General features: G+C 48.2%; 2 protein-coding genes across 16 annotated transcripts; both read right to left on the bottom strand.

Moving 5' to 3' along the window:
- Positions 1-3,006: 3,006 nt before the first annotated feature.
- TSPAN14 (tetraspanin 14) lies at positions 3,007-68,217 on the bottom strand. Of its 9 annotated transcripts, none has more exons than XM_057298941.2 (10): positions 67,978-68,094; positions 53,863-54,003; positions 33,296-33,393; positions 17,830-17,880; positions 15,238-15,384; positions 13,143-13,313; positions 10,370-10,495; positions 8,581-8,625; positions 6,319-6,438; positions 3,007-4,738 (listed from the first exon to the last, which is right to left on the bottom strand). In XM_057298941.2, exons 3-10 carry the CDS (start codon positions 33,374-33,376, stop codon positions 4,667-4,669), a joined length of 813 nt encoding a protein of 270 aa, XP_057154924.1. In that variant the 5' UTR covers positions 33,377-33,393; positions 53,863-54,003; positions 67,978-68,094; the 3' UTR covers positions 3,007-4,666. The 9 variants fall into 9 exon arrangements, with proteins under 9 accessions (XP_057154924.1, XP_057154925.1, XP_034786886.1 ...); XM_057298942.2 differs by lacking the exon at positions 67,978-68,094 and adding an exon at positions 57,458-57,526; XM_034930995.3 differs by lacking the exons at positions 53,863-54,003; positions 67,978-68,094 and adding an exon at positions 68,175-68,217.
- A 21,357-nt stretch (positions 68,218-89,574) lies between these two features.
- On the bottom strand, positions 89,575-114,045 carry PRXL2A (peroxiredoxin like 2A). Of its 7 annotated transcripts, none has more exons than XM_008953566.5 (6): positions 113,877-114,045; positions 101,854-102,016; positions 99,997-100,088; positions 96,490-96,630; positions 95,005-95,169; positions 89,575-90,578 (listed from the first exon to the last, which is right to left on the bottom strand). In XM_008953566.5, exons 2-6 carry the CDS (start codon positions 101,996-101,998, stop codon positions 90,465-90,467), a joined length of 657 nt encoding a protein of 218 aa, XP_008951814.1. In that variant the 5' UTR covers positions 101,999-102,016; positions 113,877-114,045; the 3' UTR covers positions 89,575-90,464. The 7 variants fall into 7 exon arrangements, with proteins under 7 accessions (XP_008951814.1, XP_003828269.1, XP_054949048.1 ...); XM_003828221.4 differs by having other exon boundaries at positions 101,854-102,033; positions 113,877-114,016; XM_055093073.1 differs by lacking the exon at positions 113,877-114,045 and adding an exon at positions 113,442-113,793.
- Between the last annotated feature and the right edge of the window lie 10,654 nt (positions 114,046-124,699).

Below are 124,699 nucleotides of genomic sequence, written 5' to 3'. Positions count from 1 at the left end.
TATGTTTAGATTTTTATTTAAGTGTACTTTTTAAAAAGACTAGTTTAAAAGTTGTTTGAGGTGTCAAAAATACAGTCCAAGGTGATAATTTATTGTAGTAGTTTTTTTAAAATTTTTTTTTTTGAGATGGAGTCTCCTGTCACCCGGGCCGGAGTGCAGTGGCTCGATCTTGGCTCGTTGCAACCTCTGTCTCCCGGGTTCAAGCGATTCTCTTGCCTCAGCCTCCCGAGCAGCTGGGACTACAGGTGCACACCACCATGCCCGACTAATTTTTGTATTTTTAGTAGAAACTGGGTATCACCATGTTGTCCAGGCTGGTCTCGAACTCCTGGCCTCAAGTGATCTGCCTGTCTTAGCCTCCCAAAGTTCTGGGATTACAGGCGTGAGCCACTGCACCTGGCCAGTTCTGGTAGTTATTAAACCATGCATTGGAAGACCCTGCTGGAATATAAGATGCAGAGCACAGAAAGAAAACTAAGTGAAGAAAGAATTGTTTCGGAGCCTTGTAAGGAATACTCACGTCCTCCTTCTCCAAGCTGGGCTCCCTGAAGTTGGCAATTTCATCAAAACAGTATCCACTTAAAAGTACCCTTAACTTTTTCTTCCAAAGTTACACAGAGCCCCAAGTTCTACAATGCCCACTTCATGTTTTCCTGAGGCACCCTGGAGATGCCAAAAGCATTTGAGAATGAACGGGCCTTTTTTTTTTTTTTTTTTTTTCTTCCTTTTTTGAGCCCAGGCTGGAGTGCAGTGGTGTGATCTCGGCTCACTACAAGCTCCACCTCCTGGGTTCACGCCATTCCCCTGCCTCAGTCTCCGGAGTAGCTGGGACTACAGGCACCCGCCACCAAGCCCGGCTAATTTTTTTGTTTTTTAGTAGAGACGGGGTTTCACCGTGTTAGCCAGGATGGTGAACGTGCCTTTAATGCAGGCTTGAACAGGAATTGGCCAAGCCTTGCCAACTTGATAAGGAGCAAAAAAGGCTCTAAAGGTGTATGGCTCCCCAGATTTCTGGAGGGCATCCAAATGAATGAGAACAGGGCTGCAGGTAGTCACCTGCAGCATCCTCCTGGGCACGATGACAGAGGGAAGTGTCTCTACCAAGATCCATCATGGGGGACAGGTTCCCATAGCCCCGGACACACAACCTAAAAACCGTGGTTCTGTGGACCGACACCCGTAAGACCCTAGAGCTGGAAAGGCCCACCTGTGAAGGTCATTCAGCACTCCACCACCCACCCCCAACCAGTACAGCTGAAAGCTCTGGACCAGCGGGTGACAGGCTGATGCATCTGACATTTGGGCGGAGACCTTCCCATGACAGCAGGATGCCTCAGGTGCTGGGACCACTGCTGCCTCCCTCCTTTCTCAGCAGTCGTCTATGTTCCTCTGAGACTGCTGGCTGAGAAGCCATCAGGTGGGTTCCCTGATGAGACTGACACCCTCTCTGCTCTGCTGGGAGCCTTCCAACACTGCAGCCACCTACAGTCACATGCATGCCTGTCACCTCCCCAGTGGCCTCTGCATGGAATCTCCCAGAGAAATTCCATGTTCCAGGAAGGTTGTGCATCCATTCATTTTCATTGTTATTCATGGGGAAACCCAGTGCCAGGCTTCTTGTGGACCATGCAGATGGTTTTTCAGCCCAGCCCACAGCCCTGCCCTGTGGGTAGTGGGATTCCCTGGAGGCTGGTGAGGACAGCTGCAGCAGAGTCCTAAGCAGACATATGGGAGAGGTCAGAGAACTGGCGAGCCTGGGCCTCTGAAGCAGAGAAGCAGAGGACATTCAGGAGGTGCAGTGTCTGGTGCTACAGAGGCTGAAGAAGGCCAGAGTTGACAATTGGGATAAGCAGCTTTCAGCTACGTGGGGCATGGTGGGTGGTGCAAAGGGAGGGATACAGACAGCCCAGATAAGAAGCTGCCTGGGAAAGAAAGGGAGGGAGCCATAGGGCCTCGGCAAGTTTTTAGGATGGGGAAAGGAAGGCCAGCGACAGGAAGAGGGGACAGGAAAAATAACGTTGACAAGATCCTGAGAGGGGGTGGACCAGGGTTGAGGAGGGGGTACAGGAAAGACCCCAAAGCTTTAAAGTTAGCATGTGCATGGTGAGGTGAGAAGAGGGTGCAAATGCCACAGCTGGCCTCCAACCAGGGAAGGCGGGGATTCAGGACAGGCCAGTGCTAGGTGGGGAGTGCACAGGAGGCCTGCCCTGTGCCTCTGTGCGGACAGCCGATGCTGGGCGGAGACTGCCACGTGCCCGGCTCTCATTCTTGCTTTCTTTCCATTCCTCATCCAACTATTCAGAGTCACATGATATGGCTGAGAACAGCCAGAAGGGTCTATAGTTGAAAGACAAACCCAACTCTGCAAAAATCGCACCGAGACTTCATCCTAAACCAGGTCTACAGGAATAGATGGGTCAGGCCTGCAGGAGCCTTCCAAGAGCTCTGGCAGGGAGGGTCTGCGGCCACCCACTCCCCCAGGGGAGGCTGGGTCAGAGGCATCTAGTGAGGTGGGCACTGCCACCAACCCCCTTCACAGAAAGGCCGGCACACCCAGGACACACAGCTCATGCAGCGGCAGTGCCCAGGCTTCAATCCCATGTCCCCACTTCGACTCAGTGTCCCCAAGCTCTTCTGCTTGGATCAATAAATAGTATCGCACAGGGGTGGACAGAAATAACCTAAAACAATATTTCCTCTAGACCTATGGAGTTGAAGTTTCTCCAGCTCTCACTTATAGCGGGGGATAAACCACAAGCCAACTTGTGCTGGCTGTGGCCGGCACACAAGGGTAACTGAAAGTGCTGCCATACAGAATCTTAAAAAAAAAAAAAATCACTCAATGAAATGTAAGTCAGATTGTGCTGATGATGGACTGCCTTTACCATCCATCCTTCTGTAAGGTCTACATACCCTATCCCTTGGTTCCTCTGGCAGCCGCGTTTACCACTGAGATGCTTAGCAATATCTCAATAGTGACCCCAAACAAAAATGACCAAAACAGCATTAATATAAAGATATATTCCATAAAAGAGTTTGGCAGTCAAAGAGAAGCATCACACTTCCGAAAAACACAAGCATTCTTCTTCTCCTAGTCTACAGAGAATTGTAAAAAAAAAAAAAAAAAAAGATAATATCATCATCAACAGCCACCAGTATACACCACACTAGAATGTACACTCCGGCAAGTAAATTAAGGTTGCACTCCATCCCTGAACATGAGAAGTGGTCCGAGCTATGGCAAAGTGTTAGAAAGTAGCCCAGCTAGACAAATGCCCCAGCTATCCCCAGGGAAGTTATTCAGTACTTAAGACTTCATTTCCAAGAGCAGCCCCAGGAAAGCCCTGACAGGAAGGGTGGACCAGTGATCACCGATATCCCATTAGGGGTGGTCACCAGAAACAAAACGCCCGGAGCTTCTGAGCAGCTGCAGCCTGGGGTTGTGGCTAGGCAAGGGGCGTGGTTGCAGAACGGCTGTCTCCGGGGAGAGGCAAATGGCAGGCCAGCCAGCCCTGGGTACATGGCCACAAGAGGAGCCCTGGCCAACAGTTTCAGGCTGGCCATCTTGGGCTGGGGCTCCCTGGGCTTGCAGTGGGGAGGGTCAGGATTCAAATTCTGGGTGACAATTTCAGTAGCACCAAGACCAGAAGACAGGCCACGCTGGGGAGTGGGGGAGTGCTTGTATGTGGGATGCATGGAGGGAGGCTGCAGTATGTGGAGGAGAAAGAGAGGCTGTTGTGGGCTGGTTCTTAAGACACTCAAGGGGACTCAAAGGGTCGGCTTCAGCCATGGACACTATCTAAGGCTGCTCAGAGGAGAATGCTGGAGGAGAGGAAGAGGAAGTGAAATGGTGTGAGAACATTCTTACCCCTATAAATAAACTATTTACACACTTTAAGAAAAGGAGAGCCGGCTCTCAGTGAAGAACCATGCCCACCGCGCCACCGGCGCCATCAGGGCTTAATGCTATCAAGACCAGAGGCAGTTCTGGCGCCAGGAGAATAGCTGGTGGACACAGGGGGACAGTGGACAAGGCACTCCCGTGGCACCAGTCCACGCACTGGCTCAGGCTTACTTCACTTGAACATGGCTGAGGATCCTGCAAACAACCCCTGATATGTGCATGTCCCAGCAGACTGCGCTGGCACTCAGAGGCCCAGCGGGGCCACGTCCGCCTCCCGTTACGGGCAGGCCCCCATGCTGCTTTGCTTGATGGAGAGAGATGCCCTGTCCACGCCTGTGGGTCCCTCTACCCACGGCCCACCCACAGATGTGGATGACCCAAAGCAGATGTCTGGATGCCAGTGGAGAGGGGACCAGGGTGTCCTGCAGACATGCTTGAGCTGCAGGGGGACTGAGTCAAGCTCTCCTGGCAGCCACAGGAGCCCTCTCTGTCTTTCAGAGTCACCACTCCCACATAAAGACACATTCTCTGTCTCTGGATAGACTCCAGAGGGATGCAGTCACAAGTTTGGGCAGGTAACAAGGGGGACCCTTGGTCTTCAGCACCAGCAAGCAGAAACAGAGAGGTCACGTCACGCTGATGCTGAAGATGGGGCACTGGCTCTGGGGGTGTCGGCTCCTCTCCCTCTGGACGTAGGGCTGATGGCAGAGAAAGGCTCTGGCCTCCCAGGGTGGCTCAGCTCGGCTCCCTCAACTCTGCTCCTCAGAAGTGATGGCCGGCCTTCACTGCCTCGATGTCTGAGATCAGCGTCCTTGCCAGGAAGATGCCAAATATCTGAAACCAACACCAGCAGAGTCAGCGGCCATTGCTGGGGCCCAAAGGCAGAGGGCAGGGAGCGGAGGGTGGGGTTGGGAGCTCCCACTGCACGCCTCTCCTCACCCCCCAGCTGCGACTGAGGACGTAGAGACAGCACCGCGGAGCGAGTGGCACAGCACAGCCACCCCTCCCGCAAAAAAAGGGGTCCTGGGGTCTAGTCTGTTACATTCCCAAAGCCTAGAAGAGGCAAACCACAGGCACCACAAGCAAAACAGACACTCTGTCCTGCCTCCAACATGATTAAGTATGTCACAAGCCATGGGGCAGGACACGCCTGTCCCTGGGTTAAACCAAAAATAACAGGGTCACCCTGACTGGTTCTGATTCCCAAAATAATAAATCTTGAATGTTTCCTGTAAACGTCGATTCCATAATAAAACCAAGGCCATCCCCAATTTTGGCTGTGCTAATGTCTGAAGATCCATCCCAACCTTGGTGAGCAGGGAAATCATGAGAGGAGACTGATGTTCTTCTAACGTGAACAGATGAACACGAACTTGGTGACCTCTGGAAATGGCTTTTTTTCCCTTTAAATTCTTGTGTGGTTCTAATTTGACTAGTCAGTCCTTCTGAAGTCTGATTCTTCCCTTGCCTATTTTGCAAATAACTTTTTTCTTTCCTTTTCCAGTTGCTTCCTCCTATTTCTTAGTCTTCCTTGAAGGAGGAAGGCATGTGTGGGTGGCTGGTGGCCCTGGGTCTACCTCAGTCACCCTCTTCAAGGCAAAAACAGAGTCAAACACTTTCTAAATGGTGTTATTTTCCACACAAGAAATGCATCAGTGGACCCAGAAGCTGTGGCTTCTTGGAAGCCCTGAACAGCACTGGAAAGACTCCTGGTTTCTCTGATCACTGAATTCTTGACTTTCTCTGCCAGTTCTTCTCCTAGCAGTCACCAACCAGCCCAGTCATCCCAGGCCTCACTGCCTGCTCAGCCACCAACATCCTCCCACATGTGCAACCTGGTTCAAATGAACAAGCACAGCCTGGGAGAGGAAAAGGATGCCACGAACGGCAGCAGGCCTCAGAGGATGTCTCATGGACAGGGAAGATACCTGACAACTCCAGCCCAGGGGCCAGAGACAGGAGGAGAGGTCCTGGGGCAAGTGCACACACGTGAGCCTCAGGCCACCCTCAGGCCCCAGGTGACCAAGGGTTTCACCTCCCCATCTGCAGCACTTGGTGGCCCACCCCGAGCACACTCCTGACCTACCTCCAGATAGGCAGTGACCCTTCTGCAGCCCATTGGGCCCTCTGGAGAGGGCTGCCACCAGGACCTGTGCAGGGCCACAAGCCCCTCCCAGCCTGCCCCTGCCCAGAGGGCCCCCCTATAGGTAGCATTTATGGAAGCCACCATTCTCCTCCCCAATACACTTACACGCATACACTCTCTCAGCCTTGGACATCCAGTTGAATCCCTTTTTTTCTTCTGCAAGCTTCCTTAATACCATACCCAAACTGGACCCATGCACTCTATGTTAAGGGCCCAATCTCAAATGAGAAAAGGCCACCTGCCAATCCTATAGGCTCCTGGGACACACCTGCAACAGCGAGATGGCGATGAAGACGCCAGCCACAATGTAAATGTTCCGCGGGAGCCAGCTTTCCAGCGCCTGGATGCAGCCTTTCGTGAAGATGGACTCATCCCACTTGCTCTTCAGCTGCAGGAAAACACCACAGGGGTCTGAGCCTTTGGCACACACGATGTCCCCACCCTGATCCCCTAGTGAGCTCTGGCAAGGAGCAGGGCAAAGCAGGGTGGGAACGAGGGATCCAGCAGGCAGGCAAGGAGGACTCTCCAGGAGATGCTCGTCAGCTCCTCTCAGCCTCTGCCCCTCACTGGGCACTGTGCCATCGCACCACCTGTCTGACCAAAGGCTCCCTGGCTGTTTCCTTTCAGGTCTCCAGAGATTTAAAGCCCAACTTTCTCAAGATACCCTTCCCCATCATCCACATCTGGAGAAAGAGAAGGGGCTTGAAGGCTTGGAGGAAAATGTGCCTCTAAAGGGAGAGAAACCTGGAGAAGGGGGTCCAGAGTCTCCTAAGAAGAGAAGAAGGGTGCTTCTCGGAGCAGGCATCCTACCAGTAAGCTCAGCTCCAGGAGACAGAGCCAGCAAGCAACAGTCGCCAGCCAACCAGCTCCCTCCACTGCTAACCCCGGTGGGGTGTCAGTAACCATCCCAGCACACACCCCAGCCCTGCCCACCCCACACAGGGCAATCGGCCCCAGCCCCCTCACACCTATCAGCCTCCTCCATGGCAACATGATGGAGTATTAGCCCCTAACTTTAGAGGTGTTAGGAGCTAAATTGTGTCCTCAAAATCCATACACTGAAGTCCTAACCCCCAGGACCTCAGAAGGTGACTGTATTTGTAGACAGGCTCTTTACAGAGGTAATTATGCTAAAATGAGGCCATCAGGGTGCCCCCTAATCCAATATGAAGAGCATCCTGCTAAGAGGAGGAGATCAGGACACAGACATGCACAGAGGGGAGCCCACGTGAGGACACAGGGAGAGGACAGCCACCTGCAGCCAGGAGAGAGGCCTGGAACAGACCCTTCCATCACAGCCCTCTGAAGGCACCCACCTCACCTCGCCAGCACCTTGATCTTGGACTTCTAGCCTCCAAACTGTGAGAAAATAAATGCCTGCTGTGGCTTAAATTTCTGTCTGTGGTATGTTGTGACAGCAGCCTTAGCAAATTAATATAAGTGGCAAAAAAAAATCATAATTAGGGAAGCTGATGTTGATATAGGTTCTTATCTTAGTCCATTCAGGCAACTAGAATAAAATACTATAGATTAGGTGGCTTATAAACAACAGAAATTTATTTCTCACAGTCCTGGAGGCCGGGAAGTTCAAGATCAGGGCACTGGCAAATTCAGTGTCGGATGAGGGCCCACTTTCTGGTTCATGGATGGCACCCTCTCACTGTGTCTTCACACAGTGGAGTGACAAATAAGCTCTCTGGGCCTCTTACATAAGGACACTCATCCCACTCATAAGGACTCTGCCCTCATGACCCAATCCCCTCCCCAAGACCCCACCTCTTAAATACCATCACATTGGAGTTTAAGTTCCAACATGTGAATTTTGGAGAGACACACACATTCAGTTTACAGCAGTTTCTCCCTGTGAAATGCAGGTCCCTAAAGGAGGACAGTTCCCCAAGCTGTAGGGACACATCCCTCATATCCACGGCTAACAGGTGGGGTCTCTGAAGATTCCTCGAGACTCCTCCCTTTTAGAACAGCAGTCATTCATATCACCAAAGACCACTAGAACAAGGACTGGAGTGGGGTGGGGTCTTCCTTCTCTTTGCATCCAAGAGCACACTCCCCACAGCCTAAAGGAAGTCCTGGAGGACAGAGCCTCGCCCCTGCCCCAGGCCTGCCTCCCTCTTTGTCACCACTGCCTCCACACGGAGGCCAGAACAAGGCACATACACTCCTGCAGCTGTCCCCTTAACGAGAGACGTCTTCTGGGATGCCAAGGAGCCGCCTAAAAATGCAGTCTTTGTCCCTCAAAACTTCCATCCCACCTCTTTAAATGCAGCAACTCCTAGTTGTTGGGACTGCAGCTCACAAGGCTTAGAATCACCATTACTGCTCCCAGGAGTCCTGCTGCCAGCTCAGGAAGCAGTGTGTGTGACCCTGTGCCTATGCTCAGCTTAGGTGGCATCAAGAGCTTCACTGCCGTGAGTTTTCCCACTTCAATTTGCACTTGTGCTAAATCAGAATGTTGAACCACAGGGAATAAAACCTAAAGAACTCTTCAAGTTGTATACATGGGAGTTCTCACCTGAATCCTGACATCATATCCACACTGTGTGTTCACAACTTTTTGCTGCAAGAAAAGCAGAAAAATTAGTTGCTTCTGGTGTCTCAAGAAGCTGGTGGTAAGAGGCTCTAGTAAAGTCACAACCAAACACTAGCAAACATTTGTGCAAATTCCATTACAGCTCATGTCCTTCAATCACGCCACCAACTAATCCTTCAGGCCAGGACAGGGTGGCAAACTTTCTCTGTGAAGGGCTAGAGAGTGAGTACTTCAGACACAGACTCAATTCCGCTTTTGTTGCATGAGAGCCGGCACTGACAATCTGTAAACAAACAGGAATGGCTGTATTTCAAGAAAACTTTATGGACACTGAAATTTGAATTTCATACAATTTTCACGTACCACAAAATATTATTCTTCTTTTGATTTATTTCCAACCATTTAAAAACATCTGAATGCATTCTTAACTCACAGGTCATGGAAAAATAGCAAGCCGGATTTGGCCTGGGGGCCACAGTTTGCTAGGAGGTAAGACCTATACTTGGAGGTAAGAACTATATGTGCTAAAAGCAACACTTACAAGACTGGTACATTTCACAGTCGCAGTGGAGACCTCAGAAGAGCTGTGCAGCTTCAGCAAATCTGAGCCTCTCCTGGGCTGCAGAACTTGCCCATATAATAGTGGTGATGCTCTGCCTTCTCAAAGCCCGTAACCCAGGACCAGGCTTTGCATAACTGCACCGAGAGCTGGCAACTGGCCCAGTTCTACTCAGGCTCAGTTCAGGCAAAATTCAGAGCTCCTTCACAGGTCACCCCAAGAACCCAGCTTCTGGAACCCAAGGACGTTGGCCTTGGATTGGGAATGCCAATAGGTAAAGAAAGGACAGGACAGGCGCAGCGGCCCACACCTGTAATCCCAGCACTTTGGGAGGCTAAGATGGGCAGATCGCTTTGAGCCCAGGAGTTTAAGACCAGCCGGGGCAACATGGTGAAACCCCATCTCTACAAAAAATACAAAAATTAGCCAGGTGTGGTGCTCAAGCCTGTGGTCCCAGCTACTTGGGAGGTTGAGGCTGGAGAATTGCTTGAGCCCCGGGAAGCAGTGGTTGTACAGTGAGCTGAGATCGCACCACTGCACTCCAGCCTGAGTGACAGAGTGAGACACTGTCTCTAAAATAAAACCAAACAACAACAACAACAAAAAAAAACCAGAAAATAATTAGCCTGGTGTGGTGGCGTGCACCTGTAATCCCAGCTACTCAGGAGGCTGAGGCAGGAGAATCGCTTGAACCCAGGAGACAGAGGTTCCAGTGAGCCAAGATCATGCCACTACACTCCAGCCTGGGCGACACAGCAAGACCCTGTCTCAAAAATAAAAGAAAGACAGAAAGAAAGAAAATAATTCTCCACTACTGTTCCCCAGTTAATGATGTGTACCCACAGCCCCCGTGCACTGTTGAGTTCTAGGAATCTGCTCCAGAAAAAGGACAGGGAAGAGGGCTAAGCGGGCCTTATTTCACTCATAGCTCTTGGCCAGCTACAAGTGACAGCCCTCCAGGTAGAAATAATACTGTTTTTCTCCTGCCTCACCCAGAACACCAAGGCCAGGGTGGGTCATGCAAGCAGTGTTCCTAGAATGTACACATATCGGATTTCAGAGCTGAGGCAGCCTTGAGGAGGGTGTGGAGAGAGCACACCTGCTCCTCAGACCTCCATGACAGAGAAGTATCCCAGAGCACTGGAGGAGTCAGGAAAGCTGCTGGGCTTCAGGAAGGGCGGGCTCCCTGTGCCCCAGCACAAGCCAACTCACCGCAGGATCTGGCACGCAGCAGGAGAAGGGGACCCCGCACTTCTCTCGGCTGTAGCTGGCACCGCTGCAATTGAAGTAGACGTTGAGGTCCCAGTCTTCAGGGCCATATGCGCCACAGCACTGGTTCTGCAACCACAAAAGCCAGAACTGTTAGGGGCTCCAAGACAGGGCCATGGCTGCCCAGCATACGGCATCATTCATAGTGATGCCAGGCTAAGTCTGCCGGCATCTACCATGCAGAGAAATCAAGGCCCGCCCCCTACCTCCCATGTGCAGAGATGCTAAGCTGGGAACCCAGGCAGCCCTTTAAGAAGAAAACAGCTAGGCGTAGTAGCTCAGGCCTGTAACCTCAGTGACTCGGGAGGTTGAGGTGGGAGGATGGTTTGAGCCCAGGAGTTGGAAACAAGTCTGGGCAACACAGCAAGACCCCCAACCCCAATCAGAAAGAAAGAAAGGAAAGAGTGAGAGAAAGAGAAAAGGAGAGAAAGAAAAAAGGGGAGAAAAAGAGAGAGAGAAAGAGAGAGAGAGGACCTGCCCTTTTGATGTGTTAAAGAAAATAATAACAAAAAGGAAATGGCAGTGAAGGTATCTCCGGGCCACGGTGCCTCCTCTGTCCAACCCACATGGCTGGCTCAGTGGAGCCCTCTGGCCCCATTGCCAGGCACAACATACCCAGCCCTGGCCCTCCTTAGCAGGGAGCTTGCCCTTCTTCCCAGCCGCCTCAAAGGAGACGCCTCCTTCCAGCCTCCTCAGAGAACAAGAGAGTGGCATCCTCTCCTTTGTGGCCCCCTCGGCACCTTGGTGTGGTCCTCTACTTGCCACAAGAGAACACTTCCTAGTGTGCAGTGTTCTTCCTCCCTGAGAAACTTGCAAGTGAATTCCCCTTTTCACCCCTTTACAAAAAACAGCTGCTAAGTGTCTGCTCCTGAGGAAAAGAGGTCCGATGAAGGTGAAAGGTAACACAATCAAAGCTCTGCCCCACACCTGGGGCCTCTGCCCTCCCCTTCCTCTCATCTGGTGTGGCTACAAAGAAAATCCTTATTTGACTAAAAAGTGTGTAAAATCCAAACACTGAAAGCATCATTGTGAAGTTGACAGTGTCTCTTCCCCTAAAAAACTTTTTTGCATTTGCCCTTACAGCTGACATGGTTATGGCAATAATCACAACAAATGACAACAGTGATTTCTGGTTGGTTATTTTGTTTTGCTTACTTCTCAGGTAAAATTGTCTCCCCCACACCTCCACGGTTCCACTTGCTTTAGTGATTACCTGAAATTTCACTCCAAGGAAGCTCTGTAATTTACTGAATCCCTCCCCTGGGAAGTTTTGTGTTGTTTTGTTTTGTTTAATTTATTTATTTTATCTTTTTTTTGAGACGGAGTCTTGCTCTGTTGACCAGGCTGGACTGCAGTGGCGTGATCTCGGCTCACTGCCAGTTCCGCCTCCCGGGTTCACACCATTCTCCTGCCTCAGCCTCCCGAGTAGCTGGGACTACAGGTGCCCACCACCACGCCCCACTAATTTTTTGTATTTTTAGTAGAGATGGGGTTTCACCATGTTAGCCAGGATGGTCTCGATCTCCTGACCTTGTGATCCACCCGCCTCAGCCTCCCAAAGTGCTGGGATCACAGGCGTGAGCCACCGCGCCCGGCCAGAAGTTTTATTTTTAAAAGAAAAAGAAGTCAATGCAGAAAACTATGTTTTTAAGGCAATGCAGGGATGAACCGCAACCTAGCATGCTGAGACCAGCAAGCCAAGGCTACGTGAAAATGAAAAAAGGACGGTGGCACTGAACAGAAAAGAAAGGAGAGGCATCAAAACATGGCGGGGATTTGGTGACTTTCACAGACTAATACACATTAGTAATAACAATACAGGCAGGGTCTTTGGTCCCATAAATGGGTTTTGCTGGATCCCATAATACATGAAATAAAGGTGAACAAGTTTTGGTTAATAATGAGAGTGAATCATAGATTTTTAATGGTTTCTGATTTATTTTCTTCTCAAAACCAAAGTGTTCCACATGAAAAGTTCTTAAGGAAGCTGGGCTTTCTGTCAGCACACAGATCAAACAAGAGCCTTGCACTGCACAGGCTGACATGGCCAAGGAGTGGGTTCCTCCCCAGGGGGCTGTGACAGCTATGGTCCAAGCCTCCAGGTGCAGCCACACATGAGAGAGATAAGAGGGATGGGGACCAGATGGAGTAAAGGCCACAGCCTGGGACTGCTTAGACAAACCCCTGGGCACATATTCCAGGGAGGTCACATTCCACTAGATCTGACAAAGCTTCCTCCAGGCAGCCCTGGCTTCTTAAACAGGAAGGGGGAAAGGTCACAGGGAGGAAGGGGAAAAGGTCCCGGGGAGGAAGGGGATAGGAATAGCGTCAGACGGTGAGTCATGAGCCGGGGGGAAGAAGCTGTGCCTTACGGTATGCAGCGCCTAAGGAGGATTGCAGCTGGTGTGGCTATTGGGCAGGATTGGAAAGATCTGGGGCCGAAAGAGGAGGGCCGGGCACGTGGGGGTGGGTGGCCTCGGGTGCAGCTGGACTTACCTGCCCAATCCCAATGGGAAAGGGCTGGCCCACCAGGCAACCACAAGCCGGCAAAGTGGAACGGACCAGAGGTGGAGTGGCTTGTTCCACGGCCTCCCTGCTGTCTGCCAAGCTGCAGGCAGACAACCCACAGAGAAGGCCTGATGCCCCTGCTAGACTCAGCTCCAGGCAGCACAGGGAGGTGCATGCTCTATCGGGGGCCCGCTGGGGAGGTGCTTACAGCTTTCTGAAGGGAGTCGATGAGGTTTTGCAGGTCGATATCGTCCCGGTAGGACTTGATGTTGCTCTCGAAGAACTCCCGGAACCGGTCCCTCACCCAGTCCTGGAACAGGAAGGCCAGCACGGCCACAGCCAGCTCCAGGAAGAAGATGAGCACAATGGTGCCACAGAACTGCAGGGGAAGGGGACAGGAGCAGAAGTCACCACCCCACCAGCCTGCACCCACACAGACATAACCCCACCTGACCCAGAACCACCATCCTCAGCAGAGCGTGGGCTCTGCACCTGAGAGTCCCACATCGGGGCCCCAGAACCCCACACTTAGTTAGCTGGGTGACTCTGCACAACTTCGCTTCATCTGTAGAAAGGGGCTATTTATCCCTACCCATGTCACTGCATTGCTGATAACACTCAAATGAGTGAAAAAGTGTGAGAAAGCTCCAAGCCAATGTGTCAATCATTTGCTATGAAGCAGCCCTCCTCCCTGGACAAGGAGGAGACCCTATCACAGGAATGAATGGCTGTCCTACCCCAGCAGTTCCACCTGGACCCTCCAGGGTGGCATCCTGGGGTGTCGGCTCCTTTAGGACAGACACTGTGCCCAAGACACTATCTGATGACTCCCCACTACACACACAAAACCATCGAGTGCCTACGTATCTGTTACCTCACTTTAGGGATGAGGAAACTATGGCTACGTCACGAGGTACATAGCTTGCCTGGGGTCACATAGTTCATGCAGGACATGTGAGTTCCCTGCAGGGCTCTTTACAATTCTGGAAGTGCCAATGTTATCTGTACCAACTCTGCATGAAAGTATATGATCGTCAGCATAAAGACCCCTCCAGAAGCTCAGCTGCCCCAGGCCACAAGCAGTGGTGGCATTCTGCAAGGGGCCAGTGCAGCCACAGGTCCACATCCCATCAGGGCAGACTCCCAGCCTGCAGTCTGTGCTCTCACAGACATTATCACTGGCTATATAAGACACTAAGCAGCTTGCCACAACCGGCAAATTTGGAGTAATCTTTCAAAGTAAGAAAAAGCATACACACGGCCGGGCGCGGTGGCTCACGCCTGTAATCCCAGCACTTTGGGAGGCCGAGGCGAGAGGATCACAAGGTCAGGAGATCGAGACCATCCTGGCTAACACGGTGAAACCCCGTCTCTACTAAAAATACAAAAAAAAATTAGCCGGGCATGGTAGCGGGCGCCTGTAGTCCCAGCTACTCGGGAGGCTGAGGCAGGAGAATGGTGTGAACCCGGGAGGCGGAGCTTGCAGTGAGCCGAGATCACGCTACTGCACTCCAGCCTGGGCAACAGAGCGAGACTCGGTATCAAAAAAAAAAAAAAAGAAAGAAAAGAAAAAGGAAACACACACATGCACACAAGGCCTGCCAAAACGTAATCTCTGTTCATATAAAAGCAAGATGCTAAACATAGCTTTTCTTTTTTTTTTTCCAGAGAAAAAATTAGGACAAAAAGCCCATAGTTTTGCTTTTAAAATTATGTCCAAGAAAAAGAAAGCTTGATCTAATCAAGTCAACAAACAATATACTGCAAAATATGATAATGTGTTTTCCCCACCAGGTGTTATTTAACTGAATAAATCTAAAAATGAATTTGTATCTAAATATAAAACTAAACTCTTAGTAATCTGCAGTTCTGCCAGGAAATTTGGGATTCTGACTTGTACATCCAACAGACTCACACATCCTTGGAGGAGGGAAATGATTTAAGGTTACTTGCAACATCTTTTGATCTTAGCCAGGAAGGGCAAAGGACAGTAGCAGACAAACAATTCTTTTAGAGTTTCTGAAGGAAGATAAAAGGCAAAGGAGCGGGGAGTAGAGCTGGCCTATAGGCAGCTGGCTCCTCCCACCCAGGGCTAAAAACCAGAGGGTACCTAATTCTCCTCCTGGGAGGAACCAGCTTCTCTAGACAGTAGAGTGCAAAGGGCTGCCTCCTGCTCCCAGGCAGGGGCCTAGGGGAGGCTCCTAAGAGCTGCCACCTGCTCTGACCAGGTAACATATAATCCTGCCCAGCAGAGCCTGCACCCCATTGCATCCTATCCCACTCTTGTCTCTGTGGCCACTCACAAAGTTGAGCAAGCAGATATTCTCCCGCAGAGCCCCCACGCAGCCGGCGAACCCCAGGGTGAACATCACCACGCCCACCATCAGGACCAGCACCACAGGGTCGATTCCATGCATCCGGGTCACTTTGGTGAGGTCGGACAGCACACCCTGAAAGAGACAGAGAAAGCAGGGCAGCACTGGCCCAGAAGGGGAGTCAAGGATGCTGCCCTGGGGGATGGAGGTGGTACTGAAAACAGGAACTTGCTTCCCCAGGCTCAGCCCTCTTGTTGACAGCCAGGCCAGAGTCCGGCCCCATCCATGCCCTTAGGGGCCCCTCCGACCAGGCGATCCCTGCCCACCTCAGGTCCCAGAAAGTGTTCCTGGCCTCCACCTACGCTGCGAGTTCCTCCTAGGCAGCCACCAGGCTTCTGCAGCCTGTGGGGTGCCTATTCCAGGCCTGGAGGGAAACGGGGCCCTGTGGCCTGTGGTCAAACTGGTCACCCAGGTGGCTGACCTTGTTAGTCCCCCAATTTGGCACCTAATTAATGAAGAACACTACTCTTCTGAGATGAAAACAGCCTCAATATGAACACTCTTGTAGAAAACACGCCCAAGGGCAGGCCAAAGCAATGCTGTCCATAGAAGTTTCTACACCAATGGAGGTGTTTTAGACTATACCCCCACTGTTTGGCCACAGGTATCGTGGAGCACTTGAAATGTGGCTAATGAGACAGAAGGACTGAATTTTAATTTATATTCAATTTCAATTTAAATATAAACACAGTCACACAATGGGCAGAGCAGTTCCATAGGGTTTGTAAAACGCCAAGGGGGAAGCTAAGCCCTGGAGACTGAGTCATGTAGCATGTTTGCAATTCTGTTTCTTAGATTATGGTTGAACTAAGGGACCGGAGAGACCACAGCCCCCCTTCCAGTCACTGATATCTGTTATAGTTTAACTGCCTCCTTCATTGTTCTTTACTAACTCAGATCAGGTATCATCTAAGACCCAGGGACAATTACATCCTCAGTGTGGAATGTTAAACATACCTTTCCTGAAAGAAAAAGACCGCCTCAACTAATCAGAACATTGTGACTAAGCATCAAGACATACATAGGTGTCTGGGCATGGCGGCTCACGTCTGTAATCCCAGCACTTTGGGAGGCCGAGGAGGGCAGATCACTTGAGGCCAGGAGCTCAAGACCTGCCTGGCCAACATGGCAAAACCCCATCTCTACCTAAAAATACAAAAATTAGCCAGGTATGGTGGCACATGCCTGTAATCCCAGCTATTTGGGAGGGTGAGGCACAAGAATCTCTTGAACCAGGGAGGCGGAGGTTGCAGTGAGCCAAGATCCAGCCACTGCGCTCCGGCCTGGGCAACAGAGTCTCTGTCTGGCTTTGGCTGGATAAATGATCCCAAGCTCCTATACTTCGAACAGGAAAGCTGACTTCCATTCTTTGGAATTTGTGCTTCCTGGGTAGGCCTGTCCTCAACATGTGTACTTGAATAAACTCTCTCTAAACTAGGTCTGGCCTTTTCACTTATTTTAGATCGACAGATTCAAAGGAATTGTAGTAGCCAGCTCCACACTCAGGGCCACACCCAGTTAGGCGGCTGCAGTCCCAGGGGAAGCCACACGGTGGTGCTGTGAGGCACAGATTGAACCTGCTTCTGGGTCACTGGGGCAAAGGGACACCGTACCCCAGCTCTTGCCCTTTAGGGGTTCACAGGCCACTTTGAAGGTGCCCAAACCTGAAGGTGGGCCTTATCCAGTCCCTAAGACCATGGCAGGAAAGCCTGTAGACCTAGGTTCTCCTGCCTCCTCCTGCTGGAAGCAAAGGGAGGTTCCGCTGAAGGAAGAAGGCCTAGGCCCAAGACACTAGAGGAAGCTTTATTCCTGGCTCTTTCTGGCCAGGCCTGCTCCACCTTACTGCTTCCCTCCCCTCCCCTCTTCCCTCCCTGGCCTTTTTCAGCCCTCAACGCCTCCCCAGCACCCCTGCCACAGGGCAACAAGCAGCAGCACAGCCCCACCCTGCCCATATCCAGTCTCATCCCCTTCCTGGAGCCGCAACTGCACCATGTCCTTCCCGACAGTAGGAGCCAGGTCTCCACTCCTCCCCTCTCCTCCTGAGGCTGGGCAAGGAGGCCCAGAAGTGCTTAAAGGCCCACCCCTGCCCCACAGGGCACCCTGGGGGCATGTCACCCAGCCCCGCTCCCTGCTCCCTGCTCTTTCTCATCCTGGAGGATAAGGGCTTCAACAATAAGCATGCCTGTATTCAGGGACCTGCCCGCTTGCTCCCAGAGGCACAGACAGGGTCAGGAAGCTGGATTGCCCAAGCCTGCTCTGGGCACAGCTGCATACAAGAGCTGAGCTCTCCACATCCACAGGGCTCAAAACCCAACCAGCCCAGCCCATACCTCCAGCAGCCAATACTATCATGTGGGCAGAGTACGCAAGAGCTGTGTCTGTAAAGATTGACAACTATACACCTTGACACTGCACAAGAAATGCTTGTTGTCAGGGAACAGATTGGAGGAGGGAAAATGAAGTCCAACGAATCTGGTTTTGGCTGCCTGAAGCTCAGTGTCCTGCGACAGTTACACCTACCTTTTCGCTCCATGCCCACAGCCCGACTCCAAGGAAGACAACTCCAGCCAACTAAGTGGGGCAGAGGAAAGAGACAGAGAAGGAAGTTAGGTTGGAAACCAGCACTGTGAACATGCTTCATAGAGCAAAGTCCACACTGCCAGGTAGGGCATGCTCCTAGCTCACATCCCACATGGCCCCTCAGGCCCTGCAGATGACAGATAACCTGAACCTACCTTCCTGAATATCTGGACAAACTCCTTCAACCTCAGATGACCCTATGCCCCAGGGAAGGAAGAGGAAAAGATCTCAGAGCAGACTCCACCCTGGAGAGACTATGGGTCACAGACATCAGGCTGTGCTGCTTCTTCCCCTTTCTGCAACCCTGAACTCATTTCAGTGCACTATCTGTTGTATACGAAGACATCACCCCTTGGGAGGGCTGACCCAGGTCCCCTCAGAGGTTCCCAACACAGGATGAGACTGCATAGGACCAGGCACCACCACAGGGTGAGGACGGGGGGAAACAGTCCAGCATCTCTGCCACACACCCCAGCTCTCCAGCCCTGGAGATAAGACTCCAGGCACAGATAAGCAGCTATCCAGTGGCCCAGGCCATTCACTGGCCAGGGCTGAGCCTCCCCCCCACTGTTAACTACAATGAGCAGGGGGCGCATCTGTGCTCAGGAAAGGCTGGGCTTTTAGCTAGAGAATGAAAATAGGCTTGCTCTAAGCAATGAGCTCGCCCCAGAGGAGCACCACCCCCAACCCCAACTTCCCACCTGCAGGAACCCATACCCCATGTGCACCACAACAGAAAGGGGCCCACCCAAATACATCACACAGGTTCCTGAACCAGGGAGGGCTTTTCCATATAGAACAAAACACAACGTGGGCTCTGCTAATAAAGCTACCTCCTGTTTTTCTGTGACTACTTTACACCACACTGGCATTTCACTGCCATTTATCACCATCTCACGATAAATAACAGGACCACGCTTCTCTATGACTACCGGTGATCTCAAGACTTGAGCCACTTCTACCTATTTTACTCAATAACTAGCCCCAGGGGCTAGAATGGAAAGAAAGGGCTCAAGGAAAGCCCCAGGAAGTCTCATCCAACCTGAAAGTGATCTGTGATCCAACCTCTTCTGGATCACAGATCACTTTCAGAAAATGCACACATGCCCAGTATTTTGCATGAAATTTTAGAGGGGTCACAGCTTCCCACTGCTGGCTCCCACAATGGTCTGTGAACACTAAGTAAAGAACCCCCACCAAGAACCAATCCCTCCATCTTACAAAAGCAGAGCACTGGGGCCCAGGGAGGGCCAAGACCAAAATGTCAGGCAGTGGGGAGAAGGGCTGAATCACAAGTCTCAGTTCATTCATTCACTCCTCACTCATTCATTCAACAAATATTCACGGAGTACATCCCGAGTGCCAGATACCGTCTCAAGTACTGGATACAGCACCAAGCCAAGGGGGCAGAGCCCTTTCTACCACACCACACCCATTTCCCGCTTCTCAGTCCTCCCCCTGAACTGACTAGCTGGGAAGGGTTTTCCTGATAGAATGCATGACCGCTTCCTTTCCCTCCCCAGGTGTCTTACACTGGCATGCTGAGCAACCTGAAGGTGACTGGTCACCACCTGCCGAATCCTGCAGGCTCCATCCCCACCCATCTTATTCAAGGCCCCCAGGGACCTGCCTCCCTCTTGCCAAAGCTGGAGCCCAAGACTTTTCCTCATGGTATCTGACCTCATTGGTCACAGCTGGTCATTCTCTCCTCCTCCAACCACTCCACTGACACACCCTGCTTCGGGGACCCCAAGCATATGCCCCTGACTGCCTTCCTCCCTGCTCTTCCTCCTCCTCCTCCTTCAGACCCCTCTAGACGCTGGTGGGCCTCACTCACAGTCCTAGCTCCTTCACCCTGCCCTGAGCCCTCTCGATGATCTCATAATTCACAAGGCTTAAATACCATCTAAACACTGCTGAGCGACACACTCAGATGTCCAGTCCTGGCCATGCCCCCAGTCAAATACCCTAATGTCTACTTTACTTGTCCTCCTAAGACAGCTAACGATATTTTACTCTTACTGTGCCCTACTACGCAGCCTTGGTCCCCCAACCCCAACCCAGCTCCCCCCAACTCTTTTCCGTCTCATTCAGTGGCACCACCGTCCACCCAGCAAGTGTAAGAGAGAAAACCCAGACCCCAGGCTTGGTGCCTTCTTTCTCTTTTGCCCTACACTCAACCCAGAGGACCCTCTGCTGGTTCTGCCTCCAAATACACAGTGCATTCGACCAGCTTTCCTCCAGTGTCTCTGCTCCCACCCGCCCCGGCTCCACCCACTCGAGTCTGGATCCCACGGGGCTCCTCACTGGTCCAAGCAACGAGACTGACCCTTCAAAAATACAGAGCTGGGAACTCCCCTCCTCGAAACTCTGCAGTGACTTCCCACGCAGACCTAGAAGAAAATGCACGTTCTCTCCCATGGCCCCCAAGGGCCTCTGCAGCCAGGCTTCACACACATCTCCCACGGCATCTCCTTCCCACCTCCCTGCTCCAATGCCACTCCCTGGGCCACCCTGACATTCTTCTGTTTCTTGAAGTCATCAAAATCACCCCTGCCTCAGAGCCTGGACACTGTTCCCTCAGCCGGGAATGCTCTTCCTCCATATCCATTCCTGGCTCCTCCCTCACTGCGTTCAAGGCCTCCTTTTACCACCCTGAGTGGAACTGCTCCCCATCCTCCATGTGTGACCTCCTCTGTTGATTTTCTTCGCGGCACTGATACCAGACCACAGGGGCTGTCTCTCTATTGTGTCTCCCCAGCTAAGCCCTTCTGAGGCCAGAGATGTTACCTGTTTTGTTCAGAGTTGCAGCCCAACAACGAGGAGGGCTTGGCCCTCAGTAGGCACAGAGCAGGCATGAGTGACTCCCCAGGATTCAAGACCAGGACAGTGCTTGCCTGGGCCCTTCTAGCTACCCCCAGGCACACTTCTGGGTGTGATTCAATCCAAAGGCATTCAGAGCAAATGTGGGCCAAGAAAAGCTTAGCCTGGCCCAGGTGCATGGGTCAGGCTCTATACAGGGGCATTTGCCTATGGTCAGAGCAGAACAAGCCCAGAGGCCGATGCCCCATCCAGCATTCCCAACAGACATTCCAGCCCCTGCCTAACAGCTTTCCATGACAGTCCGCTCATCCTGTGGGGCCACATGGGACAGGTGAGAAAAGTCTACCTTAAGGACACTCAACAAAACCACTGCTGGAGCTCCCCTCTCTCCTCCACACTGCACTTCACAGCTCACCCCTTCTCTCACCTTGACTACTAAGTCTGACTTCTAAGGGTATTGTTTCCCACATTAATACCAGCCTCAGGCTGAGAACAGTGGCTCACAGCAATTTGGGAGGCTGAGGCAGGAGGACTGCTTGAGCCCAGGAGTTCAAGACCAGCCTGGGCAACATAGCAAGACCCCCATCTCTTTATAAAAAAAAAAAGGTTTTCTAAAAAAATTAGCTGTAAAAAAAAATGCCTGTATTCCCAGCTACCAGGGAGGCCGAGGTGGGAGGACTGCTTGAACTTGGGAGGTCAAGGCTGCAGTAAGCTGAGATTGCACCACTGCACTCCAGCCTGGGTGGTGACAGAGTAAGACCAGGTCTCCCAAAAAAAAGAAAAAAACAAAAACAGCGTCAGTTCCATCTATATTAATAGGTTTCTGTGAATTCACGCTGAGGTGCTGTTTTAGTTGTTTTGTTCTCCTAGGTGACTAAATAGTGACTAAATAGATACAATAGGAAGAGGTGACTGGTTTCACAAAAGGAATTTTGGTCTGCACAAGTTCTCAAAAAAGACCCTCAACCTCAAGAGCAGTTCATATCCCCACCCTCAGGGGCACAGTGCCCATGCAAAGGTAGGCCTGCTCCTGCTCACCTCTGTTCCAATCGCCCCTTCCCCAAACGCAGGGCCGCTGTAGGGCCGCTTACCGCTCTGCATATGGCCCACAGACCACACCCTCCCTCGCTTGCTGTTCTTCTCAAGGCCCCCAGGGAAAGCCCTGGCTGACCCTCTGTTTGCTGGGGAAGCCAGCTCCCCACCACTGCGTGCAGTTCTCCTTCTCTCAGCTCTAAGAATAAGGACTTGGCCGGGCGTGGTAGCTCATGCCTGAAATCCCAGCACTTTGGGAGGCCGAGTGCTGGGAGGCCCAGCACTTTGGGAGGCGGATCACCCGAGGTCAAGAGTTTGAGACCGGCCTCACCGACATGGAGAAACCCCATCTCTACTAAAAATACAAAATTAGCCGAGCGTGGTGGCATATGCCTATAATCCCAGCTACTCAGGAGGCTGAGGCAGGAGAATCACTTGAACCTGGGAGGTGGAGGTTGCGGTGAGCCAAGATCACGCCATTGCACTCCAGCCTGGGCAGCAAGAGCAAAACTTCATCTCAAAAAAAAAAAAAAAAAAAAAGAATAAGGCCTTGTGTTGTTTTCCATTCTGTTTTAAAGGAAGAACTAAAGTTAACTCACACCGGAAAGACAGGAACTTGGGGATCACATGTCAGATCATGGGTTCAATGAACAGTGGCCCAGGGCAGGAACTCTGAGTACCAACAAACCTGGTTTCAGAGACCAGGAGACTGAGGGAGGACTAGACAGGGGAAGTGACCTGCCTGAGAGGTCACATAACAGTCCCATGAATGAACCGGGTCATTGGCCCGCTTCACCCCACGGAACCCTTCCCTGGAACTCTGCAGCAGATGGTCCATGGGGCCAGGCCGGGTAAGCCCTGGCTGCTGTGAGCCCTGGCTGCCAATCTTCTGGGAGTGAGGGTTCAGCTGAGTGCCCTCCAGCCTCAAGTGACCTTCTTTGTCTCCCTCCTATGACCTAATTGAATTACCTACTGAAAAACGGGGCCCAGCTCCGGCCCAGCTTGAGGAGAGGCCAGCCTTCTCTGCTGGACCAGCGAGCACCTAGACTGCTATGGTCACTGTGAATAGCTGCCCTTTCCTGGGAGCTGTGCGCTGCATTAAATACTTAATGGACCTAAGGCTATCCCTCCATATCCCATAACTCTGGCTCAATTACCCTCATTTTTCAGATGGGAAAGCTCAAATGTAGAGCAATTTGGTCCTTTGCCCAAGGTCACACGGCTAGCTGGTGGCAGACTTAAGAACCAAACCTGGATGCCTCTGACCCTGGCAACACAGTATCTTACCACCCACAGAGCAGCTGCGTTCCACACAGGGGCACTCACACAAGGGCCCAGTGATGTAGGAATTCCACAGGGGGGCTTTGGGGTTGTGCAGCTCTACAGCCAAATGACCCACACTGTCAGGTAGTGAGACCACGCTGTGTCCCAACCAGGGCCGGTGGACAAGGCAGCAGGGCCTCTTTGTGGGTCACTGTGAAGATTAAATATTGACCTTTCACCTTAGGCAAATGACCCTGCGAAAGGCAGGAGGTCCTCTTGGGGCACTCTGGGCTGGTCCAGCCAGAGTCCAGACACAAGAAATCCACTTACCACATGAGCAAGCACGTGGTACTTTACTCAAGCACAATCAAGTCACAAAGGAAGTGACACCCGGCCAGGCCCTGCTGAACTGGAGGAGAAAGATGCAGCTCCAAGCAGGTCAAAGGCAGCCTCTCACCCATGATTTAATGGCCTTGGCTCCTTGCAAGATTTCATTTAAGCGTGTATAAAAGTACTTGGCAACTCCTGCAGGCCCCAGAGGCCTTTCCTCAGCAAGATCAAGGCGAATCACCAGCAGCAGGCGATGCTCTCAGGCTCTGCCCTGCTGGCCTCCGGGTCTTGCACAATCCACACGCTGACTCAGGCTGACATTCACGGAGCCTCTTCCCCTGAACAAAGCCAGCCCTGGGTCCAGTCTCTGCTTTGTAGCTACCTAGTGACAGGGCCTCATGCGAGTCCAAGACCTTCTCTGAGCCTATGTTCTCTACAAAACAGGGATTATCTTTCCTAGGTCACAGGAAGGTTGTAAAGATTGAAGGAAGATCCTACGTGACATGCTTACTCCAGGCACAGAGCCAGTCTCAAGGTGGCCATGCCCTCCTGCACGGCAGACAGAGCAGAGATGTGAGGGGCGTTCAAGGATATGCCACAAGCATCTGCTGTCCTGAAGACACTGAGTCTCCTTCTCTTGACAATGGTGTTCTGTACCCCACCCCCAATTACTTCCAGCACCAGCTTCTGTCCTAAGACCAAGTCCTTTCCAGAGGCACCTGTTTTACTGGGCTTCTGGAGACAACAGTGAAGCAGAGCTTAGGGAAATACGGCCTTCTGGAGGCTTTTCAAGTGAGGTAGGAAAGGATGATGGAAAGAAAACAGCAGGGAGTGGAGGAAGCCAGGACTGAGTCTCAGCTTTGTCCCTAACTCACAGAGTCAGGGTCTCGAGGAAGCCATCCCTCTCCTGGGCCTCAGTCTGTCAATCAGCAAAATAAGCAGCAAGGACCCATGCATCTCCCACTGGCTGAGTTTTGCCATTATAAATTACACCAGACGGAAACCCCAGGGTCCTGGTACTCTCCAGAATAAGAAATCCTGAATCCAGGCCTGGGGCATTCAGGAAACAACAGAGATACTTGTGGCCACTTGAAATGCTGACGATTCAATAGAATTTGAAGCCAAAAAGGACCAGAGGGTGCAGACCCCAGACCCAACCTGGCCCTGAGAGCCCAGTGGGCCAAGGGAGGAGCTGCAGTTATCTGTCCTGTGTTGAAAGTCTGAACCAAGCCACTTGTCAGTGGGAGTTCAGAAGGTCTGGGAGCCAGAAGGGATGCTAGGGCTCGGCTTCCTTATGACAGAAGGAAACAGAGCCCAGAGCAGGAGGTGCCTTGCATGGGGTCACATAGCTATCACACCCCAGCTTTTCCTCCTGCCGGAAGGGTGGTTCTGAGAAAAGGCAACACATGTGCCCTCCCAGCAGAGCCAGCAAACCCATGTGAGGGCCCCAGTGTGGGGAAGGACTGTGCAGAGGGCTCCAGGGGCAGCTTCCACAGCTGTCTCTGTGTTGCCAGATAACAGAGAGTTGACCCCCACTGAGCCCCGCCCAGGAACCTGAGTCAAGGCCCTGGAAACGAAGGCAGGCGGAGGGAGCACAGCCATTCAAGGGAGGTGACAGGCAGTACCCCCAGGAGAGAGGGAACCCCCCAACCTAACTTTGGCACAGTTCACAGTGATTAAAGGTGGGTAGAAAATCAAGATACTAAGGCAGTGGTCAGCATCTCTGTAAAGGGCCAAATAGTAAATATTTTCAGCTTTGTGTGCTGGATGATCCCCGTAGCAATTACTCAACTCTGCTGTTATAATGGGAAAGCAGCCATAGATAATACATAAATGAATGGGTGTGGCTGTGTTCCAATAAAATTGTATGTGTAAAAACAGGCGGAAGGCCAGGTTTGGCCTGCAAGCCATAGTCTGAAAAGCTCAGCTCTAAACTATCACACTAAAACCATCTGGACCTGGAGAGGAAAGATGGGATTTCATCCTGCTCAGCCACACAAAGCCTGGGATACCCTATACTCAGGTCTCCAACACTGGTATGTTTTTATATCACTGTAACAGGTCTTAATAGCCTAAAACTGTAAATAACACAAATGATATATCCCCACAATAGAATATTACACAACAAGAATAAATGATCTACAACTACGTATAACTGCATGAATGAATCTCACATATGATATTAAATGAAAGATGTCAGACACAAAAGACTTAATACTGTTAGGGAAGAATACTTAGTAGAAAAACTATAACTAATATCCAATCAAAAGTTACTAGATAGGCAAGAAAAGGAAAGAAGTGAGCTATAAGAGAAAAAATTCAGTAAATAGAAGACACAAGAATGATGAAGAAGATGAAATCCCAACAACTTCAAAACAAGTATTGCAAATATGTTCAGGAATTTAAAGGAAAATATAAATAAGATAAGGAAAGAAATTGGAGACATAAAAAATACCTAAATGTAACGACTAGAAATAGAAACTATAATATTAGAATTGAAGACTTCACTAGATGGGTTTAACAGCCAATGAGACACTATGGAAGAAAAGATCAGTAAAGCTGAAGACAAAGCTATGGAAACTAAAGGAGAACGGTAAAACACTCAACAAAATAAAAAACTAAACCGAGCCTCTGCAACCTAGATAAACAATGTCCTAGGGAAATGGGACAGGGAAGGGGAGAAAAAGGGTGTGCATTTGAAAACATAATGGCTAAAATATTCTAAATCTGATGAAAACTATAAACCCACAAATCTCAAAGGCCCAATGAACCCCCAAACAGAATAAACATAAAGACAACTATACCAGCATGTATAAAATTGCTATAATCCAGAATAAAAGGAGAAACTCTTGAAGTCAGCCTGGAGGTGGGAGGAGACACAGTTCATAGAGTATGCATATGCAAACTATTTTTACCAAATCAAGTGAAAACATATCAAAATGTGTGGGATGCAGAAAATGTACAGCTTCAAATATTTATATTAGGAAAAAAATCTAAAAATCAGTGATCTAATCTTCCAGTTTAAGTAGCTAAGAAAAAGCAAAATCATCCCAAGTAGAAAGGAAGAAATAATAAAAATAAGAACACCAATCAAGGTGAATGTGAATGTACTTAACGCCAATGAACTACACACTTAAAATGGTTTTAATGACAAATGTTCTGTTATGTATATTGTACAATTAAAAAATAAAAAATAATTTCAAAAGATTTTTAAAAAGTAATTAAAAACAGAAAAACAACGGAGACACTACCACCTAACTAAAAAAAAGTCAGATACCAAAGAGTTTAATTTATAGCAACAGGAGGCAGAACAACCATCACCCAGGGAAGGGGTAGGGTGGGGCAGGCATGACTGTAGGGGCACAAGGAAAGTTTCTGGGGTGATGGGAATGTTTTATATCTTCATTGTGATGATGGTGATTATGTGGCATGTACAGCTGTCACTGAACTGTACAGCTGAAATGAATAAATGTTATTCTATCTAAATCAGACATCAATAAAAGTGATCATTATAAAAAGGATTTCCATTAAAGAAAAAAAGTACAAACAAGAAAAATCACTCCTGTAGACTATGCCATGCTGATTATTTACCAGCCAAGGAGGCAGAGTTATACAAGCACACCAAACTACTTAAGACTTGAAAGTACGTGCAAGCATTTAACAGTCCTGTGTGCCAGGCAATAATCTCAGAGCACTTTGAACATCCCTTCCCCAGTAATCCCAACTGGTGGTCCCAGCCTCACGCTTGCCTAAGTTGGGGAAATCAGGGGCTGAGGCCATGCAGGCATCAGCACCACAGGCCACTCCTTAAGCTCTAGTGGAGTTTCTGATTAAGCAATCCCTGCCCTCTGCCTTGGCAAGCCTAAATGACGAAATACACACACGTAAACACACACACACACACACACACACACACACACACACACACACACACACACAGTGCCAAAAGAGAGTCAACTTCTTATGAATTGGGGCAGTCGTTCTGGGGATGTGATTTTGACTGTATGTTCAGGCAGGTCAAAACAATGTACACACCTTGTGACCCAATTAATCTCTCCTGGGAATCTATCTCAGCAAATAATTTCCCTCCCTTCCCTAAAGGGAAGAATGTGTATTACATAAACTAATCACTGCATCCTTATCTAGGATAGCAAAAAAATTGGAAACAACCTAAATGTCCAATATGGGAATTTCTAAAAATACAATTGGAAAGATAATGTTGCAACCTGGAATGTTCTATATTAGTAGATGTTCTATATTAGCAGATGCTGATGTGAAAATGCGTATCTTAAGACTGCAAGGATACTACTCACAGGATATGAAACTGTGTGCCTGCAGACAGGACGCTGGGGCATAGAAGAGGAAATGCAGTAAACCTGGGATGCCTTGTTTAGCCTTTATGAATTTCCACGAAATTACAAAAGTTGATTAAATACTACCTGAAGAGAAAAAGGGACATCTTCCCAGCAGTGAAAACAAAAATACACTATATACATTATTAAAACACTAGACTTTTCCCTTTTGACTGCATTACTGAGATGGAAATGAAGAAATCATTTGTCTGAAGATCTAGGGATCAGGCCTTGGGGTCTGATATCAAAGGAGCAGAGTTCAGCTCAAATAAGGGCAATTTTCCATCAGTCAGAAGAGCCCAGGAACAGCAGACTATCCTGGGAGGTGGCAAGTCCTCTATAAAGAGGAGCATTAAAAGTCAGAGGAAGAGAATAAGACCCCACCTGCAAAGATGCCCTACACAGAGGTAAGGGAAGAGAGTTGATCTTTCCACCTTGGGCTTGTCTTCCCTTTCTTGTGCAGGGTGGCCACATGCCCAGGTTTGCACAGGAGAGGCCTGGGGTACACCTGTTGTTCTGGCAAAATTCGCAAGACTCTCTCAAAATTCTCTTACTGTCAAAAGTTGAACCATAGATTACATGTTCACCCTACTCACAGGAGGCATCTGTGACTTTGAAGGAATAGGCCTCAAGCCATGCTGGTCACAGAGCACAGATGTCCATGGCTCTCATCTCACTCAGAAACAGGCTGCACAGAGGTGAATTCACACATTTTACAAGGGTAGGCTCAAATAGACCCAAGTCACTGAGAAAGCCAACGGCAGAATGTCATTTAAAAACATTTTTTTTAAACTAAAGGCAAGCAAAGGACTTTCCTGCGTAACACAGGCCTACAGTCTATTTAGAAAGGGTCTCAGTTCTTCACTTTTAATCCATCTCTGAAGCAGATCCAGGCAAGGACTTCATCCAACCTCTGCATGCAGATTAAAGCCAATGCTTGTGTTGGAAACCAACCCTGGAGTTGCAGACATTATCTGAATCATCCCTCTAGAGGATTCACTCGGCAAACTTAGAAAAGCCCAAGTGCTTTGTGGAACCAGTGGGGGGTATAAATGAACAAAGACAAAGAGCCAGATGCCACTCCTCCAGTGTACGCCTCTCCCAGCTTCCCTTCCTCTGCACATCAAAGTGAGATCTTCTGTACCCACTAACCAACAACTCCCCAATCTTCCCTTCCCAGGCTCCTAGCAACCAACATTCTACTTCCTGTCTCTATGATTCTGACTACTGTGGGCACCTCATATAAGTGGAATCATACAGTGTTTGTCTTTTTGCATCTAGCTTATCTCACTCAGCACTATGTACTCAAGGTTTACCCATGCTGTAGCATGTGACAGAACTGCCTTCCTTTTTAAGCTCTTTCACATCTGTATATCACATTTGGTTATCCACTCAATCATCTATGGACACTTTGGTTGTTTCTACCTTTTCGCAACTGTAAATAATGCTGCTATGAATGTGCACATAGGTGTACAAATATCTCTTTGAGATCTTGCTTTCAGCTCTATTGGTTATACCCAGAAGTGGAATTGTTGGATCATATGGTAATTCTATTTTTAACTTTTGTGGAACTACCATACTGTTTACCATAGCAATTGCACCATTTTACATTTTCACTAACAGTGCACAAAGGTTTCAATTTCTCCACATCCTCATCAACATCGGTTATTTTCCATTTTTTAAAATAATAGCCATCCCAATGGGTGTGAAGTGGTATCTCATTGTGGTTTTGATTTGCATTTCCTAAGTCAAAGTGAGATTTTTGCACTAAAAACAGGTCTAGCACAACCAAAGAATGATTTTTTTAGTAAGTAAAAAACACTAGCGCTCTCAAAAAGCCATGTTGCATGGAAGCATATTTTCCCTAACATCCTTGTGATAAGAACCTCATGAAGCCCATTCCATTCTCATTCTGTAAACCAAGAGGTTCAGAACAGACATGCAAACATCAGTGGCATCCACATTTCTTATCCCAAGCAGGTTTTAACAATCCTGGGAAAACCTTGGCCCCGAAGTCAGAAAGAGAGCTTAAAAAAATCTATTAGCGACCAAATGGTATTTATCTATAAAGAATGCTATTGTGAAAATAAGTCTTTTTTTTTTTTTTGAGACTGAGTCTCGCTCTGTCGCCCAGGCTGGAGTACAGTGGCGCGATCTTGGCTCACTGCAAGCTCCGCCTCCCGGGTTCACGCCATTCTCCTGCCTCAGCCTCCCGAGTAGCTGGGGCTACAGGTGCCCACCACCACGCCCGGCTAATTTTTTGTATTTTTAGTAGAGACGGAGTTTCACCGTGTTAGCCAGGATGGTCTTGATCTCCTGACCTCGTGATCCGCCCGCCTCGGCCTCCCAAAGTGCTGGGATTACAGATGTGAGCCACCGCGCCAGGCCTGTGAAAATAATTCTAAGTGAGGGCAAACTACTAAATAAAACCTCATATTTGTCCCAACACCTAGGATTGGTCACAGAAGCAACAAGTTGCCTTCTGCACATTCAAACTTGCCTGCTGAGCCCAGTGTCCACCATCAACACGTGCAATCCTTCTGCACCACTGCTCACTGTTAATTCATTAAACAAAATACAAATAAAAACACTGCAAAATCACCTACCTGGGCTTTGCTTCAAAATAATCCAAAGGGTTGGGCAGGGGGATACAAATCAAATAAGCTAGACGGTGGGAACATGGAGTTCATTTTATTATCCTACTTTTATATTTTCTCCATTTAAAAAAAAAGAAAACTTATCTGCAGAGGTAAGGGCTTGGGCATTCCACTTTATACATTTTCAGCAACCTGAGGCAGACACTAGGCAGCTGAGAGTGCTACGTCACAAGGAAAACACTGAGGCTTAGCCAGGTCACTCAGCTCAGGGAGGCCCTGGGTGCCCAGAGCCAGCCCGGCACCCTCCTGCTATACCATGAGCTTCCCAGAGGTCTGTGCGCCCATCTCAGGCCTCACCCCACATTGCCAGCTCCATTGCAAATGAAGACTGCACATCACTACCAGGAACCCAGTGGGGAGGGTCCAGCAGCTTCCCCCTAAGCAAGGCACTTGGCCTCCCACTCTTATTTCCCAACCAAGCTCTCTCATGTTTGGTCTTCCTGACTGTTCCTGTTTGTTCCTTCCTGTTCTGCCCCAATGCACACTAACTGAAAAATGATTAACTTTCAACACACATTGCCAAATCTGCAAAGCCCAAAAACACCGCAGCACCCTTCAACCACCAAGCAGACTTGCTACCATGCTGGATTCATGCACTCCACTACTGGAATATAGTGCTGCAAACGTGTTACTGGGCAAGTTAGTAGAGCTCCCTGATGTCAAAAACTCTCCTGAAACCCTCTGAAGAAATGAAGATACCAGGGCCCTCAGCCACAGCAGTAGTGGGAGAGTGTTGCTCTAGCTGCAGAAATCAAGATGAGAGTCGGAGGTTGAGGCACAAAGCCAAGCAGCACACCCACAGAGAGGAGCAACTGGGTGTCCAAGTGCACAAGTGACAGACTGCCTGCCTAGCCCAGCGAACCTCCACCATATACTTGCCTGGGGGTGCGGGATGGTGGAGGGGAACACCAGGTAAGGCCAGAGGGCTCTCCAGACGGAACAATGCTGCTCTGAGAAGCCATACATCATGAGGATGGAGCATGGACTCCCGCATTAAGAGGGACCCAGAGGCACCACATCAAATATCCAGCAATGCCCTATTCCAGGGACAATGATGCAGATGTTGGTGCAAAGTTATCGGACCACAGGAAAAGATGTGGGCTAAAAGACCAAGCCATTGAATCCCACCTTATTTCTCTAGGACAGAAAATCCCCAAACATACTAAGATAAATCACCAGGAGATGAGGCTGCAAAATCAAGCTTGCAAGGCTGAGAAGGCTTAGTAAGTCTGCCTTGTTTTCAAGAGTTCCAGTCCCCATAGGAGATGCCAAATCTGCAGTAGAAGCAAAATGTGACATCATGGCCACTCATTCTGTCCTTCTTTCTCCACCTACCCCCACACAGATATGCATAAACTATGTTTAATGGTTTTCAAAGACTCTGTGCATGATCATGTCCCCAGGCCCTCCTGCACAGAATCAATGTCTGCCTCTCCCTGGACCAATCCCACTGGCAAGAAACACATGCTATATCTCCCTTAATCCCTTGACCATCTCCAGCCAGTGTCCAAATTTTTCTTCTCCTCTTTAAGGCAAGCATCCTTGGAAGAACTGTCAAGAGTCATCCCCTTCACTTCTTTACTTCTCATTGGCTCCTCAGCCAACTCCAGCTGGGTTTCTATCCACCCGCCCAGATCCCCTACCCAGAGCTCACAGTGGTCCCGTCAACATCATCAACAACCTCCACTTTGTCTAAGCCATTACCAATGACCTGTCCTCATCCTTCTTCACCTCCCTGCACCATGGTTGACTGTGCCTTTCTACTTTAAAGGCTTCTACAATATACAATCTCCTGGTCTTCCCTTTACCACGGGCCACTCGCTCTCAGCCAACTTGGGAGTGGGTTTTCTTCCTCGACCCAACCTCTAGCATCCTAGGGCTCAATATTCAGACCTCTCCTCTTCTCAGTCAACACACCCATCTTCCATGCTCTCATCTGGTCCAGCCCTTCCTCTGATGGTGGTTGGCCAAGACTTCCATCTCCAGGACAGTCAACGACAAAGGAAATAGTATCTCCCTGAGGGTGGCTATGAGATAACTTAAATGTACCCCTTCTACCCCAAATCCCATCTCAGAACCTGGTACCACCATCCATCCCCTCACTCTGTAGTCACTCCAAAATCAGATCACACCACCCAACTTACAAGCCTTCCAATAATTATTTAAAGCAGTAGAAAGTAATTCCAACTATTTATTGAGACCTGTATGATCCTTTGTGACCTGGCTCCTGCATGCCTCTGTCCCCACCTGTGTCCCTTCTCCCACTTACTCAGCTCCAGCCACATGGCCTTCTGTTTGTCCTTTGCACACACAAAGCTCATTCCTGCCTCAGGCCCTTTGCAGCTGCCATTCTGTCTGTCTGGAGCATTCTTCCCCAGACTCCTGCTTGGCTGCCTCTTCATTAGTACTCAAGTTTTCAGCCCACAAGTCACCTCCACAGAATGCCTGTCCCTGGTCACCCTATCCAAGGAGCTTCTCCCTCACTGTCCTGTTGCTCAGGAGGCTAACATGGCTCTTGGTTACACATAAGCACTACAAGGATAAGACTTTATTGCCCTTGTCTGTTATCACCTCCCAGAACCTAAAACAGGGCCTGGCCCATAGTCAGATGCACACAAAGTACCTTGCTGTTGATGTCTCATTGGGGCACTCCCAGGATCGGAACACGGGCAGGTAGGGGAGACAGACAGGCATCTGGGCCAGAGCCCCAAGGCTTCCTGAACCCCCAAGGCTGGGTTGGCCTTACTCTGGCTTTCAATCACCTCGGCCTTTGGCCTTCCCCCATCCCCACAGCTGCAACTGGTTCTGTGAGGGTAGGGGTCACTGACCCTGCCCACCACCTTATCCCAGAGCCTTACATAGTGTCTGGCAAATCAAGAGTGTGTAGAAAACCATAATTTACTGAATGAAGGACTAAACAAGGGAATGTGGCCGCTCTCATCCACTTACCCAGAAGATGATGTTGTAGCTGAAAAGGAGGTACTTGTACCAGCAGCTGACCTTGGCGTTAGAGTATCTATAATAGTGCATCTTCTGAGAAGCAGAATCTGCGGAGAGATGTGTGACTAGTGAGATGGCAGGCTCAGCGTTAAAACCTTTCCCCCAAACCTGCTCATATGCGGATTCTAGAAAGCTCCCGATCATTTCCCTCATGACCCTTTACTGGTCCAAGCAGAGGCCTGATACCAAGGCCAGGTATAGGTAATGCAAAACTCAGGTTAAATCAGCTCTCCAAAAGACAAACGAAAGGATAAGGGAGATTTTTGAAAGGAAGAAAGATGCTTTTTAAGTGTCTTCTAAGTACCAGGAATTCTGCTTGGAGCCTTCCCAAATATTGATCTCATCACCTCTCGATTGGGAATTGATTTTTTTCCACTTCATGGTTGAGGAAACCATTCAGAAAGGTCACATGACTTGCCCAAGGACAAGAGAGCAATGACAGCCCAGGATTGGAACCAAGGACAGGGGACTTCACAGTCCACGTTCTTTCCACCCACCAGAGCCAACAGAAGAAACGGGCTTGACCACAAAGAGCCATGTTTGGGAGATGAACGTGCAGGCAGGTCTGGACATGATCCAACTGTGCCCAGTGAAGAAAAGCCAAGATGAGGGCTCCATACTCATTCATGCAACATTTTCTGAAAACCTCTGAAGCTCAGCCCTCAGAGGTGAGGAAGGCCACTGCAGCCAGCAGCCATCCCCCTGCTCCCTCCCTCCCCTGTCACTCACCCCCTACTCCACCTCAACCCAGACTATAGCCATAGCTTTGTCCTCCAGGGCTGTAATGAAGCTTGGACTACACAGCCTATGTGGGAAGACCCTGTGAACTACAGAGTGAAGGGTGGGGCCACTGTTTTTTATCTGTGTCTAACCCTCAAAGCAACCTCAGAGATCCTACTGCAGGAGGGTGCTATTTCCAAGGGACTTTTCTGAGGGCCTGGCCTACCTTTGCTGCTTTCCTTTTGGAACCCCAGTGGCAATCCAGGTGGACCCCGAAGTCCTCCACGGTCCCCTGCCCCCAATGCAGTGGCTGAACAGTGGGGAAGGAGGGAGTGCCTCAAGTGCACAGGTAGGGACAGGATCAGAGGCCCGTAGGGCAGTGGTCCCATGCCAGCCCTCTGCTCACCCCCCACTTCCCAGGTGAGGAGAGTAACACAGCCCAAGGCGAAAGGAGACAAGGCCACTCTAGAGGTGAGGAGGCGACCCACCCACATCCGCCAGTGAGAAACCAGTTTCCACGGAGTGGCTACTTGCAAAACCCCTTCCTGTGAGGCAGCCACGGCAGGCTGGCTGTTGGTCTGCAATGTTCTGAGAAAGAAGTGCCAAGAAGGGACATGAAACCACACTCCTCTGGAAATGGAACCTGTGACCGCTCCACCTCTCCCACGGTGTGGAATTGACGGGCACAGCCTAGACACCACCACTCACCCACCAGACCCTCCTTCTGTCTGACCTCGGAAACCAGCTGGGGAGAATGACAGGCAGACGGCTACCCAGCTGCCCTATCCCCACCTTCCCCCTACCACCGCCCCACCATCACAAGAGCACATCCATAAAACTTGCCTCCAAGAATGAGTGTGAACACAACCACCTGTTGCCCAAGAACTCTACAGGACACAAGGACACACACAAGGCCTGAACACTGCATGGGCCAGAGCGGCTGCAGGGAGAAAAGGAGCTCTCAAGGAAGAGACACAGGCGCCTTCCTTCAGCAACATGACCTCAGCCCATGCAAGTCCCTGCTCTCTCAGGACCTCAGCATCCTCAACTAAAGTGGGGCTTTTAGTGACCTGCTCCAATGTCACTGGCATGAGGGTCCTGGCTGGCAGCATCAGAATCACTTATTTTAAATACAGATCCCAGCCCCCAACACAAGGTTCTGGTAAGAAGGTCTGCGTTGGAGCCCTGAATCTGCATTTCCGACAAGTCCCCCACCCCCGCCCCCACGGTGATACTGACATGCCAGCAGACCCATGCCCAGCAGATCAGGTATCAGCTTAGGCACTGAGGGCTGCAGCAGTCCCCTTGGGGATCTTACAAAGGTAGACGGGCCTGTTGAGCTGTGGTGCAGCACACGGATTCGCAGAGAGGGGCTCCTTGTAGGCAACTAACTTAACGGTAGCCATAACTAGCATTCACCAGCTTGTTTCAAATTACAGGGTCCCAAAGCACTGGGTTGGTTTGTTAATTTTTTGTGTAGGTAGAGATAGGAGTCTCACTATGTTATGTTGCCCAGGCTAGTCTCAAACTCCTGGCCTCAAGCAATCCTCCCACCAGGGCCTCCCAAATTGCTGAGATTACCTGCATGAGCCACCACACCCAGCCAATGGTTTGACTTTTTAAATTGTTCTTTTTTTCCCCTTCAGGGGAGGGTTGGGCTACCCAACCATAAATCCATGTCTGGATTAATGCATATAAGATGAAAAAAAATTTTTAACCTAAAACTCAAGTACATTTATCACAGAGAACTGTCAATTCAGCTGGAAATGTCTTATGAGGCAGAAAAATGTTCTAAGCGGTAGAAACTCTATTCTTTTTTTATAGACAAGACAATCCCGCCTCCTCTCTTCCTCGTGGTTCCCAGAGGAGCCTGGAAAGTAGAAGGCTGTACCCTCCAGGGAGCTGGGCCTCAGGAACTAAGGAGGGCTGGTGCAAGCCATGGAATCCAATGCCTTTGGATCCTATAGAGTGCTCCTTTGACCTCATTTAACCCAACCCTGTAAAGAACTCTCCGGAAGCAGTAAGAAAAGCCAAACTTCCCCCTTCCTCCTTGATGAAAGCTCCAGAAAGAAACCAGCTCATTAGCAAACGTGTCTGTGTGCTTTCCACAGTGTCGGTGGCTCACCTCTGCTCCCCTGCCCGGGGCCTTTGCAAAATGACTGTCCTGTGGCAACACAGGGAATCTCAACCTGACGGTCCCTGGTCTCCTGCAGCTCACACCCATAAAGTGTATAGAACATGGAAAGGCTACAGGGAACACTTCATGGGGATGCAGTTGGCAGGGAGGCCAGCGCTCTGGAGCAAGGATTCTCCACAGGGCGCCTGGCTTCCCTCACCATCTGCTGCTTCACCTTCCACCCAACACGCATGACCAACCAGGAAACAATTCTGCCTTCAGATGCTGGGGTCCACACCTACACCTGTCAGAGACTCTCACAGCCACGTCCTAAACTCCAAGCCCTCACTTCCTCCCTGGTAACATCAACACTCGAAACTACACTAGGGGCCACACTGCGGAATAACTAGGAAGAAACCCTCTCTCATCCAAGAAAAGGTGTGCCACACCCAGACAACGTATCCTGATGCATGTGCCACTTACAACCCAGAGCACATGCACCGCCAGTATTATGCCATTTTTGTACAACCCAGGATAACCCCATGAGGTCTAGGGGTGGGGCTGTCCCAGTGACACTTTTTCCCCCATCCTCAACCCACAGAAGAGGAAACTATTGCAATAAACTGTTGAAAAGAAACATTTCAGTTTTCCTTCTCCGCTCCCCCCTTCCCCACCCCTGCCACCCACCTAACCTCGGGACAGGGAGGGAAGGCACCTCTCAATCTGTCCCTCTCTGCTGTGTTGGCCAGCGGGTTGGAAAGCAGGTCCTGACCCTCTGTGGGGCTGGCAGATCCTGGTCTCCACATAATTTAAGCTGAAGAAGGTAAATGGGAGACTCATTTGGACTCCAGCCTAAGCCACATCCTCCTACACAGTGTAAGGTGGCCTTCTGACTGTGGAGGGGTAATGATGGAGCTGCACAACAGGTATGGCTCGGAGGCTTCAGAACCCCAAGGGAGGAAAAAAGGACTGAGCGCTCCTGAGCCACCAACGGAGCTACTAGGGCATTTACACAAAAATGCAGGAAGGCTGATAAAGGCAGTAGTGCTGAAACTAGAACCCAGATCTGACCCAAAATGATTCCCAAAATGACCATGGTCCCTAGCATCTCACCTCATTTGCTAAACCACATCATACTGAAGGAAGGCAGAAGTTAGCCCTCTATGAGCAGATGCATCCACAAAGAACACCAACACTCTTTATCTTACACACACACACCCACGCATGACTAAGAACCTTCCTAAAAGTAGAGATGGGTAAACTTTTCACAAATGTTAGGTACCATTCCAGCAGAGAAGAATCTCCAAAAGCTATTTTGTGTGCATAGAAAAAAAATTAAGATCTCAAACTGTCTCAACTCTAAGAATGTGACAGAAAATAAAGCATCAGTGTGGCAGGAAGGAGGCACATGTTTATCAAAATACCAACTTCTCAAAACGGGGCAAAGGGAGAATTGTTTAACAGTAGTGAGATAACTGGTTAGCAACTTGAGGGGAGTTAAATAATAAGCAAATAACAACTTACAGATTTAAAGGGCATACGCACATACACGCACACACCACACCCAGAGAACAGGGTTTTCAAGTCCATTTTACCCTCCTTCAACTTTTGAGGCAACAGGAAAAAACAATTCAAAGCACAAGACTACCAAGCCTGAACAGATAACAAATCTAAAAAATCCCCATGAATAAAAGTAACATTAAAATAAAAAAGGAAACACAAATGTTATCTGCAGCTGAAAAAATTATGACACAGTAAATATCTGCAACCTAGAGACCCATACTTCAAAAAGACCCCCGTTGTACACAAACGAACAAAGGATATGAACATTATACACAAAGGAAAGAATAACAAAGGGAAGAATAACGTAACAAATGGAAAAATAAGCCTGCGCAACAAGGCCAAACACCATCTCTACAAAAAGTACAAAAATTAGCTGGGTGTGGTGTCTGAAGTCCCAGCTACTTGGGAGGCTGAGGCGGGATGATCGCTTGAGCCTGGGAGGTCAAGGCTGTGATGAACAGTGATCACACCACTGCACTCCAGTCTGGGTGACAGAGCAAGACCCGGTCTTTAAAAAATAAAAAAATAAAAAGAAAAGGAAAAATTTTCAATGTCACTGAAATAAAACTTAAAGACAATCCAGATATACTACTTTACACTTTTTTTTTTTAAACAAGTCCCGCTCTGTTGCCCAAGCTGGAGTGCAATGGCGCACTCAGCTCACTGCAACCTCCGCCTCCCTGGTTCAAGTGATTCTCTAGCCTCAGCCTCTGGAGTAGCTGGGACCACAGGTGCATGCCACCAGGCCTGGCTAATTTTTGTATTTTTTGTACAAATGGGGTTTCATCATGTTGCCCAGGCTGGTCTTGAACTCCTGAGCTCAAAGCAATCCGCCCACCTTGGCCTTCCAAAGTGCTGAGATTACAGGCTTGAGTCACCGTGCCTGGCCTATTTTACACTTTTTTTTTTGAGACAGAGTTTCGCTCTTGTTGCCTAGGCTGGAGTGCAATGGTGCGATCTTGGCTCACTGCAACCTCCGCCTCCCAGGTTCAAGTGATTATCCTGCCTCAGCCTACTGAGTAGCTGAGATTACAGGCGACCGACACCATGTCCAACTAATTTTTGTATTTTTAGTAGAGACAGGAGTTTCACCATGTTGGCCAGGCTGATCTCGAACTACTGACGCCCATCTCAGCCTCCCAAAGTGCTGGGATTATAGGCATAAGCCACCACACCCGGCCTACTTTACACTTTTTAATTTAACAAAATTGCCACCACTATTGTGGCAAACACATTTATTCCTTGTTGGCAGCAGATGAAACGGTTACTACCATTTGGTAGCAATATGGTTACATTTACCACCCAAAAAAAGGTCACACCCTTAATCAATAAACTAATGACTAAGAATTTGCCTCCAGAAAAAGAATACACATTAAGTGAAACATGAACCTCATGGTTTGCAATTATGAGACAATTTGTAAGCATGTGCTTAAAGGCCAAAGTGGAATGTTAAGAGCATGAAAATGGCTGCATGGGGTGGTGGTGGACTTACAAGTGATTTTCCAAAAAGGTTTCCAGCATCACACTTACCATTACCACCTTTGTATTATAAATGAAAATGGGGCCGCTGCTGGTTGGAGGTGCCCCTGCTGGGGAGGAGAATGCTTGCTACAATATGATAAGGCTGGCAGTCATCATAAACAGGGCTCCTTGGCTTCAGTGTTGTACTCACCTTTAATATTCCTCCCTCCTGCCCTTTTTTAAATTAAAAAAGTAGCACATTCTCAACTGTAAAATATCTCAACAGTTCATAAGTGTGAAAAGTGAACTGGCTGGCTGGGCAAAGTGACTCACGCCTATAATCCCAGCACTTTGGGAGGCCGAGACAGGTGGATCACCTGAGGTCAGGAGTTTGAGACCAGCCTGACCAACATGGTGAAACCCCATCTCTACTAAAAATACAAAATTAGCCAGGCATGGTGGCTCACGCCTGTAATACCAGCTACTCGGGAAGCTGAGGCAGGAGAATCGCTTGAACCAGAGAGGCGGGGGTTGCAGTGAGCCGAGATCGTGCCATTGCACTCCAGCCTGGGCAACAAGAGCGAAACTCCGTCTCAAAAAAAAAAAAAAAAAGGAAAAGAAAAGTGAACTGACAATGAGAAACCACTAAACAAGGGTTTTCAAATCTTATCACAACCCATAGTAAGAAATACATTTAACAAAAGTCAATCCAGTGCACACGCACACTCACATGCACAACTAAAATGAGTTTTGTGGAGGCCGGGCACAGTGGTTCATGCCTATAATCACAGCACTCTGGGAGGCTGAGGCAGGTGGATCACTTGAGGTCAGGAGTTTGAGACCAGCCTGGTCAACATGGCGAAACCCCGTCTCTACTAAAAATACAAAAAATTAGCCAGGCGTGGTGGCGGGCACCTGTAATCCCAGCTACTCGGGAGGTTGAGGCAGGAGAATTGCTTGAACCTGGGAAGCGGAGGTTGCAGTGAGCTGAGATTGCGCCAGTGCACTCCAGCCTGAGCCACAGAGCGAGACTCCAACTCAAAAAAATAAAAATCAGTTTTGTGAAATATGTCCCCTTATCACATGCTGTGCATTGTAGATTTGCTTTTTTCTTTTCATTTTTCAAAATCATAACTGCACATAATCTAAGAATCAACTACTGTAAAAACCGTGTTGAGAAAACAGCAGATCCCAGCCCTTAAGTCAGGTTTTCCCTTTCTAGGTGACACTTCCAACTTCTAGCTGACTCTTGATGTTTACACCCAAATATCTCTTAGAACTGTCTGCATATAGGCTGAGCGCAGTGGCTCACGCCTGTAATCCCAGCACTTTGCAAGGCCGAGGTGGGAGGATCACGAGGTCAGGAGATCGAGACCATCCTGGCTAACATGGTAAAACCCCATCTCTACTAAAAATACAAACAATTGGCCAGGCATGGTGGCAGGTGCCTGTAGTCCCAGCTACTCGGGAGGCTGAGGTAGGAGAATGGCATGAACCCAGGAGGCAGAGCTTGCAGTGAGCGACAGAGCGAGACTCCGTCTCAAAAAAAAAATTAGCCAGGTGCGGTGGCCCATGCCTGTAATCCCAGTTAATTGGGAGGCAGAGGCAGGAGAATTGCTTGAACCCAGGAGGCGGAGGTTGCGGAGAGCCGAGATCGCGCCATTTTGTATTACAATTCCCCAGCTTTTCAGTTTTATGCATTATGCATCTGCTTTCTACCTTGGAAGAGGAGGACTTAACCCTTTACTCCCCATAAATCCCTCTCCCTGCAAGCCACCCCTCATGCTTGTCCTTTCCAATCTCTCCACTAATTAAACTGCAGTGCTGGCTGGAGTAATTTTCATAGTTGACCTTATTATGACCATGTGAGCTATCAGAGTGAGCAACATAACACGTGATTTCATTTCTTTTCCCGTACAACTTCTTGTTTTGTTTGCTTAATTTTCTATGAATTTATCAATATTTAACCAAAAATGTGATGTCAGTTGTCTAAATCTACCCTGAGTTTTTTCACATCTGATGTTTTATTTCTATTTCTTCTTCAAAAAGAAATCCTCCTGGGGCTTTCGGAGATCCTTCCATCTGGACCAGTGCACAGAATTCCCTTTACATCTTTTGGGATACACCCTAAAGAAGATCCAGTCTTTGTTCACCTTCATGAGTTTCTTCAATGTGAAAGCCAAGTTTTTCACATCCAGTATGTCTGAAACATTTTTTTTCTACCTTCACTCTTTTTTTTTGAAACAGAGTCTCACTCCTTCACCCTGGCTGGAGAGCCCTGGCGCAACCTCAGCTCACTGCAAACTCTGCCTTCCGGGTTCCAGAGATTCTCCTGCCTCAGCCTCTGGAGTAGCTAGGATACAGGCATGCACCACCACGCCCAGCTAATTTTTATATTCTTTTATTTTATTATTATTATACTTTAAGTTTTAGGGTACATGTGCACAATATGCAGGTTATGTATGTATACATGTGCCATGTTGGTGTGCTGCACCCATTAACTCGTCATTTAGCATTAGGTGTATCTCCTAAAGCTATCCCTCCCTCCTCCCCCCACCCCACAACAGTCCCCAGAGTGTGATGTTCCCCTTCCTGTGTCCATGTGTTCTCCTTGTTCAAATCCCACCTATGAGTGAGAATATACGGTGTTTGGTTTTTTGTTCTTGCAATAGTTTACTGAGAATGATGATTTCCAATTTCATCCACGTCCCTACAAAGGACATGAACTCATCATTTTTTATGGCTGCACAGTATTCCATGGTGTATATGTGCCACACTTTCTTAATCCAGTCTATCATTGTTGGACATTTGGGTTGGTTCCGAGTCTTTGCTATTGTGAATAGTGCCGCAATAAACATACGTGTGCATGTGTCTTTATAGCAGCATGATTTATAGCCCTTTGGGTATATACCCAGTAATGGGATGGCTGGGTCAAATGGTATTTCTAGTTCTAGATCCCTGAGGAATCACCACACTGACTGGGATGCCCTCTCTCACCACTCCTATTCAACATAGTGTTGGAAGTTCTGGCCAGGGCAATTAGGCAGGAGAAGGAAATAAATGGTATTCAATTAGGAAAACAGGAAGTCAAATTGTCCCTGTTTGCAGATGACATGATTGTATATCTAGAAAACCCCATTGTCTCAGCCCAAAATCTCCTTAAGCTGATAAGCAACTTCAGCAAAGTCTCAGGATACAAAATCAATGTACAAAAATCACAAGCATTCTTATACACCAATAACAGACAAACAGAGAGCCAAATCGTGAGTGAACTCCCATTCACAATTGCTTCAAAGAGAATAAAATACCTAGGAATCCAACTTACAAGGGACGTGAAGGACCTCTTCAAGGAGAACTACAAACCACTGCTCAATGAAATAAAAGAGGATACAAACAAATGGAAGAACATTCCATGCTCATGGGTAGGAAGAATCAATATCATGAAAATGGCCATACTGCCCAAGGTAATTTATAGATTCAATGCCATCCCCATCAAGCTACCAATGACTTTCTTCACAGAATTGGAAAAAACCACTTTAAAGTTCATATGGAACCAAAAAAGAGCCCGCGTCGCCAAGTCAATCCTAAGCCAAAAGAACAAAGCTGGAGGCATCATGCTACCTGACTTCAAACTATACTACAAGGCTACAGTAACAAAAACAGCATGGTACTGGTACCAAAACAGAGATATAGACCAATGGAACAGAACAGAGGCCTCAGAAATAATGCTGCATATCTACAACTATCTGATCTTTGACAAACCTGACAAAAACAAGCAATGGGGAAAGGATTCCCTATTTAATAAATGGTGCTGGGAAAACTGGCTAGCCATATGTAGAAAGCTGAAACTGGATCCCTTCCTTGCACCTTATACAAAAATTAATTCAAGATGGATTAAAGACTTAAACGTTAGACCTAAAACCACAAAAACCCTAGAAGAAAACCTAGGCATTACCATTCAGGACATAGGCATGGGCAAGGACTTCATGTCTAAAACACCAAAAGCAATGGCAACAAAAGCCAAAATTGACAAATGGGATCTAATTAAACTAAAGAGCTTCTGCACAGCAAAAGAAACTACCATCAGAGTGAACAGGCAACCTACAAAATGGGAGAAAATTTTCGCAACCTACTCATCTGACAAAGGGCTAATATCCAGAATCTGCAATGAACTCAAACAAATTTACAAGAAAAAAACAAATAACCCCAACAAAAAGTGGGTGAAGGACATGAACAGACACTTCTCAAAAGAAGACATTTATGCAGCCAAAAAACACATGGAAAAATGCTCACCATCACTGGCCATCAGAGAAATGCAAATCAAAACCACAATGAGATACCATCTCACACCAGTTAGAATGGCAATCATTAAAAAGTCAGGAAACAACAGGTGCTAGAGAGGATGTGGAGAAATAGGAACACTTTTACACTGTTGGTGGGACTGTAAACTAGTTCAACCATTGTGGAATTTTTATATTCTTAATGGAGACAGGGTTTTGCCATGTTGGCCAGGCTGGTCTTGAACTCCTGGTCTCAAGTGATCCGCCTGCCTCGGCCTCCCAAAGTGCTGGGATTACAGGATACCTTCACTCTTGAATGAGTTCGGCTGTGTGCAGAGTTCTAAGCTGGGGATCCATTTCATTGAGCATGATGAAGGCATCACTCCCCCACCTCCTATATTCAGATGTATTGAGAAGCCCGAAACCACTCAGATTTCTGATCTCTGTATTTGACCTGTTTCTTTCTCTGTGTAACTTGTAGCATCATCCCCTTCTTCCAAGCATATTGACATCTGAGGGTACTAGTCTGGGTCTGCCTTCAACTACTTGGCTCAATATTCCACAGGCCCTTCCATAGAGAAGCTAATAACCTATTTCAGGCAATATTTTCCTCAATGATTTTGACACTTGCATTCTTCTCTGTTTTCCCTTTCGGTTAGCTCCTATCAATTGATGTGGGAAGCCTGGCTGATGCTTTAATTTTCTTACCTTTTCTGCCTTATTTATTATTCATCTCCTCATCTGTTTGCTCTATTTTCTGAAAGACTCCCTGAACTTTATTTTCTAATACTACTACTGATATCTTTGCTCTGCTCTTATTTTTTAAAAATTTTCTGATAACTTTGTTTTCTAACTGTTCCTTTTTATTGTATCCTGTTCTTATTTCATGGATACAAGAATTTTTTTCAAAATGTTCTTTTCTCTAAATAGACTTCCTTTCAAATTGCTTTTTTTCATTTGTTTTGCTTTCCTTCATATTAGGCACTTTCTTTAGCCATCTAGTAATCCCTGGCAGTCCGCATGACTAAGAGTGAATGACGCAGGAACTAGCTGGAAGCTCTGAGTCCTTGGGCAGCTAAGTTTCTGTCTAGGATGATCTGGTTGGGCCATTTGCTGGGAAATCCCTGTTGTCAGCATCATTTGTATTTTTTTCCCATCTTAGGCTGGTTAGACTCCACAGTGAGGCCCCTTTTCATCTATAAGGGCCTGGCTGTCAATGTTCTAGAAGCTAAAAGGGGTTAGAAGACTAGAGAATGGAGGTGGTCTCTATATTAACTCCCAAGAATACCTGGAGGCTCCTGGGCCCTTGGTTTTTCCTTCTGCAGAAATGTGCAACATGCAGCTAAAGTCGGAGGCCATCACCCAGCATCACGGTGGAAGGAAAGGAAGGGATGGAAGGATGTAACTGCATTAGCTGCTTTCAAACTATTCTTGTACTCAGCAACCTCTGATGCCCACATTCCCCTCCCCCCACAAAAAAAATCTCATGCCATCCACTCCTACATTTTAAACTGAATCATTCATGTACTCTTTGCTTGCAAAATTTTTCTTGCTGTTGTTTTCTTTCTCATTCTCCCTGTCCTCATGCATTGATTTCTTTTTTACAACTCCCTTTATCTTATGTGGGGTTTTAGGAGAAAGCAAAATTACATGTGTCTACTCAAACCACTATTTTTTACCCAGAAGACCTCTAGGAACATTTCAAAGTATTTTTAATTGCCACCTTTTTATTTAGCAAAGTGAAAAAATCAGGAAGTATAGTCCATTATTACATAAAAGAAAGGGCAAAAGAGACTTGGCACATGTAATTAAGGTTACTAATCAACTGATCTTAACATAGGGGGATCATCTGAGCTATCCAATGTAATTACATGAGCCCTTAAAAGCAGAGCTTCCTCCCAGTTGAGGGCAGAAGAGGAAGGCAGAGAAGCAGCAGCAGGATTTGATGCACTGCTGCTGGATCTGAGTACAGGGGCCACATGCGAGGACCAGTGAGGGACTCTAAGGGCTAAGAGTAGCCCTGGCTGACAGTTAGCAAGGACTCAGTCCTACATGTAGCAAGAAACTGCACTCTGCTGAAAACCTGAATGAGCCTAGAAGTGGATTCTTCCCAGAGCCTCCAGAGAGAAGCACAGCCCTGCCAACAATTTGATTTGGGCTTTGTGAGACCCTAAGGAGGGAATAAGTTTAGCTATGCTGGGCCTGGACCTCTGACCTACAGAAATTGTGAGATTTAATACAGTCAGCCTTCTGCAACCACAGTTCTGTATCCATGGATTCAGCCAACTGGGAATGAAAAATATTTGAAAAATATTAAAAAAACAAAACAAAACAAAAAATGATACAAGTAAAAAATACAGTAAAACTGCCTGTAATCCCAGCACTTTGGGAGGCCGAGGCGGGCAGATCACAAGGTCAGGATATCGAGACCACCCTGGCTAACATGGTAAAACCCCGTCTCTACTAAAAATACAAAAAATTAGCCGGGTGTGGTAGCGGGTGTCTGTATTCCCAGCTACTCGGGAGGCTGAGACAGGAGAATGGCGTGAACCCGGGAGGCGGAGCTTGCAGTGAGCAGCAGAGATCTCGCCACTGCATTCCAGCCTGGGCGACAGAGCAAGACTCCGACTCAAAAAAAAAAAAAAAAAAAAACAGTAAAACAACTATTTTCACAGCATTTACTTTTGTTTTTGAGACAGGGTCTTGCTCTGTCTCCTAGGCTCAAGTGCAATGGCGCAAACTGGGCTCACTGCAGCCTTGACCTCCCAGGCTCAAGCAATCCTGCCTCAGCCTCTCAAGTAGCTGGGACTACAGGAGTGTGTTACCAAGCCCAATTGATTTTTAAATTTTTTTTAAGAGACAGGGTCTCACTATGTTGCCCAGGCTGGACTCGAACTCCTGGGCTCAAGCAATTCGCCTGCCTCAGCCTCCCAACATGCTTGTATTATAAGCGTGAGCCCCCGCACCCAGCCAGCCTTTACATTGTATTAGATATTTTTATGTAATCTGGAGATGGTTTAAAGTTTAGGGAAGAATGTGTGAAGGTTATATGCAAATACTACACCATTTTATATTAGGGACTTGAGCATCTATGGATTTTGGCATCATGGAGGGGGTATGTCCTGGAACCAAACCCCCTTGGACAGTGGAGGGATGACTGTATAAAAAGGATGGGGAGGCCGGGCACCATGGCTCATGCCTGTAATCCCAGCACTCTGGGAGGCCGAGGCAGGTGGATCACAAAGTCAGGAGTCCAAGACTGGCCTGGCCAAGATGGTGAAACCCTGCCTCTACTAAAAATACAAAAATTAGCTGGGTGTGGTGGCAGGCGCCTATAATCCTACCTACTTGGGAGGCTGAGGCAGAGAACTGCTTGAACCCAGGAGGCAGAAGTTACAGTGAGCCAAGATCGCGCCACTGCACTCCAGCCTGGGCAACAGAGCGAGACTCTGTCTCAACAACAAAAAAAAGGATGGGGAAAGGGGGCAGAAAAAGAACATCAACTCAGAACAGAGTGGACCTTTAACTTAAAACTTTTTTTCTCTTTTTAGAGACAGGATCTTAAACTCCCAGCTTCACATGGTCCTCCTACCTCAGCCTCCCAAGTAGCTGGGACCACAGGTGTGTACCACCACACCAAGTTAATTTTTTAATTTTTTGTAGAAATAGGGTTTCACTATGTTGCCCAGGCTAATCTCAAACCCCTGGCTCAAGAGATCCTCCCTCTGCAGTCTCCCAAAGTGCTGGGATTATAGGCATAAGCCATCACGCTCAGCCCAAAACTTTTAGATTTACAGAAAAGCTCATTATCTGTCCTATTGCCAGATTAGCTCTATCAAACATCATTGCAACACTGACACTCCCTTAAGAACCAGCTGTTTGTAAGCCTTGGATCCAGATTAAACTCCAGCCAGTGCTTGGCAGCCCCACACCCAAAGAAGTCAGGCCCTTGGCTCCTCCCACAGGGACCTTCAGAGGGGGAGGATGGCTGCCTGCACCCCTCCAACGGGGTGTCCTCTACCTCCAGTTCTTTAGCATCCCTCGATTCTGCCTGGCCCTGTTTGGACGATGTCCATTTCAGGAGCTTGCTGGAAATGTGGAATCTCAATTCCCTTCAATCTGCATTTCACTAAGATCCTGAATAAGATGAAAATTTGGGAAGCTCTGAGACAAGAGTCTCATTTTTTATATACTAATAAGGGGTCATGAGGGAGGAAGAGGGGAGAGAAACCCCAAGGGAAGGAAGCCGGATGACATGACAGTGGAGAAAAGTGAACTGAGTGTTGGGAAGGCCAGGCCCAAACCATGTGGCCTGACCCTGCACAAAGGCACTGCGAGCTCCCCAGGCTTCCTGAGAGTGATGTCCCTGGAGTGTTTGCCCCTCCTATGGGATAATCACATGCCTCACAACCCTCCAACACTACTCTGCTGATGGTTCCAGAGATCTGCATCTTTCCACACAAGCACCAGGCACAAATACCAGACAAAGCATGGACCAAGGGGCCCCACCCAGAATCCCTCAGCCTTCACCCACCCAGACACTCAGGAGCTTTCCTAAACTCCTCACACTCCAATACCTCCCCTCCCCCACTCCCCTCCCCTCCCCTCCTGAGGGCACAGGTCAGTTCCTCATGACCTCAGGGAAGGTCTGAAGGTCTCTTACTCGGCTCTCTACCTTCAACCCCACCCCTCCTCTGGCCCCTCTTTTTCCTAAGGACCCAAGTGACAATGACAACACCCACCACCCATATCCTGAGCTACATACACCCCATGCCCCCAAATTATCCTTGCTATCTCTCCTTCCCTCTCATTCTCCGAAGCCAATCCTTCAACACCACCTGGCCTTTGAGGCCCCCAGAACTGGCCTCTGACCTGATCACAGGCCCATCCCAAGGAAGGGCAGCCACATCCCCCAAGGAAGGCGGAGTTTCTGCTGCACCTCTAGTAGCACCTGGGGCCTAGACCTTCCTACCATCTGAGAAGGGGGTCTCTAGAGCCCACTAGGTGCTGGGGAACATTCACAGGCCAAAGGAACAGGCAGGTCCAGGGAGAGAAGCCTAGGAGGGGGCAGGCGAATATGAAAGGGAATGGGCCCCAGTAGGAGAGAGAATCACTAAGGCAGGCCAGGGCAGGCTGCTCAGCTGCCCACAGCAATCTCACCCTCTGAGGATGGAAGGAGGGGCTCGGCTCTCTCTGACTCACCCCTTAGAGCCAGAACTGTCCATGTACATCCCTGACCCATTCCCTCATTAACCCAAACGCCACATCCAGGGGCCACCAGAAACACTGCAAAATCAGACACCGTGGCATGTGAACCTGTGGTTTCCAACAAAAAAGAAAAAAAAAAAAACTTTAATTTAAAAAAAAAAAAAAAACCCACCATGGTGGCAGCAACCGCTCACTGGAGTGAAGAAGTTTGACTCTTTACTGTGGGAAGTCACTACACAGCTGCACAATGTCGGGGGGGCTGGATCCCCTCCTTTATCACAGGGTGACAAACACTGCCCTGGCACAGTGTGGGGAAGGTGGGCCCCCGGCTTCCAAGGCCATCAAGCCCCTGACCGCCAGCCCTGGATGGCCTCCACGTGCAGGTGCAGGAGAGGCTGGGCGCCAGCTCTGAGCTCCACCAGGCTCTCCAACGGGTCTGAGGGTCTCAGTGCCTGGCATCCTGTAAAAACCCTGATTTTAGTGACTGAAGCACTGTGAATTTCCACCACCAAAAACTCACAACCCAAAACCTGCCAAGTTTCAGGACACCGAGGGGCCTCCTCATTAACCTGGTGAGAGGAGGCCTCTGTCTACCTCAGTGCTGTCATCAGGAAAGCAGCAGAGTGGGTGGATTTGAGTCAGGGGAGTCCTCAGTGGGAGAAGCACTGGGCCTGGAATGGAGGTCACCTAGTCCAGTGACTTCCAAGCTTACTATTTTTATTATTTTTTAAGCTACAGGAGGCTTTGTTCAAAGAAACTCTGACCCAGAAACCCAACATGGAAGCAGGCAGAGCAGGACACTTTTATCTTCAGGTGGCTGGGGGAAAGGAAGGCTTCACAAGGTGCACACTAAAAACCATGGGCCTACTGCGACTGATGCCATGCTCCACAGGACAGCAGAATGGTTCAGGAGCTGCCTCCAGAATCATATGGCAACTAGTTCAACAGAACTGTGATAGACTTGGAAATGCATGTTTTGAAGAGCTGTCATTCACAGCAGCTTGAAAAAGCCCCCACTGGCCAAATCTGGAGCAATCTGAGCGGCAAAATAAACAATAATAACAACGGATTTTAACTCATTGAATAAAATAAGAATTCATGAGCCCATTCTAATACACACACAGAGATAAATAAACAGGAAAGAAGGAAAAGTTATGGGTAGCACAATGATACATAGCTACAGCAGTTCTGTATAGTTAAATGATAAATGTAGAAGGAATTATGGAATTAAATCATCGCATTCAACACCCATGACAGAAACAACCGACTGTGCCAAGAATCTGCAATGGGTCCTAAAACCAGTCATGAGTTTGACGTGAAATAGCATACTGTATTTGCATAGTCTCAAAGTATCTCCCCACAGGACACTTACAAAGAACAAAATAGTAACTTAGAGGGGAGAAACGCAGCAGACATCACCATAAGCAAGCGATCATTGTCAATATCACCGGTAATGACTCAGACCCACATCATGTGCCTCCCAAGGGGATGCACCTAGAACTCACCATTTCCGCAGTATTCCTTACAAAACTCCAAAACTTGCAGGTAACCATGAGGAAACAACAAACAAACTTAAATTAAGGGAGATACTACAAAATAAATGGCTTCAAGTAACTGAAACATAGAGTTTGTGGTCCTTCTTGGAGAAAAAAAAAAAAAAGCAAACAGAACATTCAGGCCTTGGGCCCCATTGGAGATTTTCACTTTGACGTTTTTGAGACAGGACCTCACTCTGTGACCCAGGCTGGAGTGCAGTGGCACCGTCACAGCTCACTGCAGCCTTGACCTCCTGGGCTCAAGTGATCCTCCTACCTCAGTGCACACCTGCAGTCCCAGCTACATAGGGAGATGGGGTCTCCCTATGTTTCCCAGGCTGGTCTCAAACTCCTGCTTAAGCCATCCTACTGCCTCGGGCTCCCAAAGTGCTAGGATCACAGGCATGAGCCACCATGCCCAGCACCCATGAGAGATTTTCAGAATGATTCATCAGGCAGCTCATTCAACTGCACCAGCAGCCTCAGGGCAACACCTGCCCACCTAGGTGAGGCAGGGCCTGGTCACCCACACCTGCCACTCACCCCACACCTGCTACCCACCCCACCCCCACTTCTCAAATGGCTAGGCAAAAGGAGGCCTGGCACCTTGACTTCCAAGTTGATGTCCCAACCTACTTCCCTCTGCCATTGAAGGTGAAGCTGCCCACTCAAGGGAGGATGCTAGGCCAAAGCAGGCATAGTGCACGTGTCCTATACCCATACCCTGATCATCATGACAGGCCTGTTTCTGAAAATCTAAGTCTACATGAAATGTCTATACACAGAATCCTTTTACATGCCCCTGGTAAGAGGACATCAGAGCCTCTTCCTCAGCTAGTTGCAAACAAACGTGGAGAGTCTGGGCCCAGTCTACACTAGTATTCCCAATGTGAACAAGAACCCACGGGGTCCAAGGTGCTGTGCCTCCAGACCTCAGGAGGACTGGGCTGGGCCCTGTGGCCTCCCTAGATCAGCAAGGTTGAAGCAAACCACCCAGCAATCCATCAGTGCACAGGCTCGCCTGCCAAGCTCATGGGGTGAAAAGGCTTTTGCTGTGGGAGACAAACACCTAAAGACTTGTTTCTACATGTTCAGGGCACTGCTGCATGTAAGACACCGAGAATGAGGCCGTGGAGACAAACACCAACTCAGAGTGGGACCTGTGCCTGACTCAGGGGACTCAGAACATGACTCCCTTCACTAAGTGCAGTCAAGTAGGTGCTAGAGGGCAGAGAGAAGGAGGCGGTGATGGTGGCAAGCTGGTCAGGAAATGCTCCCTAAAGCAGCTAGTTTAAATGTGTACTAGATGAGGGCAGCACATCTAGAAGCTCCCCAGTTTGGGATCGAGAGCTGTGCCTAAAGATAGGGAGTGACACACTGCAACCCGACCTGGCAGCAGGCAACTGTTTCACCCCGAGACTGACCCTCCAATGAAGATTATTAACAGAGCCTTCAGTGCATCCCCAGCTCCAGGCTGGGCCCTGCAGATGATACCAAGACAAAACCAGCATGGTCATCCTTGCAGGGCTGACACCATTGGTGTGGGAGCCACTCCTGAACACCATAGATGTTCCAAGTGATGAGTGGCCCATTCTTGGGGAGAAACAAACTTTGCTCCAATAACTGGGTCTTTAAAAGCTGGCTGTTACAGGAGCTGCTCCAGTAGGCTGCAGGGATTTGACCTACATGCTTAATGTAGATTTGAAGTGTTCTCTTTGTACAGGTCACAAAGAAACTACATAAGAGAGTTTAGAATTATATTTACTCCTCATTCTCTATGTTTCCATGCCTGAAAGGCATAAAGATTATGGCTGTAAGATGCTTAAAAATCTTCTTATACAAAATTGCACAGTCAGCTAGAATATACTGTCAGTCTTCCATATATCCACAGGTTCTACATCCTCAGATTCAAGCAACCAGGATCAAAAATATTCAGGAAAGGCTGGGTGCAGCGGTTCACACCTGTAATCCGAACACTTTGGGAGGCAGGTGGATCACCTGAGGTCAGAAGTTCAAGACCAGCCTGACCAATATGGTGAAACCCAGTCTCTAACAAAAACAGAAAAATTAGCAGGCCTGGTGGCACACACCTGTAGTCTCAGCTACTCAGGAGGCTGAGACAGGAGAATTGCTTGAATCTGGGAGGCAGAGGTTTCAGTGAGCTGAGAACGCGCCATTGCTCTCCAGCCTGGGCAACAGAGCAAGACTCTGTCTCAAAAAGAAAAAAAAAATTACAAATGCTTTAAATTATATAATACTTACATAGCATTTACATTGTATTAGTTATTATAAGTAATCTAGAGATGATTTAAAGTATATGGGAGGAAGTACATAGGTTATATGCAAACACTACTAAGTGCTGGGGCTAAAACCAATCTCCTTTGGAGACAGGACACCAAGGGACAACTGTACTGTGTTTTAAGACAAAAAAAACCCACCTCAAAGGACGGCAATCTGGAAAACTTCTGAGTCTAGGGTGGGACACTTTCCAGCCCACCCCAGTGCCTGGCTCCCCCAGCCTGGGGGAAAAAGATTTACAGAGCTAAAACAAAACAAAACAAAAATCCTTTCCAAAGAAGCCATGAAAAGTGAAGCCCAGTGGGGAAAAATAAAACTAAGTGTGCCTTGTGAATGTCAAGAGAGGAGGAAGAGGCGGCAGAATTTTTTAAACTGCAAATCAATGGTGAGAAACTGCTAGAAAAGGCTGAGAGGAAATCAAGAGTCAGGAGAAAGCAGATCATCCCCTAAAACAGAGCCAGAAATGCAGGGGAGCCCTTGGGTAGCTGAGCAGGAGAGTCAGGGTCTCATTCCCAGGGAAGCAAGCTCTTCCCCACAAAGCCCCAACCTTCGCCAGAATGCAGGGGATGTGCAGGCGTAAAGTGAAATCAGGAGAGCACCTCAAACTGTTTTCTGCTGCAAAACTACTACAAAATACAAATTTACAGTCCCTCTTCTGGACTATTTATTTATCTTCAACATACACCAAAACATCTTTATAGAAAATGCTTTGTGTTTCTTCCAAAAGCAAACAATATTTACAACCTGATTCTGAACCTGTTCTCCCGCTGGAACAGGGAGGGGCAAGTGGCACCAGATGGCCAGGGAGGCTTAGGGCTGCCCTTTCACCCAGGAGGGCTCCAGTTACCCCCCCAATCCCCACCCCCACCCCCATGCCCCAAAGATAACCTCGCCAGCAGGGCTCTGGGCTAAGGGGGCTTTCTCGAACTAGCTCCATTTCCAAGACATCCCCGGCACCGAGGAATAACTGCTGTGCACTGCACACCCAGAGGGGAAGGACTGAGAGCTGGGGCTGCCAAACCTGTTTAAAGTCGACAACTTTCAGGAAAGCAAGTGGGTAAAGACTGCAAAACCATGAAACAGGCTAACAAAGCGAAGGGGCAAGCATGACAGTGTGGCTGGCTGAGGCTGTGCTTCTCAAACATGAAAGTGCATTCAGGCCGGGCATGGTGGCTTGGGCCTGTAATCCCAGCACTTTGGCAGATCGCTTGAACCCAGGAGATAAAGGGTGTAGCGAGCCTTAATTGTACCACTGAGCAAACAGTCAGACCCTATCTCACAAAAAAAAAAAAAAAAAAAAAAAATTTAAAAAAGCATTCAAATCACTTGGGTTACCTTGTTAACAATGCAAATTCTGATTCAGCTGATCGGGATGGAGACCCCTCAAGATTCTACAGCTCAGCAAGCTCCCAGGTGATGCTCATGCTGCCCATCAGCAGGTCTGTGGATGGCACTTTGAATAGTAAGGATGTAACACTGACACACAGAAGGAAAACAACCATTAAAGCAAGTCATGGGAAGAAAACCACCCATCTTTATTGTTCCTGATTTACAAGGATGCAATCAGCTTCCCTGGAGGAATGCTTTAATTTTGGGATTTGTTTGGGATTTTGTTGCATCCCAGTGGATCCTCACAGATTATTTTTATTCCCATTTCTCAGCTGTAAAAGCTACTCTAACCAAATGATAGAGACCTGCCTCTTCCAAGACCACCGCCCTCCTGTGTCATGCCCGGCAGAAACACAGCCTAGAGCAGTGACACAGGCTGGCCCCGAAGACAATGGGAGGAAGTCAGACGGGCAGCAGGCACAGGGGGGCCTGGTAGGCAGTGCTGGTTAGGGCGGGTGGGCCCAGAGGATGGAGGCTGGGCCAGGAAAGGCACATAAAGGGCAGAAACCCAGCCTGAAAGGTCACCAGGAAAAGAACATTTTGTCTCCTAGAACCTGTTGACAAAATAGAGGCAAAATTTAAACACAGTCTCCACCCCCAAAGAAGAGGAATGGGGATACTGTTTTCATTTTTACTTTTAACAAGTTTGTTTTTACATTTAAGAGCTTGGCCTCACTTTGGCAAGAGGTAAAATTAAAAGCTTTACTTCCCTCTCCCTGGATTCCACTTCACAACAGAGGGGCTACACTAATAAACAAAAGTAATGTGCCATTTCCAAGAAAAGCCAAGGCGAGGTCCAAGGTAAGACTACTCATCAGTGAACTCCAGGGGCCACACTCAGCGCCTGAGAACTGGGAGTGTGTGTTTGGGCTCAGGGTGGCTCGGTTTCCATTTGAAAACTACAGGCATCTTTTGAGGTGATCATCACCACCCCTCAAGAACCTGAGGAAGAAATGCCCAGGAAAAGAGGGGCTCTTTGTTAATTCCATCTGATGACATTCTCTTCCAAAGGATCCTGAGTTGGCAAGAGAGATTCCAGGTAGTGGAGTTAGATTAATAGAACCATTTTGGAGTTAGATTAATAGAACTCCAAGGGTTACAGCTAAAATGTTCCCAAAGTTCCTCTGAGCAACACTTCCATTTTCTAGTAAGAATCTACACCCCAGGAAGTGACCCACCAAGGTCACCCAGTAAGCCTGAATTCAAACCCCAGCCTCTACATCCATTGTGTTTTTCCCAGAAGGAATACTGAGCTGCCTCGATGGTGACTTTCCCAGTCTTGTTTGGGTCCAACAACCTGTAAACTAAAAATAAAATTCTAAGCCCCATAACCAACTAAACAGACCCTCTTGGCCACGAGGACCCCAGAGAAACCCGAAAAACAGCTCTTGGCCACAACAAGGAGGAGGTTGGAAAGGCCTCATTACATACCTCCTCCCTTTTGGGATTTAGACACAAAAACTGACCATCATTAACATTAAAATAGAGATTATAAGACTAAGAAACAAGACTCTTTGTGACAATAAGATACCGAAATATAAAGAGGACTGAAGGCCATGCCAGACAAGGGTTAAGTCACTCACCCCACAGCTCTAACCCAGTGTATTGGTTAACGGACTTCCTTATCTTACCAGTCCTTTCTGCTGACTCTAAATTTTTGGACAAAGCTTTACTCCTTTAACGAATTACAAATTAAAGAATCTCTGAACCCACCTATGACCTGTAAGCCCGTTTCATGATATCCCACCCTTCTGGGCTTAAACAATGCATATCTTCCATGTACTGACTTATGCCTTTGCCTGTAACTTTTGCCTCCTTAAAATGTATAAAACAAAACCGTAATCCGACGGCCTCAAGCACCCTTTCCCCACACCTCTTGAGACCGTGCTTTTCCCAGGACGCAGACACTCACTGGATTGGAATAAACCTCTTTAAAATATTTTAGAGACTGTGGTTTTTCTGTTAATATACCCCACCCCCCACCGAAGTGGGGGTTTTTCAATGCCTTTTACGATGAGCACCAGCTCTTTTTACTTTGAGTCTAGTAGGTGCTACAACATTTGCTAAAATGAGGGCTGGGTGCTGTGGCTCACACCTGTAATCCTAGCACTTTGGGAGTCCGAGGCGGACGGACAGCTTGAACCCAGAAGATGAGTTCGAGACCAGCCAAGGCAACATTGCAAGAGTTCGTCTCTATGAAAAATTTTTAAAAATTAGTCGCGCATGGTGATGCATGCCTGTGGTTTCAGCTACTGGGAAAGCTGAGGCAGGAAGATCACTTGAGCCTGGGAGGTGGGGGCTACACTAAACCATATTCATGCCACTACACTCCAGCCTGGGCAACAGAGCAAGATTCCATGTCAAAAAATAAAATAAAATGAGGACACTCCAAGGTGCAACCCTATCTGGGGCTAAGGCTTGCTTCCTGATTTGTAAGACTTGGCTGATAAGAGAATCAAATAAGACAGCCAGGATGGGTTTTGAAAGGGTAAGCTATAATGCTAAACACATGAAAACTAGTGGGAGTTATGAGTTCTATACAAAACAACTCTATTTCAAAGGCAGGTGCCTTACAGATTCTGTCTGTGGTTTAGAAAGGAGACAGTATGGGTTGGGGCGGGCACACCTCAGATAGAGAAGTCAGACAGCGGGTGAGAGTGGCCTTCACCCCGCCTGCAACCCCACACATAGCTGAATTTGTACCCCCAGAGAGAATGCTCATTTTGCCCACCAAAAAGTGGTGGGGGAGAGAAGGGAGAGATTCAGATGTGAAGGAGCAGGGTACAGTTCCCCTCAGTTAGAGAAAGGTCCTCACAACCATAAGGACCAAAATAAAAAATATTCTTAACCAATCCTGCCTCTGTTTTCAACAGAGACCAGGAGATTAAGAACGAGCATCCTTTGTGCCTGAGAGTGGCTTTTTCTGCCAAAGACCCGGAGGCTAACTCTCTCTTTAGTGTGCACCTCAGTGGCCAAAAACAGGTGAGACCTCTCTCTGTTCCCACTGTAGGTGTCACTATCTTTCTGATCCAGTAAGAGGGGATACTCTGTGCTTCTCTCAGCATGGCTGGGAGATAGGGGTACAGCCAGAGGAATTAGGGGTGCAGCCAGGGGGCTGCCATGCCTTTGGCTCAGTGGGCAGATTCATGTCACAAGGGTTTCCACCCCACCAGCGCTGTGTGCTGGCTGCCTGCTGCCCACTGCCAGCCTGAGATTCAAGAGCCCGGAGATGGCAGAACAAAGGAAAATGGCTGTGGCTCCTGCAGCGGGGGTGGCTGCAGGCTGAGCTGCCAGCACACAGGCTTTTCAGCAGCTGAGTGCTCGCGTGAGGAACGGGGGCACTGGGCTGAGCACTGAGGCACAAAGCAAGTGGGGGGCCTGGGAGACTAATAGCAACCCAGGCACGTGCCTGGCCCCCACCCAAGGGCACAGCTGGGCCGGGAAGACTCGGCAGAACTCACTCCCCAAAGCAGTGGGCAGGTGGCCGACAAGCCTGGCACCGGCCACTCCTGCTCCTTGCCCAGCTGCTCAGAACTCTTACCCAGAGGTGTTCCAGGCAAGCACAGGGACTTGAGAAGGGCGAAGGGGGATCTTGACAGAGGCAGAAACTAGAATCTGAGAACACATGACGGGCCTTGGAGTGGCTCAAGGCTGTCTGCAAATGGACCTCTATTAAGCATAATGGGCTCCTGCTACCAGCAACAATAGTTGCACTGACCACTCCCTCTCCCACTCTCCTCCTTCTCTAGTCCCCTCCCACCCTTCCCCCAAAAAAATCTACAATGGGAAGCAGCAGGAAACCAGGGCAGAGCCCCTGAATAGCTCCACTGTGAGGCCCCAGGTCCCGCCTCCTCAGCCCCACAGGTCAGCCCTCACTGCCACCAGGCCACAATAGAAACCTCTGTGCTACCAAGGACCCAGGCCCAGACAATGAGCTGCACATGGGAAGCTTTGGCCTTCTCACGGGGACTGCATGTAACTGCAATGGTGAGAAGTTCTCTGAGTAGAAGGGTGGGAGAGCCAGGGCAGGGACACAGGCCTCAAACCCACCAGGTCAGGGTCTATTTAGGAGGTCTATCTGCCAGCCAGCCCTAAAGTCTCCCTGCTTCCCACCCTGCCCTGGCATGGGGCAGTGAGAGCCACACAGGGAAACAACCAGAGAGCTCCCGACACAGAGTGGGCACATCCAACATGCTGTCACGACTGTCCCTCCTTCCCCACCCATCCCAGGAAGAACCATACCCCATTTCTGTTCTGAAAGGCAGCGCCCGCTCAAAACACAAAACCCATCTATTATTTTCACCAGGTGCCTTTTACACAGGCTTTTAAAATCACAGGGTGGCAATCAGGCCCAAGGCGGCCTGAACAGGGAGGTGTGCAGAGCAGCGAAAGGCCAAGGGAGGCCAGAGAAGGAGGCCGATCCTCACACCAACCCCTGACACTGCGGGAAAATCTGCTCCTCTAAAAGCTGACGCCAGCTCCAGCTTGCTGCAACCAACGCTCCCCCTTCACACCCCACACAGGTCCTGCAAAGTCGTGAGGTTGCTGGAACCCACTATGAGAAGCCTGCTCTCCCTCTCCCTACACCCCAGCTCGCTCTGGCTGACTCCTCACACTTTTAGGGGCACAGGCTGCATGACCCAGAGGGCCAGCCAAGGGCTGTAAATATGGAGGTCACGGAGACAGGCTGGCCTGAACTGAACCAAAGATGGACTTGGGTGGGAACCAACACGCTGGCACCCCTCATGCCTTCCCGGTAGTTTCTCCAGCTCTTGTCTCTGTAGAAGGCCAAGATCCCTCCAAAAGAAAACTTCGTAAACTTTCATTCCCCCTTTCGGAATCAAAGCCGCATGTTTCTTTTCCTTTTACACACCTAATGCAGTAACTCCACATCTAGTCATTTCCACTACAGACCTGCAGCATGCATAAGACACTCCTGCAGCTTAGCCTATAGAAACAAAACACTGAAAGCAACCTCAAAATCCATCAATAGAGAGCTGGTAAAGTGAGTCATCATTCACTGTGCAGCAGAATCATGCGCTGCTGTTAAAAAGAATGGACTAAACTATGTGTGCTAAAATGGAACAATCCTGGGATAAATTCTCAGGGTAAAAATCAGGAAGTGCAAAACAGCATAATTAGTATACCACTGGGGTAATAAACAAGAGAGGAATACAGACATGCTTGACTAGGCACTGAACATCTGGTGACAGCGGCCTCAGGGGAGCAGAACTGAAGGGGTCAGGGATAGAAATAGGAGTTTTCACCGTGTATCTTTGTTATGTGTTTTTCATCATGTATACGTTTTTGTAAATAAAAATGTTAAACCTAAATTAATATTTAAAACGCCTAAAGTTTGTGGCTGGACACACAATTTTACCCATAGCTGTCTGCAGGCAGCTTCTGGTGTTTCCCTAGAACAAGGCAGAGTAATGGGGAGGGGAAACGAATCAAGGGGAAGGAGGGGGTCAGGCAGTGGCAGCCTCAGGGATACAAACTCACCAACTCACAGGGCTCCCTGCTTTCGACTCCACCCCAAGTCCCGAAATAGAAAGTTTTCCTAAGAAGAGCAAGAACAGATTCTGACAAAGGCACAAAAGAAACCAGACCATCTGCTGCCAAGCCCACTTCATGATAAATCTGTAAGACCCTAAGATTCAGGCAATGTAGGCGATGCAGGAGACGGGGCTGAAACCCAGGCATCCCGGGCATCCACAGGGACCCTTCTCTGAGCCCTCCCCACTCAGTCATCAGTGGAGCTCGAGGTCCTAGTGCTATGAACACATCCCAGTTTCAGCAACTAAAGAAAGCTATTTCAACAGATTTCTAGGCCTGGCCCAATTCCAAGGACAGGCTAAAAACAGTTTCTCCAAAATCCCAGCTCAAAACCCCATTCCCTAACCACTAAACTCCATGTACCTTCCAGGAAATGGAAGCTGCAAAATGGAGCTGTGAGATGCACTTGTAGATTTATTCCTCACTAAAGAGATACATATATGTTGTTTAAAAGCTTCCTTTAACTGACGTGTCAATAAATACTCTGCACTCAGAAGCACTGATATACTTCCTCCAAGTGATTTTTCCCCCTAAGGAACAATACAAAAACCATTCCAGCCTTTCCTGCTGCTGAGGGGAATGACACAATGACCATTAGAACCAGGACTGGCCAGACCATTTGAGTGAGAGATGTGGATGGCAGGGAGTGGTTCACAAACAGAATTCTATCTATGTAGAATAACTCCTCCACCCCACCCCACCCCATCCCATCCCATCCCACCCCATTCCTACCCCCTAGGCCACCAGGGCGGACAGAAATAAACACCTCCCAATGACCTCAAGCTCAAAGACCGCCCAGACCACAGGGAAAGAAGGCCAGAGAGGGGGAATGGGTATATTTGGTTCCCCTTACAGAATAAGATGCTTTCTGAAGACTGCTAAATATGTTCAATAAGTAGCCCCTGAATTAAGAAGCACAAATGAAGTGCCCAGGAGTTTGACACCAGCCTAGGCAACATAGCAAGATCCAATCTCTACAAAAAATTCTTTAAATTAGCTGGGTGTGGTGCTGCATGCCTGTGGTCCCTGCTACTCAGGAGGCTGAGGCGGGAGGATCACTTGAGCCAGGAAGGTGGAGGCTTCAGTGAGCTGTGATAGGGCCACTGCACTCCAGCCTGGGCAACAGAGTGAGACCCTGTCTGAAGAAAAAAAAAAAGGCACAAATGAGATCTCACAACAGTGAGAACCATACTGGCACCTGAAGCCCTCGTATCTCTTTCTGCTCCTCTCGGTGGCTCAGTGCAAGCCCTCAGCAGGTCTTGCCTGTAATCCCACAATCCTCTGTGAAACCAAGACCAGCCCCTCTCCAACCGTCTTTCTGCAGGAGTGAGCAGAGCCCAACCCAGGCACTAATCTTCAACACACCAAATCCTGGCACCTGCCTTTGCCACCTCATCAGTCATGCCATGGAGGGGAGCGTCAGGGCTACCCTACACCAGAGGAGCCCTCAACTAAACCTGCCCGCCCCACCCCATCCTGGGCACATGCCACTTGTTCCTCTTTGCTCACACACTTAGCACCCCAGAGCCCTTGGGAATGAATCCCCCACCACTACCACCAACTCTGATTTTGGCATGCCCCCCTCAAAAACCTATCCACGTTTATACCATCACTTGTATTTCACAAGAAGCTACTAGAGTTACAAAACACAATGACTGTGGTAGGCAGGATGGCTGCAGAGAGCAGGGTTCTGGCACCACCACTGTTCCACTGCAAGGGTGGAAGCTGGCTACAGAGCCTCTAGGAAGGAGGGAAGGCCCCATCCACAGCCGACAGGTTTTCCTTACAACAGCAAGGGCCTGGTTCCTGAAAAGCTGACTGTTGAGACAAGATCAGTCTCAAGAAAAGGAGGCAGGCCAAACAGGGTCACCTGTGCAGGGTAGGCTGGAGGGAGCCGGCCCTCAAGAGAGGCAGAGTCTGATCAAGTAGACAGGAGGGCCAGAGAGACAAGGAGGAGCCTCACTCACGGAGGAGGAACAAGGTAGGCTGGAGGCAGGGACCTGTAGGCCTCAGACAGAAGGAAGCTGGTGAAGCTCCCATAGGCAAAATGCCCAGGAGCTCTGGCTAGAAGGCAGCAGGAGTGTGCAGTCCAGGCAAGAGGAAGAGATCCCCCACAGCACCTCCCTCTGCCCAGCTCAGACAAATGGGACAGTCAATCCCCAGGCTGATGGAGGCGGGAGCGAGAACCACAAAGTTGTCAGACTGGTTTGCCCAGGACAGGGAGAGCAGGAAACACAAATTGCAGCAGGAGCTCAGCTTCAGGGGGCAAAAAAAAGCAGCAAAATTGGTGGGCTGTAGGGAAACAAGGACCCAGGTCCATGCGATTTCCTGGGTGCAGAGGGGAAATCCAGCAGGCCAAGAGCAAGGGAGCCAAGGGACAAGGGGCCAGCAGATGCTGAAAAGGACCAAGGTTTCTGGAAAAAAAGAGAGTGACACTTACAAGAAGGGACACCTACAAGGAGAGAAACCTGTCCCCTACTCTTACACCGGCCCAAGCTCAGGACCACTCACACCTGTCTCCTGAGGGACAGGCCAGTGCAAGAAGAATGGACAGGACACTGCCAGCCACGGGATACTGACAGAGATTCTGTCCCTGACCAAACTTTATTCCTCTGAGCCCTCTACTCATCTGGTCCTGACCTAGGGTTCCTAACTCCATTCTCTCTAAGAGCCTAGTTTTAGCAAAACTCCTGTTAACCAGAATCCCCCAACCTCAATATCTAATCATCCTGGATATCTGATCGTATTTCTCATCCTCTACTATCTCCCAGGTAAAACCTGATCACCCTGGCCTGCCTGCAGCAAGAACTCAGTTAGCTAAGTTTAGTAAAAATTTCCCTACCCTCTTAGAAATTTTCAGGAGCCCCCACACTCCGCTCCTTGACTATAAGTTCCCACTTTTCTTTGTTGTATTTGGAGTTGGCCCACTCTCTCCCCTCTACTGCAAAATCCATTGCGATAATTCCTACATCTATCGTAATAGTCCTGATACAGTCTACCTTACCAGTTTAACAAGTGTCAGAATTAAGTTTTTCTTTCACCAGCTCCCTAAGTCTTCCTGGACCCACTGCTCCCACCCCTCACTCAGAGTGTGTAAATTACTTGGTCTGGGGCTGTGGCTGACCTCCCCTAACAAGCCCCAGAAAAAGACCCTGTCTTCCTGGCCCAGGGACACAGGAGAGGACCCTCAGCACAGCTGGTGGGCACCCAGAATGGGGACAGACACACTCCTACTGCTGAGTCCCACAGCATCCCCAGGATCACCACTCAGACCTCGGGGTACAAACAAAAGAGATTCGGGAGACCCATTTCCTTCCACTGCTGTGGGGCCTCTCTCCTAGATGTTAGGGCTCCAAACTCCTCTCAAGGCCGTGCAGTGTACAGGAGCACAGGCCCGACAGCTGGGACTGTCAATGCATAGTCAGGCAGGAAAAACCCAGAGAAGGTTCACTAGCCCCTTGTTCCAGTCCCTCCCCAAACCTTACCCATGCAGGACAGCCCAACTCCAGCTCTCCCAAATGCCAGGAAACACAAAGACTCTGAGGCAGCACCAGGAGCTCACCTCTTACCAGAATCCCAGAAGCCACTTTAGAGACAACTGCCCCAGCTCTCAGGCTCCCAGCTCAGGCCAGCACAGCCTAAGGAGGGAGGAGCCAGTTCCTCCAGCTATCTAGCTGAAAGGCACAGGCTCTAGGCCTTCTCCCTGGCTGCTCAGTTGGGAGGCAGTACAGACCACAAGGGGTGAAGAGTTTCAACCCCAGCCTGCCCAGGCCCACTTAAGCTCTGGTCTCCAGGCCTGGCCTGCTGCCTCCTAAAAGAAAACCACAGCCCCACCCAACCCTACCCAACCCCACCAAGCCCAAGGGCGGAGGAAGTGAGGTTCCCAGAATCAGCTGCTGGTGAACACTTGCTGAGTGCCGCCAGAGATGGCAGCTGTCTCACACCACTGTCAGGCCTTACTCAGGGGCTTTGGATCTTGCTTCTCAGTGTACTAATGCTTCACTGCAACCCCGTGAGACAGAAAAGGCAGACTTGATTCTTCTCACTTTACAGATGAGAAAAGTAGACAACTTTTTTTTTTCCAGGAAGAAAAAAAAAAAAAAATCAAAGACTTGTGTAGGTCACTCAACTAGAAAGTAGGTGCAACTTGAAAGCTTGCCTCACCACCGTCCACTCTGCAAGCTGGACAGTGTTATTCATCTTCACATCTTCACGTTTAATTGAGAGCGGCACTGGACACTGCCCCCCTGCCAGGGCCTGCGCTCCACCAAAATGGCTACTTGCCCTGTCTAAATCAAAAGCATACGCAATTAAGGGAGAAAATGGATGTGGAGATATTATGAATAACCTCCCTGATTCACAGTTACAGAGGACACTACTATAATGGAAGATAAGCAAACTGAAACGCTGGCATTCACCTAGACCAAAGACTCTCAAAACTTCATTCTACGCAGCTCCCTGGGTACTCTGATAGCCTGCCAAGAGTGAGACCACTGCTGGAGACCACCACCACCTCTCAATCCACTGGCAGAAAAACGGAGGCCCTGGAAAAGGTGGAAATATGCCTAAGCAGAGTGAGTTAACCATGAAGCAGAAGAACCTGAGGCCTCACCACCTCCAACAGTGTCTGCTGGCCCTGAGGGAAATCACCAGAGACCAAGCAGGTGACCAGGCACAAAATCAAGAGCCACGGTGTGGCTGACTCTTCAAAATCCTGCTAAGGTGGCCTGAGGGGGAAAATGTAACTAACAGGGTTCCTACTCCCTTCTACAGACCAGGGATCTAGCCCTACACTCAATCCCATCCCCAGTGGGAGTCCACCTTCAGTCACCTCGCTACCACTGCTTTCTACACCCCTATGCCTGCAAGCTCAATCCCCGAGTCCCACAAAAGTGGGGAGGACCAGGCCTGCCTGGGTATCGCTACCTGCTCCTGCTTCTAGGAAAGGTGGCTGCCCCTACAGGCCACATCCAGGTAGGGGATGGAACATGCAAGATATCCAAGGACTGACAAGGCAGGGCAGAGACAGGGAGCAGGAGCCTAATCCCCTTCCCATAGGCGTCTTAAAGGCCACCAGGACTCAGTGGCAGGACACAGGGATCATCATGTTCTCTGTCCCTCTGTCCAAGCCACCAGGGGTGTTCCCACTAATCACTATGGGTCCCCCCAGTGAGGACAACATAAAGCAGATAAGTGATGAACATGCAGTGTGAACAAGAAATAAACCTCTGTTGCTTTAAGCCTCTGAGACCTGGGGATTGCTGTTACCACAGCAAACCGTGATCTGTCCAGACAGACACAAGCAGTGACTCCCCAATCTTCTGCATGTGGTAGTGCTGGTCTTCCCATTCCCTGGCCTTAGGGAGACAGAAGCTACATCACCAATCAGCGGGGGTTCCGGGGTACCTGCTATGTGCCCAGGCTGTGCTGGACAGATGAGATGTGTTCAGAGGCAGGGATACAAGGGTACCTTCACTGAAAACACTCATTAGTTCCACTGTGGGCCAGGCTTGTTTGGTATATGAATCCATTTTAATCACCTCTGAGAGGAACATATTGTCTAAATTAGAAATGAGAAAACTTGGTCCGGCACAGTGGCTCACACCTGTAATCCCAGCACTTTGGGAGGCCGAGGCGGGTGGATCACTTGAGGTCAGGAGTTCAAGACCGGCCTGGCCAACATGGTGAAACCCCATCTCTACTAAAAATACAAAAATTAGCTGGGTGTGGTGGTGCACACCTGTAGTCCAAGCTACTTGGGAGGCTGAGGCAGGAGAAGAATCACTTGAACCCAGGAGGCGGAGGTTGCAGTGAGCCGAGATCACGCCACTGCACTCCAGCCTGGGCAATAGAGTGAGACTCAGTATCAAAAAAAAAAGAAATGAGAAAACCCAGCTCATATTGAGACTTCAAGCAAGTTAGTCTGTGACCTCTCGGGACCACAGTTTCCTCATCTGTAAAATGGAGCTGTTGACATCACGGTTGTTTTGTTTTTTGTTTTTTGTTTTTTGAGATGGAGTTTCATTCTTGTTGCCCAGGCTGGAGTGCAACGGCACGATCTCAGCTCACTGCAACCTCCACCTCCCAGATTGAAGCAATTCTCCTGCCTCAGCCTCCCAAGTAGCTGGGATTATAGGCATGTGCCACCACGCCCAGCTAATTTTGTATTTTTCGTAGAGACAGGGTTTCACCGTGTTGGTCAGGCTGGTCTTGAACTCCTGACCTCAGGTGATCCACCCACCTCGGCCTCCCAAAGTGCTGGGATTACAGGCATGAGCCATCACGCCCAGCCATCACAGCTGTTTTCAAGGATTAAATGAGTTATTACAAGTCAAACTTCTAGGGTGTAAGTCTCAATAAACTCACTATTAGTATCACTATGAAATAATCTTGTCCTTCACTAAATTTTAAGCCAGCAAAGGTTTCCCAGGCCTGGCACAATGCCACTTTGCAGGCACTGCTAAAAGGAATTCTACCTCAGTTGAAGTTAAATGGGTCAAATTCCTGAGCACATGGTGGCATAGAGTGAGGCCTCAGGAAATAGTTCCAGAACCCAGGGCTTTCCTGCTCCCCGGCCTCCATGGGAACTTCACTTCACTGCCGCCACAACCTTCAGGGCAGAGCCATCTCCTCTCCCACTTCATACTGCCACTTCCTACATGAGAAGGACCTTCACCAGTCCTCAGAGACTAGCACAGCTGCCCAGCTGGTGAAGGGGACAATTCCCTGGGCAGCCAACCATTCTGCAGCTCCATGCCCTTTCTTCCTGGGGCAGCCACAAACCTTCAGAAGCACCCATGGGCTCAGACCCCCCCCTCAACCCCGTCTCCCTAAATGATCCTGCTACGCTGAGATCAAGCTCAGATCAATAAACACTACTGAGGACCTATGCCATGTCCAGCCTGGGTTCTAAGACCACACCAAGTTTATAGCTGGTGAGGGACTTTCCAGACTTGGAATAGTGCCTGCAACAATGCCTCGCACCCCACAGAAATCTCAACCATGCTTTGTTAACTAAACTGAGGATGACATTAGGTGGCCCAAGCAGTGGAGTTCAGAGATGTGGGGATGGATATATCCAGAGTCTCCAACTGAAGTTGGGGTGCAACACAATGAGAAGGAAAGGGAAAATACATCTGGTGGCCCTGGGTTTCCAGGGCCTGTCACTATAACGTTAGGGATCGGAGTGGGATCAGACTGCGCGTGGTGGCTCACACCTGTAATCCCTGTGCTTTGGGAGGCTGAGGTGGGAGGATCACTTGAGCCCAACAATTTGAGGCTATGATCACACCAGCAGCTAAGGGGATAGAAGGGCATACAGGGCCATTATGGTGGAGTCTGGGCTTCATTCTGGGGGTGCCAGGGCCCAGGAAGATCCCTGGAAAGACGGCCGCCCCCACCAACCACTCGGCTGGCTGAAATGTGGCAAGGACATAGGGGTGCTCCGATGGCCTGTCCCCAGGTTTCCCTTCACAAATAGAGAAGGGTGGCCGAAGCACTCAGCAGGCACTAACTGCTTCTGGACTTCAAGGTCAAGGGGCGAGGGGAAGGCTACTTTTGAGGATTTGGCAGGCCACTCTCTCACTAGCCCAAGAGCAACTCCCTCTCGGAAGGGAGGAAGATCCCCTGGAGAGCAGACCACTGCCAAGAGCACACCTGCAGAGGCTCCAATACAATGCTCTGCACAGCCGCCCAGCACCGCCTGACCTCCCGGATAGCAGCGCCAGCACAGCCAACGAGTGTGTGACACCGCCGCACTCACCACCGCTCTGCGCCCAGCCCCAGGCCAGTACCCGGGCCCACGACTTCCCCCGACTCCCCCTAGCACGGACTGTTTCTCGCCGGAGATCAACTTTAAGTCCCCAAGACAAGTGCTCCTGCGGTCCCAGGGCCAAAGTCCCTCCACACACCGTCACACAGGCACTTCCTACCCACCCGCACCCCACCCCTGGGGGTGGAGGAGAAGCAGCAGCGGCCCGGGACAAGCACAGTCCGCAGCCACAAACCTCACTCTACCAGAACTCCGGCTAGGTCAGGGGTCAGGCTTTGCTCCCAAACACAACCCCACACGACTAACGCGGAGAAGCTGGGTCACCGCCTACTCAAACTCCGGCCGTCCCAAACCCAAGCCGGGCAGAGTGGGACCCACGGCGGCGTGGGAGACTGAGCACAACCACGGCGGGGCAGGAGGAAGGGGCGGCCCGCCCCGGCCTACGCCCACCCCCACCCCGGACCCGATCTCCGGGGAGCCGAGGGTGGGTGACTGAGCCGAAAGGGTGGCCCATCCCCGAGCTCGCTGCTGGGGACGAGAAGCAGAGCCCCGAGCAGCAGCGGCCGTCCAGGCTCCCGTCGCCCTCACCCCGCCCGGCACGGGCGCGCACTCGCCGGGGCGCGCGGATGGGGCGAGGGCTACCGAACCAGGAGTGCCGGCCCCGGGCCCGCCGCGGCTCTCGTCCGCCCGGCGCCGGAGTTCGGCTCAGCGGGGTCCCGGCGGAGGCCTCCAACCTCTAGCGAGCAATCCTGGCAGACAAAGCCAGCGCCGCCCGCGGGGCCGCTCCTGGGCAGGCGGGGAGGGAGGCTGAGGGGCCAAACAGGGACCTAAGGAGCAGCCCTCGCCCCCGTAGAACGCTCGGGGAAGTCGGCCTCAGACAAAGAAAGGGGCAGGGCCCGACGCCCCAGCCAGGTCTCCGCGCTCTACTCACCCGCGCGCGGCGGCGGCAGCGGCGGCGCGGCCCGGCTCGGCCGAGGAAGTTAGAGCAAGTTCGGCGGCGCGGGGCGGGAGGGCGCGACTCGGGCCGTCCGAGCGGCGGGGGCGGGGCCGGAGGCGCGGCGCCTGCCGTCTGCCGAGGAAGGGGCGCCGCTTCCCTGCGCCGCCCGGTGCGGCCCCGCGCGCCTGGGCCCGCCCTGGCCCCGCCCCTCCCCCCAGCCGCCTCGCCCCTCCCCCACCGCACCCCGCCTCCCGGCCCGCGCGGCACCGGGGACCGCGAGGCCGGGTGGCCGGCCCGCCCCTTTGTCCCGCTCTGGGCGGTGCCGGAGGCTTGGGGCGGCCCCGGTCCGCGCCCTCCCAGTGGGTGCGCGGCGCAGGCCGGGCCTGGCCCGGGGCCGGGCACTTGTAGCCGCCGGGAGCGCTCTGAGCCGTTGCGCTGCGCAGACGCCGCTCTGGCCTTGTCGGAGCCGAACCTGGGAGAAGCACGAGCTGTGGGAGGCGGCGTCTCGAGGGATACACGGGATGACCGTGGAGAGCGGGCGAAGGATTAGGAAAATGGCTGTGGTGGAGATAAGAGGCGTTCCTGCCCGGCTTTGGAGCCTGGGGGCGGGGGTAATCTTCAATCAAAAGGATGGGGAAAAGGTTTTTATTTCTTTGTAAACCAAGGAGTAAGGACACGCTCCTTCTGGCCTTGATGCTAAAAATACCAAGCTTTCTTTGGATCGTGGCTGAGATTTCTTCCTAACCTTTACGCTAAAGAGGTGGCTGGGACGATTCTTGTGGTGTAGGGGGGTTTCCAGGGACAGCCAGGGGTGGCGCCCCTCTTTGGATCGTGGCTGAGATTTGTTCCTCACCTTTACGCTAAAGAGATGGCTGGGACGATTCCTGTGGGGTAGAGGGGTTTCCAGGGATAGCCAGGGGCGGCTCCCCAGCCTCAGCCTCCCTACCTGTAGAATGAAGCATGCCACACCTCTGTTTCTTAAACTTATTCGGTGGCTGAGGGCCGAGTGGTCTGCTCTGTTGGGTAACACCAAACAGGGATCTATTAAAACTGGGCTAAGACTGGTTGCCACATGCCAGTACAAGCAACCAACAGGTTAATTCCAATGGAAGGAGGAAATCTTGAAATGGAGACTGTTCAGTCCATTCCCAGGTTTGTTTGGGTTGTTTTTTGAGCTAAGGTATCGCTTTGTCACCCAGGCTGGAGTGCAGTGGCATGACCGTGGCTCACTGCAGCCTCGACCTCCCGCCTCAGCTTCCCCAAGTAGCTGGGACCACAGGTGCAGGCCACCACACCTAGCTAATTTTTTTTTTTTTTTTTTTTTTTTTTTTTTTTTTTTTTTTTTTTTTGTAGAGACGAGATCTTGCTGTGTTGCCAGTGATGGTCTTAAATTCCTGGGCTTAAGCAATTCTTCCGCCTCTGCCTCCCAGAGTGCTGGAATTACAGGCATGAGCCACGGTGCCTGGCTAATTTTATTTGTTTGTTTAATTAAGGGGGGATGCAACCTGTCTGTGACAGCCCAGGCAGCTCTGGAAACTCCCTGGGAACCTGTCCATTCATTCAGCAGATAGTGAGTGTTTGATTGAGTGCCTGATAATATGCCAGGCCCTGTGTGCATGGTGGGATACTTCAGTGAACAAGACAGCTGAGGCCTTTTGCCCAATAAAGTTAATTTTTAGTGGAGAAGACAAATACATAATCACAAGTTGAAGTAAAGGCTGGGACAAAAACAAGGGGCTAGAATAGAGAATAAAAGCTACCTTAGATGAAGCGGTCAGGGAAAGTGAGGAGGTGATGCTGAAATTGAAGTCAAAAGAGTAAGGAGTTAGCCTTGGGAAAAGTTGGGCAGAGACATTCCTCGCTGAGAGCAGTAGGTGCCTTTTCAGGGTAAGTTCTGGATGGGTCAAGGAATTGAAAGAAAATCAGTGTGGCTGAAGTTTTAAGCCTAGGGGAAGAGGCCCAGGATGGAGTGAGAAGGTGGGTGGGGGCCAAAGCATGCAGGGCCTGTAGGCTGTGTCAAAGAATGGAGACTTTGTTGAGCCTTGGAAGGGTTTTATGCAGAAGACTAACATGTTCTGATTTAAGGCTGTGTGTGGGTGTCAGGCAAAAATAAAAGCAGGGAGCCAATTAGGCTTGCCACAATCCAGGCCAAAGATGATGGTGGTTTGAACCAAAGTGGTGGTCATGCTAAGATGAGTAGTTGAGAGATGCTATTTTGGACTTAACAGGACACATTGATAGGAAGGACATGGGGGCAGGAAATGGAGAAACCAAAGATAACTCAAGTTTCTGGCTGGGGTAAGTGGGTGGATAGTGCTTCATTTATTGGATCAAAAAGCATGAACCACATCTCAGGGAGTTACATCAGGAATTCTGTTCAAGCCACATGGAGCTTCAGATGCCTGTTAGAGAACCATCGGGGTTATCTCATCACTAGGAACTCAGAAGAGAGGCCAGGGCGGGAGAGGGGCTTTGGGATACATCAGCATAAAGATGCTCAAGGCCACGGGATCTGAGAAGGACACACAGGGTGAGGGAGTAGATGCAGAAGAGGAGAGAGTTCAGGAGGGACCCAGGGGAACCAAAGCAGGCAAGAAGACTGAAAAAGAGGCTGGGGAGGCAGAAGGAGAATCAGGAGTATGCCAGAGACTGAGAAAATGTTTCCAGAAAGCAGTTGTCAGCTGTGTTAGATACTGCTTAGAGATCAGGTAAGATGAGGACTGGGACCTGTTGGCTCTGGCAACATGAAGGCAATTGGTGAACATGATGAGGGCAGTGTTCCTGGAGTAGTGGTGGAAGCCATGCTGTGGTAGAGCTACCATATTTGCACAACTTGTCTAACAGGGAATGGAGAACTGGGAGGGATCTAGAAAGGATACGGAAGCATAGGATGCTTTGGTAGAGATTGCTAGATGCCCCTAGTAGTAATTCTCTCTTCCCTTCATAGAATTTCTAATTCTGTCTGGCCACATGGCTTCCCAGAATAAAGGCAAGTTTCTCAGCCTCTCTTGCAGCTACACTTCATTCCTCCCAATAGGAAGTAAGTGTAGGAGTCCATGTGCAAATTCAAAACTGGCTTTAAAGGGAAGTCATGTGCTTTACTCTTTCCTGCCCACTAGGATATATTAATAGATAGCTGGAGCTCAAGCATCCATATTGGATCTTAAGTGGAAGCCAAAGTGTTGAGCATGTTAGTGGAAGTGAGAATAAATGTGGATGCTAATGTGTAGGGAGCCACCACACATTTGGACTACTACCTCTTGACTTTCTTTATGGGAGAAGGACATTTCTGTCTTGTTTAATCCTCTGTTTTATGGCACATGTAGCCACATCTAATTCTAACATTTGTTGGAATAAAGAGGGGTTTGTTAAAATATGGGAGTCACTGAAGCAGGCTTGCACACTGATAGGAATGATCTAAGAAGAAGGCAGGGGCCATGATAGGAAGAGCAGGTGAAAGGAGATAGGGTATGGGCACTAATGAGGGTCACCTCCTACAAAGGGACACCTCCACCATCATTAAGGAGAGGAGTGTGGAGGCCGAGGAGAGGTTTCCAGTAAAGGCTGGGATTGGGAAGATGATTACTCACACCTGGTGATTTCTGCTCAATCCTGCATGTGCAGGAGGTCATGAGCTAGAACAAGGAGGAAGGAGATGGGGAAGCCAGTTTTGCAAACCATGGACTGAGCGGTTTTGGAGATCTTGCTGGCCTGAGCAGCGTCTGGGAGACGTGTCCTTTCTGGAATAGTTGGCCACACTGCTGCTATGAAAAGTGTGGTGGGAATACCCACAAAGCCAGCATGGCCTTCCCTGCCATGCCCCAGACAGTCATATCTGACACTCACCTGCCATTCCCGGCTGTAGCAGAGACCCACAAAGCTTTATCTGACCCATTCTTTTTTTTTTCTTTTGAGACGGAGTCTCACTGTGTCACCCAGGCTGGAGTACAATGGCGTGGGCTCACTGCAACCTCTGCCTCCTGGATTCATGGGACTATAGGCACGTGCCACCACACCCAGCTAATTTTTGTATTTTTATTAGAGGTGGGGTTTCGCTATGTTGGCCAGGCTGGTCTTGAACTCCTGACCTCATGATCTGCCCACCTTGGCCTCCCAAAGTGCTGGGATTACAGGCGTGAGCCACTGTGCCTGGCCTATCTGACCCATTCTTACAGCAACATGGAGTGGCTTGAGAGAGCCTCAGAGACACAAAATGCAAAACAGGTCATTTTATTCTCCTTTATTAAAAAATAAAAAATTCAATATAGACAGCCCCAACTCATAAAAGGGTTGTATTGTAACCAGTGGTTTACTTTCCTGGCTAGCACCTAGAACCATAATTGCCAAGCATATAACTGAATTGTAGTACAGACTGCAAGCCTAATGTATGGACTGTGGGAACAAAAAACAGTACAGGAAGGAGGAAAAGAAAAAAGCTGAGAGTTTCTCATCTTTTTCCTGGACCTGAAGCTGCCACAGATAAAATTGTAAGTGGAAGAGCTTGCCCTTTGTCTTCCCCTGACTTCTATAGCCCTCTGTGTCGGTCCCCAGTGCTGCACTCCCACCCTGGGCTCCACTCTGCAGCCTCTGTGTGTGTTCACAGGGCAATGGGCAGGTCAGGGTGAGATTGAGCAGAAGAGGGAGTTGGTGTCCAAGCTCTCCTAGTTCTCAACATGATCTTGAGCAAGCCACTTTACATTCCTGAGCCCTGCTGTTCTTATCTGTAAAGTCAAGGTAATACTAAAACCCACCTCACAAGCTTGTAATAAAAATCCAAAGAGATAAAGTTTGTAAAACTTCGAAAAATACTGGGTAAGCTGTAAAGAACTCTGTTACCCAGGAAAGATGTCTTATTAGGACCAGACTACCAAGGATTAGTCGGGACATTTTGGCTGGAAATGAGAACCCCACTCAGACTAGCTTAGGTCTTCAAAGGGGAGATACTGGAAGGAGCCTCAGATTGCTCACAGAATTGAAAGAAGGACTTGAAACCAGAGTGACACAAAACGGGGCTGATCCTGACAACGTCCCAGAACGGGGGCCCTACCCTCTGTTTCTCCTAGTTCTCAGAGTTTGCCATGTCAGGTATGTGACTGAGTAAGTCTACACTCTTAAGTCGGTATGAACAAATCTCAAGAAAGGATCGACCGGGCATAGTGGCTCACGCCTGTAATCCCAGCACTTTGGGAGGCCGAGGCGGGCGGATCACTTGAGGTCAGGAGTTTCAGACCAGCCTGGCCAACGTGGTGAAACCTCGTCTCTACTAAAAGTAGGAAAATTAGCTGGGTGTGGTGGCGCATGCCTGTAGTTCCAGCTACTCAGGAGGCAGAGGTGAGAGAATCGTGCTTGAACAGGGGAGATGGAGGTTGCAGTGAGCTGAGATTGTGCCATTGCACTCCAGCCTGGGCGACAGAGGAAGACTCCATCTCAAAAAAAAAGAAAAAAGAAAAGGATCCTAATTGGGTCAGCTCTGGTCACATGTTCACTCCTGGACCCATTCTTACAGCAACATGGAGTGGCTTGAGAGAGCCAAACAAACTCTGACACAACCAGCGTGATGAGGGAGATGAGATACCGTAATTGGACTAGGTCTGGGTCACATGCCCATGCCTATGATCAGCAGGGCAAGGCCTATGCAGAAGAAGGGGTAGTGGTGTGTGCAGGGCCAACATCATCATTTTTAGCAGTCTTGTATACCAAGTATTCTTTAGGCCCTGGGCAGGTTTTAGGCAGAATAGTGACATTGTTACATCTGTACTTTAGAAAGATCCCTAAGGCTGGAGTGGGAAGGGAAGGTGGGAGGGAACAAGATTGGAATAAAAAATGGTTAGAAAAGAAATGATGAGGAAATAGAAAGAGGTGGACAGAATCAAGATATATTTAGGAGCTGGAACTGACAAGTGACTAATTGCATGGGAGAATGAGGAATAAAGAGACATCATATTCTGGCTGCATGGGCAGTGGCGCTATTCACTGAGAAGGAACATAAGAGACCCTGTGTGGATGTATAATATGTTTGGTGAAAGGTGACGCCTTAGACCTCTTCCATTTGAAGTGTTCCTGGGTAGGGTGGAGAGGTGCAATTTGCTGTATGGAGTTAAGAGAGACAGCTAAACAGAAGTTATCAGTTTGGAAGTTGTATCCATTTGAAATTGTGTTTAGCTTTTCTAACAATAACCCAAGGCCAGGTGCGGTGGCTCACATCTGTAATCCCAACACTTTGAAAGGCTGAGGCAGGAGGATCACTCGAGCCCAGGAGTTTGAGACTAATCTGTGCAACATAGTAAGACCCCATCTCTTTAGGAAAAAAAAAAAAAAAAGAAGAGAGAGAGGAGAAAGAGAAAGAGGGAAAGGAGGGAAAAGAGGGAGGGAGGAGGGAAGGAAGAAAAGGAGGGAGGGAGGGAGGGAGGGAGGGAGGGAGGGAGGGAGGGAGGGAGGGAGGGAGGGGAGAGAAAATAGCAACACAACTACATTGCCTTAACTACATTCAGCTTTCTTGCTGTAGTTGTAGGAAATTCTGACACAACAAGAAGTCTAAAGGTAAGCAGAGCAAGGCTGATCAGCAGCCCCACAATGTCATCAGGTCCCAGCTCCTCTCTGTTGGTGTGTCTGGCTCTCCTTACAGGGCAGAGTTGGCTTGTGGTCATACAATGGCTGCCCCAGCTCCAGCTTCCCACCCACATTCCAGACAGAAGAAAGAGCAAAAAGAATGAAGGGGCAACACCTAAAACTTACCCAGAAATCCCCAGACTACTGCTTATGCCTCACTCGCCGAGTGCAGTCACATGACAAACCCTAACTCCAAAGGAGGTTGGGAAATGGTTAAAAAATTAACTCCTGTTTTAAAGAAAGAAGGGAGAATCGATATTGAGGAAGCAGCATGTGATAATTGAAATCATCAGAGTAGAGGAGATTATTTTGGGACTGGGAGATGAGAAAAGGACCAAGGACAGAATCTTTGGAAAACGAGAGAGCAGAGGGACCAAAGAGACTGAGGAAGACTGTCCAGTGAGGTAGGAGAAAAGCCAAGAGGGTGGAATGGATGGAAGTCCAGGGGCAGCAAGTGTTTCAAGAAGAGGGGAGTGGTCCAGTTTCCAGGGCTGCAGAGAGCCAGTGAAACAAGGCTGAAGAGCAACCGTGGGGTTAATAGCTTCAGAGAACTGTTTCAGTGGAGAATTGGGTCAAAGACAGTTAACAGTGGGCTGAACAGCAATTGGAAAATGAGAGAGAGGTTGTTAACTGGAAGATGATGAGGATAAGCAGTTGCAGGAGGGTGTTTGTTTAAGAAAGGAGAGACTTGGGCCAGGCACGATGGCTTATGCTTGTAATACCAGCACTTTGGGAGGCCCAGGTGGGAGAATCGCTTCAGCCCAGGAGTTCCAGGTGAGCCTGGGCAACATAGTGAAACCCTGTTTCTATTAAAAGAAAATAACAAGAAAAACAAAGGAGAGACTCAAATATGTTTAAATGATGAAGGGAGAAGGCAAGAGGAGGGGAGATAAGAGAATCTGAAGGAAGAGAGAAAACGCTTGCTGGAGAAGGTGGGAAGGATTGGTGTTCAGAACAAGAGGAGAGCCCCAAACTGGAGGACAGCAGGACCTTCATAGAGACAGGAGGCAGGAAGACAAGCTGGGTGAGGATGCAGATGTTTGTGGGTTCGGTGGGGCTTCCTAAGGGAAGGGGTCCACTTTCTCTGGAAGTAGACAGAATGGGCACCTGCTGAAGGTAAGTGGGTGTTGGGTGGGATCCAAGGATTTCAGAGAAACCTAGGAGAGAACGAGAGACACCTCTGAGCAGGGGCAAGCAGGAATGTTTGGGGAAGGGTTGCAAGCCCAGCTGCAAATGGAGACCCAGAGTGAGAGTGACACACATCTCAGATTACATGACCTTTTTCATCAGTACTCAGCAGCTGGAGTATGTGCAAGTGCAGAGAGCACAGACAGCAGGATTGATCAAAATTTGGGGTTTGCCAGGAGAGCATGATAGAAAAACAATGGTGCAAAGGATTCAAGAAGGTTGGAAATAAAGCAGTTGAGGTGTTGTATCCTGAGTCTTGGCTACTAGGGGAGAGAAGTGACAGCTGGAGGGGCTAGTAGATAAGGGGAAAGAAGATGAGGCTGGGGCTGGAGGGCCCTCAGCATGTGAAGAACGGAGATATGGTGACACAAGGCTGTGGTCAGACAGAGGTGTGTATCCATGGGACCAGGTGATTGAGATGGAAGAAATGGAGAAACAAATGGCCCTGAGGGTGAGGAGGTCAGGACCAAGAGGCTAGTGGGAAGATGGGTCACTCCATCAGTATATGGCAGGACTTGGGGTGCAGGCAATGGCAATGAGTTAGGCGCCAACATCTTTGGTAGAACTTTTACTTCAAGCTCAGTTTTGCACTGGTGTTGCCTTTCTTGAAGAAAGAGGTTAGGGAGCCTTGGGGAAAAGACAACAGAAAGGAAATTTATTTCTTGGCCTGTCATTCTATACTTGGCCTATTTGTTCCAGAACAATCTATTTTAAGGAATCTGCAAACTTCTAGGAGGCTCCTACTCTTATTTGTATCTACAGCCTCAGCCATGGGACCTCTGCCTGCCAGTGGTGTCCCCTGCAAAGAATTAGGACTAAGATTTGTGATAGGAGCCCATGTGTGAGGATAAGACACAGTGGAACACCCTTTAATTATGGCATCTGAGACTGTCTAAGCAGATGGTGGTGACAAGGAGTCCTGTCATCTCTCTGCCCTCAGCTGTCCCATTTCATAAACTGAAGGTGGCGGAGAAAGAAAGGTTGTTCAACAGGTGACATCCCACGGCCCTTTCAGCCCTGTGCATCAACCACACTGTAATGACTCCACATGGGAGAAGAAAGTTTTGCCAAAGAAGAAAACCCCAGATGTGGCCAAATAAGACATCAAGGGAGGGAGCAGATCCTAGATGTTAAGAGCAAGTATAATACCAGGAATCGGACTGCCTGGGCTAAGTCCCAACTCTGCCCCTGAAAGCTAGGTCCACTCAGGCCGGAGAGCTGCTCATGTCTACCCAGGGAACTATGGGATCTGTGCAGATGTCAAAGCCACTTGACAGCACAGAGTGTTACTTCTGGAATAATGTCATGCAAACTGACCTTCACAAAGCTCTGACTTAGTAACATAAATGTGGAAAGGGGGCTTAGAGGGAATCACCTAGCTGATAAGTGGTAGAAGCAGGACTGTCAGCTTTATGACCACACCTGAGTCCCCAGTCTGTCTCCATCTCACACCTAGAGATTTGAGGGTCGGCTAAGGCCCTGGGACCTCTAGGCGCAGACACTGCTAGGAGAGCCACTGAAAGTTCCCCCTACCACTACAAAGTAGGGGAGAGAGGCACACCTAGACTCATCTGAGACAGAGTAGAAAACAGATGGATGTTGCAAACATCACAGGTACCTCTCCCTGTCCCTGTCACAGCTCTGGGGACTTTTAGTTGGTTCCATGGAGAATCTGGTAGTCCCCGGGGAGAGCTGCGCAGCAGTTGATGCCGCGTGCATACACTGCCACCTAGAGGCAGTCTGAGGAAACTCCAAGTTTATTAAACCACGGTTGTGTGTGTCTGTCTGTCAGTCTGTCTTTCTGTGTGTTGGGGGAGGAAGGGAGGGCTTTTCAGTCCTTGTCTGGCACTGCTGATTCTCTCTTTCCTGGAGCCCTTGGCTCTCTTCCTGTACCCACTCGGGACCACGTGTCCTGCACGCAGCTCCTCCTCAGTCTCTTTGCAGATCCTGCTCCCCATTTCCTACAAATGCTACTTTTCCCAGATGCTGGGAACATCTAACACCACTTTCTTCCCCCTCTCATCTCCACAGGCTCTCTGCCCTCTGTGCCACTCTGTGTCTTTAGAATCCTCTGTGCACTGGCCCCACCCATCTTTATGGCCAGATCCCTCTCCTGAGCTCCGGTTCCCCCTCCCTCACACTAGAAAGAAAATCTGATCCCATCAGTCCTACTCCTGCAAACCGTTAGAGGTTTATTTCATGAACACAGCTCCTTCCATTGTTCTACAGGGATTAACCAGGCCTGGGCTCTGAGTGGGTTGCTCCAACCATATTCTGACCACAGGCCTGCCTCACACACAGTGACCTAGCCTGTCACCTCTGGTTTGTGACCACCTAGACCACACTTCAGGACCCACTGTGTTAGATTAGATCACTCACTTGGAATTGCCCCTGGCAGAAGGAAGCTGCCCCCCACCAGGGCTCTGCCCCACCCCCATCCCTGGTGCAGGGTGCAGCCTATGTCCACTAAACGAGTGATGGGTGGGAGTTACAAAGCCCCCTTGTCTCATTTCGGGGCATCTGTTGGGTGATCTCAACTCAGAGCTCCTGTGGGATCAGTTGAGGCCTCACAGCTCCATGTCGCCCTCCACTCAGTCCTGCTCCCCTCACTTCTTGCATACACATTTCTGGACCAGCTTCTATTTCCTGTGCACTTGGCACATGCCATCACTTTGGCTCAGAACAGCTTTTGAGTTATCTTCCTTTGCCTGTCTGAGCACAGGAAGTAGAAAGCCACCCAGCACAACCTCGCAGCCAGGCCCTTAGGAGAACTGGCCAGCAGAGGTCAGGATCTAGTACTGCCTCCACGTCACCCACTCTCTATTCTCACTGAGACATTGGTATCTCATTTATCTCCACAGTGCCAGCAACTTCTGGCCAGCTTCCCCTCAGGGCTCCTCCCTGCCTTCTGCCGGTCAGCTGTCACCATCTGCGCCCCTTCTGGGGAAAAACTTTGTACAGGTTTTACAGGTCCCTGGCTAGTTCACAGAGGCCTGAGTTAGGGTCCAGGGTCCACCCCGGTCCAGTCGATGTGCCCAGGACCGGGGTTTGTGGTGCAGACTGTGGAGAGTCTGGGTGCCTCCAATGGAAGATGTGGCATGGCCAACTCTGAGGTCCCCAGGATGGGACAGCAACATCTGGGCACATAATGTCTTGCCACCTGCTGCTAAGGCTGCTAACTGCAAATAATAAAGAAGCAAATTTAGAACCACATATTAGCATTTGTAACTGGTTTTAGTATGCATATACAGATCCAGTTTTGTAATGATTATGTTATTATTTGTCAATTTTTAAAGGCGTTTTAAACATTTATGAGACTGAGTCATTACAGTTGGGAAGAGTGTAACTGATTACATTTAATGTTTAAATGTTCAAGGAAAATATCTACTTTCTAAAAATTATCATCAACTGAAGAATGACGAGGTTCATAAATTTGGATCTCTTGAGTCATGAAGGCTGGGGAAAGATGAGAGTCCGATAAGGGCAGCCCAGAGCTCTGCATGGCAGAGACTTTAAAGACTTCCTGCTTCAAGCAGCACCCGCTTTCCCAGGAGCTGGCTGTGCTTTGGCCCCCAGGCTCCACACCCTAGCCCCTCCTGGCCAGAGGCATCTGGCCTCCTCCTGCCTCTGTGTATAAGCAGTGCTGGGGTGAGAGCTTAGCAGCAGAACTGGCCTTCTCTCCCCCTAAGGAAGCCTAGCACAGTCATGAAGGGCACAAGGGAGGGCCAGTACCAGCTGGGTCCACTGGCTCAGGAAGATTGGCACCCCCCAGGACACTTAGCTGGATTTGTGTCCCTTTCCAGGCTCCTGCCCATACAGGCCCATGAGATTTCCTATGCTCCTTGAATCAAATGGATTTCTTACAGTTCTAGGTGGCCTGAGTTTCACAACACAAATAGCCCTCTCTGAGGGGCTAAGGGTGAGGGCACAAAACTTCTTGTCAGTGAACTAGCTAGAGAGGTTTACCAAGCACGCAGTATGGTGCATTTTTATTACTCTGTTAAAAGTGTGTGATTAGTTAATATATTCATATGGAACAGATTATAAAAGTTCAAAAGGGTATTAAAAGGGACATTCTCCTTTATGTCCCCAATCACCAGTATCCTGTTCCTAGAGCAAATACTGTTACAAGTTTTCATGTATTTTCTCATAAATATATTATGGCAGACACTGCTGGTTTTTGTTTTTTTCCCCAAATCCATTCTTTCTTCTTCATCATCTTTTGTTTTGTTTTCTTTTGTTTTTTGAGGAGTCTTGCTCTGTCACCCAGGCTGGAGCACAGTGGCACAATCTTAGTTCACTGCAGCCTCCGCCTCCCGGGTTAAAGTGATTCTCCTGCCTCAGCCTCCCAAGTAGCTGGGATTACAGGTGTGCGCCACCACGCTTGGCTAATTTTTGTATTTTTAGTAGAGATAGGGTTTCACCATGTTGGCCAACTGGTCTTGAACTCTTGACCTCGGGTGATCTGCCCCTTGGCCTCCCAAAGTGCTGGGATTATAGGCGTGAGCCGCCTCTCCCGGCCTGAAGGGCATTCTTTCATAGCAGGGACAGGAACAAGCCCAGGCTGTTCTGGCCAGTTCCTCCTGACCTCAGGCTATTGCATTCCCAGCACATTCTACAGTTATTCTTGAGAACTACAGTGAGAAAGCTGGGAGAACTGGGTCAGTCCAAGGCCATCTGGAGAACTGCCCTGTAGTCCATCCGAAACCCAGATATCCCCCTTAGCAAAGCTGGTCAATTTCATATCCCACCAACCTCCCTGGATTTGGAGGCAGGGGTTTGGTCTGTCTCATTAGTTCGATGTTAACACTTTAACTGACACAATCCCAGTGAGACATCATTAAGCCATAGCCAGAATCCATTTCACGAGGCCCAGGAGGACCCCTACAACTGCAGAATAACCAGGGCTGCCTGGAGCATGACCTAGCCTTGGACACAGCGATCCAGTTAAGAAGTCGCTATGGAAGTCTAAGAAGGATCCTTCAGGTGGCCCCACTGTCTGCAGCCAGTGGGCCTGCTCCTAAATTTTTTCTGCTTATGTGGGTCTGCTCCTAAATTTCTTCTACTTGTGTTTCTTTTCTTTCCTTTTTTTTTTTTTTTTTTTTTTTTTGAGATGGAGTTTTGCTCTTGTCGCCCAGGCTGGAGTGCAATGGCACAATCTTGGCTCACTGCTCACTGCAACCTCCACTGCCCGCGGTTCAAGCAATTCTCCCACCTCAGCCTCCTGAGTAGCTGGGATTACAGGCACCTACCACCATGCCTGGCTAATTTTTGTATTTTTAGTAGAGATGGGGTTTCACCATGTTGGCCAGGTTGGTCTCAAAGTCCTGACCTAAGGTGATCCACCCACCTTGGCCTCCCAAAGTGCTAGGATTACAGGTGTGAGCCACCGCGCCTAGCCTACTTGTGTTTCTATGAAATCTGATGTGCTTATCCAGGTATAGCAGGAGGTGTTAACAATTGCACACACTCCTCCCACTTGGGCTAAAAGGAAGTCTAGAGCAATATTGGTATGTAAAACAATCTTCCCAAGAGAAATGAAGGATGTCTGCAGGGCTGCCAAAACAGTGGCTGTGAAGGAGGCAACATCTGCCATGGTCAGGGACAGATTTCTTATCATTCTTTTATGAGCACTGACTCCTAGGTAGGTACCAAAGAGCTCATAAAGAACATGAACCCAGAGTCAGTTACACCTCCTGGCAGGCTCCCTAGTCAGCCTGGTGTATAGCTTCAGGCTGCTAGCCCAATGGTGCATCTCATTTCCAGGGGTGATATCCAATGGCACCCCCAGCCCATCTAATGTGCAGAATTTCACCATCCACTAGCATTCTACTCTCTGCTTTTATGCGTTCCTTTTTTTTTTTTTTTTTTTTTTTTGAGATGGAGCCTCACTCTGTCGCCCAGGCTGGAGTGCAATGGTGTGGTCTTGGCTCACTGCAACTTCCACCTCCCAGGTTCAAGCAATTCTCCCACCTCAGCCTCCCAAGTAGCTGGGATTACAGGTGCCCGCCACCAAGCCTGGCTAATTTTTCTATTTTTAGTACAAAAATACAAAAGAGATGGGTTTCACCATGTTGGCCAGGCTGGTCTCAAACTCCTGACCTCAGGTGATCCACCCGCCTCAGCCTCCCAAAGTGCTGGGATTACAGGCATGGGCTACCGCGCCTGGCCTATGGGTTCAATTTTTGGAAAAAAAAAAAAAAATTCCACAAATAAGTGAAGCCAGGCACAGAAAGACAGATACTGCATGATCTCACTTAACATATGGCCTCCAGGTTCACCCATGTTGTCACAAATGACAGAATTTCCTTATTTTATTATTTTTTAAAGATGGGGTGTGGCTATGTTGCCCAAGCTGGTCTCAAACTCTTGGGCTCCAGCAATCCTCCCATCTCAGCCTCCTGGGTAGCTGGAACTACATGTGCACTAACACACCCAGTGTTAGATTTCCTTCTTTTTAAAAGCTGAAAAGTACTCCTTTGTGTACATATACCACATTTTCTTTATCCATTCAACCATTGATGTATACTTATCTTGATTCCATATCTTGGCTATTGTGAATAATGTGCTGCAAAGAACGTGAGCATGCAGGTATCTCTTCAACATACTGGTTTCATTTCCTTTGGGTAAATACCCAGTAGTGGGATTGCTGGATCATATAAGAACTCTATATTAAGGAACTCTATACTGTCTTCCATAATGGCTGTACTAATTTACATTCCTGCCAACAGTGTGTAAGGGTTCCCTTTTCTCCACATCCTTTCCAACGTTTGTTTCTTTTGTGTGTTTGTTTTTGTTGTGAGACAGAGTCTCGCTCTGTTGGCCAGGCTGGAGTGCAGTAGCACGATCTCGGCTCACTGCAACCTCCACCTCCTGGATTCAAGCGATTCTCCTACCTCAGCCTCCTGAGTAGCTGGGACTACAGGTGCGCACCACCATGCCCGGCTAATTTTTGTATTTTTAGTAGAGACAAGGTTTCATCATGTTGGCCAGGCTGGTCTCAGACTCTTGGCCTCAAGTGATCCACCTGCCTCGGCCTCCCAAAGTGATGGGATTACAGGCATGAGCCACCATGCCCGGCCCCAAGATCAAGATTTTTGACTGACTCAGACTGTGCTGGGAGAGCATTTAGTGTAGCAAGTGGGACCAGCACATCTTGTTGGATGAAGACTGCAATTAGAGGCATCTTCTGCTGGAACAAAGCTCTGCAAGGAGCTGCCCTGTGGACGGACTGAGAGAGGCATTTTTGGGGACTCAGGTATCTCCCACTGGCCACCCCTTGGCAACTCTCACTCTAATTATGGCTGGACCTGGGCCTTAACGAGTGCTTCTGCAATGAGAAACTTCCATCATCAAGTCTTCGGTAACTTTCAAGTAACAAAGGCAGGATAAATGCTTGTCTTTCTTTACCAGGTTTCAAATGAGTTGCTTTCTTAGCATCATCCAGAGATTTTCTTTTTTTAAAGGATCATTATGAACTCATTGATTTAAACATCTGATGTGTTTTAATTCATTGCCATTATTCTTATTGATGCTCAAAGAGTCCCATCTTTGGCAAGTGAGAGTTGTCTCCTGAGTCTGTCCTTTATACAAGCCCTTAGTGGTGATTGAGAGCTTGCTTGGTATCTGGTACAACAAGATGTTACAGGCTCATCTTGTACATTTTCTGCCCCAACCCTGCAATCAGCCATTTCCCCAAGGAGTTCCCTTTAGCAGAAACTGATATTGGAAGACCATGTTCTGGGCTCAGCTGTCTCTTGAGAGACTTTATTCATGTTTCCTGGCTGAACACCATGGAAATTAGGGCATGGGTGTCTCTTAACTAACTTCAGAACAGACATGGACCACTACTTGGCACGAAAGGGGAAAATTCCTCTGCTTCTTAAAAGATTTCACAATTGTTTGTCAAGGTAAGGCAGTGGTCTTCCACCTTGCCTACATACTAGAATCCCCTAGGGAGCTCTAAAAAATATTGATGCCTGGATTGATGCAGCCCCAGAGATTCTGGTTTAACTGGACTAGGATCTGGACTGAGCAATGGCATGTTTTTTTTTTGTTTTGTTTTGTTTAGTGTGAGGCTCGCAGATGGGGCTCAACCCTGACTGTAATTATTCTGTATTTGTCTTTACACTTTTACCATCTATATATGGAGCTTACACAATACTGTTTGCAAGCCTTACACATTTATGTAAACTGTATCCTACTGAATGTACATTCTGAAGCTTTTTTCCTTCATTGTTTCAGTGCATCCAAGTTGATACTTATACCTCTCATTCATTCATTGTAACTATTATAGCACAGTAAAACCTTCTACTACCCCATCATTTTCTGCTGTAAAATGATCAAAAATTCATGAGCAGTTAGTTGTCCAGGAGAAAAATCATGAAGGTAACCCTGACTCCTCTTTTTCTTACATCCTATATCCAAATAGTTCAAGAATCCTCTTAGCTCCTCTGTCACATCCTACATCCAACAGTTAAAGAATCCTCTTAGCTCTGCCTTCAAATATATCCATCATGACGCTTCTCACTATCTTCTGTGCTCCCACCTGGTTGCCACCACCATTCTCTCTTGCCTGGATCATTGCACCAGCCTCCCAAATGGGCTCCCTGCTGCCACCTTTGATCCTCTAAAATCTATTCTCTCAAAGCAGCCAGAATAATAGAAATCAGATCATGTCACTCTTCTAAAAACCCTCTAAACGAATTCCCATCGCTCCCAGTAAAATTTAGAATTGTCTCCTATCCCCTACTGCAGTAACTAGTGTGTGGGTTGACCTTGACCATCATTATATAATACAGAAAGGGGACCAGGTACAGCTGGAAGAAGCATGTCCTTGAAAGGACCTCCCCACACCTCCCTAATCCAGGGATCTAACCCACTATCATCCTCAATTGTTACTGTCTTCAAAACAAAACGACAAATCCTCCTTTAAATGTAGAAAGGATTTGAAGGGTTAAATGAGAACAAATCAACTTTCTTTCCCTTCCCCTCCCAAACATAAACTGACAAATACACACCTTCTTGCTTGCCCCATGGGGCACTGGCAACCCAGAATGGAGGGAGGGCAGCTAGTGCTGGGAAGAAACTGCAGTCTGCCCTGACTGCATCCACCCTCTATCCTCACAACCCCTACAGCCTCTTCCCCACAGCTCACCTTCCCTGCCCTCCACTCCCCTACACTGCAATGGTATGCTTTGCTCTGGGAAAGAGAGAAAGCAGACACAGGCATTGCTTTTGAGAAATCTGCATACTGGGAGACAGGACATAGAACCAGGTAAACAAAACAGACTAGACTCCTCCCTGTTTTCCCATAGTCATGCTTCGCTATCCAAATCTCTGCCTTGGAAGGTCCTCCAGCTGGGGGTTCCCCATGCACCCCTGTCCACCCCATCTGTGACCCTTGCCACTGCTAGGGCCAAGGAAAAACTCGCCCTTCACCCTCTGCAGACTTGCTGAAAAAATCACTGACAAGAGGAAAATTAACAGGAGAAAAAGCAAACAAATTTATTTGATCATAATTGTATGTGAGCCCTCAGAATGAAGACCCCAAGATACAGGGGAATTGTCCATTTTTATGTTTAGGTTCAACAGATTATGGACTGTAGAAATATGATTGGACAAGAAGGGTATGATCTAATAGTAATAGACTGAGAGGGGAAACCCAGCAAGGCCTGTCTAGATTCTTCTTGGCCTCTCTGTGCAGGATTCCTTCCTTCTGGGCACGGGGTGGGACCCTCTCTGGAATGGGTATCTTACGACAGTCAAACACGGTAGGTCAGATCATTTCTTTCCAACCAGTTTTTACACAGAAAGGGGAATGGGGAGTGAGAGGACTATTTTTAGGTTTTATGGCTGGCTTTGGGTAAAACTGGTTCTGGTTTCTGATGACCTGCCTTGGGGAAGAGGGATTCTAGTTTCTATGGGTAGCCTTGGGGGAGAATGAAAAGCCAGAAACATGAGGGCAGGAGGTCAGAGAGAAACTTTTGCTTCTGGGGCTGCTTCTGAGGCCTTCCTTTTAAAGTTATCAGAGATGATCAGGGGCAGCCTGGCTCTGGGTAAGGTCTCCGGACGTGTGAGTGCTGGTCTTCCACACTGGATGCCGAGCCTTTTAAAGGGTAGTTTTCAACCTTGGCTGCATATTGGAATCACTCCAGGAGCTTTAAGAAATATTGTTGGCCTGGTGCTGTGGCTCATGTCTGTAATCCCTGAGCTTTGGAAGGCTGAGACAGGATGACTGCTTGAGCCCAGGAGTTCGAGACCAGCCTGTGCAAGATAGTATAAGAGCCTGCCTCTACAAAAAATTTAAAAATTTGTTGGGTGTCGTAGTCCACGCCTGTAGTCCCAGCTACTAGGGAGGCTGAGGTGGGAGGATATCACTTGAGCCCAGAAGTTAAGGCGGCAGTGAGCCATGATTGCATTACTGCACTCTAGCCTAGGTGACAAGCAAGATTCTATCTAAAAAAAAAAAAAAAAGTTGCTTGGGGCCTACCCCAGAGATTCTGATTTAATAATTTTTACACTGCGCCCCGCCCCCAACCCCCGCACCAGGTGATTCTACTGTGTATCCGAGATTGAGAACCACCAGCTTTACAGCAAGGACATTTTCTTACATTCTTTGCATTTTCTTGCATTTCTTTGCATGTGGATTCTCAGTTTATCAAATAAATAAAAAGGAAACCTGCAAATGCTTGTCAAAGGCTGCTGAAACTTCAAGTCCAAAGCCCACAGAGATTAATGACTTTAATCTGTATAGTCCTTTAGAACCATGCTTCTCAAAGTGTGACCCATGGACCAGCAGAACATCAAGATCACCTGGAACCTGTTAGAAATGCAGAGGCTGGCCACGTGTGGTGGCTTACACCTGTAATCTAAACACTTTGGGAGGCCAGGAGTTTGAGACCAGCCTGGGCAATATAGGGAGACCCCCCCATCCCTACAAAAATAAAATCTGTTGGGTACGGTGGCATCCACCTGTAAGCCCAGTAACTTGGGAGGCTGAGCCAGAACAGCTTGCAGCCAGGAGTTTGCAGCTCAGTGAGCCATGACTGGGGCCACTAATTATACTCTAGGTGACAGAGCAAGACCCTGTACATAAAGAAAAAAAAAAAGCAGAAACTCAGGCCCACCCAGACTGCCCACTGGAATCTTGAGAGCTGCAAATCATTGATTTTCAGCACAAACAATTTTGCCCACCCCGGACACGGAGAGACTTGAACAAACACTAGCATAGTTTCTAGCAGCTCAAGGCCCTGTCTCAGGGATAACCCAGGCCCCTTTGGGTCCCTGCCTGGGGAAGCTCAAGGATGCCAAAAGAATTTACCATTTGTTTCAGCCAATGCCTGATCATAGGTTTCTAATCTCCCTCTTGTTTTTCTTGAAATGGAGTCACGCTCTGTCACCCAGGCTGAAGTGCAGTGGCGTGACCTCGGCTCACTGCACCCTCCGCCTCCTGGGTTCAAGCGATTCTCCTGCCTCAGCCACCCGAGTAGCTGGGATTACAGGTGCGCGCCACCACGACAGGCTAACTTTTGTATTTTTAGTAGAGATGGGGTTTCACCATGTTGGCCAGGCTGCTCTTGAACTCCTGACCTCAGGTGATGCACCCACCTTGGCCACCCAAAGTGCTGGGATTATAGGCATGAGCCATGGCACCCAGCCCCTCCCTCTTCTTAGAGGACATACTTTATAAAATTTACAATTGTAAATCCTTTCTGTCCCTTTGGGGGATATATGTATCTTCTGCTGCACAGGAATGTGTTTCTCACTTTTTCTGGGAGCCATCCCTTTGTCATATAATTTATCAGGAATGATAAGGCCGACTCCTGGTCTCTGTGGGAGGCTAGGATCCTAATTTTGATAGATAAATTTGAGAGTTAGTAGACACAGATAGCCAAATCACAATGACCAATCTCCTTACCAGCTTTTTGTAATTTTGCACTTCCCTAGTTCTATTTGAACCTCCTCCCTCCCCTCTTTAAAATTCCATCACCTCTGCACAGATTGGAGCTAAGCTAAGTTCTATACTGAGGACTCTCTCCTTCTGCAGTAGTTATTGAGTAAAATCTGTCATTATTGCCTTTAGTGTCCAGCTTTTTAAGTCTCCATTTTAATAAGGTCCTTATGTGATGTGCATGTACATTACAGTCTGAGAAGCAGTGTCATAATATTTATCATTCCCTCAGTGACTTATCATAAACAGCCCTGAATGGGAAGGAATTACGCCCATTTTGCCAATGAGTTAGATCTTTGCTTAAGATCACACTGGTAAACTAGAAATTGATTATGCCTCATGACTCAATCCAGTGCTCTTTCCAAAATGACATGCTAATCAGAAAGAGAAGACTACACTGCACATGAGGACCCAGGGGAAAAAAGTTGGTGAGGCTCACAAAAAACCAAAAATGTTTCTCTTGATGCATCTCCATTGGTGCAATGTCCTCTCAGGTTTTTTTTTTGATATGGAGTTTTGCTCTTGTTGCCCAAGCTGGAGTGCAGTGGCACGATCTCGGCTCACTGCAACCTCTGCCTCCTGGGTTCAAGCGATTCTCCTGCCTCAGCCTCCCAAGTAGCTGGGATTACAGGCATGTACCACCCCGTCCATCTAATATTTTGTATTTTTAGTAGAGATGGGGTTTCACCATGCTGGCCAGGCTGGTCTCGAACTCCTGACCTCAAGTGATCCTTCTACCTCGACCTCCCAAAGTGCTAGGATTACAGGCGTGAGCCACCACACCTGACCTCAGGTTCTTCTTTAGTTGCAAGAGAACTGTTCCACCATCAAGTGTCTTAGGTATTAAAGTTCTAAGTTTAGGTACTGAGTTATCCTATCAGTAGCTGGAGTCCCAAGGATGACAGGTACCAACCCTGTGCAAGTACCAAAGGCTATGGCCTCAAATGCTGCAGAAGCCCAGCCCTTTATGGGCCCATGCATACCCCGTGCAACCACTGCTACATGAAGTCAGGTGCAGGCATGGTCTTAGTGGGTCTTAGTCCCGAACCACTCAACCCTAACTCACTCTGCATACTCAATCCCTATGCTCTCCTACTTTCCCAGCTTTACCTCCAACATCAGTATCCATTCTTGCTTTCCTGGGTAAACACTGATTCCCTTCTCCTCCTGGCTGGGCCAGTCCCCTGGGTAAACACTATTTCCTATTTCCACCCCCACCTTTCTACTCCTGGGACAATTTGATGCCTTGAGTAGACTCCCTGTGGCCGAGCTCCCTGGTAGGTCTTGATGATGTCACTCAAACTTACATGACAAAATTCAAACAAAAAAGATAAAGTTATATTTCATCATCTCTATGTCCTTTCTTCTGATTTGCCAAATTAGGCTAAAAGACCAATAGAAAAACAGCTATCAATTTTAAACACCAAAGTCATTCCTCTAGGAAAGACAGCAAAATTACTAACGTGAATGACGGGATGAATTTTTCCTGGTCATTTTCAAACCACTTAGATAGCTAGAACCAGAGGAATCCCCCCAGGCACTTTACCCCTCAGCCATGGAGAATGCTGACTTTTTTTACTTTCAGCCAATTATATGGTAAATATAATTATTAGTTTTATCAGAAAATCTTATACATACAGGTGATTTCTGATGCATAATTTTATTAAAGCCAGAGATGGACATTTTTTCTAGAGAAACAGATCTCTGAGGTTAGAATGGAAGATAATGAAACAAGAGATTTCACTTTATAATTTACCTTTGTCAAACTATCCCAGAGCATGTCAATTCTATTATGAAAGTATTACTTTGACATCATATAACCAATTATTAATAGAAAACACACACGCCAAAAAACCTTAAATTCTGTAATCTTCAAGTCAATCATCAACTTTTCTTGGATTTTTGAAGACCCGAAAAGAAAAATAATTTCAAACAACAGCACTCAAACACCATATGCATTTGTAATGAGGCACAGCAATCAATTTTTTTTTTTTTTTTAGATGGAGTCTCAGTCACCCAGGCTGGAATGCAGTGGCGTGATCTCAGCTCACCGCAACCTCCACCTCCCAGGTTCAAGTGATTCTCCTGCCTCAGCCTCCCGGGTAGCTGGGACTACAGGTGCATGCCACCACACCCGGCTGATTTTTGTATTTTTAGTAGAGACGGGGTTTCGCCATGTTGCTCAGGCTGGTCTCGAACTCCCGACCTCAAGTGACTTGCTCACCTTGGCCTCCCAAAGTGCTGGGATTACAGGTGTGAGCCACCGCACCCAGCCTGGCAGTCAATTTTAAGCCTCCTATTTCCCAGGTTTTAGCTTAATAATCCTCAATAGTTTTTCAGATTTTTGTCAGTCTTGTTTTGGGGCTATTTTGCCTTAGTGGGCCTAAACAGAATATTAAAATACATTAATAATCCATACTGAGAGTAGAGTATAAATGGGTTTCTCACTCCTTAGGGACACAAGTGGAAACAATACATCCCATGAACACAGGTGAATGCCCCTGGTTATCCCTGAGCTGGGCAGTTTCACACAATCATTTTTTCTCTGAGGCCAAAGTCTGTGGTTTGATCATCTTAGCAGCTTCCAGAACAGAAAGTAGGTTTACTTTGTCTCCAAATTCTTTTTCTCGGTGCTCGAGAAGAATGCCCTAAAAGGAAACAAGAGATAATGTCAGTCCTCATCCTAAATCGTTCGTTCATGAGACAGGCATCGAGGACCAGCTGTCTGTCAAGCCTTTTGCTTGAACAGCAAAGGACACAGATCCAAATATGGCCTGGCTCCTGCCCTCAAGGAGTTCAGTCTTTGAGGGAAGATAGACCGGAGAAGGCCACATCCATCTGGCCTGTACCAGCAGCTCTAGAAGTAGGAAGTCAGAAGTGATAAAGCATGACAAGGGCAATCAGGGAAGGCCTCACAGATGCATGGAGGGTAACCAGGATGTCTACAAGTAGAGATGCAGGTAAAAGAACATACCAGGTGAAGAGAAAAAAATGAAGCTAACACAGAAAGGCCCAAAGGTGTGGAAGTGGAGCTCAGAGGTTAGACTTTGGAAGGCACTGAATGACCATCTAAAAGAGAGACCCTCGTTTTTCTTTAGTCTTCTAAGAAACTGGAAGCCACTTTCTTCTCATACGGTGAAAAAAAATGCACTAAGACACAAGATACCCCAAAGTTATCTAAAGTTGGAGGTAGTAAAAAAAAGACAAAATAACATGTTTGAGATCAACATCAAGGAATCCTTGTTAGAGTTCTTTGATTCATTACATCTGGAAACTCATCTTAAAAAGAAAATCTGTAAATACACTGTGTCATTATTTATAAAGACTTAAAAAAAAAAAAAGGTCCACCACACTGCAGTGATTATGGGCAAGCAGATCAGAAAATTATATTTTCTTGCTCAGTAAACCATAATACAGACATTAAAAATACTAATAGTCTGCGTGCTGTGGCTCACACCTGTAATCCCAGCACTTTAGGAGGCTGAGGTGGGCGGATCACTTGAGGTCAGGAGTTCAAGACCAGCCTGGCCAACACAGTGAAACTCGGTCTCTACTAAAAATACAAAAATTAGCCAGGTATGGTAGCTCAAGCCTTTAGTCCCAGCTATTCAGGAGGCTGAAACAGGATAATCCCTTGAACCTGGGAGGCTGGGAGGCGGAGGTTGCAGTGAGCCAAGATCGCGCCACTGCACTCCAGCCTTGGCGACAGAGCAAGACTCCATCTAAACAAACAAACAAACAAAAACACGCACAAAAAACTAACAATATATAGTGACATAGGAAAATGTTCACAATATACTGTTAAATGAAAAAAGAACATCTAGTTTAGTAAGGTACAATTTTCTAAAGCAAAGCAAAACAAAAGGAAAGGCCACTCAGCTTTGTTCCAGTGGATTTTCCACAGTGGTTGAGCTCATAGGATGGTTTTCCCCACCTTCTATGTTCTGCTGTTTTTAAATTTTCTGTAGTGCAAACACACTTTTTATTTATTTATTTACAGACAGGGTCTTGCTCTGTTTCCCAGGCTGTAGTTCAGTGGTGCGATCATAGCTTACTGCAGCCTTGAACTGCTGTGCTCAAGAAATCCTCCTGCTTCAGCCTCCCAAGTAGCCGGGACTACAGGTGCATGTCACCACGCCGGCTAAACTTTTTTATTCTTTATAGAGATGGGGTTTTGCTATGTTGCCCAGCTGCTTCTTCTTTAAGAATGCTTTCAAGATTATTATTAAAAAGAAAATTCAGGCCGGGTGCGGCGGCTCACGCCTGTAATCCCAGCACTTTGGGAGAACAATGTGGATAGATCACTTGAGGTCAGGAGTTTGAGACCAGTCTGGCCAACATGGTGACACCCTGTCTCTACTAAAAATACAAAAATTAGCTGGGCATGGCGGCGGGTACCTGTAATCCCAGCTACTCGGGAGGCTGAGGCAGGAGAATCGTTTGAACCCGGGGGGGTGGAGGTTGCAGTGAGCTGAGATCATGCCATTGCACTCCAGCCTGGGCAACAAGAGTGAAACTCTGTCTCCAGAAAAAAAAAAAAAAAAAAAAAAAGGAAATCCCCACCACCCCAATTTTAGAGTACAAAAACTCTACACCCAACAAGAACTGAAGTAAGTCCTGAAGTTCAGCTAGCCAGTTAACCTTCCGCCTAGGAGAATGAAGGCCAGCGGCTCCAGGGAATACGAACAAAAGTCAAACACACCTAGCAACATCAGAAACATGCCAGTAGGGCCCATGAGCACCAGATGAGTCATCGCCAGGCAAGAAAAGGCTGGCAGGCATGCCAAGCCCTGCCCTAGAGGCCATGAGAAGGCAGAGGCGGGTAGGGGAAGGCACCCCACATTGTCAGAGTGGGAAGAGGATGGGCAATCCACTGGGGAAGTGGCCTGCCCAAGCATAAGGACATCAGGAAGTGGTCGCTGGGAAACACCTCCAAGGAGAGGCTAGGGGCTGGGCAGGACAGGAGAGGCTAGGGGCAGGGCAGGGCAGGGCAGGAGAGGCTAGGGGCGGGGCGGGGCGGGGCAGGGCAGGGCAGGGCCGGGAAGGGTCTCTGGAGTTTGACAGATTTGAGTTCCTAAGTTTCATTTCCATTGTACCACTTAGCTGTGTCTTTGGCTGAGTTATTTTAAATCTCTAGGCCGACTGCTGTATATGTGGATGGGAATAAAAATGCCTAACATCCTAGACTGGTTGTGAGGAAGACACGAGACCATGTACTTGAGCACGTAGAACAAGACAGGCACTCATTGGAAACCATTATTACTAAGACACTTTGACAGATTTACCAGAAAATTAGCAAATAGGTTTATGTTAAATCAGACACCATTTTATGCTAAATTCTAATATAGTCAAGCGAATCAGTTACCAAGCTGTAAAAGGAAGACGTAAGAAATAAAGCTCAGGCCAGGCGTGGTAGCTCACACCTGTAATCCCAGCACTTTGAGAGGCCGAGGCGGGCAGATCACGAGTAGAAACCCTGTCTCTACTGAAAATACAAAAAAATTAGCTGGGTGTGGTGGTGGGCACCTGTAGTCTCAGCTACTCAGGAGGCTGAGGCAGGAGAATGGCGTGAACCCAGGAGGTAGAGCTTGCAGTGAGCCGAGATCGCACCACTGCACTCCAGCCTGGGCAACACAGTGAGATTCCATCTCAAAAAAAAGAAATAAAGCTTAAACTTGAAGGATTTCTATTCCCTTTTATTCCTCCAAAATTGGGAAGAGTATGTAATTATCAACATTAATAGTGAGATCCAACAATGCAGATAAACCCCATCTTTCTACAGAAAGAAAACACTTTCTACACGTTAATGTCATGTCCAAAATTGACAGAGACAGGCCTAGAAGTCAGGCCACCAGTTTCCAGGTCCTTCTCCCATACCCTTCCCTCATCCACTTGCTTTTTTGAGATGGAGTCTTGCCCTGTCCCCTAGGCTGGAGTTCAGTGGCACAATCTCAGCTCACTGCAGCCTCTGCCTCCTGGGTTCAAGCAAATCTCCTGCCTCAGCCTCCCAAGTAGCTGGGACTATGGGTGTGCACCACTACAGCCGGCTAATTTTTTAAGCTTTTCTTTAGTAGAGATGGGATTTTGCCATGTTGGCCAGTCTGGTCTGGTCTGGAACTCCTGGCCTCAAGTGATCCGCCCGCCTTGGCCTCCCAAAGTGCTGGGGTTACAGGTGTGAGCCACCGTGCCCAGCCCCCTCATCCACTTTGCTCCATCCCTGCTACACATCCTCCTGGCCTCGGCTGACACTGCCCTCCAGGGCAGAGGAGCCACCATGGCTCAAGGCTGCCTAGACTCTGACACAAACAACTGCCTACCTGGCTCTTGGGCCTACAGAGACCCCATTCCTCCTTTCCACACCTTCCCCTAGGGCTCCATGCTGCTTGTGGAGCCTCACAGCCAGGACCTATAATAATAGCCTGTTTGCAGAGGAGTCAGATACCTTTCCTAGGCCGGCCCTAACACCAAGATCCCCACAGAAAAAAGCATCGTCTCCCCGCCACCTCCTTGCCACTTCCCCTAATTACGCCTGGTTCTATTCCTTATTTTCTCCTCTTATTTTTTTTTCTATCATCCATCCATGGTGGCCTGGAACACTGCAAGAGAGTAAATTCAAAAACAGAATAAAACTATGCTTTTGTTCAAGCACAGAAAACAAAACTTAAAGTCAGCAAACCTGGGTTCAGGCCCCAGCAGTGCCACCCATGAGCTGTGCTCCCTGAACTTAAAGTCAGCAAACCTGAGTTCAGGCCTAGCAGAGCCACCGATGAGCTGTGCTCCTTGTGCAGATGCTCATCCCTTTTCAGTTCTAAGTTCCTTGTCTGCAAAATGATCAAACTGTCTCATGATGTCACTGTGATGAGTGAGTAGATTCAAGTATGAGGTACTAGCAGAGAAAGATGTGTGATAAACAACAACTGCCTTCCCTTCCCTTCTTCATGTTCCCTGGCTTGCTAGAAGGAAGGCTAGGAGACCCAAAACAGGGAAAGTCAACCCCCACTCCAGCTTCTGGTTGGAGTCTCACACTCACAGACACAGACACCTACAGACCACAAGTGAACACCAAGAACTCACCTGCTTTCCTGATCCCACCACGAAAACTCCCCCAAGGATGAAGCCTTCTCCTTCCAGGTTTCCAGAGAAGCCTCCATTCCAGGCTCGGAAGAAGTTGTACCACACTCCCAGACGGATAAATCCCATAAACATCATCTTCCGCCTTTGTGGACCATAGAACTTTTTCTATGGAGTGAGAAAGACAGATCCCATATGAGTACTCTACATGCCTGCCTTCCTCAAGGAGGAAACGCTCCTGACGGGGCATTGGTTCTCAGGCAAAGACTCAAAAGGCTGCTGGTTCCAGTCTTCTCTCCCACCCAACACACACACACTGCCCACATTCAGGTCCACTCTTTTTTTTTTTTTGAGATGGAGTCTTGCTCTGTCAGTCAGGCTAGAGTACAACGGCGCGATCTCAGCTGACTACAATCTCCACCTCCTAGGTTCAAGCAATTCTCTGGCCTCAGCCTCCCAAGTAGCTAGGATTACAAGTGCCTGCCACCATGCCCGGCTAATTTCTGAATTTTTAGTACAGACAGGGTTTCACCACGTTGGCCAAGCTGTTCTTGAACTCCTGACCACAAATGATCTGCCCACCTTGGCCTCCCAAAGTGCTGAGATTACAGGCATGAGCCACCATGCCCAGCCAATCCAGGTCCATTCTCAACTGCCAAGGAAACAGAACCCTGCTGGGTCCAGTTTCAGACCTCAAGGTAGGCCTGACCTAGGGTGACATCCGTAGCTTTCAATTCTGACTCTACCTTCTCACTAGTCTTCCACCTGACAGGATGGTAACAGTGCTACCTTCTGCAGAGGTGGGAGCAGAAGAGAAAGAAATAAATGAATTAAGGGACAGGGTGTGGGGCTTTGTACTAGGCTCCCAACAGTGGAGGAACCTGTTGGAGTTTCAGCTATTTCCTACTCTCCCAGTTCACATGGCAGGAAAGACTTAAGTAATACAGATGCTCCTCAACTTACAATGGGATTATGTCCCTATAAACCCATCATAAGTTGAAATATCTTATATTGAAATGCATTTAATACACCTAACCTCATAGCTTAGCCTACACTACCTTAAACATGCTCAGAACACTCTTATTAACCTACAGTTGAATAAAATCATGTAACACAATCCTATTTTAAAATAAAGTGTTGAATAACTTATGTAGTTTATTGAATATTGAATGTGAAAAACAGAATGGCTGTATGGGTTCTTGAAGAAATGTAGAAACGAAATGCTTATCACTTCTGCACCATCACAAAGCTGAAAGATCGTTAAGTCAAACCACCAGATGGTCAGGGACTGTCTGTAACTGAGAGGACAACTTTAAAATGTCTGATCATGCTCTGCTCAGGGGGCTGAAAAAGGCCTTGCAAGTTCAGGACAGCTGAAGGGAAGGCCAGCCTCCAGCTCCAGGCCAGACATACCTGGGCCACCCGACTATCACACAGCTGAGCACAATCCCCAGCAGTCTGTGTCTAAAAGCCTCCCATCACACACACCTTTTCATCCAGGAAGATTTCTCCTTTGAAATAAGGCTGGAAATCCTTCACTTCGGTCCTGATGTGCTCCTTTACCACTGCATAGAGGGGGACGCCCAGCTGGTCCAACGTGCTTTTCAGGGAGGACAGATCTGCAGCTTCCTGTAGAAGACACAAGGGTTCAGGGACATCTGTCCCAGCTGGCTGTGGGCCTCCACATAGGGTGTCAGGTTCCCTCTGCAGCCCAGGCTCCTTGTCTTCTCCAGTGGAAAGCAGAGGCAAGGCTCCTGTTATGGCTGTCCTAACCACAGCTTGGGAGCAGCCATACCCAAACACATCCTCTCCTCCTGCCCACAATGCTTCTCTCCTACCTCATCTCCCAGCCCCTTCCCTGCACTAGACCAAACTAACACAAGGGCCCAGCAGACACACGCTCCTCTAGCCATAACCTTCCTTCTCTCTTCAGCTCAACCCTACCCTCTGGAAAGGTATCCCTGTTCTAAAAAGATCTCCCTGGCTAGTCCACCCTGAAGTAAAGCCCTGCTTCTCTGTGCATATCCTATCTTCCCTGTTTGGTGACATTTTCTGTACTGAGGCTGCATGTTACCACTAAGTTGAGGGTTGTCTCTTACATTCCCAAATGTTTCTAATAGTTAGAAACTATGTCTTCCATTTCTTGGAACCCTCAGTGCCTAGAACATGGCTGGGTATAAAACAGGTGCTAAATACCAGGTGGAAAGATTTGAAGTGGGACAATGGGGAGAATGCAGCTGAGCTGAGATGCAGATACCCTTGACTCTCAGGAACTGTGTGCTAGATGGATGAGGGAAACTGCATGAGTCATGGTAAAGCTTCAACATTAAGAACTCAATCCTTTTTTCACATTTGGTGTCAGAATTAAAGAATGAGCAAAAATCCTTTTAAATGCAGTCTACTCATCTCCAATACAAATATGCTGTTGTATGGTTGCAACTACATTTAATTTTTCATTTATTTTCTAGAGTAAGAAAAAAGACAACTAATGAGGCAGAATTGATTACAATACATTTATCAAGAGTTTTACTGACTGGCAAATTTTGCCCTAGAGCAGAGGACTACAGTGTTTGATATAATCAAAAACCACCTTTTTGTGATATGAAAGGTCTTTTATTTTTGAGATGGAGTCTGGCTCTGTCACCCATGCTACTCGCCCATGCTGGAGTGTAGTGGCACAATCTCAGCTCAATGCAACCTACACCTCCTGGGTTCAAGTGATTCTCACGCCTCAGCCTCCTAAGTAACTGGGATTACAGGGGCGCACCACCACACCTGGCTAATTTTTTGTATTTTTAGCAGAGATGGGCCATGTTGGCCAGGCTGGTCTTGAACTCCTGACCTCAAGTGATCCACCTGCCTCGGCCTACCAAAGTGCTGGGAGTACAGGTGTGAGCCACCGCGCCTGGCCTTTTTTTTTTTTTTTTTTTTTGAGTCTTGCCCTGTTGCCTAGCTACAGTGGCACAATCATAGCTCACTGTAGCCCTGAACTCCTGGGCTCAAGCAATCATCCTCCCTCGGCCTCCTGAAAAGCTGGGACTACAAGTGCACACCACCATGCCTGGCTAATTTTTTTTTTTTTTTTTTTTTTGTAGAGACAGGGTCTCGCTATGTTGCCTAGGGTGGTCTCAAATTCCTGGGCTCAAGTGATCTTCTCACCTCAGCCTCCCAAAGTGCTGGGATTATAGGCATGAGCCACTGCACCTGGCTGAGATGAAAGGTCTTCCTCACTTTTCCTGGCTCTTTACTCCCGATGTGGTACTATACAAAGCCATGACGTGGAAACAGAGTCACATACCTCCTAGTTGGGCCACTCAAAATAACTCAGATTGCCATCCACCCATCTTTTTGGAAACGTAAGTTTCCACTAAATGTTCTATGTGGGCACAGACCAGTACAGAGGGAAACAGGTTATAATTAGGGAGAGCTGTTGCTCTTGGAACCTTCTGGATTTTAATGGCCCCGAGAAATCAAGTCAAAACAGGCTTCCACGCTGTTGCTGACTTGCCAGCCACTGCTGACCTAAAAATAGAGGAAGGGGCCATAAACCAATATACATAGGTGGCCTCTAACAGCTGTAAAAGGCAAAAGAAATGGATTCTCCCCTATAGTCTTCAGAAGGAATGCAACCAGATTCCGCTTTGGAATTCTGACCTCTAGAACTACAAGATAAATCTGTGCTGGTTAGAGCCATTGAGTTTGAGGTAATTTGTTACAGTAATAGAAAATTAATACATCTCCCCGATCAGGGTGGCTTTGTTACAACCTCTGTAACTGTTTCCTCCTCTGTAATGAGAATAATAAAATGAGAGTAAAACAAGCTGTATTTCCAAGGGCTATGGTGAGGACCCACTGAGATAGCAGGCACACAGCGCCCTGGGGGTAGGGTACTGCAGGCATCACATGCATCCAGCAGCGCAAGTGGATTCTTCACCAGCCCAGCCACACAAGCATGGAGAGATCAGCAAGGCTGAAAGGTGGTGTCTCAGGGTCAGGGAGGGGAACCAGGAGAATGAGGATGACAATTTGGACAGGGCCACAGCCACTGCTTGAGATGCAAAGTTGTCTCAAGAGCAGGAATACTGTCATTCCCAGTTTTCTCCCAGGCAGGGCAGTAATTTCAGAATCTGGGTCTTCTGCCACTGACTGGCTGTGTGACCACAAACAGACCACTAACCACTCTGGTCCTCAGTTTGCCCACCTATAAAGGGACAAGGCTAGATCCAAGTATTGGCAATGTTCCTTCTCACACTAGCATTTTGTGTTTCAACAATCACAGTTCCTTCCTTCCACTGATAAGCTCCATCACCTACAAATAGATGATGTCTTCCCTTCGAGGGGCCAACCTGGAGACCACCCAGTCAGTGAGCTCCAACTTTCAACAAACTCTCATGCCAAATGCACTACTGGCATGACTGAAATCCCACTGAGCTACAGATTCAATGCTGAGAGCACACAGCAAGGAGGCAGAGCTAACATGTGAGAATGTGGCTCTCAGCTGTCCACGATGGACTCTAAGAGCTCCCCAAGGAAAGAGAGACAGGCAGGTCTGCTCTAATAGGTAACCTTGAAGTGTTTCCTCCGACACTGCAGCTTCATCACAGGGAGGGACTGACCACATCCGAATCAGAAGCAATCCAGGCACATCATATATCTATGCTGAGCATCAGAAGCATGGAATTGGACCTGGTCACTGCCCCTGATTAAATTGGAATATAGTCCAGGACTCAGAAGGTACAGCACAGGGTGAAAGGCCTGGGAGTACTAAGGGAAACTGAGATGTGTTGCTAACCCCAGTAGGAGAGGGTGAGTTGTTAAAAAAAAAAAAAAAAAAAAAAAGAGCACAAATCAAAAGAAATACCTAGAGCAAATAACAGAACAGAACATGTGGGTAAAAGGCTAAAGCTGGCTTACCGACCCTTGGTTCTGGCCGGAAAACAATGGCCCCTACTTGCCAGGATCCTCTTCTCTGAATAGATCCTCATCTGCACTCACCTCTCGACAGAGGAAACAGCCTGGCCTCCGCACGGCCATAATCACAGCTCCATTTTTTCCCCATAGCTCCTTTGCTTTGAAAGTCCTTGGTTCTAAGAGAGAAAAAAAAGAAATTCGATAACTCCTCCCAGCCCAGCCCCAATCACTAAGCAGCTCATGAACCACACTAAGTCCAGCCGAGGTCAGAGACCCGGCCTAGCAGAGGACCTGGACAGGCATTTCACACGTGGGAAAAGACACACAGGAAACACAGACAGACAGAATACACACCTTCCTGAAGAAAGTTAACCAAGCTTAAGAATCCTGTTATATACCCGGTAGGTCCCTCCCACCATGAAAATCTTTTTTCTAACCTGAACGTTCAGAAGTGGGACATTTCTGGAAAAATGGCCATTTTGTCTATTGCTGATGTCATCAGATATTGTATAATAATCCTTTAGAACAGAAACATGGCCCAAACTGAAAAAGTCTCAAATTTTTAACCTAAATATGTTAACTGCAATATTATTAATGAAGGAGAGGATAGAAGATGCCTAGGAATAAAATGCTTTGGGGTAGTAGAGTACTCTAGTTCAAGCCCAGCTCTAAGGTCCAACTGAGTCTCAATCTAGCTGTGTAACTCTGGGCAAGTTATTTTTGCTCTTTGAACCTCAACTTCCTCATTTGTAAAATGCAAATATCTAGTAGCTCCACTTTGGGCCACAGGGCATATTGAAAGATGAATATAAAAGTGCTCACCACAATGTCTGGTAATATAGAGTTGGTGAGGGCTCAATAAATACGAGCCCTTAATTATTTTAGTATTTCCCAGAGGGATCCATGTTCCCGTAGATGTTATGTGGAAAAAAAAAATGGGGTCAGGTGGGTGAGAGGGTGGGGAGAAGAGTCTGTAATCAAATAAGATTGGGAAACCCCGGGTTGAACAAATCTTAACAGGTCTCTCTCTCTCCTAGTATCTTACTAAGGTGACCTACTATAAACCTGCACAATCTCCTGCCTTCCTTTGGCAAGCTTCCTTCCTTACTAAACAGATGACGATGACTTCCACCTGGGGGGCTAACATGGTGACCACGCCATCAATGAGACCTTCACCACTCCAACTCTCTTGCCACACCACTGGCATGACTGAAATCCCACCAAGCTACAGCTCTAACACTGAGAGCACACAGCAAGGAGGCAGAGCTAACACATTTGAGTGTGTGGCTCTAAGCTGTCCACAATGGATTCTAGCAGTCCCCCAGAAGAGGGAGATAGGCAGGTCTGCTCTAACGGGTGACCTTGAAGTGATTCCTCAGACACCACAGCTTCTTCACAGGGAGGGGCTGGCCATGCCTGAATCAGCAGCAATCCAGACACCTCATTCTAATAAGCATATGTCTGTGCTGAGCATCAGGAGCATGGAATTGGATAAAAGGTGTCTCCCATACTTGTTCACTCAGGAACTCCTTTTAGTTCGACGATCCCACAAGCCTGGAATTCCTCAGAATACACTCTGGAAGCACTGGTTTAGTAAAAGATTGTAATTATTACTAAATATTATGGAGCAATTTATCATTATAGTTACAGAGACAACAACAGAGAATGAAAAATGCTTTGATAAGAAAAGCTAAAATGTAAAACAGCACCTAAGCCAAGCACAACTATGTAATATGTACACATGGAAAGGAATATGCCAAAATCAAAATTACTGTGTTAGGGTAACAGAATTATTGCTAGTTTAAAAATTGTTATTAAATTTTTCCTAATGTTGTTATATTATCTTTTCAATTAAAAAAAGGAGAGAGTTTAGAAAGAAAGCAGTAAGCCTGTATCCCAGCTCCTTGGAAAAGTACTGAGACCTGAAGGGTCACCACTTACCCTTCTCCAGTGTTTTCAGGTCTATATCCTCCAGGTACTCCAGGGCCGCTTTCTGGGGCTTGGACAGAAACACGTCTGTGTTGGCAAGCAGCAATGCCAAGGCAGCAGCCCCCAGGGCTCCTGCACCAATGGACCACATCCCCATGGTGAAGAAACTTGGGTCCTGGAGGAAAGACATTTCTGGAGATTGAGAAGAAGGAAGAAGGCGTTACTGCTCCCACAGGGTAGCTGGAATTTCATCTTCCAGGCAAGGCTCTGGCAGGACAGCCAACCAGGAGGTCAGGACAGGGGAAGGGAGCAGCAGTGTCAGAGGCGAGACTGGACAAGGGCTGCTAAGCACCTGCTGCCACCAGAACTTGGGGATGCAGCACACACATGGAGGTTCCTGCACCGTGGAGCTCACCAGGGCATCAGGAGTGATGACAGAGAAAGGACAGCCTTCTCAAATGGTTCTCTTGCTGCTCTCTCTTCTCATGCCCCAAGTTGCAGCCCCTAGCTCTGCGGAGCTGTGCCGAGCTATGTCCCCTGTAGGCAGACTACTTCCTCATTCCCCTCCTCATCAATGCCTGATTCTCCCTCACAATCCAGGTGGCTCAGGATCATGTCCCTGGGTAGGGGCAGCTTTCTCTTCTGTGATCAGAGGATACTTAGAACACCAACCGCACTGTTTTGTTCCCCTATCTTCTTTCCTCTTTAGTTTGAGGACCCTCCAGAAACAGGGACCATATCCTACTCATCAAGCCCCCAGCCAGTGCCCAGCAGGGCCTCATTCATTATAGGCAGGCAGTAATTTCTCCCAATTGAGAAGAGCTTTATTTCTCCCTTATTATAAAAACAAAATATGCTTATAGTAAAAAACAAAACAGAGAATACATGAAACCATAGTCGATAAGAAAGCAAATACTCTCTGAAGCTACCACCTACTGATGGCCACTGTTAAACACTGGTGTTTAGTAATCTGACTTTTTTCTCCTGTGAACAGAACTACACAGATGTCTGCCAAACAAATGCAGGTGTTATATCAGAAAGAGGAGGTCCTGGCAGGGCGCAGTGGCTCATGCCTGTAATCCCAGCACTTTGGGAGGCCGAGGTGGGCGGATTACCTGAGGTCGGGAGTTCGAGACCAGCCTGACTAACATGGAGAAACCTCATCTCTACTAAAAATACAAAATTAGCCGGGCGTGGTGGTGCGTGCCTGTAATCCCAGCTTCTCGGGGGTGCTGAGGCAGGAGAATCGCTTGAACCTGGGAGGCAGAGGTTGCAGTGAGCCGAGATCGTGCCATTGCACTTCAGCCTGGGCAACAAGAGTGAAACTCCGTCTCAAAAAAAAAAAAAAAGAAAAAGAAAAAAAGAAAAAGGAGGTCCCGGCAGGGCACGGTGGGTCATGCCTGTAATCCCAGCACTTTGGGAGGCCGAGGCAGGTGAATCACGAGGTCAAGAGATGGAGACCATCCTGGCCAACAAAGTGAAACCCTGTCTCTACTAAAAATACAAAAATTAGCTGGGCATGGTGGCGCACGCCTATAATCCCAGCTATTTGGGAGGCTGAGGGAGGAGAATCGCCTGAACCCGGGAGGCGGAGGTTGCAGTGAGCTGAGATTGTGCCACTGCATTCCAGTCTGGTCACAGAGCAAGACTCAGTCTCAAAAAAAAAAAGAAAGAAAAGAAAAGAAAAGAAAGAGGAGGTCCTATGGCATCTGCAGAGGAGGCTGGGCAAAAGACAGCTGCATAAGATACGGGCCTCTGCAACTGAAATGGAGCTCCAGGCGGGTTCTGTCAGAACTCAGCCTTGTTCCTGGCTTCTTCTGCCAGCTAGGAAGACTTGTGCCTGTGGGTGGGAGCTCCTGGAAGCAGCCCACAAAGTACCCCCACCTCCAGCCTTCCTTCTCCCAACAGCCACTTACAATATCTATCTTTCCATTTGGTCCTCACGCCATCCTAAGCTCTGGCATACCCTGGTGCCTTCTTCTCTAAGTACCAGCCTGCTTCTGTGTGCTTAGATCACCAGGTATAGGCCTGGGAGTGGGTGTGGTAATTGTGTGGCCCACCTCACCCCAGCCCATCAAACCTCTGACTCAAGTCTCCCTTGCAGGACTTGGCCGGGAGAGGATGTCTCTAAAGGATCAGGAAAGGCCCTGGAAATCCAAATGTCACTGCCAAGGGTGGGGGCTGTGAGGGGTGCACTGCATGAGGTGGGGGTGGGAGTGAGTCGGTGGTGACTTTGGGAAGGAAAGGATAGGCCAGACTAGCATTGAAGCCACATGGAAATTCAGATTTAAGAAATAAAAGAGGCAGCCATAAAAAAGAACGAAATCATGTCCTTTGCAGCAACATGGAGCTGGAGACCATCATCCTAAGTGAACCCAGAAACAGAAAATCAAATACCACGTGTTCTCATTTGCAAGTGGGAGCTAATCAACAGTATACATGGACATAAAGACAGAAATAACAGACACTGGGGACAGCTGAAGAGGGGAGAGTGGGGGCAGGATGGGGTGAAAATTACCTATCAGGTTTAAGGGTCACTATTGGATAACGGGTACACTAAAAGCCCAGTCTCCATCACTACACAATATACCCATGTAACAAATATGCATATGTACCCCACGAATCTAAAATAATTTAAAAAAAAAAAAAAGGAATAAGAGAGAACCTTCGTTGAGTGCGGTGGCTCCTGCCTGTAATCCCAGCATTTTGGGAGGCTGAGGCAAGAGGGTTGCTTGAGCCCAGGAGTTTGAAACAAGCTTGGACAACATGGGAGGACCCTGTCTATAAAAAATTAGCTGGGCATGGTGGCACACGCCTGTGGTCTCAGCTATTTGGGAGGCTGAGGTGGGAGGATCACTATAGCCCAGAACTCCAGCCTAGGTGACAGAGCAAGACCTTGTCTTTAAAAAAAAAAAAAAAAAAAAAAAGATGAAGAAGAAGAAAAGAAGTTCCAGGTAACGGGGGTAACCAAACAAAAAACAACATCTAAGAAAGAGGAATTTGGCATCTATATACTTGGGAAGAGGAAAAAGAAGGGGAAAATCAGTGCGTGTGTGTGTTGGGGAAGGGGGTGCTGCTATGGTTGTCTTGAAATGCCTAACCTTGTTTTTACTCTAACTCGCTACTTTGAATTTTATCCTGCTTGTCTCTTTAATCACCTAGCCTTGCCTCTCCTGTAAATAAGACTCTTTCTAGCTGGGAAAGTCAGACAAACTCCAATTGACCCCTTAATTTACAAGACACTAAGGGCTCCTTACCCAACCCCCTTCCGCAAGGAGTTGACCTGTGTAAGCAGATCCTCAGCGTTTCAAAGGAGCCCAATTAACTGATAAGGTACTAGCACCAACAATGTATGAAGTTCCCAGGATTTTTCTTAAAGAGATAACAATATAAAGCCTTGAGTTCGTGTCCGACATACTCCCTATATCTAATTATAATGAAAGATTTAGAGCCTTGCACCTGGTACCGTTGCTCTTTTTGTAACCATTTGTCTTTTAAATTGTTTATCTCTCTGTAACCATTTTGCTTCTTTTGATTCTTGCATGTTTTTACTTCTGTAGAATTATTGCATGAGTCCCCCTCCCCTTCCTAAACCAGGTATAAAAGTTAATCAAGCCCCTTCCTCGGGGCCGAGAGAATTTTGAGCGTTAGCCGTCTCTTTGGCCACCCGCTTAATAAAGGACTCTTAATTCGTCTCAAAGTGTGGCGTTCTCACTAACTCGCTTGGGTACAACAGTCTGACATGAGGGACCTGTGCTGAGAAAGAAGAGTTTCTTACTACCCACTATTCAAAATGTAACCAATAAATGGCACCATCTAGAAACGAAGAATCTCAACCCCTACCTTAGAACTAAGGAATCTTATACTGCCTTTTAGTCAGACTGGCAGGCAATTCATAAGCATGTTAAAGTTTGAGAAGCATTGTGTTAGAGCAAAGAATTCAGGACTTCGTGCTTGGTTGGCCATCAGCCACCAGAATAAAGTCAAGTCACGAGGGCGGTCTGGGCTTGGAGAGCTGGGCCCCCCGCCAAGACCCTGAGAACAGAACATTACAGACATGCACACATCTCTATCCCTCTGCCTGGAATATCCTATTTCATTCTGTGCTTCACAACTCAGAGGCCTCTTTAAGAAGGCTTCCCTGATGTTCTGCCAGCCCCCTACTTCCAGCCTCCCACTTCTACCCCCAAGAGGTGTTGATTCACCCCCTCCTCAGTTCTGTGCCCAAACATCACCCACATTTCTTCTGATGTGCTTGACACACTGGTTTGGACCTGTCAGATTTCTCTCCTTTGGCGACATTCTGCAGTTTATCTCTGAATCTCTCATACCTAGCACAGCGCACATCTGGTACAAAGCAGGCTCACCACAAGTGCATGCTGAAATTAATTCAACAGAATTGAATTACAGAGACAATGGCTTATGGACAACCAAAGTTCTTGGGACATACAGGAAAGAACCTGCCACAGGCCTGCTTCCAATTCTTTAATTTGACAGAGTTACACATTACTGGATGACAGTTCACAGAACAATTAGGAGGAAAACCACAGCTCTTATCTGCTTGCTGTAAACAAGAGATTTCCCAGAGCCTGGAACAACTTCTGTACCTTTATGCACTTCCAAAATGTTCCTGGATTTCTGACTTGTGTTATGACTCAGGAGCACATAGAATGGTCTCTGATCACAGATTTGATGGGCATTTCTGCTCAGTATACAAAGACCAGCTTACATCTATCCCACAAATGGACTCTGACTCCTAGGACACATCAGTGCATTCACAAAGTCCAGGGCCCCTCACAGTCAGCTCCACATTCTTCCAACACACCCCTGCCACACTCAAACAGCCTCCACCTTCCCACTGTCCAGTGATGGGCGTTTGGCATGTTTGCTCCTAGGCACAAGAGAATTCAACTCAACTAGACTCAACATTTATTTCCAAACATTTATTCAGTACTGACCTGTTCAATAAATGGCGATTTGGGAGGACATAAAATGATACACAATCCTCAAGAAAATATGGACCTGGTACACAAATAACAAAAAAATATCAAGTGGGAAGGTGAGGCAGCTTGGGCAATGTATGGGCATGAGGCTATAGTGGTGCAGGAATAACAGCCAGTCTGGGTAGCCACAGAAGCACCCAGAAGGAAGTGGCTTTGGAGCCAGTGTAGGACACAGGAGGCAGCATGGACAGGCTAGGCTGGGATGGGGCCAGCTAAGCTGGGAGACAGCAGGCTGACTGGGGCAGGTGTCAGTGCTGAAGGAACCCTGAGAACTCAAACCTCTATGTTCCAAAGACCCCCATCTCCATACCTCAAGTTCAAGGGCTGGGTACAAGATCCAGACCTCAAAACCCCCATAAGTGCTGTCTTCTGACCTCCCACTGTGATCCTGAAAGTGTGAGCAGAGAATCAGCCCTCTGGGGCAGTGGACCCCATCCTCAGGCACTGCAGCACCATGCTGAGAGTGTTATCAGGACCAGTGGTGAGCATCAGGCCTCTCCATGGACAGACCGCACCCAGTGGGCCTCTAGCAGCCCACTCTTGTGCCAGAGAGAAGCACAGAAAATTCACTTTCAGGAATACCTGGAGAGCACACAGGCCTAGCCTCTTATCCAAGTCCCCCGGGCTACAAAGCAACTCCCATCCTGTCATGTCTTGAAGCATGTACTACTGTGACTTGCTGCACAGTGAGCAGACCCTGAATTCTGAAATCACAATTTTTCCTACACACAAAAAAGGACAATCAAAGGAATTTTAATTTCTAAACAGAAATGATGCATTTTCACATGGGCCTCTAAGATTGCAGAGGTATGGAGGCCAGCAATCCTTCGTACCTCTGCAGCCAGTCGTCTTAGAAGCTGTCAGTAATGGCCTAATTTCATTCACTCAACAGTCTTGTGATGCAAAGATTATCCTGTTTAGCAGCTAACACTGAGGTTCAGAGTTCAGTAACTTCCCTGTGTCACAGAGCCAGCAGGCAGCAGTACTACAACCTGGACCCGAGTCAACAGGAATAGGACTCCAAAGCCTGAAAGACTACCTTTCCTCGCCACACATTCAGAAGTGGGTTTACATCTGCTGTAATTGTTGATTAACAAAGAAAAGAGGAAAGAAGTCGGTCCTGGAGATCCAGGAGTATGATTCCCTCTGTCTTAAAGAGAATGTTTTTTTAATCACCTTGTTTTTTCAGTCATCGTGTACAGTCAAACCATGTTTACTCTAAAGGAAATTTACCATACACCAGATGTTCCTTCTCTTTCCTCCCCCTTTCTATCCCCCCTTCCATTAAGGAAAGGGTCAGTTTCTCTGAAACAGAATAGTAGGGTTGTTTACAGAAGAGCCAGCCCCCACCCGACACAGCTATAGCATTCAGTTCCCCACTGCTGGGCTTATCTGATCCACCCTCTCCCACAGAAGGTGAAGTAGGATAAAGCCACAAACAAACAACAGCTGTGGCAGCTCAGAGTGGCAGCTGTGGTCTGAACATGGGTGCAAGAGGACGAGACCCAGTCGGGCTCCCTAGGCTAAGCTGAATCAATTCCTCCCCAGGCCCCATTTTTCTCAACTCCATGAGGAAGTTCCTAATGATCCCCAGTGACATCCTATGAGTCTAACAAAAACAGGTCACTTTGGAGTCAGAACATTCTAGGCTCCTCAACACTGCCCCCCCGCCCCAAATTCAGTTTCCAGCTTTGAGACCCTGTCTCTTTCCTATACAAGGCAACTCCCTTCCTCAAACGGTCTCTTACCCCCAACCTCGGACGCTTCAAACTTGGGAACAAGGCACTCACCATACACAGCGTCCACACCTCTGCTTCTCTTGACAAAGAAGTATATCCAGGGGTGAGCAGACGGGCCTGGGCAGGCGGCAAGGGGAGGGCTGGAGGCGGGACTAGGTCCCTAGGCTCAGTCACTCCATAGGCAGGACCAGGCCACCCAGAAACCCTGGGGCTCCTTCAGCTGCCAACAGTCAGTCTCCAGAAAACATCTAAATGGAAAGCTGCCAAGGCCCCCTAGCCCTTCAAAAAGTTGAGCAAAGCTTTGAGTCATTTGCAGTCATGCAGATTATAACATTTCCCAAGTGCCACCAGACTCCTCTGCTATCCGGTGCAGACTAAAGAAGCAAAGCTCGTAACACAGCCCACATGTCATACTAGCGCAAATAAAAGAAGATGTCCTTTTCTCTGTGGCTCCTCGTGCAGCCTGCTCCCTTGCCCCATTCCTCACCCCAGGCCTGGAAAGTCAGCTGGCACCTCTGAGGCCCCTCATCTGCTGTCTATTCTTTACCTCCCTTTGCTTTCCCTTCCTTTTCTGCCACATCAGTGGCTTCCCTCAACCCACACTCCCTTCCTGGGTGACTTCCAGCACTTCTCCCACCACTTTGTTATTGACTTCCAAGTTCCTATTGCTGTTCTGACCCAAAGTTTCCACTTGGGGCTTTTGTAGGTATCTCGGTTGTACCACATCCAAAACTAAAGTCGATTTCTCTGCTGGAGTTCCATGGCTCAGTAGATGGGGGGGCAGGGAGGGGGGACAGTGGGGGACAGGGGTTCACATTTTACTGTTCATTTGCCTTCACTGCCTACATCGACTCAGGAAGTTCTGTCCATCTTCTAAAATGTATCTGCTACCCATCCTCTTCTCGACCTCACTGCTGCTGTCCAAACCCAGGATCCTGTAACTCTGTCCCTAGCCTATTTCAAGAACCACAGAACTGAATCTGGCTTGGTTCTAGTCTGGTCCTCTATAGTTTATTTTCCAAGCTGTAGTCAGAGCGATCCCAGCACACCCCCACCTGATTACACCTTTCCCTTGTGTTCAGACTCTCACTAACAATAAACTCCTCAGCAAGCCAGCTGATGGGGCCCTCCACAGCTTGGCTTCAGCAAGTGTTGCTCATGTTGTTTCCTTTGCCTGGGATGCCCCCCTCCGACCCAGGCCAACCACGTAAATGCCTACTTATTCATAAGGCCCAGCACACATAACACTTCCTCTCCAAAGCCTTTCCTGAAAGCCCTGACAACTGACTGCTCACTGACCTCTTCTATAGCATGCATGTGTGTGCGCACACACCCATAACCCTGCACAACGCACAAATGAGTTTTGTAAATTTTAGTTATTTACATGTCTGTCTCCACAATATGTTGGCACAATGTGTTGTCGTCTTCATTCCTGCATCCCCAGCACTCAACACAGATCCTGGTAATTACCAGGCACTAAATGTTAATGAAATTATCTGAATTTTACTCTTAGAATTCCACAGTGAGGCAGACTTGGAACTTATAACTACTCAATTCCAATTTCAGTTCAGTATGAAAGGCAATTTTGGACAGGGCTGGCTTGATATTAAAGAAAACACTCTAGCTTGGGACTTAGGTAACCTTAGGCTGGGTCCTCGCTCTACTGCTCACTAGCAGGGCAATCTGACTTAAGGTATGAAGACACTCGGGGCCTGGATCTCATCATCTATATAGACAGAGGAAGGAACTCAAAATTCTATGAGGTTGTCTTAGCTCTGACATCCAAAGACTCTAAAGTACCATGTGACTGCAACTACAGGGATCTGATGTCTAGAAAGCCATGGGAACCCCTGCCACCACTGTTCTTCTGCTGGGTGTGCACATTCACCCTGCCTCCTTTGCTGGGCCTAACTCCTGACTGTTTCAGGAGCTGCCTCTGGGCAGGAACTGATAAAGTCTTAATGAAACAAAGTATCAGCACTGGGTGAGTTAAATCATGTCTGAAACAAGTAGAGACAGCATCATATTCTAAACATCAAGGGTACACCTGCCCAGCCCAGCCCCACCCAGGGAATCGTCCCTCTTCAGAATGAGCTGGCCTGAGGCAGAGATAGGGGAGAAGCAAGAAAGGGTGCTGAGGGAGACAAAAAACTAAGAGTGCACATGGGCCTCCTTGCCTCAGGCCCTCAGTGAACAAGTCTTGAAAGGATGCTTCATCTTCCTTCTCTGGTCTCCTCTGTTTCCCTCTCCTTCCCTCAAAGCGCTGGTTCAGCTCATTTTACTGAGCAAATGAAGAAACTAAAGCTCAGAGAAGGAGCTGGCTAGTCCAAGGTCACATGGGCAGGGCAGGTTGTCAGTGGCTGCACTGGGACTCAGGTCTGGGTCTCCCAACTTCCAGTCCATGACTGTTTATCCTGCATCAGACACGCTAGGTCCTGGGCAGCCAGCCATGGGCCAGTGGCCTCTAAGGCTGGAATAGCATGGCAGTCTGGGCTCAGGAAGTGGGGCCCTGCAGGTCTTGAAGCCTGTTCACTGGCCTCAGGCAAGCTAAGAGCAAGACTGCCCCTAAACAGGGCCTGGGAAATCTGCTGCCTGGAGAGAACATCATCAGCCTCTCCCAAGCCCAATCCTTGGTAAGCAGCTTATAATCTGAAGCCAAATGTCTTAACATTGCCTAGTCTCCGCTGAGAAGCCATTCTGCACCTCTCTTCCCCACAATAACAAGACTCTGTCCATCCTTGTCTAGCATACTGATGATGCAGGCACACAGAGCCTTATGAGCAACAGATGCCCTTCCACCCACCCTTGTCTTCATATACCACAAAACCAGTCACTTGCAATGAGCTCTCACCTACCTGCCTCAGTCTCCAACTCTCAGCCCTGCTCCTTGGGGTGTGTATCTGCCTGGTTCTGGCCCAGTCCTACTCTCAAATGCCAGATCCAGAAACCTCTGAATAGATGCTGAAAGCAGCACCAGCCCCCACATTCCTCACTCTTGGGCGTATCTCAGGGTTTCCCAGTAGCTGATTATGTCCTCTTGTTTCCTCAAGCTGTAGGGCCCCCCACCCCTCAAAGAGCAAGCCATTCTAATCTCACTTGCACAGCCTCCTGTCTGGGCTCAGAACTCCGGCTTCATCAAGTTATATGGGTGTGGATAGGAAGGCAAGGCAATACCACAGAAGACACTGGGCTAAAAGCCAATAATCCTGGGTTTTCTCTCTTTGACTCTGAGAGTTATTTTATCCCTCTGAACCTCAGTGTCTTCTTAAAAACAAGGGCACTTTAAAGAGTTGTCATAAAGATTATATAAGAAGAGCAATTTTTAATGCGGTAACGCACTAGAAACCAGCAAAGCAGCATTATCTTTCTCTCTTTTGCAGGGCTCAGATTCACTCGTGCCCCTATAAAGACAGGATATCTGAAGCAGGACAGGCACAAAATAGTGAACTTCTGCAGCTGTGTCACTGCAGGCCTGCTTTCTGGTGAACGTTCTAGGTCTGGTGGGAACACTGGCTTGTCTCAGCCCCTCTGGCCTGCAGGCCCGCTCCATGCTATTCCTGTAGCAGCTAACACTGCCTCCTGCACTAGCAATGCCAGAGAAGGCAAAGGACACTGCCCAGCTGTAATTTCCCTGTGCCAGAGGCCACTGAGCTCAAAGGTGAGGCTGGCTCTATGCACAGCACCTCAGGATGGTTCTTGCCACACAAGCCACAGCAGAGAGACTTGGAGCTTCTGCTCAACATTTCACAAAGAAGCAAGAACCCAACTGGCAGGACAGCTGCCCTATTGCTTAGATAGGGACAGAGCCTGGGGCTTGAGCCCTAGAGTTCCAGTCCTATCCAAACTTTCTGAGCACCATTTAAATGACACAAGATGAGAAAATCATCAGAAATGTCTTTTGTACCCCTTCAGAAGTAATGCAGAAGGTCTCAACTAAATGACATGCTCTTATAAAAGACGGGGATATAGGAAAGGCCCACACCAAGAATAATATCTAACTTTAATTCCTGCAAGCTGTATAAACCTGGACAAGGAACTGTTTTGCATCAGTAAAATGGGAATGCTTCCTTAATTACCTTCTACAGAGTTGCAAGAATCAAAGGATTAAATGTATAGGAGGTGCCTTGTGAGGTACCTTACAAAAAGTGCAATAAATACGATGTATAATTCTTCATTTCTAGAGCAATGATTACCCTCAAAACGTTATTTGTACACAAAATGAAGAGTTTTCTGATGAATGAGTATGGTAACGAGTCGGGGTCTGCAGTGGAAATCCCAATCCTCATTCTCCAAAGCTGGGCCCGAGCAGGAGCATTCAAGACTATTCAAGCTGACTTTTTCACAATGCTTTTCAAAACAAATCCTGATTATTTTCTTTTTGAAAAACCACCTGCCAGGTTCAAAGGAAAATACATTAAAATAAAACAAACAAAAAAGCTGAGTTCTGGGTTGCTGGGCTGTGGAGACAGCATAATGTGGCAAGGAAAAGAGGCGCAGGAGCTGCTGGGAACCCCGGTCCGGCAGTGGACTCCCGGGTGTGCCTCCTTCCCACAGCCCTGGACCGGCTGGGCCTTGACTTCCCTCCCTTTGCCTCTAACCATCTCCACCTGCGCCTTCACCTCCCGCCCCAGCAACAACCCTGGGGGCAGATTGTTCATCTTTTCATTCCTAGACCTCAGCAGGGCTGTTAAGTTTACAACTGGGCTCTACCCAATTTAAAGTCAGGCGTTTGTGACTCTTGGGAAAGAGGGGGAACAGGTGCCTCCGAAACGCTGAACAACGCTAGAAACCGTGCCCTCTTAAAAGACACCACCCTAAGCGGGCACAGAGACGAGGACGAGGACTGCCAGGTCCGCACCTGGGGCTGGTCCAGCCGGGCGGCCCCCGGGCCCATGCTCCAGGGCAGGGCCCTCTCCTCTGTTCTTTGTCCCAACAATTCGCGAAGGTTGGCGCCACCGGCGTCACTCAAGGCTTGCGGGCGTGGACAGAGAGGGCCCTAGCCCGCCGCAGCAGCGCCGGGTCCCCGTCTCCGTTCTCCGACGCCTGGGCGCAGGGTTTTTCCATCGGCCGCCACGCAGGGTGGCGGAAGGGTCGTCGTCCTCGGAGGGAGCGCCAGCGCTGCGGCGGCTCCTAAGAAAGTTGGCGCGGGCCCGAGGGGCGCGCCTCACCAGCCCAGCACCCACCCTACCGCGCGCCGCCGGCCCTGCACTGCCTCAGTTTCCCCACCTACGCCGCGGCAGGCCCCGCCTACGGACATCACGTGCCTCGCAGAGCCCCGGCGCGCAGCACCTACCTCAAGTGCCTCCCTTCTGCCGGCCTTTTGCCGCCCCGACGCCCGGGCGCTAAGGGGCCAAACCGCCCGGCCCGGAGGGTCCCAGGGGCGGGCCCCGCGCTTGCGCAGCCTCCAGCCTGTGCTGCATCGCGCGCTACCGCGCCACCGCCATGTGACCCGCCCCGCCCCCCGTGGGAGGAGCTCCGGGCCTGCCCCCGACTCGCCGACCTCCGGGCCGCGGTCTCCTAGCTCCGGTGGCGCTCGGGCGTGTGCCCCAGCGGTCCTTTTACGCACAGCGCTCGGTCGGTCCACTCCTCAAGTCCGCGAACCGAGGCCCCGACGCGTTCTTCAGGGCGCTGCCTAGGGCAAAAGAAGGCGCTGGACACCCCTAATGGAGTCTGGAAGCACCTGTCCTGCAGCCGAGGCTGGCCAACTTCCTTCCGATCTTCAGCCTGGTTTTGAATAGCTCTTTTGATAGGTTTTTTTTTTTTTTTTAACCTCCATGGGCAGGGGGAATCTAAAGGACCGACACATTCGATGAGCCCCTTCAAGCTGTATGTACAGATTCAGAATTTCCAACCTCAATCCTCCACCCACGTTCCCTTTCACTCCACAATGCCAGCTATGGGGCAGAGAACGGTGAGCCGCAGCCTTGCGGACTCCGGGCGACGCTGAGGCGGGTTTGTCACACACCGCTCATCCACTTACTCCTCCTGTTGGAAGTGCCCACTCTTTCATGAAAGTAGGAGGTTGTGTCCGGCGCGCTGGCTCACGCCTGTAATCTCAGGGCTTTGGGAGGATCGCTTGAGCCCAGGAGTTCAAGACCAGTCTGGGCACCATAGTAAGACTCCATCTCTACGTAAAAAACAAAAACTAGCCAGGCATAGTGGCGCGTGCCTGTATTTCCAGCTACTCTGGAGCTGAGGTGGGAGGATCGCTTGAACCCGGGAGGCGGAGGTTGCAGTGAGCCCAGATCGCGCCACTGCACTCCAGCCTGTCTTTAAAAAACAAAAAAAAAGACCCTGTCTTAACAACAAAAAACAAAAAGTAGGAGGTTGGACTTTCAGAGACAGCAGAGCTGGCTCACGATACATATTAGTGGTTGGCCGGGCTCGGTGGCTCATGCCTGTAATCCCAACACTTTGGGAAGCCAAGGCGGGCAGATCACTTGAGGGCAGGAGTTCGAGACCAGCCTGACCAACATGGCAAAACCTCGTCTCTACTAAAAATACAAAAATTAGCCGGGTGTGGTGGCGCGCACCCGTAGTACCAGCTACTCAAGAGGCTGAGGCAGGAGAATCACTTGAACCCCGGAGGTGGAGGTTGCAGTGAGCCGAGATGGTGCCACTACACTCCAGCCTGGGTGACAGAGTGAGATTCCGTCTCAAAAAAAAAAAAAAGACATATCGGTGACACAGTGCAAAGACCAGTCACAGGGCAGCATAAGGTGAAGTGGCAAAGCAGGCTGATGCCCGCCCGTCAAAGGTGGTCATTTGCCTGCAACACCTTCCCCCCTTCATCTGGGAGCTGCCCACAGGTGTACAAAGTCCAAAGGCTTCCGTGATTCACCTCCCTGACTTCCCACTCAGACTCCATGTTCCATGTAAACTTACAGCAACACTTGGGGAGCTTGATCTATTCAAGGGGGTCTCTCCTCAACCAAACTGTGAATTCCTCCACTTCACCTCTGGGACCCTAGAGCCTGGCCCAGGGACAGCGCGGAAATAAACTTAGAAAACGTGAGAGGTGGATCTAAGTTGTGGGGTAAGGGAGATCAGCCTGAGTGCCCATGCAGTTTTCCTGCAGGAGTTAGGCATATGATTTGAAGGCCAGAAAATATTTCGTATACTTTGGTGCAATGCGGGTGTAGTTTTATATATATATATATATGATGTATGATATATAAGATATGAGATATATAAGATATATATGATATATGTATAAGATATGTATGATACATATATCTCTCTCCAGAGGACCTTTCTTTCTTCTCCTTTGTTTCTCCTTACCTTGTGAAGAGGAGCGGGAGAAGGGTCAATCTTTCCATCCCAAAATAGGAAGTTCAAAGGTGAGGAGGGTTTGCAGGGAAGGCCACTTAGAACAAAACAGGAAGTCATTTCCTTGGGAAATGAGTTCTCGGAGACTGACCATTAATGACAGAGCCATTCAGGGGTTGGGGATAGCAGAATTCTGGCGTGGAAGGTCCCCTGAGGCTTTAACTGTGATGTAATTACTAATCACGTGCAAAAGTCATGCTTATATTTACACTTCGGTAACATCCTGAAGATCTGGACTTCAAAAACCAGGCTACATCTGATAGCTAATTAATATGCTCCTCACATGCCCACGTTTCTTTTTGTACAAGAAAGCACAGGCTGAACTCATTAAAAAACAGTCATTAGACCAGAAAAATAAGTTACAGGCAAGCAGGCACAGGAAAACTTATTTACAAAGCTCAAGGACTAAAACCAAAAACCAAAACAAAACAAAAAACCTGAAGAATAAACCAAGAAAACCCACCAACCTGCCCAGCTTTTAAGAGAAAAATAATTTAAATGTTGTAAAGATTGTAAAATAGCCTTAGGTTCTGAATTTCAGGTGGTAGAAATTAAGGTTGACTAGAAGCTTTGTGATAACTTTAGATAATGTTACCATCTTGACAGGGGCTGGGAAACTTTTCTGTCCCTCATAAGTCCCATAGGGCAGGCAGAAAACACTGCTTGCAGGAGGCAGATCTGGGTAAAGACTCCTGACTCTTTCAGCGTCATAGCACTTCTAGATTCAGCTGGCTTCAGCTTCGTCTGCTACTCAGCAGTGACTGAAGTAACATGATCTTTTTAAGCTTATGGCCCTGTGGTGTCTGGGCTCGCTGGGAACAGTCAGGAAGCAGCTAGCATCAAGATGAAAATAGAGCAAAAACTGATACTTCACTTCAATATGTCAGGCCCAGGTTACCATTCTGTGGATGTGTAAAAGCGAAATCAAGAACAAGACTTGTATGTGAATCTCAAAAATAGATGTGCATAGATCAGCTTCAAATATTTTCTCTATATGCCAATATCCCTGAATTCAGCTCTTTCTTATTTGTTTTAAGCATAAAAAATCCTATACTTCCACAGTGTGTCTCAAAGCAAAGCAAAGTCAATAGGGACCTCTTTCTAAAACCTTCCATAGATGTGGCCAATGGTTTACCAGGTGAACCGATGGCTGACTGAGGGTTAGATGGTGGTATTATTCTGCCCCCAGGTTGAGAAAGCAGGATTGTCTCAAGTGTCCTCAACCATCATTGCATGCACTACCAACTAACATTAACTGAGTCTTTATTCAGTTAGGAAGCTTTGATTTGCAAGTTAACAGAAAACCCAATTCCAGTTGCCTTGAGGTGATCCTGTGGTTTCATGATGTCATCAACAGTCGAGGTTCTCTTGCTTCTCTGCCATTATCCATGTGTTGGCTTCATATTAAGGATGGTTCTCCCTATGGTCATGGGATGATTCCTAGGATCCAACATGGGGAAGGGGCAGTTAGACTAAGGAGTGAACAAAACCCAGATCCTCATACTGATTGGCCAGTCATTGTGGCCAGGGTACTACTGCACTCTGTTATAAGTCTAGGTTCATTCCCAACTCATCTATCCCTGTGTGCACACTTAAAAAGAAAAAATATAAGTGAAATGAACAGGATAAGGCATTCCTTAGATATCTTCACATTCAAAGCCCAACTCTTTCGTTTTTTGTTTTTTTTGTTTTTTTGTTTTTTTACTATTTTTAGACTTAGAGTTGCTGATTTCTGGATTTGTCACACAATATTATCCTCTGACCATTAGAAACATTGGTGACACAGCATTTCTTAAAGGGTGCTCCATATAGCCTTCTGCTCAACATCAGCAGAAGTTTTTGACAAAAAGATGTTTGACATCTTAATGATAGTCCTTCAAAACAAATGAATTGATGACACCAACCTTTCATTGCTTTGGAATTCCTTTTATCCATTTCAAGAGATTTGGCAACTTTTCCAGTGCCTTACAATTCTTTTGTGTGTTTCTCAATAGCAAAACATAATAGACTTCATTTGTGTGTGTATGTATAGCTTTCTTAGGTTCCATAAGTGTCTCAATTGTTGCTCTGCAAGAATATAGGAAAATGAAGTAATTCTTCTGATAACAAAAGTTGCTTTACTAATATCAAATTTATGTTCCACTGCTCTGATTTTATGAATTTCTGCATTTGCAAAAACTTTTTCATTTCAGTGTCAAATCTTGGAGTAATATTTTAGAAGATTTTACTGTTTAAAAAAATAGAGGCTGGGCGTGGTGGCTCACCCCTGTAATCCCAGCACTTTGGGAGGCCAAAGCGGTGGGATCACGAGGTCAGGAGATCCAGACCATCCTGGCTAACACGGTGAAACCCCATCTCTACTGAAAATACAAAAAAATTAGCCGGGCTTGGTGGCGGGCACCTGTAGTCCCAGCTACTCTGGAGGCTGAGGCAGGAGAATGGCGTGAACCCGGGAGGCGGAGCTTGCAGTGAGCCAAGATTGCACCACTGCGCTCCAGCCTGGGCGACAGAGCGAGACTCCGTCTCAAAAAAATAAAAATAAATAAAAATAAATTTTAAAAAAAGGCCGGGCGCGTGGCTCACGCCTGTAATCCCAGCACTTTGGGAGGCCGAGGCGGGCGGATCATGAAGTCAGGAGATCCAGACCATCCTGGCTAACACGGTGAAACCCCGTCTCTATTAAAAATACAAAAAAATGAGCCGGGCTTGGTGGCCGGCGCCTGTAGTTCCAGCTATTCGGGAGGCTGAGGCGGGAGAATGGCGTGAACCTAGGAGGCGGAGCTTGCAGTGAGCCGAGATCGCGCCGCTGCACTCCCGCCCAGGCGACAGAGCAAGACTCTGTCTCAAAAATATGTATATAATAATAAAATAAAAAACAAAAAAATAGAGATGGAGTCTCACCATGTTGCCCAGGCTGGTCTCAAACTTCTGGACTCAGGCGATCCTCCACTGTTAGCCTCCCAATGTGTTGGGATTACAGGCGTCAGCCACTGCACCTGGCCCTAGAAGATTTTATAGAGCATTTAAAGTCAACTCATGGAGTACAAGCAATGTCTATAACTCAACTGAAGGGTCAACAATCTAAGCAGTTATGACTACATTGACGTATGTGCACGCAATGACAACTGTCACATCTGTTACTACAATAGCAGTCATAGGACACCACTAAGTGTAATGCCTGACCCAATTTCAGACATGTTAAAATGTGAAAAAATGAGCAACTTAGAAATTACAAGGTTTGCTATTCTATAATCAAGTAGAGTTTAGTCCAGGATTGTAAGCGGGTGTCAACATTAGTAGATCTATTAGTCCATATGAACAGAAAACAGGAACAAAACTGCTTATCATATTAATAGATGCTGAAAAGAAATCCAGTAAAAATTGTAGACTTTCCTAGTCATAGCCCTAAGTAAGATAGAAATAAAAGCAAATCACTTAAATATAATAAAAATTCTTTATCGAACACTGAAAGCAAATTTCTTACCTGGAAAAATGTTGATTCCAATTAAATAAGGAACTAGCCCTTTATCTCCATAGTATTGGAGTATTAAAAATGCAATAAAAATGAAATTACATAAACATTGGTAAAGAAGACTATCACTTTTTGCTAATCATATGATTTATCTTTATTTTTATTTTTTGAGACAGGGTCTTGCTGTGTCGCCCAGGCTGGAGTGCAGTGGCACGATCATAGGTCATAGCTTACTTCAGCCTTGAACTCCTGGGCTCAAGCAATCCTCCCACCTCATCCTCCTGAGTAGTTGGAACTGTAGGAATATGCCACTATGGCCCACTAATTTTTATTTTATTATCTTATAGAAACAGGGTCTCACTATGTTGCTCAGGCTGGTCTCAAACTCCTGGGCTCAAACCATCTTCCTGCCTCAGCCTGCCAAAGTGTTGACATTACAGGCATGAGCCACTGGACCTGGCTTTATTTTTTTTTGTAGAGACGGGGTCTTGCTATGTTGACCAGGCTGTTCTTGAACTCCTAGGCTCAAGCGATCCTCCCACCTTAGCCTCCCAAAGTGTTTGGGATTACAGGCATAAGCCACCTTCTGGCTAACTAACCTCAGATATTCTATTAAAAGTGACTGGAATTAATAAAATATTATTTTATAATAATAGAAAATTATAATATATAATGTATTATATGCCAGGGACTGTTCTAAACCTTCATATATGCTACTTTATTTAATCTTTGTAACAACCTTTACAAGGGTTATTATTACCCATTTTATGGATGAGAAAACTGAGCACAGAGAGTAACTTGCACAGGTCACACAGCTAGAACATAGTGGAGATGGGAGTAAGTCTCTTGCAGTTTGGCTCCATAACATTAAATGTATTGTCTCTCATGAGATAATTTAGAAAGATGGCAGGATGCAAGGGATACATGCAAATACCAATAAGCACCTATAAATGGACAGTGGAAAAATGTTCAATTCACAATTGTGACAAATACTCTAAAATACTTGGGCCTTTGGTGAACCAGAATTGCAGGACTTATATGAAAGAAACTAGAAATGTTATTAAAGTTCTTAAAATAAGATGAAAACAAATTTTAAAAAACCTTGTTCTTGATTTAAAAACCTTGATTATCATAAATATATTGAGTATCTAAATTTATATATATATATATTTTTTTTTTTTTTTGAGACAGATTCTCATTGTGTTGCCCAGGCTGGAGTGCAGTGACACTATCTCAGCTCACTGCAACCTCCGCCTCCTGGGTTCAAGTGATTCTTATGCCTCAGCTTCCTGAATAGCTGGGATTACAGGCAGTATATAAATTTAATTACACTCAAACTAGAACTCTCAAAGTATTCATTTTGAAAAAAAAACCCTGGTGCAGTATTTTTAATGTTAAGGTGTGGCAGACCCAATTGCCTGCCCAACAGTTATTCCCCACTTATTTCTTTCAAACAGACCTGCCACTGGGTTTAGGTATGGGGTCAACTTCCTCTGAGAATAGGCCTCAGTTGGTCCTTACCTCAGACTAATGTGCCGAGACCAGCTCGGCTGGGGAGACTCTAACCCAGCAGCGCTAGAGGAATTAAAGACGCACACACAGAAATATAGAGGGGTGAAGTGGGAAATCAGGGGTCTCACAGCCTTAAGAGCTGAGAGCCTCGAACAGAGATTTACCCACATATTTATTAACAGCAAACCAGTCATTAGCATTGTTTCTATAGATATTAAATTAACTAAAAGTATCCCTCATGGGAAACGAAGGGATGGGCTGAATTAAAGGAATAGGTAGGGCTAGTTAACCGCAGCAGGAACATGCCCTTAAGGCATAAATGGCTTATGCCATTGATTGTGGCTTAAGAATGCCTTTAAGCGGTTTTCCTCCCTCGGCGGGCCAGGTGTTCCTTGCCCTCATTCCCGTAAACCCACAACCTTCCAGCTTGGGCGTTAGGGCCATTATGAACATGTCACAGTGCTGCAGAAATTTTGTTTATGGCCAGTTTTGGGGCCAGTTTATGGCCAGATTTTGGGGGGCTTGCTCCCAACACTAATGAGTTGTTGGTCTCAACCAGTAACTGTAATTAATTTCTATCCTCTTTTGCCAGTGATTGGTCCAAGAATGAGCATATGACCCAGTTCTGGCCAATGAGATACAAGTAGTCTATTGAGGCTTTTTTATTCTCAGTAAAAAACAGAGTCTCATAAGCATAGAGTTCTTGCTTCCTGCCTTTGGATCTGGTTGCTGTGCTCAGTTCTGTGCAGTCGTGTCATGACCATGAGGCACAAAGCAGAACATACTATCAACAAGCTGAGGTTGGTGAAGCAGGAGGCAGAGTCAGTTTTATGGCTGACACCGTTGCAGGATTGGTCTGATGACGTCCAGTCTCCCTCTAAGCATCTTGTTAGGTGAATAGTAAAAGTTTGTATTGCTTAAATCAGTGTTAGTCAGTTTTCCTTATCACATCTCAAAATACCATAAAGTCATTGCAATTCAAATCACTATGGTATTGGTACAGTCAGATAGTAACCGTGTGATTTTGGGTGGAGACCAAGCAGTATTAACTTGACCCCTAGAGAGGCCAGTGACTGAGGTGGGCCACATGGCAGCCAACCAGGTTATGTGACTGAGCCTCAGTAAAGACTCTGGACACCAAGGCTGGGGTGAGCTTCTCTGGGTGCCACTGCTGTGTGTATTGCCACACACTGATGCCGGGAAAGCAACACTGTCCAGGACTCTCCAGAGAGAACACTGGAAGTTCCATGTTTGGAACTTTGCTAGAATCTGCCCTGTGTGTCTCTTCCCTTGGATGATTTCACTCTGTATCCTTTTCCTGTAATAAACTATAACCGTGAACATAACAGCTGTCAGTGAGTTCCGAGTTCCTCTGGTGCATTATCAAACCCACGGATCTTAAGGACCCCCAAACTCACATTTGGTGTCAGAAGTGAGGGTAGCATGGACTGTGCTACTTCTAACTCATTGATGTCTTTGATCAGTTTGGGCGCTTCTGGGTTATGCCAGCATAGTAAAACTAGTTAATAACTTTTCTATAGATTCAGTTTATTAGATTGTATTTTTCTGAAACATGGTCTATTTCCATTATGTTTAAAATGTACTTATTTAAAGTTGTTCCCTAATGATTTTCTAAAAACTGCTTCCACTGCCATTTGTCACAATACATGTGGACCTGGAGGACATTATGTTAAGGATGTAAACCAGACTCAGGAAAATATTGCATTATCTCCCTTTCATGTGGAATCTAAGAAAAAAGAAGCCAAATATACAGAGTTAGAGAATAAAACAGCAAATACTAGGGGTGGTGGGGGGAACCAGGAGAGGAAATGGGGAGATGTAGGTCAGAGGATATACAAAGTTTGGATATGTGGGATGAGCAAGGCTCCAGGTCTAATGCACAGCATGAGGATTATAGGAAATAAAATCGTACTATATTTGGGATTCCTGATAAATAAGTGGATTTTAGCCATTCTTTTTTTTTTTTTTTTTTTTTTTTTTTTTTTTTTTTTTTTTTTTTGAGACGGAGTCTCCTTTTGTCGCCCCAGGCTGGAGTGCAGTGGCGCAACCTCGGCTCACTGCAAGCTCCGCCTCCCGGGTTCAGGCCATTCTCCTGCCTCAGACTGCCGAGTAGCTGGGACTACAGGTGCATGCCACTATGCCTGGTTAATTTTTTTTTTTTTTTTTTTTGAGACAGAGTCTCGCTCAGTCACCCAAGCTGGAGTGCAGTGGCTCGGTCTCCGCTCACTGCAAGCTCCGCCTCCCGGGTTCACGCCATTCTCCTGCCTCAGCCTCCCGAGTAGCTGGGACTACAGGCGCCTGCCACCACACCAGGCTAATTTTTTTGTATTTTTTCTAGTAGAGACTGGGTTTCACCGTGTTAGCCAGGATGGTCTCGATCTCCTGACCTCGTGATCCGCCCGCCTCGGTCTCCCAAAGTGCTGGGATTACAGGCATAAGCCACTGTACCAGGCCTCATTTTTGCTGTTCTTGCCACAAAAGCAAACAAATAAAAATAGGTGCTCATGAGATGATGAATATATTAATTTGCTTGACTATAGTAACCATTTCACTATATGTATCCCATAACATTGTGTGTATACCTTAAATACACATGCTAACATTTATTTTAAAAATTAAAAAAATCTACCTGTAATTATCTCCCATTTCTTATCCTGAGATTAATTTCCTTCTCACTTTTTTGGCTTGAATTTAAAACTTTTTTGTCAGCTTTAGTAAAGTATAATTTTTAAATTTAGGTATAGTAGAGGTAACATTTGCCAATTTTAAGTGTATGATTTGAAGACTGGTGACAGATGTACACAGTCATGTACCATCACCACCATCATCATCACATAGAACGTTTCTATTACCCTCGATAGTTCTCTCATACCCCTTTGTAGTCAATCCCTTCCCTCAGCCTCCTGGCTCCAGGAAACTGCTGATCTGTTTCCTATATTTCCTAGTCTTGCTTTTTGTAGAATTTCATACAAATGGCATCATGCAGTATGTAGTATTTTGTATTTGCCTTTTTTAAATTTTTTTTTTTTTTTGAGACAGAGTCCCACTCTGTTGCCCAGGCTGGAGTGCAGTGGTGTGATCTCAGCTCACTGCAACCTCTGCCTCCTGGGTTCAAGCAATTCTCTTGCCTCAGCTTCCTGAGTAGCTGGGATTACAGGCACACACCACCATGCCCAGCTAATTTTTTTTTGTATTTTTAGTAGAGATGGGGTTTTGCCATGTTGGCCAGGCTGGCCTCGAACTCCTGACCTCAAGTGATCTCTCCATCTCAGCCTCCCAAAGTGCTAGGATTACAGGTGTGAGCCACTGCACCTGGCGTATTTGGCTTTTCTTACTTAGAATAATGCTTTTGAGATTCCTTCATGTTGTCACGTGCATTAGAACTCCATTCCTTTTTAATTGCTCCTAGATATTCCATTGTATAGATGTGCTTAATTTGTTTATCCATTCACCTGTTAATGGATATATTTGATATAATCAGGTTGTTTCCAGGTTTTAACAATTATGAATAAAGCAGCTGGGAACATTTGAGTATTACCTTTGTTTGGACATACATTGTCATTTCCCTTGGATCAATATTTATGAGTGGTCACGTGGTAAGTGTATGCTTAACTTTGTAAAATATAGTTGAACTCTTTTCCAAAGTGACTGTATTATTTTCATTCCCACCAGTAACACATGCAAGTTACTACTTGCAGATGGTTTTTTTGGGGAAAAAACAGAAAAAAGTAGTTTCAGGCTGGGCGCAGTGGCTCACACCTGTAATCTTAGCACTTTGGGAG

The sequence above is a fragment of the Pan paniscus genome, chromosome 8 (assembly GCF_029289425.2).
Source record: "Pan paniscus chromosome 8, NHGRI_mPanPan1-v2.0_pri, whole genome shotgun sequence".
In the NCBI taxonomy this organism is placed as follows: domain Eukaryota; kingdom Metazoa; phylum Chordata; class Mammalia; order Primates; family Hominidae; genus Pan; species Pan paniscus.
Note: the sequence above shows the minus strand (reverse complement) of the source record. Positions and strands in the feature narration are given on the sequence as shown.

Coding starts and splice junctions, on each gene's coding strand:
- TSPAN14 (XM_034930995.3), bottom strand. CDS start 33,376: ATGCACTATTATAGATACTCTAACGCCAAGGTCAGCTGCTGGTACAAG. Junction 17,881..33,295: donor GCTACAACATCATCTTCTGG/GTAAGTGGATGA, acceptor TGCCCCACTTAG/TTGGCTGGAGTTGTCTTCCT. Junction 8,626..10,369: donor GCTGCGTGCCAGATCCTGCG/GTGAGTTGGCTT, acceptor CTTTTCTTGCAG/CAAAAAGTTGTGAACACACA.
- PRXL2A (XM_055093073.1), bottom strand. CDS start 113,477: ATGGGCCCGGGGGCCGCCCGGCTGGACCAGCCCCAG. Junction 102,017..113,441: donor CCCGGCTGGACCAGCCCCAG/GTGCGGACCTGG, acceptor TCTTTCCTCCAG/GACCCAAGTTTCTTCACCAT. Junction 96,631..99,996: donor GCTGTTTCCTCTGTCGAGAG/GTGAGTGCAGAT, acceptor TGTCTTCTACAG/GAAGCTGCAGATCTGTCCTC.